Below are 144,179 nucleotides of genomic sequence, written 5' to 3' on the forward strand. Positions count from 1 at the left end.
ACACTCTTCCACTGGAGCTTCTATGCACAAATAGAGCAAGACTCTGAGAATGCGAAGGTGTGAGGGGCTTACAAAGAACTCTTCTGTTGCTATTATGCATCAAGTAGCAGAGGGCATCTCCCCCACCTCACCACTTGACCGGCAGAATGTTATTCCCACATATGCACCAATGGGCTTCCGAATGCCATCACAGACTCCCTAATTCACAAAGGGTTCACAGGCAGAGCGGGTGAATAGAAGGTTCAGTGTGTTTCGTTCGTGTAGATTATCAGGAGCAAAACAGAAATGCTTGTCCTTTGACTCAGAAATTAAAATATTTTCCATGACAACAGAAAGCTTTTCAGCTCTACAATGACCAGGAGCAAAGTCTCTGATCTCTTGACATTTATAATCACAGAGCATAGTATAGTAGGCAAGCAATTTGTCTGCCCAGAACCTGAATTTCAATGGAATTCTCCAAATTCAGGATTAAAAAATGGAGAAAGTTTAGATTTTTTCACATGTCCTTTTTGCAGTCTAGTGATAAATAAAGTTAGAAATAAGTACGAATTACTGGAATGAACAAGAAAACCAGTTGATGAATAATAAATTTATTTCCAATTAAATTTTAAAGGCCTAGAGAAAAGAAGTAGTCTCCTCAGAAAGTATTAGCTAAGGCACAATTTCACCCCTTGGTGGCTCCCATAAATGCCTCGTTCCATTGGTTAATGATCACATGTTATTATTTCATGACTACCATCTTATCTGCCAGCTTTTCTCTCTTACTAGGTTTTCAAGTCCCTCCTACATACTAGGAATAAAACGCTATAAATGTTCTATATTATGGGAACTTATGCCTTAGTACAATAAATTGCTTTCTTTAAAAAAGTAATTTCCAGAAACTACAGTGATGACCACAGGTCACTGAAAACTATGAAAATTAAACCAGCTACTTGTGGAAGAGGTAGTTCAGTAAAAGTGGGCAAAGGTTGAAATACATTAATGTAATGTTAAAGTAAATCTTCTTAGAACACATATGTACTCAGTACATCTGTATAAGTTTGTGTTTTAAGAAATTTTAAAAAGCAATGAATTCTTCCACCTTATCTCTTAGTGTATAGTTAAACTGAAGAAGGTACTGTTCATTTGGGATTTATTAGTTCAGTACAGATTTACTGTGACTTTCTTTTTTTAAAAAATGTTAGCAGCTTTATTGAAGGATCACTGACAATTCGCATATACAGAGAGAATTCAGTTTGATAAATTTGGACATATGTATGCATCATGAAATGGCCATTACCATCAAGATAATGAACGTAATAGCCCCCCCCCCCGAATATCCTCATATCCCTTTTTAGTCTCACGCAGCTTCATTTCAGTCAAGATGTGTACCTGTTATCTTAGGCCTCAAATTATTTTTACAAATTTGCAAATAAAATGTGAAGTTCATAATCAAAGATAAGCAGGCTAATCAGGAGACCTGATGATCTAAAGGGGAATCAGAAAGTACCAAACAGGGCTTCCCTGGTGGCGCAGTGGTTGAGAATCCACCTGCCGATGCAGGGGACACGGGTTCGTGCCCCGGTCTGGGAAGATCCCACGTGCCGCGGAGCGGCGGGGCCCATGAGCCATGGCCGCTGAGCCTGCGCGTCCGGAGCGAGAGGCCACAACAGTGAGAGGCCCACGTGCCACAAAAAAAAAAAAAAAAAGAAAGTACCAAACAAGCTAGGTAGGGTCCCAAAGAGTTAAGCACTAGCTTTATATTATTGTGACTATTATATTCAAGGAGATCAGACAAGACTAAGTATTTTGGCAGAGGACTGGAACATAGCTTTTGAAAGGACAAAGCTCATCTGGAGAAGAACAAAAGAGAAATTCTAAAACTGAAAAATAAATAATACTAAGAGCTCAATAGATGTATTTGAAAGTGTACATCTTAGTAACAACTAAAGAAAATTAAGTTGGTGAATGGGATAAACACCAGGGAAAAAAATCCAGAATAAAATCCAAAGAAACAACATTTTAAGGAAAAATGAGAGAGCCTGGATTTGAGACAATGGCAATACAAAAAAAATGTTCTTAGATGAACTTAAGTAGAATCACAAAAGGAAAAGAGGAATTTCAGAAAAGGAAAATGGCCAGAATTTTTCAAAACTGCTGAATGACCACAATACGGAGTTAATAAGCCCAATGGATCACCAGAATGACAAAGAAATTCACACCTAAATGATTACAATATAATTGAAAAAAATAAGAAAAGAAAAAAAAGAGAATGAGAGGGAAGAGGGAGGAGAGAGAGAGGAAGAGAGGGAAAGATAGAGGAGAAAGAAAACAAAAAGGAAGGAAGGAAGGAAGAGTATTTATATACTTCTTTTGTGTTAAAGATACAAAAACTTTGTGACCTTTCAATTCCAGTTCTAAGTAGGTTTCATAAAGAAAAGAGTACACATGCTACAAGATTTATGTACAAGAGTGTTCACAGCAACATTGTCTGTAATAGCACAAAGACGAAACAGCCCACATGTCTATCAGTAGCGTGGACAAATAGATGATGACATATTCATTGAATGGAATACTTCACAGTAATTAAAAGCAACGCATTACACTTATATGCAACAATGTGATTTGATCTCACAAACAAGATAGTAGACAAAAGAAGCCAGGCTAAAATAATATTTGCTTCTTATTTCTATTTAAATGCATCTCAAAGCTAGATCAAATTTAAGTAGTGTTTAGGAATACACATTTAGGTAGTAAAAGTATAAAGAAAAGGTCTGGAGAAAAGCAAGGAAGTGATTAGCAAGTCAAGACAATGGTTAAGTTTGACATAAAGGGGGCATTTGGATAGGAAAGGGCATGCTGGGGCTCAAAGCACTGTCAACACTACAAATCCTCATATGAATTGTGCATGCATGGGTCTGTCAAAGAAAAATTGTACTGGATGGAGTTAAACAGTCAAAGAAGACTTTATTCAAGGCTATTTTGCAATATGGGAGAGAGGTTGAACTCAACTCCACTGAAACAAAAGGTAAGAGTATTTTTAAACACTAGGGTGAGTTCATGAAAAAGTACTCAAGGACATTAATGGGGACGCTGGTCGCTGTGATTAAGGCCATCTGTGTTTGCTGATTGACACTTAATAGAAGTTAGGCTCCTACCTGCCACAGAGCCTGGGGGATGGAGCCCTGTATCTCCTGATGATCACATTTCAAAGGACAGCTCTCATGTCCTTCCTGAATTGACTTGCCTGGGTTACAGATGATTTCCATCTCAAAGGAGCAGGGAAAGAATTTACAGTTGCAAGTTTTCTAAAGTAAATGCTCTAAGAAAAGAGAAGTCGGGGGTCTAAAGTCAGGAAGAAACCTGTCTAAAGTTTAGTGAAGCTGAGGGGAATGTAAAGGCCAGCTCAGTCAGATATGAGCTTCACTATCATTCATTTATTTGTATATTTATTTTTTATGCAGTTTCCTATATACCTTAAAAAAAGTTTAGCACAAAATTCATATAACTTCCAATTTGTTTTAAAAGAGATGAATATATTGATAGTCATGAAGAAGAAAAATTCTGTTAAAAACAGGTACTAAATATAAACACTGATTTTTCATGAATAATAGGATATTCAGCAATTTAAGTTAATTTTTTATTTTTGCTCATGCTTTTAATTTTTCTACTCTAGTCTTGTACAGCTCTGACTATATAAAATGATAACAAAGAGAAAAATGTTTTCCCATGCGAAATGCACCTACCTACATTCTGCTTGTGTGAAAGCTAGTTGGTTTTATAATTAAGTGTTTAAATATAATTTCCCCCTAGGAATCTTAGGTTCTCTTTTGTTTGTTTAGAAACCAAAATATGAAGAAATATGGTTAACTGTACTTATCCTATCCCCTCTCTTCCTTCTCTCTCTTCCTTTTCTATGACAAGTATGAAGAAGCAACGTGGCATTGAACAAAAGCAACTGGATTTTCCCAGAGGGTGGCCTATTCTCCGCAAATATTTTAGGTCCTATGGAAAAAAAATGCATTAACTCATTGAGGGACCATCCTCTGTTTTTTAAGTGGAAATTTTCAGACATTATGTGCTTTGAAGAGCAACCTATGTGCCTAATATCCTCCTGGAGAGTCATTTAAATAGAGGGAAAACCAGAGTGTCCCTGCATCAAGTCACTGAGTTCCCATGAATTTGGAATACACGAGGTTGAACTGACTTTGTGCAAAGTACCTGAGCCAACTCTTAGTGCCTGCAACAAAATTCAGTCTAATAATGCGTGAGAATATTTACATCTTTATCGGGCTTATAATATTTTTGTTTCCCAGCCTTTGTTATTACTTGTGTATACTTCTCTGTTCAATACGTACCAGACCCTGAGGCAATCCAATAGTAGTGTAATGTTCTTCACTTCAGTCAGTAAACTTTAACAGAAACCAATGCATTTTAACTAAATTTTTGTTTATCTCAAGGAGCACATTTTAATGAAATCAATACATTCTTGCTGAAAGCCACATGAATCCTTTGGAAATAATACATTGTTACCAAAACCAGTATACGGTTTTATAACGTCGGTATGTTTTAGCATAAGCACAGCCATACATTTTAGCTGTAACCAATATATTTCTCCAGGGCTGTTACTGAGAAGCCTTATTTCAGAGCAAAGTCAATTTATTCTTACAGAAACGAATGCTGTATTCCATATTCCTGGGCCAGCAGTGTCAGGCTAAATGAAGACTATGATTTATGTTGCTGAAAAATGTAAATATTTCCAGCAATGACATTAAAAAAAGATAGTTTTGAAAGTGTGTATTTTAATATCTTCATTAAGTTTTAAAAAAGAAGTCAGAGAAAAGTTTTTGAATTGAAAAGTTAAGGGCCTTGCTTAGAATTTGTGATTTGATTAAACACGCAAATGTATTTATTACTATAGTCATATCTTAGTCACTGAATATTTTAAAATTTGTGTTTATTTCATTAGATACCAACAAAAAGTGGATATCCATTGGGAGAGATCAGAGGTTAAAAATTTAGAAATTTCCAGTCCTAGAAAAGCACATCTTCTCCAATCTAACCTAAGAATGACCAAACTCGTAAGATTCTCTCTCTAAATCCCTTCCCCTAAAAAAATATTAATATTAATGGAGTCATTATAGTCAAAAACTAATGGAGGAACATGGAAGGAAATAAACAAACAATGACTCAACAATAAAACAAATAAAAATATTTTAAAAGTTAAAGCAGGGACTTCCCTGGTGGCACAATGGTTAAGAATCCGTCTGCCAATGCAGGGGACTCTGGTTCGAGCCCTGGTCCAGGAAGATCCCACATGCCGCGGAGCAACTAACTAAGCCCGTGCACCACAACTACTGAGCCTGCGCTCTAGAGCCCGCAAGCCACAACTACTGAAGCCCGTGCACCTAGAGCCTGTGTTCCACAACAAGAGAAGCCACCGCAATGAGAAGCCCGCGCACCACAGGAAGAGTAGCCCCCGCTCGCTCCAACTAGAGAAAAGTCCACACACAGCAACGAGGACCCAACACAGCCAAAAATAAATAAATAAATTTTTTTTTTAAGTTAAAGCAAATTTTTACACACGTAAGCATGTATGTATGTATCTTTGTAGTTATGATTGCAAGTCTCTTGACCTACATTATAGTATTTTCCACACCCAGGTTAGCCAACTACACTTTATATACTTAGCCCAGAGATTCAAAATGCATCACTTTTTATTAAGCTAACATTTTAAAATTCAGATGTGCTTGTGTTTAGAAAGTGACTGGTTATCTCCCAAGATATTATCTAATTGGGAGAGTAACCTTGTTGTATAATTTATCCAGAGGAAAAGCAAGGGCAACTCACCTCCCTAGACATCTTCATTTGCCTTTTTAGTTTTCTCTGCTAATGACATTTCCAGAAGATGAATAAAATGAAGGGAAGAATTATCCTACAGTAAATGTAATAAACCCAAAGTCCATTTTTTTTTAAAAAGCACCTTTCAGGAAAATATGCATCCTAGTTAAGATTAAAATGTTACATTTAATATTCATACAAACAATAAGAAATCAATAAGCAATCAGAAAATTCTCAAACCATTTAGTTGACTTCTCTAATTACGAAAAGTAGACAAAACATCAGCAGTTTAAAGGAAGGGCAATATTCTTGTTAAATGAATAAGTAAGTAAATAAATAAATAAACAAGTAAAAAGAAAAAATGGGGCAGATGCTAAACCAAAAAGTAGCACCAGAAACTTTTTCTTTTATTAAAGCAACCCTTTAAGTCATTCAAAGTTCTTTGTAAACTCCTCCTATGGATATATCTCTGTCCTACAAAGATCCCAACTCCTAAATAGCTACTTTTACCTGGGGTTTATTTTTCTTAATGAGGCCCAACTCAGATGCAGCTCTCCATTTTATAGATTGGTCTTTACAGTAAATCTCTTTAACATTGTTGTTTAAGTGTTAGGATGCCATTAACCTAAGTAGCTAGTGGATCTCAAAATGCACATTTAATACAATCAAAAACTTCACAGAAGTAAGTGCCATATTCTCTCATTTCCCTTTAACAGGCTCCTAGCTTTTTCCCAACGGTTCACATGCTAAAGTTCAATTTAATGTTTTTAACCTATGATTAATGCACAGTGCCCATAACCTCGTCTGCTTCGCGGATGGTGGCCTCAATGAGCCATTTCTAGCATCACTTTACTGGGCTCATAGCAGTTAAACTGGGCAGCTCACCTCCTCCCCACCCACCGCGCCCCGTGCTGTTCCCCATCCAGCCTGGTCTCTTAAGCTCCAGTTTCTACTTCAGCTTCTACTCTCTCACTCGCCCTGAAAGTAGCTCCCACCATTTTAAATCATTGTGCATCTGCAAATCATTTAAATCCCTTAAGACTGAGTCTAAGTATCACCCCCTCCACAAAACCCTCCCATAACGTACTATCTGCTTTTAACAACTTCTAGGCACTTATTGTTTCCTACCTTGCACTCACACATGCCCTTCACACCCAGCAAGGCCCCCTTTCCATTTCCAAGCCCACCCCAGAACTGGCCTGCCCTCCTCCTCCTTCACTTTGTCAAGCCAAGCCATCCAACAATCCCTAAGCCGTAGCAACAGCGGCTGGCAGGTGGCCACCACACTTCATAAATGCAGCCAGCAAGGATACAATGAGTCCCGATGAACTTAGACAGCTTTTAACCCCTGGCACAGCAGGCCTGGGTTTCATGTTTACATTGATTCCCCTCATCCCCCAAGTTCCACGGGGGCAGTGCCGAGACAGCCCCAGGAGGGTGCTGTACACATAATAGGCGTGCGTCACGGCTGAGGAGCTCCTGGATAAGGACATCCTGATCTTATACAGGGCCCACTGGCACACCGGCCACTCCTGCTCTCCAAAGAGAGGTCACCTTTATTCCCTAGAACACCTCTAGTGAGGGGAAGGAGACCCCCAGGGAGAGAAAGCACTCAGTGCCGCAGGGGGAAACCACTGTCTCTATCTACCCCAAAGCTGTCTAATAGGCAAACATCTTTTTTTTTTTTTTTTTTTTGGCCATGCCAGCTGGCATGTGGGATCTCCATTCCCTGACCAGGGATCAAACCCATGTCCCCTGCAGTGGAAGCATGGAGTCCTAACCACTGGGCCACCAGGGAAGTCCCTAGGCAAACATCCTTGAGCAAAACTGTCAACCTCCTTTGCTCAGAAGATGTGCAGGAATGCCAGATCATGGAGAATTATCTCCCAATATGCTAGACCCCAAGGTTTATCATATCAACACTTTTCCTGCTAGCAACTTCAGCTTCCTCTACACCGGGTCCTGCGAGACACACCTCACCAGTCATCTGCACCAATCGTCAAAGAATTTGACTATTCACTCTTTAACTGGGTTTTTTAGGCAATGTTAGAAGGAAAGCCTCACAATAGTATAGACTGATGTCATTTCAAGTTAGTTATCTCAAGTTCAACTGGGCCCTCAAAACTCCTCAACAAGCCCCTTCCTGTCTTTGATCTTTCCCCACAATGGCTCTTTCAAACCCTCAGAGCTCCTATAAGCCTCCACCAGCCCCTGCAAATCAACCTGCCTCTGACTAAACAGAGAAAAACTATCTACACTATGGGCCTAATTGCTCAAGTCCTCTGTTTTAGACAGAGGTTCTTCTTGGTCTGTCTCAGGTTTATGATTTAAATCTCACTCCTTTCCAAGACTTGATCCATCAGTATTTCCTGTCTATTCTGCTTCTTCAGCTTCTCCTTTATTCCTTACTTTCCCTGAAATCCAAGCTTGCTAAATTTCATCTTAAAAATAAGTAATCACTCTCAGTTATGCCTCCCACATTCTTTATCACCTCACCATTTGCCTTTCTTTCACAGATAAATTCCTTGATAAAGTGGTATAAACTATGTGAATCACTCCACATTTACTTCTCTGCCTACTGCCCTCACCACCGTACTCTCTCTAGAAGCTTCTCTCTCTAGAGCAGTGAATTATGTAATGGCCAAATTGAATATAACTTCCAGTACATCTTCTACTTCACCTTCCTCTAGGATTAGATGCTTTGGATCTCCACATTTTGAAATCACTTCTCCCCCACTGATATACCATACGCTCCTCGCGTACACAAACTACACCTTCCCCATCTTCACGTAGCCACTCGCCAAGAGAATATAAGCATTTTAAGAATAGCTAAATAAGTAGTCTTTTGTACTGAGCTTCCTCGCCCCCCCCCCCAGGTTGGATCCTCCTCATTTGGCTCCATTATTTGCCATCCTTCCCCTCTCCTCTAAACGTTGAGGACTACTAATTACATCTATTATTCTTAGTATTCATTCATTCTGAAGCCAGTGACTAAGTCACCCCTATATTGCTAATAGTGCCACAAATATTTTTCTCTTTTGCAGGCATCCATGGATTTCTGATCATTATTGGACTTACTAATCTATATGTACCATAATGTATCATGACACCTGAAACTCAGCATGTTTAAAACGGAATTCATTACACCTACCTGCCTTTAAACTTGCCTCCATTTCCAGTGTTCCCGAACTTGTCACTCAAACCACAACCGTGGGGCACACGCTCCCACAGAGATATTCTCATTGGTTTCTCTGGATTTAACCCACTGACCATTCCTCCGGCCTGTTCCGTTTCTACTGCACGTGACTGTTTTAGTTGAGTCCCTAATTATTTCTTACCTAGACTAGGTAACTATTATTAACTCTTTATATATCTACATCCCCTTGATGACCTGTGATCTCTGAAGGAAAGCAGAGCTGTCTTCTACGTCTTTGTATGGGAAGCCGTATTATAAAGTGGAATACCTTTGGAGCTGAACAGATCGGAGTTTAGCTTCCTGCTCTGTAAATAGAACTCAACAACTGCATAAGGGACTTAATTTTGTCTAATTCTCTGTCCTGTAACTTCAAAATGGGGATAATGCAAGACAGAGAAAGCTTGATACGTGCTGGCACATAAAAGGCTCCCACTAAATGGTAGTTGCTATTATTACTAGCATTATCATTATTGTTAGTTTTGATTCCTTGGCATTCTTCTCCATGTCCAAAACCTTTTAGGTACCCAGCACATGGTTTACAAATGAAAAATGTATAGTTATGATGTATAAATATATGTATGATTACTTTAAATGGCTGTCTTACTGACAATAACTCTATATTATTTATTATTGTTTTTTCCAACAACTTCTAAAGTGATCTTTTCAAGTAGGTATTCATTAAGTGTTTACTCACTGAATTGCTTAGTAGTCTTTCAATCCTTTGGGAAAAGAAAGAATAATTACTTCTTATTTTTCAGTTTTATTTATTTATTTAGTTTCTTAACCACTGGCATTCACATTTATAGAGAGTAATATATTTGTTAAAAGTGTAAATTTGGATTCAGCTAAAATTTTCTTGCCATTTAAGAGACTTTCAAGAGGAAATTAAAGCTTGGACTGTTGAAAATAAGCCTAGTTTAATATACTCAAACCTCAAGACCAGTTTTGAGAGCACTTGAGGAGCAACTTGAAAATAGCACATACTATGCACAGCCTAAGGTTAAAGCCCCAGTGTTTCATTCATGAACTTTCCTGGATTATAAAATATTCAAGATTTATTGACAAAAAGTAATGACATGTTTGTAGATTTAGTTAATTTAGAAAAAGATTACAGTGAACCTCAGTGTGATAACATTGCTTTGTGTTCTGTAGATATAATAAAGTCACTACAATGCTATCAAGGTCATTAGAAATGCCATGTCAGCATCCTGTGGTCCTCATGTCATTTTCTACCATGGTGAGAGGCCAATGGGGGGTTGGTACCTGCTGTAGCTGCTGTGGGTGATGACGATCATCTCATGGATGAGGGTCAATAGACTCAAACACCAAACTACTAGACATTCTGCAAAGTTTCCCTTCTAAACAGGCTACAAATGCCCACCTTTGATCATGAGGCATCAAGGTAAAGTCAACCAAAGAATGTTAAGAGAGCTCCATTCACTTCAACAAAACCACCACAAACTTCAATGCCTAAAAAACTTGAGACCGGCAGTTTCAAAACCCACTCTTTTTTCCTTTTGCTTGTATAAAACTCACTCTTTTAAAGGGCAACTTTGAAAGGTTGCATATCCTTCTAACCCACAGGGTGCCATCACAGTAATGAGCAAGAGTTAAAAAACCCAAAGTGAACTGACTCTGCTTCACCAGAAAGGATATTCAACAATTAGGGGAATGTGGCTATTAGAATATTTGTAAAGCATATACAGCTATGACTCTAAAGATACAGATATTTTCTTTATTTTGCAATACATAAAGAAAATACCCTTTATCTTTATGGCTACTTTTTGACATATTCCTCATTGAAATATAACCCAAAAGACTCTTAAAAAGGAAACTTGCCTGTGACAGGACCACCAGTCCTGTGAAAGGGAAAAGTTTTGGCTTCTATTCACTTGACATTCATTGAACTGTTTTGCATTTTTATATCCCATGACCTATATTTTCACCCCTTCATCTACACGATGGACAGTGCCCATAGTTTCCTAATTTCAAAGGTATACTGAGTGAGCCTTGACAGACTTCGAATGCTTCAGAAAGAAGATAGAAGATTGCTTTTGTCAGGGCATCTATCTCACTCTGCAGCTAGAGCTGAGATCCCATGTGCAGTGGAGTCCTTGAGTTTAAACCATGGGGGAAAAAAAATGTTTGCAATGGTGACCTCTGGTGGTGATTTTTATTTCACTCTTTTTTGCTTAGTTGTTTTTTTCTAAATTTTATACTGATTACCTTCATAATAACAAACACAGGAAATATTTTTAAAGTCTGTTTGAATACCAGCTAGGACTTTTCAACTGCACCCATGAAACTGGGACCGATAACGTATCCAAATTACTGGAATTTGCTCCTACTTACCTTCTAGTCACCCATTAACTTAAAAGTACTTTTACTCTCTCTTATCTCTAATTGCTACAATAAAAGACTGGAAGAGTGGATTCTGATTTCAGCCCAGAGTAGCCCTTCTAAAGCGTGTCCCATAACCATTTAAAAGCAATTAGTTCATATCTATTTACCAATCTGCAGCTAGATTATCATCAGTGAAATGTGTCTGTCAGTTATTTTCCCTCCCATTCTTCTCTGCAAATTTCTAACACAAAATTGTGCTTGCTGGTATAATCTGGTGACCACAGAGTCAACGGTTGTATTTTGTTCAGTATGCCTTTTGGAAAATGCAGCCCCAACTGTCATATTCCTTTTATGCTTGTGTTAGTCATCTAGTCTATGTCCCATGCTGTTCAGAATATGAAAAATAGGATGAAGTCTGAAGCTCCACCACCCATGTCTAAGAGTGACTGGTTGACCCTAGTAGCAGCTAGATTAGAACATTTTCACTCGGTACACCCAGAAGTGGGTCTCTCTTATATTAAAGAAATAGAATAGGGTCACTCTATCTGAATGTGATCTTAAAAAACAAACAAACAAACACGGGACTTCTGGGTTCTAATTTCTAAATTCTGAATAATTTTGGGCAGGTCACTAAGCCTTTGTAATTCTTGGGGGTAAAGATACACAGAGTTCCTGAAGGTGAAGAGAGGTGTGCTGTAGGCAGGAACTATCTCTCGGATGTTTGAGCAGAGACCAGAATGATGCATGGAACACAGCCATGGGAAGATCTAAGGGAAGAGCAAGCAGGAAGGCACGAGACAGGATGAGCTAATCTATTAGGGGACCAGCCGGTCGGTGGACCTGGAGAACAGGCATGGCAGCTGGAGAACAGGCATCATCTTCATTGAAGAAGGAGGCAGAAGTCAGGACATATACGTTTCTATAGGCCATACAAGGAGTTGGGATTTTATTCTGAATTTTAACTGGAAACCATTGGAGCATTTGATTCAAGGGAATCATGTGATCAGAGTTCTAAAATTTCTGTTCTGGGAACAGGATGGATGGTCAGAAGACTATTGCTGCTGAGAGATGAAGGTGGCTTGGTCTTAGCTGCCGTGGTATAATTAATAACTAAATATGGGGTGGGTGCACAATTAATAACCACATTTGAAAAGTATTTTCAAATGAATTATCTTATTGCATGCTTATAACAGTCCCAAACTAAACTCACCATTTTATTCCCATTTTTCAGACGACTAATTCGAAACAGATATTAAGTGATTTATCCAGTGTCACATGACCATTTGGTTGCAGATTCAGAATGCAAACTTAAGGCTTATATCTCCATATCCACTATACCCATTATTATATAATAACATTTAATAACATTGATTTAACATTGGGCCATTGACCACTTTTAATAATCACAGAAGTTTTGAGTTGGTAGAAACTTTCAAGATTATCTCCTTCAACACTCTGACTTTACAAAGAAACCAAGGTCTTTTTCAAGTTCACTGATTTTCTAAAGCTTGCTCAACAAGTAGCCAGCAGAGATGGCAACAAGTTCAAGTATCTTGACTCAGGCCACTATTCCTTCTACAATTATATGGTGCTTTTTATGACAGGAAATAAATAGGTGTTTTGAGATCATAGGGACAATTTCACCTACTTCACAGATTTATATCTAAATTTTTCTAATTCATTTATCAAGTATCTATTGAACATCTATTCTCAAGCACTGTAATAGATTATAGAAATTTAGAAATGAATGTTTCAGTCCTAGCCTTCCAGAAGATTACAATAAAAAGGGAAAGTCGGGGCTTCCCTGGTGGCGCAGTGGTTGAGAATCTGCCTGCCAATGCAGGGGACACGGGTTCGAGCCCTGGTCTGGGAGGATCCGCATGCTGCGGAGCAACTAGGCCCGTGAGCCACAAGTACTGAGCCTGCGCATCTGGAGCCTGTGCTCCACAACGAGAGGCCGCAATAGTGAGAGGCCCGCGCACCGCAATGAAGAGTGGCCCCCGCTTGCCACAACTAGAGAAAGCCCTCGCATAGAAAAAAAAAAAAAAACGAAGACCCAACACAGCAAAAATAAATAAATTAATAAAAAAGGGGAAAGTCATAAATGATGCAAATATATATTTCAATATAATACGGCAAAGGCCAAAACACAAAAAGGGGCAGAGTATTAAAAACTGTGCATAGAAGAATGAGGAAAGATTAAAAAGTGAAACTTCTTTGAACGTTCGCCAACGAGCTAGGTGACAATGTTAGGAAGGGTATTCTAGGTAGAAGAGAAAGCACGTGCAAGTCTTAGATTAATGAAAGCAACTGTCATGTCCAAAGGACAGTGAGATCATCAGTGTGGACCTGACCTGGGGTACGCGGGTGAGAATGAAAAGAAATTTGTGCAGACTTTGCAGTTTTCTGTAACTAAGCTATTGGCTTTGATCCCACCCTGTGGGCAATGGATGCTGGACAAACAAGAATAATTCCCTCTCTCTGCATGTTCTCAAAATATTAAAAAAAAAAAAAAAAGATATGTTTCCCCCAAATTGATGGAGTGGAGAAGTGGAGCTTCTCTGAAAGCCTCTTCTAAGCAATCATCAGAAGGTGGTCGTGACAGCAACAATCTCAGCTTGTGTGATGGTAGCTCATTCTAGATTTTTTCTAATGTGTTATGTCAGTTTAAGTAGTGATTTAAGAATTGTGCTTTGCATCCACAAAGCTGTGTCATTCCACAGTCAGTAGATGCTTTGATTCTATTGGTGGAAACTAAACAACCCAAAAGTATATACGGACCAGTGAGCTCCTACTATTGTTTACTATTGTTTGATTCTGTTTTCTCCATTTACCTCCTATCCCAGGCTAAACTCACCCTTTCTCATCATTCCAGCCACAACCTGCACTGCTAAATCTCAAGCTGTATCTCCAGGTAGACTTACCAGCAGGAAGTCAATTTCTCTTTGAAGTGGTGTTGGAGTGTCTTTTCCCTTTGACTGCAATTTACAGAGCCAATATGGAGAACTGGTACAGAAAAAGCTAAAGCCTGAATCAGAATGTTCAAAATCAAAGATGAGGCCAAACTAACAAAGAAAATAAGTTATTAAACCCAAAACAGGAAGCACTGATTACCTCCATTTTTATATTTCACTATACCTTATACTGTCTTCTGATACAGCATCAGTGAAACATTATTACATTTTCTATTTTACATGTGTCTCTTCCTTTTTATACTTTAGCTCACTGAAGGGAAGAAATCTTACTCATCTTATATCCCTGATGCTTAGACCAGGGTTTGGTTCACAGATGGACTTAAAAAAAAAACAAAATCCTTAAATGAATGAGTAAATGAATTTAAAATGCAGCCTGAGGTGTTTGGTTCCTCCACAACAGCCATTAAATCTTAGCAGATTCATAGCGTCTCTGAGGCACAGAGTCTTAGCACTGAGAGAGTTTATAAAGGTCTTCAGGTGCAACCTCACCTGACAAAGCACCTTCTTCTCCCCGTGCCATCTAAAGACTTAGGATGACAGAAGACACACTGTCTTCTGAAGCCCTTTGTTCATTCTTTGAGCAGCTTAAATTGTTAGAAGGTTGTTTCTGTTATGGAGCTGACATCTCTGGTTTCCTCCCACACAGTCTAGTTTGTGCCCTTCGGGCTTTCAGTGAATAGATATAAAATCTCTTAGAAGATTCTTTGCCATTGATTTCAGAGCCACGCCTAGGCCATATGTGATTTCAGACTGAACTTGTTCCTTGGCTTCAGCTTTTCATTCACAAACCCTAATAAAAGATTATTAGAAACCCAATTGACATTGCTCAGCGAAGCAATATCAAAGTGATGGCTTCTTTCTTACGGTCTTAACCTCGTTTAATCAAGGGAGAAAAGAACTGTAAATTGTTTCATACCAACAGTGTGTCAGCTAGTGTCCACACATTTCTTCAGCTAAGTTAACTTATCATATTACAGTACAAATAGTATCTTTATTCTCATCTTTAAGATACGCTAATGAAGCTGAATCCGGCCTCTGTACCCCAACACCGAATTAAATCTCAGAGACACAGTCTTGGGAGAAGTAGAAAAGAATAGCTTTATTGCTTTGCCAGGCAAAGGGGGCCACAGCGGGCTAGTGCCCTCAAAACTGTGTGTCCTGACCTGGAGGGGGTAGTGAGGCATCTTAGAGTGTTCAAGGAGCAGGGCGTGGTCAGCTCATGGACATTGTTCTGATTGGTTGGTGGTGAGGTAATCGGGTGTCAGCATCATCAACCTTCTGGTTTCAGCCAGTCTGGGGTCTACATGCTGGTGGGAAGCAGTCAGTTAACTTCTCCCACCTGGTTAGGGTTTCAGTATCTACAAAACAGCTCAAAGATATTGTTATGTGTATCCCATGAGGGGGAACCTGGATCCTGCCCCAAGGCTGCCCTGTTGTTTTTTTTGACTGTTCCTCCCTGGTCTCCACATCCCCTCCCCCGCCTAATTAGCAACTGTTTGAACCTGCCCACTGGAACTCAGGGAGGGTCATGGAGGCTGAAGGAAGCCTATTTCCTGTAATCAAGAAATGGGGGGCACAGGAAAGCTTTTGTGCCCAGGAGCCCCACGGGGTCCTGCTCGGTATCACTTTTAATAAGCATTGTAAAGGGAGCCAATCATCCCTGGTTCAAAAATATAATGATCTCTATTTGATTTCAGATAGATTTGGCTAAAGGACTGTCATAAATTAATGCATGAATTTTAAAATGTCATAAATTAATGCATCATTGGCAGAGATATTGTCTTCCTCTAGGTAGGCACCATGGACTTTGGAATCAAAGCAATCTTGGCTCTATTTCCTGGTTCTGCCTCTTCATGGTTAAGTCACCTAGAACAAGTCATGTCACTTTTCTGGAAGACAGTATCCTCCTCTGTGAGGTGACGGCAGTAATATAGACTTGGTAAGCCTGAAGTGAGGATAAAATGGGATCATGGCTGTAAAGGTTGAGTACAGTGCCCAGGACATGACAGTGATGATAATGATAAAGAGAAAGTTGAGATTCAGCTGAAACACTCATAAGATTTCAGAGCCAGTAGGCACTTTAGCAATCACTTAGTCAAATCTCAAATATATATATTATAATTTAATATAATAAATAAAACCTGAGAGGATACAGGTTTTATTTAAGGTCATAGAGCAAGTCAACATTGGCTGTCTATTCATTAGGTCTGTGCTCTTCCCTGCAGTCCACAGAGTCCCCAGGCTGGCCGTGTCCTCCTGTCCTCACACAGCTTAGGACAAATCAGCAGGCAAAGCAGCCCCAGGCACCCAGCTTGTCCTCCAACCTGCATATGGGGTGCAGGAGAGAGAAAGTTCAGCCTCGTTCTTTTTTTTTTTTTCTAACATCTTTATTGGAGTATAATTGCTTTACAATGGTGTGTTAGCTTCTGCTGTATAACAAAGTGAATCAGCTATACATATACATATATCCCCATATCCCCTCCGTCTTGCATCTCCCTCCCACCCTCCCTAAGCCACACCCTAGGTGGTCGCAAAGCACCAAGCTGATCTCCCTGTGCCATGCAGCTATTTCCCAACATCTATCCTTTTTACATGTGGTAGTGTATATATGTCCATGCCACTCTCTCACTTCGTCCCAGCTTACCCTTCCCCCTCCCCGTGTCCTCAAGTCCATTCTCTACATCTGCATCTTTATTCCTGTCCTTCCACTAGGTTCTTCAGAACCTTTTTTTTTTTTAGATTCCATATATATGTGTTAGCATACGGTATTTGTTTTTCTCTTTCTGACTTACTTCACTCTGTATGACAGTCTCTAGGTCCATCCACCTCACCACAAATAACTCAGTTTTGTTTCTTTTTATGGCTGAGTAATATTCCACTGTATATATGTGCCACATCTTTATCCATTCATCTGTCGATGGACACTTAGGCTGCTTCCATGTCCTGGCTATTGTAAAACGAGCTGTAGCGAACATTGTGGTACCTGACTCTTTTTGAATTATGGTTTTCTCGGGGTATATGCCCAGTAGTGGGATTGCTGGGTCGTATGGTAGTTCCATTGTTAGTTTTTTAAGGAACCTCCATACTGTTCTCCATAGTGGCTGTATCAATTTACATTCCCACTGACAGTGCAAGAGGGTTCCCTTTTCTCCACACCCTCTCCAGCATTTCTTGTTTGTACATTCTTTGAGGTTGGCCATTCTGACTGGTGTGAGGTGATACCTCATTGTACTTTTGATTTGCATTTCTCTAATGATTAGTGATGTTGAGCATCCTTTCATGTGTTTGTCGGCAATCTGTATATCTTCTTTGGAGAAGTGTCTACTTAGTTCTTCTGCCCATTTTTGGATTGGGTTGCTTGTGTTTTTGATATTGAACGGCATGAGCTGCATGAGCTGCTTGTATATTTTGGAGATTAATCCTTTGTCAGTTGCTTCATTTGCAAATATTTTCTCCCATGCTGAGGGTTGTCTTTTTGTCTTGTTTATGGTTTCCTTTGCTGTGCAAAGCTCTTAAGTTTCATTAGGCCCCATTTCTTTATTTTTGTTTTTATTTCCATTTCTCTAGGAGCTGGGTCAAAAAGGATCTTGCTGTGATTTATGTCATACAGTATTCTGCCTATGTTTTCCTCTAAGAGTTTTATAGTGTCTGGCCTTACATTTAGATCTTTAATCCATTTTAAGTTTATTTTTGTGTATGGTATTAGGGAGTGTTCAAATTTCATTCTTTTACATGTAGCTGTCCAGTTTTCCCAGCACCACTTACTGAAGAGGCTGTCTTTTCTCCATTGTATATTCTTGCCTCCTTTATCAAAGATAAGGTGACCATATGTGTGTGAGTTTATCTCTGGGCTTTCTATCCTGTCCCATGGATCTATATTTCTTTTTTTGTGCCAGTAACATACTGTCTGGATTACTGTAGCTTTGTAGTATAGTCTGAAGTCAGGGAGACTGATTCCTCCAGCTCCGTTTTGCTTTCTCAAGATTGCTTTGGCTATTTGGGGTCTTTTGTGTTTCCACACAAATTGTGAAATTTTTTGTTCTAATTCTGTGAAAAATGCCAGTGGTAGTTTGATAGGGATTGCATTGAATCTGTAGATTGCTTTGTGTAGTAGAGTCATTTTCACAATGTTGATTCTTCCAATCCAAGAACATGGTATATATCTCCATCTATTTGTATCATCTTAATTTCTGTCATACATGCCTTATAATTTTCTGCATACAGGTCTTTTGTCTCCTTACGTAGGTTTATTCCTAGATATTTTATTCTTTTTGTTGCAGTGGTAAATGGGAGTGTTTTCTTAATTTCACTCTCAGATTTTTCATCATTAGTGTATAGGAATGCAAGAGATTTCTGTGCATTAATTTTGTATCCTGCTACTTTACCATATTCGTTGATTAGCTCTAGTAGTTTTCTGGTAGCGTCTTTAGCATTCTCTATGTATAGTATCACATCATCTGCATACAGTGACAGCTTTACCTCCTCTTTTCCGATTTGGATTCCTTTTATTTCTTTTTCTTCTCTGATTGTTGTGGCTAAAACTTCCAAAACTATGTTGAATAATAGTAGTGAGAGTGGAAAACCTTGCCTTGTTCCTGATCTTAGTGGAAATGGTTTAGGTTTTTCACCATTGAGAATGATGTTGCCTCTGGGTTTGTCATATATGGCCCTTATGTTGAGTAAGTTCTCACTATGCCTACTTTCTGGAGGGCTTTTATCATAAATTGGTGTTAAATATTGTTGAAAGCTTTTTCTGCATCCATTGAAATGATCATATGGTTTTTATCCTTCAATTTGTTAATATGGCATATCACATTGATTGATTTGCATATGTTGAAGAATCCTTGCATTCCTGGGATGAACCCCACTTGATCATGGTGTATGACACTTTTAATGTGCTGTTGGATTCTGTTTGCTAATATTTTGTTGAGGATTTTTGCATCTATGTTCATCAGAGATATTGGCCTGTAGTTTTCTTTTGTTGTGACATCTTTGCCTGATTTTGGTATCAGGGTGATGGTGGCTTTGTAGAATGAGTTTGGGAGTGCTATATTTTGGGAGTGCTCTGCTACATTTTGGAAGAGTCTGAGAAGGATAGGTGTTAGCTCTTCTCTAAATGTTTGATAGAATTCGTCTGTGAAGCCATCTGGTCCTGGGCTTTTGTTTGTTGGAAGATTTAAAATCACAGTTTCAATTTCAGTGCTTGTGATTAGTCTGTTTATTTTTTCTATTTCTTCTTGGTTCAGTCTCAGAAAGTTGTGCATTTCTAAGAATTTGTCCATTTCTTCCAGGCTGTACATTTTATTGGCATAGAGTTGCCTGTAATAATCCCTCATGATCCTTTGTATTTCTGCAGTGTCAGTTGTTACTTCTCCTTTTTCATTTCTAATTCTATTGATTTGAGTCTTCTCCTTTTTTATCTTGATGAGTCTCCCTAATGGTTTATCAATTTTGTTCATCATCTTCTCAAAGAACCAGCTTTTAGTTTTGATCTTTGCTATTGTTTTCTTCATTTATTTTTCATTTATTTCTGATCTGATCTTTATGATTTCTTTCCTTCTACTAACTTTAGGAGGTTTTTTGTTCTCCTTTCTCTAATTGCTTTAGGTGTAAGGTTAGGTGGTTTTTTTGAGATTTTTCTTATTTCTTGAGGTAGGACTGTACTGCTATAAACTTCCTTCTTAGAACTGCTTTTGCTGCATCCCATAGGTTTTTTGTCATGGTGTTTTCATTGTCATTTGTTTCTAGGTATTTTTTAATTTCCTCTTTGATTTCTTCAATAATCTCTTGGTTATTTAGTAGTGTATTGTTTAGTCTCCATGTGTTTGGATTTTTTACAGATTTCTTCCTGTAATTTATGTCTAGTCTCATAGAGTTGTGGTCAGAAAAGATACTTTTTTTTTTTTTTATTTTTTGGTGGTAGGCGGGCCTCTCACTGCTGTGGCACCTCCCGTTGCGGAGCACAGGCTCCGGACGCGCAGGCTCAGAGGCCGTGGCTCACGGACCAAGCCGCTCTGCGGCATGTGGGATCTTCCCGGACCGGGGCACGAACCCGCGTCCCCTGCATCGGCAGGCGGACTCTCAACCACTGTGCCACCAGGGAAGCCCAGAAAAGATACTTGATACAATTTCAATTTTCTTAAATTTACCAAGGCTTGATTTGTGACCCTTGGTATGATCTATCCTGGAAAATGCTCCATGAGCACTTAAGAAGAAAGTGTATTCTGTTGTTTTTGGATGGAATGTCCTATAAATATCAGTTAAGTTCATCTTGTTTAATGTATCATTTAAAGCTTGTGTTTCCTTATTTATTTTCATTTTGGATGATCTGTCCATTGGTGAAAGTGGTGTGTTAAAGTCCCCTTCTATTATTGTGTTACTCTCAATTTCTCCTGTTATAGAAGTTAGCATTTGCCTTATGTATTGAGGTGCTCCTATGTTGGGTGCATAAATATTTGCAATTGTTATATCTTCTTCTTGGATTGATCCCTTGATCATTATGTAGTGTCCTTCTTTGTCTCTTGTAATAGTCTTTATTTTAAAGTCTATTTTTTCTGATATGAGAGTTGCTACTCCAGCTTTCTTTTGATTTTCATTTGCATGGAACATCTTTTTCCATCCCCTCAATTTCAGTCTGTATGTGTCCCTAGGTCTGAAGTGGGTCTCTTGTAGACAGCATATATACTGATCTTGTTTTTGTATCAATTCAGCCAGTCTATGTCTTTTGGTTGGAGCATTTACTCCATTTACATTTAATTTTCAATCTATATGTTCCTATTACCATTTTCTTAATTGTTTTGGGTTTGTTATGTAGGTCTGTTCCTTCTCTTGTGTTTCCTGCCTAGAGAACTTCCTTTAGCATTTGTTGTAAAGCTGGTTTGGTGATGCTGTATTCTCTTAGCTTTTGCTTGTCTGTAAAGGTTTTAATTTCTCCATCAAATCTGAATGATATCCTTGCTAGGTAGAGTAATCTTGGTTGTAGATTTTCCCCTTTCATCACTTTAAATATGTCCTGCCCCACCCTTCTGGCTTACAGTGTTTCTGCTGAAAGTTCAGCTGTTAATCTTATGGGGATTCCTTTGTATGCTATTTGTTGCTTTTCCCTTAATATTTTTTCTTTGTATTTAATTTTTGATAGTTTGATTAATATGTGTCTTGGTGTGTTTCTACTTGGATTTATCCTGTTTGTGACTCTCTGCACTTCCTGGACTTGACTATTTCCTTTCCCATATTAGGGAAGTTTTCAAATATAATCTCTTCAAATATTTTCTCAGACCCTTTCTTTTTCTCTTCTTCTGGGACTGCTATAATTCAAATATTGGTGTGTTTAATGTAGTCCCAGATGTCTCTGAGACTGTCCTCAATTCTTTTAATTCTTTTTTCTTTATTCTGCTCTGCTATAATTATTTCCACTATTTTATTATCCAGGTCACTTATCCATTCTTCTGCCTCAGTTATTCTGCTACTGATTCCTTCTAGAGAATTTTTTATTTCATTTATTGTGTTGTTTATCATTGTTTGTTTGCTCTTTAGTTCTTCTAGGTTTTTGCTAAACCTTTCTTGTATTTTCTGCATTCTATTTCCAAGATTTTGGATCATCTTTACTATCATTACTCAGAATTCTTTTTCAGGTCGACTGCCTATTTCCTCTTCATTTGTTTGGTCTGGTGGGTTTTTACCTTGCTCCTTCATCTGCTGTGTGTTTCTCTGTCTTCTCATTTTGCTTAACTTACTGTGTTTGGGGTCTCCTTTCCACAGGCTGCAGGCTCGTAGTTCCCATTGTTTTTGGTGTCTGCCCCCCGTGGGTAAGGTTGGTTCAGTGGGTTGTGTAGGCTTCCTGGTGGAGGGGACTGGTGCCTGTGTTCTGGTGGTTGAGGCTGTACCTTGTCTTTCTGGTGTGCAGGACTGCGTCCAGTGGTGTGTTTTCGTGTGTCTGTGACCTTGTTATGATTTTAGGCAGCCTCTCTGCTAATGGGTAGGGTTGTGTTCCTGTCTTTCTAGTTGTTTGGCATAAGGTGTCCAGCACTGGAGCCTGCTCTTCACTGAGTGGAGCTGGGTCCCAGTGTTGAGATGGAGATCTCTGGGAAAGCTCTCGCAGATTGATATTACGTGGAGCTGGGAGGCCTCTGGTGGACCAATGTCCTGAACTCAGGTCTCCCACCTTAGAGGCTCAGGCCTGACACCCAGATGGAGCACCAAGACTTTGTCAGCCACACAGCTCAGAAGAAAAGAGAGAAAAAAATAAAGAAAAAATAAAATAGAATAAAATAAAATAGATAGTTATTAAAATAAAAAAATGTAGTAAAAGAAAGAGAGCACCCAAACCAATAAACAAATCCACCAATGATAAAAAGTGCTAAAAACAATAATTTAAAAAAAAAAGGACAGACAGAACCTAGGACAAATGGTAAAATCAAACCTATACAGACAAAATCACACAAAGAAGTATACATATACACACTCACAAAAAGAGAAAAAGGAAATATATATATATTTTAAAAAGGAAGACAGCAACCAAGTCAATAAACAAATCTACCAATGATAATAAACTCTAAATACTAAACTCAGATAAACATATAACTAGAAACTAATTAGATGCAGAAAGGAAACCCCACGTCTACAGATGCTCCCAAAGTCCACCTCCTCAATTTGGGATGAATCGTTGTCTATTCAGGTATTCCACAGGTGCAGGTACATCAGGTTGACTGTGGAGCTTTAATCCACTGCTCCTGAGGCTGCTGGGAGAGATTTCCCTTTCTCTTCTTTGTTCGCACAGCTCCTGGGATTCAGCTTTGGAAGTGGACCTGCCTCTGTGTGTAGGTCGCCTGAAGGCATCTGTTCTTTGCTCAGACAGGACAGGGTTAAAGGAGCAGCTGATTCGGGGGCTCTGGCTCACTCAGGCCGGGGGGAGGGAGGGGTACGGAATGAGGGGTGAGCCTGCGGCGGCGGCAGAGGCCGGCGTGACGTTGCAGCAGCCTGAGGCGCGCCGCGTGTTCTCCCGGGGAAGTTGTCCCTGGATCCCGGGACCCTGGCAGTGGCGGGCTGCACAGGCTCCTGGGAGGGGCGGTGTGGAGAGTGAGCTGTGCTCGCACACAGGCCTCTTGGTGGCGGCAGCAGTGGCCTTAGAATTACACGCCCGTCTCTGGAGCTCCTTTAAGCGGCGCGCTTAATCCCCTCTCCTCGCACACCAGGAAGCAAAGAGGCAGGAAAAAGTCTCTTGTCCCTTCGTCAGCTCCAGACTTTTTTTTTTTTTTTTTTTTTTAGCATGCAAATTTTTTTTATTGTTTTCTAAATCTATCTGTACACTTAATACTGTGGTATTAACTTTACAAACAGAATAAAGAATACACTACAGTGATATTAAGCTGCAACTACTCACCTGAAAAGGAACAAAGTATCGCCCCTGAAATAATTACTAATTGCACAATACTGCAGACTAATAAACACTGTAAGTACTAAAATGTTAACATTTCAACATACAATGTCAACAACACCCTGCCTTCTTTTTTAATTGGTTAAACCATTTGCTAAGGTCATGCAAAATAAACACTTTATGAAAACGTTAGATTACACGCAAACATCAAGTCAATGAAACCCAAAAGAGCAACTTTTTAATGCAACGATTGGTCAAGTAGATAAACTATTCAACATATTAAAAATCCAGTAAGTGAAAAACATCAAAAATGTAAACACTAAATTTAGGTAACTGCTCGTCTACGATCTCCCCACCTACACTCCTATCTGTGACTGAAGATATACTGCCAAAGTTGTTCTACATAAGTAAGCTATGTTAAAACGACCAAACAAATGTCAAAGCATGATGCCAGGGTAAATTTCTAGTCCACACAATACTTAAATGTGATCATTCTCTTAACTCTGCTAACAGTAAATGAAAAGTCACACCCAGATTTATCTTATTTTTACTCTTGCTTTGTTACATGTTTTTAAACTTTTGTCTACAAGTGTTTCTTATGATCCTCCCCAAGAATTAACATGCTGATTTAGGAACAGATGAAGCAGATAAGCCCTGCCCTGGTATGGAAGGCAGTGACTTCGTTTTCCCTAACTAAATATCTCCTAGCCGTGGCGCACTAACCCCTTCAGGCTGTGTTCACGCCGCCAACCCCAGTCCTCTCCCGGCTTCCCACAACCGAAGCCCGAGCCTCAGCTCCCAGCCCCGCCCGCCCCGGCGGGTGAGCAGACGAGCCTCTCGGGCTGGTGAATGCCGGTCGGCACCGATCCTCCATGCGGGAATCTCTCCGCTTTGCCCTCCGCACCCTGTTACTGCGCTCTCCTCGGCGGCGCCGAAGCTTCCCCCCTCGGCGGCGCCGAAGCTTCCCCCCTCCGCCATCCGCAGTCTCCGTCCGCGAAGGGGCTTCTAGTGTGTGGAAACCTTTCCTCCCTCCCCCTGGTGCAGGGCCCGTCCCTATTCTTTGTCTCTGTTTTTTCTTTTTTCTTTTGCCCTACCCAGGTACGTGGGGAGTTTCTTACCTTTTGTGAGGTCTGAGGTTTTCTGCCAGCGTACAGTAGGTGTTCTGTAGGAGCAGTTCCACAGGTAGGTGTATTTCTGATGTATTTGTGAGGAGGAAGGTGATCTCCGCGTCTTACCCTTCCGCCATCTTGAAGCTCCTCCCCCAGCCTCGTTCTACCCTCACGGTTTTCTCAGGTGCTTCCTTCCTGCTTAATTGCTAAAGACAATCACATGAAAGATGAACTTTCGTCTCCGAGGGATCCATCTGCTCCCCCACTCACCTACACGTGAGAGACTCCTGCTCATGACGGCATCTCAATTTCAAAGGAACAGTCAAATAAAATGCTCCAGCAAGGCTGCCTCACAGGGGATCAAAGCCTCAACGACGGGGCTCCTCCAGAGGCAACAAGCTCATCTTGCTTCCCTGGCATTGCAGCCACGCTTCTGTGCGTGAGCAGGTTAAGAAGGGCCTGTAAAAGCTGCTTCCCCAGGATGTAGGGCCCTCAGGCAGACAGATGTGCTGAGCGTGAAGACGAGTTTCCCAAAGCCTCCCTCGCGCCCGGCGGGGGGCATAGCAAACAGCACGGGGACCATCACCGCCAGCCACTGGCCTCCAAGGCTGCCGCCCCAATGACGGATTTTAACGTCACCTTCTTACTCTCCCCTGCTACAGCTAGTTTTATGGTTTTTGGTTTTTCATTTGGGTACATTTGTAAGATGATTTTTCTTGGATTTTCCCTATCATACCGACATGCTGCAGGAATAGAGAATTAAAAAGGTAAGCTTGTGTCTAATGCCTGAGTGATAAAGGCATAGATTGACAGGGAAGGGCTGGAAAGGGATGAATCTCTTTGTTAGTGGCTCTCACTTTTCTTTGCACCATTGTCCAATGTGCCCAGTCTAAACAGCAGAGTAATGGGTGGAAATCATCTCTACAGTACTCTGAACTTTCTGTGGGAAACCACAACTCCTCCATTTACAATCCATCTTCAGTGCTAAGGTGGGCAGGTGACTCCTGTCTGACCCATCAGGGCAGAGGACTCACCCATCCATATTGATGACCATAGGCATGGCTGTGTGATCCAGTCCTGGTCTATCAGCTTCATAAGGCTTTTTCTTACTAATGGAAAAGAATTATGCTCTTGCATCTGCTGACTTTAATTCTGGACATTCACGAGCCCAGAAATGTTGGGGGCCACCACATGAAATCAGAGAGTAAAGGCTATGCAATGGAAGGCAGAGCCCAGTAACAGAGAAAAACTGAACTCTGATGAAATCGGTCGAGAGCCTGAATCTAGCAGTGATGGATACTATAAGTTTTCCTTTTTGCCAGTTTCTGAATTCTGTTATTAGTGAGCAAAAGAAAAGCAACTGGTACCATTTCATTTGATCACCTACATTAATAAAGATTTTGGTAAGGCAGATTCAGTGTGAAGTTACGTGAATTTGCGAGCGCAAAACATGGAAATGGAAACCTCATGGGTTATTTCATAACATAATTTGGTTTCATAACATAATGTGGCTTCTTTGGCCAGCACCACACAAGAAGAAAAATGTCAGGGATAAAGTTATTTAAGTGATTTAGTTACTGATATGTCTTGAGCAGTACCATAAAGTGCCCACCTGTTTACTACTCTGATTAAATTTTTTCTGAACTGCAATTCCCACTTTATAGCAGTGTCTTCCTTTCTTTCCTAGACAACAAGCACTTACCTGGATTCCTTCAAATCCAAAGGGTTGGGCTTCCCTGGTGGCGCAGTGGTTGAGAGTCCGCCTGCCGATGCAGGGGACGCGGGTTCGTGCCCCGGTCCGGGAAGATCCCACGTGCCGCGGAGCGGCTGGGCCCGTGAGCCATGGCCGCTGAGCCTGCGCGTCCGGAGCCTGTGCTCCGCAACGGGAGAGGCCACAACAGTGAGAGGCCCGCGTACCGCAAGAAAAATAGAAATAAAAAATCCAAAGGGTCAGTTTGACAGGTGTCCCTCCAAGGAAAAAGAATTAAAAGCATGCTCAATGCCAGAAGGTCAAGTGCTCTTCAGTGATAGCGACTGCCGACATGGTAGTTTGGGTGCTATAGTGACTGAAGGACTCACTACAACTTCCAGCCTAGAAACAGGTTCTCTAGATACCAGAGGGTGAGAATGGTCCTTCTCCCACAGTGTGATGTTCAAATATTGTCACAGCATGCCAACACGGGCGTTACCTTCCAAAGCCAAGGCATTCTAGAGGCTTGATTTACACACAGAGCCATTCCTTGAGGCAGGCCCAAGCTACCAGGGTGACTGGATTCTATAGAATCTGGCCGTGAGCAACACTGTGTCCAGAGATAACAATACGGGGGTGGGGGGGAGGGAGAGAGCAAGCCTTTATTTCGCTCAAGAGATCAGTTCTGATTTCTTCTGACTGACCACTGACAAACCCGGGATGCTCTAGCCACCTGGCGGGGTAAGCATTGGGCAGGGTGAAGCCTCAGAGGTGCTGGGCGGGCAAAAGAACCCCCCCTTCCAGTAGCTCCCAGTAGACCGCCACACATTCTCATACAAGTCTGACATGTGTACTTTTCCAAGGCAACGTATTTTAGAAGCGATTTAAGTTTTTCTTGTAACAACCAGAGCAGGATATATTTTCTATGAAGAGTCAGCTCTCTACTACATCGTACACTAGTTTCCGTCAGAAACCAGAGTCCCCTGCGTCTTGTGCTACTTCATGCTGCATCACAATAGTGCTTCCCTGTTTTAGAACAACATTCACATCCAGTCTGTGCCTGAGAATCCCTAACCCACTTTCCACCCGGTGGTACCTATGGAAATAACACATCTGACAACCACGCTAAGGTATAAATAGCAATCCAAAACACACCCCCCTGTATGCCACCCTAGGCATGCTATTTACCATCAAACAGGTATTCAAACTTCCACAGACCACACAGCCCTTCCCCGCTGTCAAGGAAGGATTGGCCTCACCATGAATTGCTCTGATTCTGTACGAGAAGCACTTAGACGCAAAGGAGCAAGGCCTACCAGCAGTCGGCCTTGATGAGAATAAGGCCCTAGAATGAGGGCAACGAGAGCCACCTCCTGCGCACCAAAGACTTCTAAGCTCCCAGATGAAATGCTTCTGATATGACATAAATGACTGTAACATTTCCCCCAGGATTTCTCCTTCCGCAGTTGGGAAGCCATTTGAGATTGAGGACCTGAAAGCCAGGCAGTAACCAGACATCAGTGACAGTCAGACCATCATAGGCCATGAAACCCTGAAGGCCCGCGATGCACTGAGCAGAGTGAGGAGAATGAAAAGAAAACACCGCAGAGCTGGACGCAGACACGGGAAATTAAGGAAGGAGGCGGAGAGTTTGCAAGGAAATCTGTTAGAAGGTCTGGCCGGCCTCCACCCGGTGGCTTCCGCTCTCCACAGAAGTGGCAGAATGGCAAGGGTAGACCGACGGGTGACACCCGGGGGGGGGGGGACAGACACCCTCAGTCTAGGTGACCTCACGCTGAATGTCACATGTGCCTCAGGACTCTGTGACTAAAAGTGTCCTTGGGACTGTGCCGACCTCAAGAACTGGGATTTGAAGGGGGCGGGGGTCAGAGGTGATGTAGTAGCTGGAAAAGGAGGAGGGGTGTGTTTACATAACATGCAAGCGTTGAGCCTCGAGCAGTGCTGAGTGCATGACAGAGAAGGCATAAGGGCGTCCCGGGCTCCCTCTGTGGCTAATTGAACACACGCTGGTGTGCACTCCCTGGGAAGAAGAAAAAACAATGGTCCAACACGCAGGAAAGAAGCGTGAGACCCTGCCCATCTGTCTCGCCTTGTCCTCTGTGAAGGAAGAAAGTCAGTGTTGTATTTGTTTGTTTTGTTTTGAGTGTGGGGCTCTTTGTTTGTTTTTAGTGAAACTGTCAATTCTGAGAGTAGCCGCGAGGGAAGCAGAATCTGCTGCTCCAGATGGAAAGGCTGGACCCCGGCCTGGCAGCCGGGCTGGGGGGTGCAGAACATGAGGGAAAAGGACTTGGGCATTGGTGGCAGGGGAGTGGGGAAGGGGCAGGCTGGGCAGAGAGGGCAGGCTGGCGCTGGAAAGCACTGATGCACGTAGAAATCCGGGCGGGCCTAGGTGTTCTGGCGAAGGCACTGGGTGAGACCCACGTTTAACTTGCAGCCAAAAGGGGAGTGAAGCTGGGACCCCACGAGGGAGGGAGACTTGTCCAGTGAGGCAGAGCAACCAGCCTAGACTTGGAATTGGAAGCTGGAGGGTTAGCAGGATGGAGAGTGGCCCCAGACTCCTAAATCTTAGGTGATGAGAGGTAGAAATTAACATGGGAAAAGGATTCTCTGCGTTTTGCAATTGTGTTAGTTTTCTGGTATTAACCTTCGACGTCATTTTTTAGCACTATTATAAAACCTTATTAATTACACCTGCACTTATTGGGATTCTGCAAACTATTACTTCAGATATGAAAGGTAGACTTATGTATTCAGACCCTGACCCCTTCCCTTCAGTGTGCAACTATAAGAGAAGAGAAAATAAAAGCACAATTTTGCAGATATCTATTCAATTCAAAATATTTACAATTTTTCTGTATTCAAATGCATTTTGGTTGCAAATATTGAAATGGAGATAAAAGTTATAGATGAAAAAAGTTAAAATATGAAAGACTAGAAACTTTCCATCCAGACAAAAAATTGCCTAAGTAACCTTTAAAGAATTAAAATGTAATTCTTTACGACCAAATTGTCTGAGGTGAGTGGTAAGAAAGACTTCTAGTGTGGATACTGGGGTAAACCACCTTGGTTTGCTTGATAGTAAAATACATCTAAAACAAAAGCTGAGTGGGTTATAAGCTTCAGTCGCTAAACTTGTTTAATACTTTATTTAGCAGGATGTAGATGTAATGTTACTACCTAACTTTTAATGAAGAAAAAAAATCTTTATTCTCGAAATGCCCAAATTTTAGTTATTATGGATTATGCTAAATACACACAAAGGATTTTTCAGCTGTTTCCAAAGCCAAAGGCAAAATATACTGGAATAATTTAAATCCTGTAATAAACAAAGGACATAAGATATAGTAACTCTAAAGTAGCAGGGAAAATTAACTCATTTTAAAATCGGTCTTTAGCAGGTGTAATGAAGAAGATAAATTTCAACAATTAGGAACTAATGAAGACTTTGTAAAAATTGCTATTTACAAAGAATAAGTGAGAAAATGCTTGGGAAACATGACGTATATTAAGCAATGGGTCTGAATTACGAAAGCCCTGGGCTCTTAAGGAAATTAGTCAAGAAACTTAATTGACTTACAACGATTTTTCAAAACACACAGTTGGTTGGATACTGGCAACATGGTACCCATTATCTGAAAAAAGATTAGAAAGAATGAGCTCAGAAATTACCAGGTGGTAATTTTTCCACTGATCATACTATTAGTAAAATCATCAGATTAGAATTCCGTGCGTAACAAAAAGATCAGGGCACTAGAATCATAATAACCGTGAACGTGTTTTAAAAATTAACCTCACAAAACTAAACAACCTGTATTATTTTCCACTCAGTATCACGGAAATACAGAGGGAAGGAAAATAAAACTTACGTTGACTACTGAGTATGTATTTTTTTCATAATTGTGGAATGTGAGAAATCTAACATCCACTTGCCAGATTACTTTTAATTGACTTGTTTAGAAAGTGAGTTCTGTAAATTGAAACTTGTCCTTGGCAAGGGAAGGCCCATAGTTAGCTTCACACAGAAAAAGTCTCTAAGCGAAGGGTCACAGTAGCTGACCAGAGGGCTAATTTTCCATTAGTCTCTACCCTATGCTAATGAAGTCAATACTGAACATTGTGACATTTGGCTATGTCTCAATAGTGAAAGTTTAGGATTTAAAATTTCATTGCACTGCGAATTTGTGGTTAGCATTGGTATGGGAAGAAAAAGAGTGTATCTAAAACCTCAAAGCCAGGGGGGAAATAAATAGCTTTTAATGGGAAAATTGGAGACAAGTTGTTGAGAGGAAACAAAGTCTTTAATGAAGATAAATGGGTGGATAAAAGCAAGTAATCAGCGGAAGAAGAATGTTCCCCAGCTGGTGGCCGTCCCAATGAATTATTCACTAGAACCATGGCCAGCGCCTGCTGGAAGCTGTCCTCGCCTTGCTCTGCAGTTACTGGCAAAACAATGGCTGTGTCCGAATGTGACTTCGTGTACTCTGGGCCTAGCCTGGAGGGGAGTCAGACTGTGGCAGGTTTGGGGGACTCCATAGAGTTGAGATAGACAGTGAACTGTGTCCACATTAGACACAGATGGCATGGAGAGGTAAATTCAGTGCCATCTTCCATAACATTAAATCACATTCTTCTAAGGTTGTTTTCTGTTTTAAAACTGATAGTAACTTTCTTCCCACCTTCAAACAATTAAAAGTAAAAGATTTCTCTACAAAAAAAAAACAAAATCTAATATGATGTTAACTTAGTCTCTAATCTTGGACAAATGTCTTAGTTTCGTTGTCTTTGTTTTCTGTTTTTCAACTGTAAAATAGAAATGATTTTTTAAAAGACCCTCTTAACAAGGTGAGCATGAAGCTTAATGAAGTGAGATGTCACATGGGGAAACTATTCACAAATTTTCAGGGGTTATATGCGTTAGTTATTATTTTTGCCATTCTGGTTAGATTATATTTGTCCTTGGCAGAGGAGCTGACTTAGAGAGAAGAGAGAAGAGAAGAGTTTGCAATAGAATCTCTACTGATTAGTTGGGATGGAAATCAGAAGGTCTTCTGCAGTCTGGATTGCATTTTATATTATCTCTGCAATTTATTTAGTACATCAGCATATTTTGCAACTTCCCCTCACCACCACCTCAGTCCCTTCAGTAACATCTTTTGCTTGAATGAGCAGTAAAGAACAAGGAGAACTAGGGACAATTAACTATTATTGTAGCCCTATGACTAATGAAAATTCGTACATGACACTTTGGGGGAAAAGGCGCTTATTAACATGCCTGTGGGGGGTAGGTTAATGTTGCTAGTTTAACTTTGCTTGGGAAAAAACTGAAGTCAAGTAACTCACCCAAGGTTACCCAGCCATCTGTGGCAGTGAGAATTACGCAAGCAGAGCTCCTCGCAGCAATGGCCCCAAGCTACCTGCTGAAGGAAGTCCAGGGTCCCTGCAGCATCCTCTAGCCACACCCCAGACTCTAAACACAGGATCCATGTCTGCGTCGCGAGGCTCCTTAGCAAGATAACTAAAAATGTATGTATTAACTAGTAAGTCTTTGTACTATTCCCAACACCTTCCACACGCATTCACACGTTCAGTTAATCATTCTTTCTGAGGATTTGTGAACCCAGTAAACACTTCAGGGCCCCCAAAAGAAAGTTTTAATGGTGATGTGACAATTGGAAGGATTGACATGCAAGTTCATTAGCCACCAAATCACACTGTCGCTGATTTCTTCATTGACTGGGTAGTTTGGTGTTGCTGTAGCACAAATCTTAATAAACAGAGGACTGTGTTATTAGATACTGAGGGTTCCCTTTACGACATAAAAGGGAGTATTTTAGTGTGTAGTTAATGGTTAGCTACTGGAAAATTCTGAGCAGGGGTGTGACTTGATTCGATTTTCTTGACTGGTTTTGGCAACCATCTGGCAGAATAGAGGACAAACCGGAACTAGGAAATAGCCCTTTTCCGAGAGTGATGATAAGAACTTGAACTAGATCTTTAGCCATGGGTATGGGGAGATGAAGGCAGACGGAGAGACATTAATATTCACAGGACAAACAGACAGAAAGACAGGAGTGGCTGGAGGTAGGAGGCAAGAAAAAAAGGGGAAGCTTAGGATGACTTCTAGGTTTCTGGCTTGGAGACGGGGTGGATGATGGCACCGTTCAGTGAGACTGGAATCACAGGAGACAAAGTAAGTGGAGGCTGTGGAGGGAGCAGGGGATGCCGAATGGGAAATGTCTTTCCTTTGAAAGTTGTTGAGTTTGAAATGCCTGCAGGCATCTGGACAATTTCCAATAAGCAGTTTGCTATACAGTCTTAGACCTCAAGGAGAAATCTGTACTAACATAAAGATTTGACAGTCACGGTATCGTGGACACTCATGCACCTTGGCTGGCCTTGATTCCTCACCCAGCCAGTGTTTGATCCTGAAAGAAGGTTATAACCCATGGAAATGAAAAACTGGAGATGGTCGTTTACTTTCTCTTTGCCTTTGTTTTTAATGTTGTTGTTCTTTAAGCCATGAAAGTATCTGATGAGCTTAGCTAGTCCTAGGGAAAATATGCAGTCAAATATCAAGTTGTGTCTAATAAACTCTGATAGACTTTTATAAATCCGTTACAATAGGGAGTACAACTCTCAAATGTTTCCCTGTCTTTCTTTTGTTTCTCATGGTTTCCCTAAAAAATTTTGACATTCATCCTTGGCCTCATGGGAGTCATGAAGTTAAAGTGCTTTGTAAGGTACAAAACATCAAAACAAAAGTAAAGGATTAAAACAGTCATAATGATGAAGATGATTAGACTTCATACATGTAAAGCACTTAACACAATGTCTTTACACCATAATTATTCAATCAGTATTATTTTTCTTACCCACTTCAATGGACCCAAATGCTTACAACATCTTCAGCACAAGAAAACCAGAACGGTACTAATAATCAAATCACTGGTTGTAAGAAGTCAATTCTAAATGTTCCAATTTACTTTGTATTGATTGGCCCTTGGCAACATTTTAAGAGTTTCCTTCAGGTCCTGTTATTTCTGTTCAATGCACCAAGATGATGGGTGCAATAACTGAGGCTTTTTATTTTTAATTAGAGAAGATTTATTTGTCAGAAGTATGTCTACCGAAATAAACCCAAAGCTGACCACTTTTAATTTTCGAAAAATAAAATTAAAAAGCAAAAAATGTATTTGAATTCTGATATACCTATTCCAATTTATCCCGAAAGGATTTCTTTAAAATAAACAGGTTATTTGCCTAGAATAAATGAAATCTTGGTTGAGGCAACTACATACAGACTAATAGCGACACCAAGTGGTAGCATATTGGAAATGTTTTTAGTCTGTTTTATAAACGACTAAATAGAGAAATTACAACCCGGGAAAATGGTTATTGTGACCAGCATAATGTGTAACCTGCCTCTAAATGTTTTTAAGTATAATTACAACCAGTGCTTCTGTAATAAAAGTTTGATTTCCAGACCAGAGTCAGAGTCAAATAAGTAATTCCGTACGGACAACCATGATTTGTATATAAATGAGCATAAGTAAATTTTGCTTATCTTTTTGGAAAGAAAGAGGAGTCAGGTGGTGTGCAGAGTGGCCGTCAGCCTTCTACAGGGGTAGCTGCTGCCCCTAGTGGTGGGAGGTACTGATAGGAAGGTTCAACCAAGGTTCAAATCCATCTTTGCTGCTTGTTGGGTGTATATCTGCAGACCATAATTTTAAATCTCTTATTAATAAGTTTTTCCCCCATCTCTAACGTGGGGACAGCTACACTCATTGGTATGAGGGGAGGTCAGTTACGGAAGGATTCGGACCTGACAGTGAGTCTGTTATCAGTTTCAGATAGCTGGGTTCCTCTTGCCTCACCTTCACCTGGGAACAATCTGAGAAGTTCTCTGGGTTGCCAGGTATACGATGGGCAGATCCAGTGGGCAGATATGGGATAGCAAGAAGCGGGGAAGAAGCATCCAATGTGGGGAAGATGTGATGCCACATGGAATATAAATCAAACTGCCAAGTTCACTACAGCTGAAGTATTATATGCAAGCAAAAAACCATGGGAAACAATGAGAATAAGGACTTAGTGAGGGAGCAGATCATAACAGGCGTGTCACTTGTGCAAGTCTGGATTTTATCATGAAGGCATTGAAAAATGGAGACTGGTATAAATATGTCTACTTTTTCAGAAGTATGACCCGAATGATAGGTTAAAGGTTCGATTCGGGAGGAAGTGGATAAGACTACAGCAGAAGGACTAGTGAAGGGTTGTCAGGATGGTAGGAGCACGTGGAGTTAAGAAACAGGCAGGGTTTGTAATGAAATCAGATCTTAATTAATTATTGGGGTACCAGAGACGCAGTAATGAAGAATGACACCTAGGTTTCTCTTATTTTCCTATAGATGATAGTCGGTAAATGTAGAAGGGAGGGCACCAACAGCTCTCTAATCACTACTTCTGGTAGTGAAAGTCTTAGGGCTTAGAATGAGGTTCAGAACAGGCCGTGGAAAAGAAGGAATTTTAAAGTCAAGGACTCTTGAGTAGAGGTCTAGTGATTCCCATTCCTTTCCTTCCATGTCCATAATTCAGGACTGTCACCAAGATTTGTGTCCAAAAATATTTAATCAACTTATATAACGTGTGAGGCAATGTTCTGGGTGATGGACAAGCCATACAAACTCTCTGGGTCTTAGACTCCTTAAAATAAGGGTGGCATTTAGATTATTCCTAAACTCCCTCCCTATTCAAATACCGAATCTCTGTGACTTTCCAGTAAACCCCTTCTTATTCACTTATCACCTTTAGCAATAATAAAACTTATTTATTGCTTCCATTCATCACTGTTAATATTTCTCTCTGATGTCTACCTGAAGGTAAGGAGATCCTCCTCTTTTCAGCCTCCCTTGAAAGCAGAAGTCTCAGAGATTCTGAGTTTTCTAGAACAAGTCTGATTTCAGATCAGAACAAATCTAATGTCAAACCAGAACAAACCTAATTTCAACCAGAAAAAAAAAAAAAAAAAAACTGTTTTCCAACCTGTTGTCTCTGAAAACAGAAGTCTCAGAGATTCTGGGTTTTCTAGAACAAATCTGATTTCAGATCAGAACAAATCTAATTTCAAACCAGAACAAACCTGATTTCAACCAGAAAAAAAAAAATCTGATCTACAACCTGTTGTCTCTGAAAACACATTTGCATTCTGCCCTGATTTAGGATTTATGGGGAAACTGGTCTCAGTAGAGACAACTAGAAAGCTTTGTTTAAGTCCCTTCTATAAAGTTTTGTGACCCACTGGATACACAAGGCCTCTCCCAGCTGAAGGACTTTCTGGCCAGCTTCAGTCACCAGCTGTGCTTCTCAGGAACGATAACCAGGTCAGCTGGCCCCAAACCCAGGACTCCCAGGCCTCACCTGGAAGAGGCTTGAGGGCCTGTAAGTATAAATAATCTTACTTCGAAACAGCAGCCCTAACGCAACATGAACCACTGAGCCCTGCGACAGCTTTTTCCTCCAAATCTCGGTCCTCTAGTCGAATGTCTCTCTCTTTATGAGGAAGAGAAGAGATTGCCTGGAGACCTTGGCTAACCCTTAGCAGGCGTGCCTAAAGCCCTGTCTCTGACACAGTCAGCAGCCCTGGAGAACCATTAGCAAAAGCCTTCATCCTGATGAGAGAAACTTCAAAGGCCCCAGATTAGGGAAGAAGTGTCCCTGGGAAATGTTGAAACGACAAATAGCAATATTTCTGCTGACAAAAGATGAAGATGAAACAAATGTTAGAACAGAAAACATGGTTTTATGTTGCCGGGCTCTCACTGGAAACTATCATCAGTCTTTAACTGAAATGAAAAAAGTGTCGATATAACAAGCCCACTAGAGCCAACTCGGATTTCTAACAACGAAAGTCATCTCTGAAATAACAAAAGCTTACAAATTAATCAAAAATCTCAATGCAGAAAGTCAGGCGTATGGCCCTAAATAGCCTTGTGCTACACATTCGTCAAACAACATCAGGTCTGGAGGCCACTTAGGGATCAGCTGGGTGAACCCCTTCATGTTACAAAAGAGGAGACTCAGAACACAAAAGGAAGTGAAGTACCTCGTTTGAGGTCTCAGAACTAGTTAGTGACTTCTGAATTGCTAGCAACTGCCTTCTCTACATCTGTGAGACCAATCACTTCTCCCTTCAAATCCAACGTTGCCCAGTTATTGAGGCAGCCCTAATCAGGGCTGAAGTTCAAGTTCAGCAGGTGCTGGGGCCTAGTATTTGTCCTCCTGTCTTAGGTCCATTCTGTGTTATGCTCACTAAGCCACAGACTTGCTGGGACCCGCCTCCCTACCACCCCACAGCTGCAGAGTCAGAGGTCCGTGTGCAGACCTATGCCCTCTGCAGTCAGGTCTGTCTGACGTATGACATGGACCACAGGGATCGAGACTGTAAATTCCGAAAAAAATACTGGGCAAAAAGGATGGAGGGCTGGCGAAGCCATGGTGCATCCTAGAAATTGAAGCCCACAGAGTTCAATTTTAGGGATAAGGGAAAAGATAGAAAACCCAAGAGATAAAATAAATGACTGTTTTTCTAATGCTGCTTAGTATGAGAGGTCCTGAGGATCAGTCATCCAAACAATTCAATCTTTTAGAATCTGCAAAAGATTTGCAGCTGTGTAGCTAAATCTGCCTTTCAGATATGCAGATAGCACAGTTCTCAAGCGGAGCACAGGCTCCGGACGCGCAGGCTCAGTAGTTGTGGCTCACGGGCCCAGTCGCTCCACGGCATGTGGGATCTTCCCGGACCGGGGCACGAACCCGTGTCCCCTGCATCGGCAGGCGGGCTCTCAACCACTGCGCCACCAGGGAAGCCCTGTTTTCTTCTTTTAAATAAGGAATTTTTCCCAGCACACTGTATTGGGCTGTCATTTTCCTATTGACCTCTAATACCGGTTCTTTTCTATTTCACATTTCATATATGAATAAGTATGCTTCTGGGCTCTTCTGTACTAGTAATCTGTTTGTCTATCCCTGTGTAAACACCACACTGTATTACCAGGGCTTTATGATAAGCTTCAATATCTAGGAGAGCAGAGCTTTGCAACTTGATCTTTTTCTTTAGAATTGTGTTATGAATTTTGGCCTTTTGCTTATTCATATAAATTTTTAAATAAACTTGTCAGGTTCCATAGAAGCATTGCTGGAATTTGGATTAGAATTACATTACATCAATAGGACAAGTGGGGGAGAACTGACAATTTTTTAACTCAAGGTCTATTCGTGATATGAAATATGTCCATTTATTTTGGTCATCATTAATGACTGTCATAGCACTTTATAAGTTTCAACGTAACAAAATTTATCTTTTGTTAATTATCATTCCTAAGAACATTATACTTTTAGTGCAAAATTAATTACATTTTCTAACTATTGCTTTTTAGGTGCATAAAAATGCAACTGACTCTTGTCTAATAATGATATTGTGTACGACTACAGCAGGTATTGCTCTAACCTCTTTATCAACCTATCAAATCCTCTCAACAACTCTGTGAGGGGGTCCTGTTATCATAATTGCACTTTATTTTGGCATTCAAACCACCACGTCCATTTGCTCACAGGGAATCTGAAGTAAGGCAGGGTGGGCAGATTATGTACAACGACTGCAGCTCTTTATGGAGAAGAGAACTTGCCGCAGAACAGAGTGCTGTTGGTTTCACGGTGCCTGATGAAGAAAAGGAAAGGGTGGTCTGCACAAAATCTTGGTCCAACTCTGCTGCCCAGGGAGTTCGTGGCCACGGCAGTGGCCGCAGCTGCCTCCGTGCCCTCCTCATTGACCTCAACAAAGCACTTGTGCACGACCTTGGACATGGGCACGTTCTTCTTGGCTGACATTCCAGAAAAGTCGGCCTTGGCTTCCTCAAAAGCATCAGTCATTCCTAAACTTCGAAGAAAAGCCTCCAAGTCATAACTCTCCTCCAGCTTTAATCTGGGAAGAAAAACTTGAACTTTAACCTTAGTCAGCTTTTCTGGATTTGTCCAGGCTCTGAACTTCTCATATGTAAGTGCCTTTTCCACCTGAAATAATGAAGAGTTAAACCTTAAAAGCTAGATGACAAAGAGCCTGGTACCCACCCATCCGCCCACTCATTAACACCTCCACACACACACATGACCTGCAGCTAGATGGTGAGATCTGGCCCAAGACAATCTAAGGGATATTTCCTCTTATAAACACACCAGGATTTCCCTTCAAATTCTTGCATTTTCCTTGTTTTATGTATACAAGAGAAGAACAGTTAGAAAACACCTGAGACAAAGATAGGGTTTTATTTTTAACTATCTGTACCGAATTCATTTCAAGCGTTTTTTTTTTAGTTTAGAAAATTCTCATAACCAATTGACTGTATTGACGCAAAACACTTTACCATGAGTTTGAGAACTTGTTCGACAAAAGGGAGGCAAAGCACGGCTCAGAACTCTGATGGAAGAAAAATGGGGCAACCGGGGATCATCTGAACGGGAAGCAAGACGTGGATTCTGGGGAGGAGAGAGCAGCCATGGCGAATTCCACAGGACGATTGCTTCTGGCATCCTCGTTTGCCCTCTGCCTGCCCTGGAGTTTCAGAACCTACAGCACCCAGAACTCATTCTATTTATCCACAGGGAAGAAATAAAGGAGGAAGAGGGGGCTTCCACGTGCATCCCCACTTCCCTTTACCACCTGGAGTCCAGGTGAGCACTCCTCTCCCGTGACGGCTGGGTTCGGATGTCAGCTCTATTCCTAGACTCTCCTAATTCTCTTCTCAAGTCGCCGTGACAGAGCTCATCCTTGACTTATGCCAGGACCTTCCTGATTCCACGGAGAAGCCAGGGAGATGAGGCAGGCCCTAGCCTCACAGCGGTGCGCTGGTGTGCAGGTGGAGGGCTGGAGCTGGCTGGTATCTCCGGTGAGAGTCAACTGTTAAACCCTCGGGAGCCTACATTCAGCCATGGCGCGGATATTTACACCACAGGAATCACTAAATAGTATAATGCTTCCCCTATACCCCAGAGAGCCAGATAACCAGCATACTATCACTCTTGTGCCTCCCACCCTACAAATTTACCTTCCCCCGTCCTGAAGCCCCATTTTCTGTCAGGGGAAAATGTCTCCCTCCTGTCTAAGATAAATTCCTCACCTGTACTTCAGATTCTTGTTCCTCAAGTCGGTCGAGGACCAATGGCATGTGCATCACTTGGAATCTTGTTAGAAATGCAAAAATCTCAGGCCATACCTCCCCCCAAGTCAAAGTCTGCACTTTAACAAGATCCCATGAGGTTAATATGCACATTCGTGTTTGCGGCACACTGCCAGATCCATTCTTATCCTTTTCCGTCCTTTTGTTCAGTAATTATCGGGCTCTCAACTAGCCCCTCCCTTCAAAATAAATAAGAATGTTCTTATAATTTTGGAAGTCTCTCTTCTAAGCTTCATCAGAATTTGTCTATACCAGCAATTCCACTCCTAGTTGTACACTCAACAGGAAATGCATATGCACGTTCACCAAAAGACATGCAACGGTGTTCATTTAGCACTCCTTAAAATAATCCTGAATTGGAAATTCCTCAAATGCTATCCGGTGGATGGACTTTAAAAAATGAGCTCATGGGGCTTCCCTGGTGGCGCAGTGGTTGAGAGTCCGCCTGCCGATGCAGGGGACGCGGGTTCGTGCCCTGGTCCGGGAAGATCCCACATGCCGCGGAGCGGCTGGGCCCGTGAGCCACGGCCGCTGAGCCTGCGCGTCCGGAGCCTGCGCTCCGCAACAACAACAACAAATGAGCTCAGCCTGGATCCATGGACACTCAGACTCATTGCCAAGGGCTTACCACAGCGAGGTCCGTGTTGTCATCAGGCAGTAAGATGAGCATGCTCAGCTCCCCCTCCACGTAGGGCAGCTCCAGGACCTGGGCGTGCACCTCCTCCACATACCCCATTTTCAACTGAGCTTCCTGAAACATCATCTGCACTGTCTTCTTCTCCTAATAAGAATACAACATTAGAATCAGAAAATGCCTGAAAAATGAGCACCGTGCACTAAAAAAAGAGATATGTCTGATTTGCAGAATCCCTACGTACATATAATTATTATTTCTGTGCACTTAATGCTGATTGATGTAAAGTCTTCATTATTACATATTAGTGTTGAGTATAACATTCTATTGCCCCAGCAGATCCAGTATTATGAGGCGGGAGAGAATAAATTGATGACTATAGAGAGACACAAAAACTATATTATTCTCAGAAGAAATTGTGTTTTTTTCTCTTTTGAGAAGATGGGTAGAAAAGCACTCCCAGGGACCTTTTTTTTTTTTTTTTTTTTTTTTTTTTTGCGGGCCTCTCACTGTTGCAGCCTCTCCCACTGCGGAGCACAGGCCCCGGACGCCCAGGCCCAGCGGCCACGGCCCACGGGCCCAGCCGCCCAGCGGCACGCGGGACCCTCCCGGACCGGGGCACGAACCCGCGTCCCCCGCATCGGCAGGCGGACTCCCAACCACTGCGCCACCAGGGAAGCCCCCCAGGGACCTTTTATTAAAAAATTATTTCTCCAAGTTAAGGGGAAATTTAACTAATATTCAGGTCTTTAGGCTAAAAGATCTGGTTAGAAAAGGTATATAGGCCAGTGGGAGTTATACTTTTTTTTTTTCCAATAAATTTATTTATTTATTTTTGGCTGCGTTGGGTCTTCGTTGCGGCGCGCGGGCCTTCTCTAGTTGCGGCGAGCGGGAGCTACTACTCTTTGTTCTGGTGCGCGGGCTTCTCACTGCCGTGGCTTCTCTTGTTGTGGAGCATGGGCTCTAGGCACACGGACTCAGTAGTTGTGGCTCACGGGCTCTAGAGCACAGGCTCAGTAGTTGTGGCGCACGGACTTAGTTGCTCCCTGGCATGTGGGAATCTTCGTGGACCAGGGCTCGAACCCGTGTCCCCTGCATCGGCAGGCGGATTCTTAACCACCGCGCCACCAAGGAAGCCCCGGGAGTTATACTTCTATTCTGAAAACTTGCTCAATTATGTAATTGGCTTTATGACCTTGCTTTTCTTGAAGGGGGAACCTTGATAAGATGTCTAGGGTCCACCATTTTTAAAGCTTGCATCAAATATATTCTAGATTTATAAATTCTTGTGCAATACACTGTTATCAAGAGGATGGAGGTCAAATTCCAAGCTAACAGTTATTGACCCCAGCCGTTATCATATTCAAAAGTGAATGGAGAAAAGTGTTTTTAAAGTTAGGCATGTAATTCTAGAAATCAAATACACAACATGATGCTATAGTTAATAATACTGTATCAAATACTGGAAATCTGCTAAGAGGGCAGATTTCCAGTGCTGTCATCACAGAAAATATATGGTAACTATGTGAGGGAAAGATACTTTAATTAGCTTGACTGCGGTAATCATTTCACTGTGTATATGTATATCAAATCCTCACCTTGTACACCTTAAATATGTATAATTTTTATTTTTTAAGAAGATCCAAGAATAAATAAAAACAAAGCTGGCCTGAACATTTGCTAACCCTTTTTTTCTTGTATGAGGAATGGTACAGCCATGAATTCTAAGGCAATAAATAGTCATAGCTGTCATCGACTGTTGCAAGAAAGTGTCTAAACACAACAGTGATAGTAAAATACAAACATAATTCCAAGGCTTACAAGACAGTTTCTTTCAACCCAAATAACATGACCAGAGAGAGAAGATCGATTTGACCGAGGATCCAAAAACAAAATGATCAATGTAACAATTATTTTAGTTTTTCTCTTTCCCATTCCAATAAGAGATATATAGGGGGCATGAAATTCTTTCAGAAATAATAAATTAAGAATCAAGACAGTGTGAAATAAATTATTGTTTTCCATTCACTCACAACCTTTCCCAGAGTATTACTTTAGAAAGCAGCTGTATAGCTGCAAAATATGTCCTACCTTGTTGGTTTTAAAGGTCATTCCCCTTGTGTGCTTTCTGTCAAATTGCTCATTCCACTTTCCTTTGAAATAGATTGCATTCACGAGGACCAGCTGAGTCAGAGGACCGATTGCCCCAGCCCTCAGTATCTCTGAAATCTTTCCTGCAAAGAGGATGAGAGCAAGTCATTGCTATTGGGGGAGCATAAACGTTCTTTTACAAAAGTTCTCTGGACATTGAAAGCCAAGGCTTGGTGGAGAGAAGGCTGGATCCTGTTCTGGCTGCCGGAGGAATCAGCGTGATGGCGTTTCATTCTGTGCACACGCACAGCGTAGTGTTTGCCCTTAAACAACAATCTTGAAGCAGGCAGGTCAACGATCATTTTGCCCTCAATTTATAGATGTAGAAATTCAGGTTCACAGTATTTGCCTGACTTCTTGCCAAGGTCACACAGGCAACAAAGTGGCTGAGCTGAGAAAATAACCCAAGAGTCTCGATTCCAGCTGTAAGCTTCTCGACCTCGGCACCGTAATTTCTCAGCCACGCCACTACTGGCATTTTAGGCCACATAACTCTTTGTTTTGGGGACGGTCCTATGCGTTTAGGATGTTTAGCCAGTATCACTTCCCCCAACTAAGGCAACTGAAAATGTCTTCGGTTATGGCCGGATATCCCCTGGAGGTGGATTCTGATTAAGAATCATTGCTCTGTGCCCACCTTCAAGTCTCATTTAGGTGAGAAGAGGCTTCCAAAGGATGGGGATTCAGGTCTGCAAATGGGAGAAGGCAGCTTCCTGGAGGGAGGGAATGGGGCAAAGGAATTAGGGGGATGCAATAAAGGGGCCCAGATTGAGTTGTCCAATGAGAGCAGAGACAAGGTGGTCTCCAACCTCCCCTCCAGCTCTGCTATTCTGGGAAAACTTGGGTGGTCAACCTGGTGGAAGGAAAGGTGTGAGCAGCCGTGGAGGGGGAAGTGGGTGGTGGAGGGAGGGTGGGGTGTGGAGAAGCTTCTGGCTTCCCTAGCTGACTCAGCGCTGCTAGATCAACTGGAGAGCCAGAGACCACTACACACGTGACGTATGAAAATATCAACGTGAAAGGCTCTTCCCTTCCTATGGTCGTTGGCTGCCTGTGTAATCATGGGTATTGTGGCTGCCTGACACGCAGTGGATGCGCCATAAGATGGAACGGATGGAATGATGAGTGCCAGGCGGGCACGTGAACAAATGAGTGACGTAACCTCCCCTCCTGCTGGACGTCTCGCAATTACGTGCTGAGTACTTAGAGTTCTGAAAAGCACGTCCTTTTCCTCTGCACTCGGACTGAGAACTGGCAGAAATGTTTCTGGTGAGACAGAATGTGTCTGGACAGGGCACCCTGTATGCTCCACAATAGCTGCACTTCCAGAATCTGGAGCAAATTCAGAAAAGCAAATGCAAACTTAGCCACAGCCAAGTTCAGAGGGAAGGAGAGGGCTGTGGATGAAACCAGAGCGGCTCACATCACCACCGGGAGGTGACATGAAACGTTGTCCCACCTCAGCTATAATCTAAATGGAATGTCCTCCTGCCCTGAGAGCACGGCAGTGTCCTCCCAGGTAGAAGTTAAATGGGGCACCAAAGAGGAAGCATGTTTCGGGGATGTTCCATTACCTTCCAGAGGGGAGGGCATCTGAGAGACTTAACATTAGGCTTAAGCATTTTTCAGAAATCACCACTTCATAAGCCCAAGAAAAATATCAGAATTGCATCAATGGCCTGAAAGTCCAGCAAACACACATCAACAGGCCACTGGTTACAGGGTCACAGTGGCCACCCATGGAGGTGACATCCCAGGCAATCTCAGCTCTGTGTCCCTCATAACACCACATCTCCTGAAATGAAAATCTCTCACCTTCAGTCTTCTCCATCACCCAGTCATTTATGTGTTTCCTGCATCCTTCAGTGTCTTTAGAAAAGGACAGTTCCTCCAGGTCTGCCTGATAGAACTTCTGGCAGGATTCCTTAAAAGCCTACAAATGCAAAATACCAAGTTTGGCCATATTCTACTTGTCAAAGTTTCCTAAAAGTGTGAAAACATTTCTTTCTTAACGTGTTTCTAGCACAAACGCTTGCACAGGGCACCCTGTACTTTAAGACTCCTTTATGCCATTAATCAAAACGTAGAGACTGCTGGCTTGGTGCCTGGCACTGTGCCAGGTGCTGGACAGCAGGGTGAAGACATGACCTTGGACCTGAGGTGGGTCACGTTTCTGCTGCCGGAGAAACATACACACACGATAGTTACAATATGTTTTGAGGATACAGACGGCGGCAGCCATGCACAAAACAGCCCGTGAACGTTGCTGTCAAACGCTTAAATTCCATATAGACTTTCTGTTTGATTTTGTCTCCCCTCCTAGGTGGTCTAACCCTGTTTTACTCACTTTTGTATCATCAGCACCAACCACAGTGTCTGAAACATCCTTAGGGAATGATTGGGAGGCTCCATTGTAGAACTAGATTATCAACAAATCTTATAGGTCCTCCAGGAGTGGAATCAGTGTGTGTGTGTGTGTGTGTGTGTGTGTGTGTGTGTGTGTGTGTGTGTGTGTGTGTGTGTGTAGGGTATTAGGGAAAACAGTGGCAAGGGATGAGCCGTAGAATATAAGCTGGGATCAAATCAAGAAGGTTGTTATATGCAATACAGTAAAACCCAAGGATAACTCACCTCATAAAAACTTGTTTTCTGATATAATGTGCCTGGCAATGGGCTCCCATCCTCCGCCCATCTCCTGTTCTCAAACACTTTAGCTTCTACAGAAGAAAGAAGATGTAGAGAGAAGAAGGACCCAAGCAACCAAGAAAAGTGGAGAATGGTTCCCTGCGTCGCCAGTATTCCCCGATTACAGTATTCAAAGGTCAGTCGGATATTAAAAAATGAACATCAATCAACCAGGAGATTTCTGGAATCACTAGTGCTTATCCTAGAAAACCTAACTAGCTGAGGGATCCAGAATCTTCTCCAATAATATTTAAGCCCAGAGCAGGCAACCTCCACGGGGTAGCACCCAACAGCAGCTAGAACACGATTATATCTGAGTCTAACAAAATAATCCTTGGAACTGCTGGCCAATAAGACGGCCGGACTTGCCCTGATCATTTCATTAATCTTACGATAGCATCACTCTGCATATTATGTGGCATAATTTTTGGGACTTCACTTATTGAATAATGACAGGCTTTTACTGGACTAGGGAACTTTGGAATTATATGTTGCAGTAAATAGGAACTACCCAGATACAAAACCTTATTTTTTATGAACAGATTTCAATTTTAGAAAGATTATTCTGTCCGTAGTGTGAAAAGACTAGGCTGAATTTGGAGAGACCCATTAGGAAACAATTAAAATAATAGCGGAGAAGATGTGAGAGTCTGGACCCAGGCAATGGCGGTGGTGATTCTGAAGAGGGGACAAATCTAAGAGACTTTGCGAGGCCAGCTCCACAGAAACAGCCCAACAATCAGAGATGAGACCAGGCGATGGCGAGAGTCACGTGATCGCTGAGATGGGGATCAAGGGGGGAGAGGCAGGTCTGGTGCAGGAAGATGGACAAACTGAAATGGACATCTGGGAAGATATATCAGAGACGATACTTTTTCAAAGGTCACAATTCAGAAGCAATCATAAAATTCAAAATTACAATTACAAAAGAGAATTCTAAGCACATTTTTAAGGCAGCAGAGCTACACTTTATCTCTGCTCTTCTGTAGTTTCTGTTTTATTTTCAATTTCTTTTTCATCAGTGTGCAAGCGCTACTTACTGGCAGGAAATCACACGCCTTTTCCCCAAAGAGTCTGTTGGCAGTTCTGAGCAAGCACTGAGGGCCAGATCTGTTCAATTCCATGAGAAGTGACTGGAATCCTTGGTGAATATCTCCACCTTTGTTCAAACAAAGTGCCTGGTAATAGAAGACGAGAACGGCAACTTTTGACATGCCATTTCTCCCCCAAAGAGCTATTTCCAAACAAATGTCTACACTGAAAATCACCGAGAATCCTATTTTAAAATGGGTTTTGATTAGCAGTCAAGCACAGGGTTCCTCAACGTGGCAGTATAGACTTCTGGGGCCACATACTTTGTTGGGAGGCTATCCTGCACATCCTAGGATATTTAGCTGCATTTCTGGCCTCTGCTCACTAGATGTCAGTAGCACCTCTTGGTTATGACGACCAAGTCTGTCCAGACTTTGTCAACTGTTTCGGGGAGGAAAAATCGCCCCCAGGCGGAAAGCCCTGCTCTAGCAGATTTATCTATGCCAGGAAGACAGCGCGTGATAACTCAGGAGGGAGACAGAACAAACAGGTAGCGGGAATGACCCAGAGAAGACAAGATGAGCAGAAATGTTTCATTAGCAATTCCACAGAAGTCCTCCAGACCAGACTGTGACTTAAATGTCAGGTCAGAGTGAGAATCAAGGCTGTTCCCTTATCTCCCAACAACACCAGTCCAAAGCCTCATTCCTCCAGGGAGCTGGAAAAAAGAGCCACCAGGGATTCAACTGTGGCCGTGGACACGCTTCTGGGGGGTGTCTGCGCACCCCGCTATTAGGGGGAACATGATGTGTATATGACAGTTTTCTGGGATACATTCACCAGACGGTCAAAGAAACTAAGACATAAATAGGGGAAGGTCTACTTTCCTAAAGTAATATCCACTACTTCATTGGTAGCTAATGGCACATATAACCCATTTCAGATCAATCAGCTAATATATTCCCTCTAAAATAAACTCCAGAAGATGTAAGACCTCATTCGTGTCGCATTCGTCTTCCACTTATGCATAATTGTACACTAGAAACAACCGATTTAACAAAAAGGTTCATTTACACAGTTGCATTTCAATGTGAAATATAACGTTAGCGAAAGTTTAAAATAGAACAAAGTTGAAATTCTTGGCCGTTTTGGGGAACAGAATTTTAGTTCACCTTATCAAAGATGCAGAAAATAACGTAGTGACTTGATTTCTCCCATGAAAACTAGCAGGAGATTCCGTCTTACACAATTCACCTTTCTGCGCATGTCTGCTTTCTCTCCGTCACCACGATGCTCCGCCCACCTCCCAGCCTCACCGGCTTCCATCAGCTGGAGTGAAGGGTGAACACACCGGCTCTAGGCAAGCACAGAGGAAGCCCGCCCTTGGACTTCCTTTGTGGTGGGCACGCATACCTGGGACATCTGCGCCGCAGTGTTTCCTTTGGCCCCCATTAAGACCATGGTCAGGGCAGAGGAGAGGCTCAGGGGAGAGAAGAACACGTTTCGCAAGGTGTCCTTTTCACCCAGCAGTTTTAATAAGTTGATGGCAAAAGCGCCATTTGCTTCACAGAGGTCATCCATCAGTGAAGGTCTGTACCCAAAGCACAACACAGAAAGCACATTAGCCACGCCCTTCCCTAGCCACTGCTCACTAGTCACTCGTCACACCTCCACCCTAGTCTGTGGACACTAGGTATGGTCAGCAGGATAACTGCATCCCCAAATATCCATGTTGAATCCCCCAAACCTGTGACGATGTTATCTTACATGGCAATAGGACTTGGCGGATGTGATTGAATTAAGGATCTTGAGATGCAGTCACCTGGATCATCAGGTGGGCTCGGTGTAATCACAGGCTTCTTACAAGAGGAAGGCAGGAGGGTCAGAGCCAGAGAAGAAGTGAGGATGGAAGGAAGCAAAGGTCAGGAGGATGTGGAGCCACAGAATGCGGGCAGCCTCTAGGAGCTGCAAAAGGCAAGGAAATGGACTCTGCCCTAGAGCCTCCAGACTTAAGATGTAGCTCTGCCAACATCTTACGGACTTCTGACCTCCAGAACCGTAAGATACATCCCCTATTACTGATAGTTCTTCAGTTTGCTGTCTCTGGCATAATTTATAAGCAATGTTCTATGAATTAAAATATACTATAAAGAAAAATGACATTTCTGTCACGATGTCACATGAAAACAGCTGGATGGATTTCAACAGATTTTGGAGGGTTTTTCTGGGATGGTCTGCCCTAAAATGTGGGCTCCTGGGAAGACACAAAATTTACTTTAAATCCGAAGGACTCGAAAACAATACACCATTTTCCACCGGAGTTGTTGCAACTGGGCTGGGAGCTGTGAAGGGAGCCCCTGGGCACGGAGGAAGAACACGAAGCCCAAATCTCAAGTCATCAGATGCACCCTTTGAATCAGGCACTAATTTTGGATCCAGCCTTAACTTTCCCCCCAACTTGACGAAACTTTAGACAAGCTTCTTCCTGCCTCTGGTGAGCACTTACTTTAGGCAATTTGTCATAAGTTCTTTCTCTGCTCCTTCGAGAGGTAAACATTTTGAAAAGCCTCTTTCCTATTTTACAGCCAAAGACGATCCTTCTCAAGTCCCTAGAAGCCATCCCTTTAAAATGTAATTGTCAAGGAAAATAGTCTCCGTGGGATGGTGGGAGCAAAATCGCAGCAGGCACCTTGCTGCAAGTTGTGAAAAGCTTTTGCAGCATATTAATTTTTATAATTTTAGAAAACTTTTATAAATGCTGCATTTATTTCTATTAAGCCTTCTAAAAACCTGGGCTGCTAGTCAGTAAATTATTAAAGTTCATCAACTCATCTTGGTTTCCCTGAATCTCTTTGCTGTTACAGTTGAAGACATTTTGGAAAATAAAAGGACAAATCATCACCCACAATCCCATGATGCATAAGCTATTTTTTCTATTATGCTATCTTTTTAAAAATTGGTATGTGTATTTTTAACTCAAAAATTGTAAAGCTACACAAGAAAAATATGTTCCAATTTGGAAAATTAGCAAACAGAAGTACTGGAAACTCCACCTAGAGATACACGCCATCATGCATGCACTCATTTTTATAAACAGATGGGCCATTCTCCAGTCCTTCTTTCAGTTCCCCAGTGGACTAGAAGGGCCTCCTGCAGCAGTCTTGAAAGTATATTTCATTTAGACTTGGAGGGGGTGGGTCTTCTGGGCCTCAAGGGCAGGAGGGGAAAGTGGGTGGGGAACACAGCTGTTTTAACAGGAGCCTCTTCACTCTTGAATGGTTTCTTTGAAGCTTCCTTCTAAGATTTTTTTTTTTTTCAAGAGGAGATGTCTCTGGTTTAAAAGAAAAAAAAAAAGGGTGGTGGGGAAAAAAAAAAAAAAGGAAACGGTGTGAAGTTCACACTCTAAATATAAATCAACAGCCCAAACCAGTGCACATTCTTTAAAGTTTGAAAAAAATGTATTAAAACGTCAACCAAGAAAATACAACAATGGCACAGTTTGACAACAGTACTCTATACTTAATATACTTAATAGGTCATTTAATAGAGGACACAGTGTTAAGTTCCTCACTGCCCTCACTTCAGTAAGTCACTCCAGAGCCGTCAGCTGCAGGGCTTGAAACCGGGGGCTGCCAGGGTCAGAAGGCTGATGTGTCTGCAGTTGGCAAGTCCCACCGCAGAGCAAGGCTCAGCCTGCCTCCAGGCCACTTCTCACCCCACATTTCCTCACCTTACCACTTGAGGATGTTTCGGAAAATAAAAACCTAGGAGCCAGGAGGGATATTCAAACTTGATAGCACTGCGCCTACCAGAAGGTGGCACCAAAGAGACTCAAAGAAGGAAAGAATTAGGTAAACTGGAGATGAAAGACAGGAATAAATTTGGATTTGATTTTACATGAGCGTAAGGGTTTTGACCTGTGAACTGAAATTAAAAATGCACAACGTTAGATTAAGTTGTGAGCTAAGTTTTATTCGGGGGTCTTACTGAGGACTATAGGCTGGGAGACAGCCTCTCAGAGAGCTCGGAGGAGGTAGGGGGAGAAGCATGATATTTTTTTTTTTTTTTTTTTTTTTTTTTGGCCGTACGCGGGCCTCTCACTGCTGTGGCCTCTCCCGTTGCGGAGCACAGGCTCCGGACGCGCAGGCTCAGCGGCCACGGCTCACGGGCTCAGCCGCTCCGTGGCATGTGGGATCCTCCCGGACCGGGGCACGAACCCGTGTCCCCTGCATCGGCAGGCGGACTCGCAACCACTGCGCCACCAGGGAAGCCCGAGAAGCATGATTTTAGGGAACGCACGCAGTCAGACATACATTATCAGTAAAAGGTACTCGTGCTAAGTCACGAGTACCAGATATCTCAGTTAGTGATTTTAGTGCTTTCCTATGTAGGGGAAGATGCAAGAATCTGGGTTCATTAAATTTTTTTTTCTGTGATACCTCTCTCTAAGGAGGCTGTTTTCCCAAAGCACAGAGTGCCTCATCCTGTTTTTCATCCTGAATTCCTTTCCGCGTGCCCTGTAGGTCAGCGACTGCAATGGCTAATGACTTGATCCTTGTAGAACTGGATGGCGGGCAACATTCTTTGTTTTACATAAGCTTGGGCTGGTGAGTGTGAGTGAGTGAGTGAGTGAGTGAGTGTGTGTGTGTGTGTGTGTGTGGCTGTCGGATCTGAAAAGGCAAAGGAATGAACTGGAATATCACATCAACTTCCTCTTTACCTTGTAACTGCTCTTAATCGTAGGTGTCTATTTCTGGTTTCTTTCATATTGCCTCTTTCTTCATCTCCTTTCCTCGCCTCCATTCCTTTTCAACATCCAGGTGCTGGTCAGCAGCAGAGTACCTCCCGTCAGCATCTCGCCCCCAGCACTGACACACCGTCGCGCGCGCGCGCGTGCACACACAGACACACAGACACACACACACACAGACACACACACACACAGCAGTGCACCTCTCAGATGCGCCCCAGCTCACACCAGTGAAAAGATTTTATTTCCAGCCAGTAAAATGGATTGCCATTAAACTCGTTTTCCTTTTACAGGTGAACAAACAAGGTCAGAACAATTAAATACTGTCCTCAGGTCTCAGAAAAAACTGACAGATTCAGCCACAAAAGCAAGCCTGCTTCCAAGTACTTGTCCCTCCCTGTCCATGGGGGATTGGCTTCAGGACCCCCGTGGATACCCAAATCCAAAGATGCTCAAGTCCCTTATATAAAATGGTACAGCATTTGCTCATAACCTACACACATCCTCTTGTATACTTTAAAGCAGCTCTAGATTACTTATAATCCCTAATGCGATGTAAATGCTATGTAAATAGTTGCCAGAGGGCGCAAATTCAAGTTGTGCTTTTCGGAACTTTCTAGAATGTTTTTCAAATACTTTCCATCTGCTTTTGGTTGAATTTGCAAGTGCAGAACCAGTGATAGAGGGGAGGGCCGACCGTACTCAGCATCATTCTCTCCCGGGGGGCGTTGAATGCCTGTCATCTCCCTGTTCCGCTGCATCCCATACTCACATCCCAAAGTGAATCTGTTCAAAGAGCACTTATGTCCAACTGTCCTTATATGATTTTGAAGAAAAAAAGTAAACAACAAATGCCATAATTCCTGACTGGGAGCTCCCACCCTTGGGGAGATACACATGCATGAATGCATGGTTTCAAGCTGGCTGTGCACTCCATACCAAGACAACTGACAAAGTGCTAAGGAAGCCCACAATAAAGCAGAATGAATTCTCTTTAGGAGTTCAGGAGAAGGGAAACAGGATTGGGCAGGAGCTCCGGAAGGTGGTGAAAGAGGGAGGTGAAGGTTAGGGCTGTGGCTGCGGGATAGGCAGGTACAACGAATGTAGAGGAAGGCCATGGTTTGTGCGGGGCTCAGGGCAGTGGGTGGGTGTGTCTCCTGCGAGAGAACTGATGCGTGAGACAGGAGGGGCCCCTCAGGCCAGGTTTAAAGGTTTGGACTCGAGCTATGGTCTGGAAAGCCAGGCACGGTTTTCAAACAAATGCTATACCTAAGTTTTAGAAAACTATTGTGTCTCACCATTTGGTGGGGAAAACGGCTGTGGACCCTGCCGGTAGACCGCTGCCACAGACCAGGGACTGCCTAATGCAGAGGAAATTTCTGCACTAAAGACCTAGAAGATGGAACTGCCAGGCTGGGTGACCCGCCACACTAGGGTAAGGAGCAGGGGATGCAGGACCGTGCTCAGGTTCGTAGCTAAGCCGCCCGCAGGGTGGGCCAGGGGCCACAGGAAGTTACACGAGGAGCCAGCTTGGAAGGCAGAAGGTGCTATGCTCCACTCATTCCATTTGAGATGAGTGGGACATTCCAGCCCGAGGGTTCCTGTAACAAAGACAGCTGAGGGACGTTTGTCAGCATAGGTAGGGGACTCAAGCTGAGAAGTTCTCCAGCGAGGATTGGGAGCCATCAGCATCCTGATTCCAGGAGATTCTAGGTGAAATGGATGAAATTACTCAGAATGCACATGAGGAGGCATAAGAGGACAAAAAAAATCCACCTCATTCCGGAGAATTTCCAATTTTCGCAGGTAGTGAGAGGAAAAAGACGAGAGGCTGAGACCCAACAATCCGGATGTCCTGGGAGAACGGGGAGTGTGCGAGGGGCCAAGGAAGTGGGGAGGGCTGGCGGAGGGCAGGAAGGTAGCACCCAGGCAGGAGAGGCGGAGGGGAGCCAGGCTCGGCCCGAAAGCCCTCAGTAGAGGGGTGGGAGCAGGGGCTAGACGGCTGAGTAGTGTCTGGGGAGTGTGGAATCGATTCGGTTTACTACTGTGGCTGCAGAGGAGGGGAGACGGGGAGAAAGCTTTTGTTTGTTTCACGTTGAGGGAAAGCAGTCCACAAAGAAAGAAGAACAGATGAAATATGTTAAAGAAAAAAAAAACAATGGAAAAAATACAGAAAGAAAAAAGGAGGGAAGGGAGGGAGGGAGGGAGGGAGGGAGGAACTGAGAGAGAAGAAAAAGAAGGAGAAGTTGGAGGAAGTGGAAGAAAACAAGAGGAGGGGAGAGGAGGGAGGTACGCGCAATAAGCTGGATCGCAGAGGGGACAGGGACTTGTGGTGGAGGTGGCATTGACCCAGCACCTCTGCGAACTTGCCCAAGGCTCCATGCAAACTCCGGGCGAGGAAGCAGTGGGCGCCACAGTCTTCCGGCTGCACCCTGGGGCCCTCCCACTCGCTCTCCCCAAAGCTCCCGCCCATCCATCTCCGGGAACCGCCGCCCAGGCTCGGGTTACCGGCCGCGCCCTCACTCCCAGCAAATCGCAGCGCAGCGGCGGCAGCAGGCCGCGTGGCCCTTCCACTCCGGAGATCACCCTCTGACCCAGGGCGGGTCTGCGCACCGCGCACCTGCGCTCGGGTCTCGGAGCCCGGTGCTTGGAGACTCACCTTCGAGCCCCAGACCAAGTAGGCCGGAGGCCCAGGGTACGGCGGAGGCCAGGGCGACCCCAGCCCCGCAGCTCTCCTGCCCGGATACGTCCTGCCGTCGTTCCCCTAGTCCTCTCCTCCTCCTTTCCCAGCCCTGCGTCTGCCTCTGGCCTCCCTTCCTCGCCTCCTCGTCCCCTTACTCCCTTCCTCTCTCCGCAGGAACTCTAGGCTAGAGGCGGCCGCCGTGGGAACCTGAGGGCTCGGGAGCCCTCCCAGCCCTGGTACCTGGGAGGTTCCAGCTGTTGCTGCGGCCGCTGCTATTCCAGCTTGGTGGACGCTTCACGTCCGCTTTGCTTTCGGGCCGGATTCCGGCGTTGACTCAGAGCACCGGGAGATGGCGCTGGCCTGTGCAATCTCTGACCCTGCACCCCCAGGCTGGACTTCCGGGGCGGAGGCTGAGCCTCGCGCGCACCCTCCTGGCCCCGCCTGAGAGCAGATGGCTTGGCTGGGGAGGCAAGTAACCCGTCCCCTGAGGGTGTTTGGGGAAGACTTAGCCAATTGGGGGTTTGGTTTGTTTTCCTGGGTTAGTACGCGTGTATGCAAGAGCAGCTTCAGAATCGGAACTCCACTTTGAAAATTAACTAAAAGCAAAACCAGAGGTTAAAGCTTCCTAAAGCCAGTGGTTTCCAAACTGTTTTGGTAGGAAGTCCCATGAAAACAATTTTTGAGCATGCATCTCCAGTATCGAATTTACATGTGCTTTATGCTAAATACTAATATATTATGCACGCTATAAAACACGTAAACAAAAATTTTTAAGATAAGAAAAACACTTTTTTATTAGAAGTACATTTTTGTGCTTACAAAAATTATTTTAAAATTTAATGAGATCAATGTAATTGAATATATGTTTGCCTGTTTTAATCTTAGTTTAAAGCTTTGAAATACGGTAATTTGAAGACCAGGTTTTAAGTTGTTTATTTCTAAACTTGGATTGATAGCTATCATAAGAAAAGGTTTTTCAGGAAATGGGTTGATTTAAAAATGGAATAAAGGCATCATTAGTTGTACTTACTAAACCCTGACATTTGATTTTAATCCACATACTAATTATGCAAAGATTTCTGGTTAAAATCTAACTGGTAAAAATCTCTCTATCCTCTTGAAAATCATTTGTTCTTGCAAACCAAAATTTTTAAACTGTCATATTTTAAATATTTTTGACAGTTTGAAGCCCACTAAATCTTTTCTTTTTGTAAGATTTTAATGAAGTTTAGAAAGTTATGTTTCCAGGTTTTTAAGTGCCCAAATATGAAATTGTTAATATCTTTTTAGCAATAAAATATATAATGGAAAATATCCATATAGATGTTCTCAAAATAATCAGTCTACACTCTTCCAAAAGCAGTTGATTTCTCATTCATAGGTAAGATGTACCTTTACCTAAAGGCAATCGACTATTTATTTTGAAGAATACTTGCCAGATTTTCTACTACTAATAGGCCATTTATGATCACAGAAAAGTGCACCACATTTGGAGCACCAGACTTTAAAAAAAATGTAAGTAATTACCTCTTTTTTAAAGTACTTTGGTATGAAATAATAAGCAAGCCTCATTGTTTTTCAAAAGCTATCGATGTTTGCTACACTGCTTATTAAAAACTATTGTAAAAGTTCTACATTTTAATGTTCTAGGTTGTTGTTTTTAATCACAGTAATACCATCTGGTAGCACACATCCTTTGCAATACCTTGCCCAAAGCAGACACATGAGGACGCAACTCTCAAGCCTCTGCATTATGAAACAGTGGGTCTAGTACCTGTGCACAGGTTCAAAGAGCCAAGTCGAAGTTCAAATCCAAGTAACTATCCCTGACCCAAAAGTCTGTGAAGTTCAGCTTCTAGAGGGGAACTGAGAAGGCTAAGTAGGAGTCAGAGATAAATGGAGACCCTCCAGTCTAGAGCATCACAGAACAATTTTGATGAGTATCCTTGCATTCTCAGGTTTACACCGGGTCAGAGTTCTTACTCTGGAAGAGCTTAAAGGAACCACAGCCCTGACACATCATTAACTAAACATGAATGGGATAAAGATCATATAGGGATTAGTTCTCCTGGTCTCTGACAGATAGTGGCGAAGGGAATATCTTTCCTCTTTACTCCCAATAAAGGAGGGGTGGCCCGTGGTCCCCTTCACTGGGCCTACCATATCTCTACCCCTTCTGTTTCAAGGAAAGTAGACTTTTTTCTTCTCTGGGACATGGTTCCACTAGTCATCTCCTATAACTTTAATCTCTTTTACTTCTTTGGAGTCTTCTTATCTCATAAATATACTGTCTCTCCCATATTAGCACAAACAAACACAAAGCCCCACAACTTCCTTACTTCTATACTCTGTAGCTACTGCCTTGCTTTTCCATCCTTGCATTCACAGTCAAGTTGTTTTTTGTTTTTGTTTTTTGCGGTACGCGGGCCTCTCACCGCTGTGGCCTCTCCCGTTGCGGAGCACAGGCTCCGGACGCGCAGGCTCAGTGGCCATGGCTCACGGGCCCAGCCGCTCCGCGGCACGTGGGATCTTCCCGGACCGGGGCATGAACCCATGTCGTCTGCATCAGCAAGCGGACTCTCAACCGCTGCGCCACCACGGAAGCCCTCAAGTAGTTTTTAATAGTTTTGTTTTCCCTGGCAACAAAGGAGATTAACAGACTGTGATTATTATCTATTGTTCTAAGGTCTGTTATCCTTCTAAAAAGATAGGCTATATACATTTGCACTAAGGGAGGAAAACAGATATCATCAGCAATACTTTAAGCCTCGTTGTTGAAAAAGCCTGATACGCATGCACACACACAGGTATATGTGTCTCCAAGATGACTGCAGTTTATTTTGCAATCATTCCTTGCACTAACATCCACTTTGAGTCCGCTTCTCCCACGAGTTTGTAAGCTCCATGACTCCAAGAGACTGGAGACCAGGGTCTGTGTTTGTTCAGAAGTGTAGTCTTCCAGTAACTCTAATTCTCACAAAGAAGCGAAGAGCACCAGTAAGAGTCCTGGTGGCGCAGTGGTTGAGAGCCCACCTGCCGATGCAGGGGACACAGGTTCGTGCCCCGGTCCGGGAAGATCCCACGTGCCGCGGAGCGGCTGGGCCCGTGAGCCGTGGCCGCTGAGCCTGCGCGTCGTGAGCCTGTGCTGCGCAACGGGAGAGGCCACTGCGGTGAGACGCCCGCATACAGCACAAAAAAAAAAAATGGAAAAAGCAGCCTAGAATGATAGACTCAATCTCCAAAATTAGAATAACAGTTGATGAGACTGCGTAACATTTTTAATAGAAATTAGAAAAACACAGCCAATTTTATGGAGATAAAGTTTTACTAAGAATATCTTATAACTGACAATACACATTTATATAAATTGGAAATCTCTTCTAGCTTATGATTTTTAAAAGCAAGGATGTTCATGTGACAACTTTCACACGTAAAAATTCTTTCCAATAAAATTTTTATTTTGGAATAATTTTAAATTCACAGGAAAGTTACAAAGATAAAACAGGGAATTCCCATATACTTCTGACACCGTTTCCTCTAATGCTAGCTTCTAATATTACAGGGGAACATTTTTTTAAAACTAAGAAGCCAACGTTGGTACATTACTATTAACTAAACTGCAGATTTCATGGGATTTCACTAGTTTTTGCATTAATGTCAACATAAGTATTTTAAAAATAGCAGAAAAGGGGGATTTAATTTTACAGTGGTAATTTATGAACCATCAGAGTAATAGTCTTGAGAAAATTCTTGTTTATCACTATATCACCTCTAAAAAGATTTTTTTCATCACTAAATGATGCGTGTGAAAATAAGTGACAATGAAAATAGTGACCAGGTAGTTCAAGCATTTTAAGGCATTCAATTGAATAACCAAACTTCTGAAATGTAAATAAAAGTCACATTAAGATAAAATGTTAAACCTAAATGTCCATAGACAGATGAATGAATAAAGAAGATGTGGCACATATATACAATGGAATAGTACTCAGCCACAAAAAGCAACAAAGTTGAATTATTTGTAATGAGGTGAATGGACCTAGTATCTGTCACACAGAGTGAAGTAAGTCAGAAAGAGAAAGACAAATACCGTATGTTAACACATACATATGGAATCTAAAAGACGTACTGATGAACCTAGTGGCAGGGCAGGAATAAAGACACAAACGTAGATAATGGACTTGAGGACACGGGGAGGGGGAAGGGTAAGCTGGGATGAAGTGAGAGAGTGGCATGGACATATATACACTACCAAACGTAAAATAGATAGCTAGTGGGAAGCAGCCGCATAGCACAGGGAGATCAGCTCGGTGGTTTGTGACCACCTAGAGGGGTGGGATATGGAGGGTGGGAGGGAGACGCAAGAGGGAGGGGATATGGGGATATATGTACATGTATACATATAGCTGATGCACTTTGTTGTACAGCAGAAACTAACACCGCGTTGTAAAGCATTTATACTCCAATAAAGATGTAAAAAATAGTAAAACTGAATGTCAGAAAGCAAAAAAAGAAAGTTAAAAAAGTTAAATTTGCCATTCTCTCTAGCTATATAGGCATGATAGGATCACTAAAATATATTATTTCAAGATAATTTTGCTAATATTTATATGTTAAAAAGAGGTAGGCTATAAGCTGGTTTTTATTATAATTGTGTTTTTCCATCATATGTGTATTTTTCACACTGTACGATGCTCTTGTTTGATGAGAGAGATGCAGGGTTTAAGGGGAGCAGAACCTCCTGTAAAATAGAATGCTGTTGGTTTTGTTGTGCCTGATGAAGAAGAGGAATGGGTGGTCTGCATTGAATTCAATGGAGGGGAGTTTAATTCGAAAACTCACCTCACTCCCAGTACCAGCTGCGGCCTCTGTACCTTGTTCATTTATTTCCACAAAAGACTTATGGAACACATTGGACAGAAATAGGTTTCTCTCCGTGGACATTCCTGAGAAGTCAGCTTTGCTCTGGCTAAAGGCATCACTCATCCCCATGCTGCCCAGGCTTGACTTGAGATCATAAGTCTCTTCCAGCTTGAACTTGGGGAGATGCAGCTGCACCTCACACAACTGCATCATGTCTGCGCTGGTCCACTCACTCAACTTCTCATAGGTGATGGCTTTTTCCAGCTACCGTTTGGAGCCAAGAAAGAAAGAGTCAGTAATTTCAAAGTGGAGGGAGAACTATTCGTTGAGTGAGACCTTTAGATATTATATAAATGAATTAGAGTCACTCCTATTACCAAAAGTAACAAAACACACACATTTGGAAATTATTTGTTTATAATGAGATCCTCCACACATCCTTGATACAATCATTTTGCAGATGAATAGTTCTCAGGATACAGGTTTTCTAGATAGATTAGACCTTTATCCGAAATGGAAGTACTTCTATGATAATATTCAAGACATCAACTACACATGCAAATACATCAATATAAATAAATATACACTTAGGTGTTGTCAACACAAAAGCATATACTCTAGGACATGTTGTATGCCAGGGCACAAAAAAAACTTTAGTTTTATTAACATAGTAGACAATTCCTTGAAAACAAAATCTGAGACAAAATGTCTATAGTCTGTACACGCCAATATGAAACTAGTAACTAAACTACGAAAAAAAAAAGGAAAGAAAAACAAAGAAGGGAAAATCCTCCAATCTTAAGAGTTATGACTTTTTTTTTTTTTAATCTTTTGGCCACGCTGCTTGGTACGTGTGATCTTAGCTCTCCGATCAGGGATCAAGCCCACGCTCTCTGCACTGGAAGCGCAGAGTCTTAACCACTGGACCACCAGGGAATTCCCAAGAGTAATGACATTTTTAATAGCGGTTTTGAGGGTGCTTTTTCTCTTCTTTATATTTAAAAATTTTTTAAACAATAAATATATACACATAGCGTACATATATATATAAACAATGTTTGATTTTTTAAATAACATTTGTTTCAAAGTACATGCTTTTGCTACTTTAAGAGCTTTCTAGATCCAAGTATTGCTATCAGTGACATATTTGTAAATTATGTTCAGTAAGTGACAATATCTTCAGGTCAGGAACCTGCACTTTTAAAAAGAAAGGCTTATCTTTTAAGGGTGTAATTCTAATGGTTTAGTATTCACACTTGGTCTTATTTCTACTATCCTCTCCAGTTTCACAAATTTTATGACACTATTTAGAAATCTTTCTACACACTAGTAGGGTGGTGGAAACAAAGTATCTGGCACACAAGAAATTAGGCACAGTGTAAAGAACGACAGAACACTTATTGCATGAGAAACTAGTGTTCAGTTTAGACATGCGAAATTGCACAGAAATGTGGCAAAACCAAAGTCAGGCTTAAGAGAAGTTTAACAGATGAACAACTTAAATAATACTTGAAGATGCACTGATACAGACTATATCTCCTGAAGAGTGTTAACTTGATACAAAATGTTTTAGAATCCATTTAAAGTTTTGTTTTTTGGGTTTGTTTTTTTTTTTTTTTTTTTTTTTTTTTGGCGGGACGTGGGCCTCTCACTGCTGTGGCCTCTCCCGTTGCGGAGCACAGGCTCCGGACGCGCGGGCTCAGCAGCCACGGCTCACGGGCCCAGCAGCTCCGCGGCACGTGGGATCTTCCCGGACCGGGGCGTGAACCCATGTCCCCTGCAACGGCAGGCGGACTCTCAACCACTGTGCCAGCAGGGAAGCCCCATTAAATATTTTTAACCATATGTCTAAGGCTACATTAATGCAAGTGGTTAAAAAATTAATTAGGTAAGTCCTATCGGAAGGAGAAGAAAGACCTATATTAACTGAAAGATTGTTATGATCAATCCACACAGCTTTGTGACTGACAATAAATATCTCTACCTGTTGTTTGTGTGGTTGTTTGTGTGACTACCCTATGCTAAAGGTGTCTATAGATTACTTAACCTTCCTGAGGGATAGTAATATCAACCTGACAAAGTTTTGTAAAGCTTAAATGATGTAAAAATACAGTACCTAGGGCTCAGGGTACGTTGGTTGCCTTCCTCTGCAGAAATTAAAGAAGTGGGAGATCATGTCTTTATGTTTTTCCCAGGAGGGATAAACACTAGAACCCTCTTCATGTCAGGCAGACCGATGTCTTTCTTTAAAGTTTTTCTCCGTACAAATAAATGTATATGCAAAACAGACACAGACTCACAGATATGGAAAACAAACTTGTTACCAAATGGGAGAGGAGAGAAGGTAAAGGATGAATAGGCTGATCTCTTTACCCCATCCAGCCCACTTTTGTCTTCCGGCAGTAGTATGAGGAGGCTGAAGTCACGGCTCTCATAGAAGAGTTGAAGGCCTATGGCTTGTGGCTTTTCTATGTAAAATACTTGAAGTTTTTCTTTCATGGACATCATCTGCACTGGTTTGCTTGCAGTCTGCAGAATATATGTAGCAAAATCACTGGGGAGGTGTTCCACCAAATCCTTAATTCTTTAGCATCATTAGTTCCCAGTAGTCTGGGACACTAGCAAAGCTAGTGATCCTCTGCTAAATGCTGAATAAAATTATTCAAACCTTGTTTTCTGGAAATACGTGTTCTACTGGATAACATCATCGATAAATGATGTGGGAGTTTCTTTCTCTGACACTGCTACGGCATCCTCTATAAATCATGGCAAGCTGGATTCTACCAAACACTTAAAATAGTCTTATGCAAACTATGTAAATGCCAATGATTCAGAAACTGAGTAAGGTGAATTTCACACACAAACATTTGTGTTTTTTGTTTCTGTGTGAAGTATTTTAGTATCATAAAACCGAAATTCACTAAGAGAATGAAAAGACAAGCAATAAACTAGGAGATAAGAGTTTCAAAACACATAATTGATAAAGGACCTGTATCCAAAATTTGAAAAGAACTCTTAAAACTCAACAATTATAAGGCAAAGAACCCAATTTTAAAAACAGGTGAAAGATCTGAACTGATACCAAAGGCAGAAGACCTACAGCATATGAAAAGATGTTCAATCTTATGTCCTTAGGGAATTGCAAATTAAAACAGTGAAGATACTACAGATCTAATAGAATGGCTAAAAGTTCAAAACACTGATAACATAAACTTCTAGCGAGGGTGGAACTGACATTCTCTGCCAGTGAGAATGCAAAATGGAAGCCACATTGGATGACAGTACGGTGGTTTCTTACAAAGCTAAATACAGTCTTACCATGTGATCCAGCAACTGTGCTCCTGGGTAATTACCAAAATGAGTTAAAAACATGTCCACACAAAATCTTGCATGCAAATGTTTATAGCAGCTTTAATCATAATTGCTACAAACTGGAAGCAACCAAAATGCCCTTCAGTAAGGTGAATGGATAAACAAACGGCTGCGTCCATACAATGGAATAGTATTCTGCAACAAAGTGAAATGATCTCTCAAGCCATAAAAAGGCACGGAGGAACTTTAAATACATATCGCTAAATGGAAGAAGACAGTCTGAAAAGGCTACATACTATGCAATTCTGATTATACGGCATTCTGAAAAAAGCAAAACTATAGAGACCGTAAGATGATCAGTGGTTGCCAGGGATTTAGAGGGAGGGATGAATGTTTGGAGCACAGGGCATTTTTAGGACAATGAAAGTGTTCTGTATGATACTGTAATGGTAGATACATGACATTATGAATTTTTAGTAAGGCCAATGGTGAAACAAAAGCAAAACCCTGCAATTCAGACGTTGTAGACATATGTTATTTATCCATTCTATGTGGAGCTAAATGTCCATCACAAAATCCTACTGTTCTGCTAAGGTAGTGGCCATGTGACCAGGGCTGTTCATTCAGGATACTCTGTGATACAGTGATTGTCTCAAGGAGAAGCATATGAACAACACAAACCAGAGGGCTCTTTGGGTCTTTGGAAGCATTCTGTTAGAGCTAGCAGCCAAGACTTTGTCTATGTAGTAGGGTTGCGAAGCTAGAATATGGGGCTGTCATATTCCCTGGTCATATGGATCAATTCCATCTTTAGTATTAGAGAATGAAGGCATAAAGGAGGGGTCAGGGGTGGGGCAGAGAAAATGGATTATGTTTGAGATTCAAAGATCCCACTCCCAGACTTCCCAGTTCCTCTTAGTTGCATAAGCTAATGCTAACACAATGCCCATTTGACTGGAGCTAGTTTGGAATGCTTTTCTATCACTTGCATCTGAAAATTCCTGGTGAATATATTAAGCCAAGTAACTATCCAGATCATTTCTAGTTAGCCTATTGGGTTATGTGTTCAGTTCCTTCCCCATCTTTACCCCACTGATTATCTGAAAACCGCCTACTGCACACAGCCGTGTGGTTTTAGCAGTAGGGCCTCAGCAGCACTGTTTATGTGAGATGATCCACCCCAGGACCAAAAAATGTTAACAATCTTTGGCCAATCGGTTCCTTTCCTAGGAATTTGGAATGAGACATATCAGACTGGTCTGTAGAATGGAGATGTGGGTAGCCATGTTTTGCCTTTGTGGACTGGGACGCAGAGGAAGTCAGACTTCAGTCTGAGAGAAGAATGATGGGAGAAACAGAGTTGGAAAGATAGAGAATGAATCCTGACAACATTTGAATCCTTGTTTCCACTCAAGTCCCAAGACCCAGCCACATTCCAGCCTTTAGGCATATCTGTCAGCTTCCATTAGTCTCCTTTGTTGCTGAAGTAATCAAAAACAAGTGTGCTGTGTCCTAACACAGAAGGAAACATTAACGAAAGAAATAAGATTTTAAAATGTTATTTCTTTTTCTTATGGAAGGGTAAGAGTTTGGTACATGGTAGTACTGGCTTAATAGAACAAGAATAGAACTAGTAAGCGAAGAGTTTGGGGTTATGGTCCTGGTAGCCTTCTAACTTAAGCATGGCTCTAGTCACTTAACCATGCTGCATTTCTAACCTGGGAAGTAAATGTAATAACTACCTTACCTACTCTACCATAGTTGCAGCAAGGACTGAGTAATAAAATATGTGAATAGTCTATTTTCAGAGAAAAAATAATGAAAGAGGAATTTGCAGGTAGGATGGAACTGGGGTTTTTAGCAGTCATCCCTGCCCTAGTAAGAGCCATAGTTTACAGGAACATAGAGTCAGAGAGAATAAATTTAAAATAGAATTCCCTTTGCAATGCCATGTAAAAATTCATACTGGTTATTAACAGGTTCCTACCTTGTTTATTCTGAAAGGCTTTTCTGTGGTATTTTGGACCAAGAATTGATGTTCCTACATTCTTTTAAAGTAAAGGGCATTTACCAGAACCATTCTGGTTGCAGAATTCACAGCATCATCAGGTAGGAGATTCAGGATTTTTCCTAAAAGAGCAAAAGGACAGATTTCAAATGATGTAGTTACATCCTGGTGAAATGCCATACATAAATATGATGATTATGAAATACCATTAAATGATAACATCTTGTATCCATGAATGATCCAAGCCAGGAAGTTAGTATTGATAGAATATTATTAACAGATCCTATTTAAATTTCATCTGTTGTTCCAATAAAGTCCTTTTCTTCCTGGACCAGAAATCAATCCAAGAGCTCCAGTTGCATTTAGTTGTCGTTTCCTTTTAGTCACCTTTACTCTTTTTTTTTTTTTTTTTTTTTTTTTTTGTGGTACGCGGGCCTCTCACTGTTGTGGCCTCTCCCGCTGCGGAGCACAGGCTCCGGACGCGCAGGCCCAGCGGCCATGGCTCACGGGCCCAGCCGCTCCGCGGCATGTGGGATCTTCCCGGACCGGGGCACGAACCCGCGTCCCCTGCATCGGCAGGCGGACTCCCAACCACTGCGCCACCAGGGAAGCCCACCTTTAGTCTTTTTCTTTCATTCCTCATTCATTCTTTGTCTTTCATGTTCCTCATTCATTCGTTGTCTTTCATGACCTTGATACTTTTGAAAAATACTTGTAGAACCCTCAATTCTCAGTTCAAGTTTGTCTGATGCTTACTCAAGGTAATATTTCGGTTATAAATTTTTGTGAGAATATTACTTTTGTGGGCTGAATTGTGTCATCCAAAAAGATATGTTAAATTCTAACCTCCAGTCCCTGTGACTGTGAGGATCTCATTTCGAAATAGAGTCTTTGCAGACGCAGTCAAGTTAAAATGAAGTCATACTGGATAAGGGTGGGCTCTAATTCAATGACTGGTGTTCTTATAAGAGGAGAGAAATTTGGACACAGACACACAGAGTGTGAAAACACGGAGACATAGGAGAGACGAAGAAGAAAGTTCTGTATCAACAGAGGCAGAGATTGGAGAGATGTGTCTACAAGCCAAGGATAGCCAATAACCATCAGCGACTAGGAGACAGGCATGGAACGGTTTCTTCCCTGAAGCTTTCCAAGGGAGCAAGGCCCTGCTAACACCTTCGCTTCAGACTTGCAGCTTCCAGAACTATGAGAGAACATATTTCTATTGGTTTAAACCACACAGTTTGTGGTAAGTTGTTATGGCAGCCCTAGGATTTATGGCACGTTTCTATCATCACAGGAAGATCCGGACAGCTCTGTAATCTAGAGTAATCAGCAGTCCCCAAAGTTTTTGGCACCAAGGACCGGTTTTGTGGAAGACAGTTTTTGCAAGGACCAGGGCTGGGAGTGGGGGTGGGCGGGCGGGGATGGCTCAGGCGGTAATGAGAGCACGGGGAGCGATGGGAAGTGGCGGGTGAAGCTTTGCTCGCCTGCCCGCAGCTCACCTCCTGCGGTGCGTCCGGGTTCCTAACGGGCCCAGGCCCCGGGGGTTGGGGACCCCTGATCTAGAGAGATGGATCCTGTCATGCTCCTTGAGTGTGTCAGCCCGTGCGGGCGAAGCACGGCAAAGATCTTTATGCAAACCGAGCTTATGCCGCGTCGGACGATGGCTCTCCACTCAGCTCAGAAAGGCTTTGCCGGGGCGAAAGGTAGCAGATGAGTTGCTCCCCGCCTTCCTGTCTGTAGGGTCCCCACCTGTCTCCCAGAGAACAGAGTGGGCACTGGGTAGCAATTTGAGAGCTGAGATTTAGTTCAGCTCCAGCACTATTCTTGCTCCTACTTCTACATTGAGTTTGTGTTGTATGTTACAGTGTGCTTTCGCTTATACAATCACATTTGGTCCTCACGTGAACTGGGAGTGCAAGTAATTCCTTTCTGTAAATGCTAGCTAGTCTGTAGTTCTCGGAACAGACTTACTTTTAGATGAATCCAAATCAGGCATCAATTAAGGTTAATGGTCACTCTTGCCTCACCATGGCTTCTGAGTCACTAGTCCAGTGAAAAAGGAACTGAGAATTTAGGGCTGCCAACGTCCTCAATTCACTTCAATAAACATTGCTCTGAATAGCTACTATGAGCAGGGCTGTTATCTGTTAGTGATGCAAAGCAGAAACTCAAATAAGGTAGTATTACCCCGCTTGGGGTCCTTGAGTTTAGTGGGGGAGGCAGGGACTTCAACAGTTAATTTCAATAACAACGTGGTAAGTGTCAAGGTAAAGGTTCCCACAGGGGGCTTTTGGAGCAACGAGGAAGGCTCTCAGCTCAGCCTGGGAGCCAGGGGAGGACAATATGCCCGAGGGAAGCCCTGCGATGTTAACCAGTGGCCGGGAAGGGGCTGGGAGTGACAGGGGAGGGGGACCGTGTTTTGAATCGAAGGGACACATGAGCAAATGCGTGGGGTCGTGAGGCAGCACAGGGAGTTCCGGGGACTCTGTGCCACTTAGAATTCCTGAGTATCAACTCTGAGTCAGAGAACGACAAGAGTTGAAGTGGAGAGACAGACAAGACTTCACGGTCCTGTTGGACCTTCTATGTCAGTTCAGGCAGCTCGTATTCATCCTGTAGGACGTGAGGCACCACGATGGATGTTGAGCACGTGGTCCACTTGGTGGAATTCACATTTTAGGGAGGTCATTCTGATGGCTGCATGGCGGTGGCCTTTGAGGGGAGCAAGATGAGAAACACATTATTGCATCAACGCAGATAAATGCTGGCAAAGCCGAGAGCAGAGGAGGAAGAGATTGGAAAGGAAAGATGAACTCAGAAACGTGCAGGAAGAGGCAAAGGAAAGGGGAGGATTTAGAGTATCTCTCAGACTTCTGATCTGGGCAAGTGTGTGGTAGCCACCCATCCACCGGGATGGAGAAACGAGGGCATGGCGAGGACAAGGCGTGGCTAAGCCGTTCTGAATATGACTTCAGCATGTCGAGTTAAAAGTATGTGGGACCCTCTGCAAGCATATCTGGCAGGAATATACAAGTGACTCTGAAGTCTGGGGAGAGGGCGATTACCTAAACCTTCCATGTTTGTTGCTGCAAAGCAAAGGCTTAATCATTAATATTCATCAGCGAGGACACCTTTGGTGTTTCTTTGTGAGATATAATGGACCATCAACGGTCATATCGATTGTGAAAAGGCGGCGTGGAATATTGCAATGAGCTCAAACTTCAGAGCTAAACTGACTTAGATTTCAGTCCTATTTCTGAAGCTTTAAATTATCTGATCTTGGTAACAACTTCTCAAAAGCCTCAGCGTCCTCATTTCTAAAATAAGGATCATAATAAAAAAAACTGCGAAATCACCTATGAGAATCCCTCTATTATTCCCTTTTTAGAAATAGAATGCTTAAATTTTAGGTAGCATGTGGCTACCCAGCTAAAAACTACATTTTAAAGACCTTTATTACAGCAAGTCTGGGCAACCGACTATTCCGGTTTGCCTAGGACTGAGACGTCTTCAGATACTAAGGCCAGGAAAGTCCCAGGCAAACTAGAACAAGTTGGTCACCAGAACATAACATGTGCCATGTATCCAAATTTGAGATATGAGTGGAACTGGTGTGTGAAAGTTTCAGGGCATCCCCTTAAAAGCAGAGAGGCTTTACTTCCCCTATTTCCTGCTGACTGTAAAACTGAGAAATGTAAGAATCACCTTAGACAAATATAAAAGCCATGTCTTGAGGATGGCAGAGCTAACCCACTAGTCTGGGTCTCTGGATGGCTTCATGGAACAGAATGCTTATCTACCTTGTGACTATTAGGTCAGAGATAAACTTCTATCTTATTATTAAGATCGTGTATTTTGGGTCTCTTTGTTACAAGAGCTCAGCCCATACTCTAAGCTAATATATGACCTATTTTGAAAATTACTTAAGATTATATAGTACATTTACTGCCCCATTTTAATTGTTCATCAGCAGCTATTTTTCTTTAGAAACCACAAGTGCAACAGTATTCCAAAATTCCGTTTTTGCATTTGTCTGCCTTTTATCCCTGGAGTCCTCCTTGGAATTAGTGGAATCTCATCATTTTCTTGTCTACTTGGTAAAATGGTTGTCTTTTGTGTTTTGGATAAGACTCATTGCAAAAGCTATAAATCAAAAATGATGGGCATGAATAAAACAAATGTTTTGAGTATTTAGAACGTGTCCACAGTTCTATTTAAGAAATGCCTATACTTACACATAACACAAATTCAAAATAATAAAGCGATACTTGGAGAAAGCACACTGCTGAGAGTACCTTGTAGAAGGCTTACCTTCAGTCTGGCTTTCAACCCAAGAGTTGATCTCCTTTCTGATTTGGTCAGAAGCTTCCATAAAGTTCACAGACTGTGGCTCTGCGCCAAAGTATGTTTGCATGTCTTGTAAATATTTCTGGAAGAAATAGGTAAAATCTCCTTTTGTAGAATTTTTCCAGAATCGATAAACAAGTCTATTTAGATTATCCAAAATAAATAAATAAATAAAGCCCAGCTAGATGGACAATTGCAAACTCCCACCCCATTGCTCCCCTCAATCTTTCCACACTCCGGCTTTGGTTAAAAACTAAACACCGCCCTGTGTGAACTTAGCCATGCAGAGCCGCAGGTATGGAAGGAAGGCCCGTCTCCCACAGCTCTGGAGCCTCCACATCTTTGTCTGTTTTTCTTCGTCCTTGGGAAATGGGGCTGGGCTGAAAAGGAGGACCATTCTAGGAATCCCAGGAGCGACTCCAGCTAAGGAGTACTGGGAGTTGTACTTGGCTTTCTGTGGCAGAGATGGGGCCAGATTGAGAACCCGGGGTCTGGCAGCTGCCGGTTTATGGACTCTAAACACCCAAGAGCCCGGGGAGGGCTTCTGAGGGAAACTATGGGCTGCCATGAAAACCGATTTCCAAGACCGGTCAAAGGTTTCGTCAGGTATTCTAAGGGAAAAAGCAGGCTTCTTCCTTCTGGCTGTTGATGGTCCCCTCCGGGGCCATCGTCCTAAGTGGGCTATAACCGAGGTTGCTGCTTAGGAGGGCACCTGCCTTGAAACATAATTTATTCCCCAGGGCAGCTGTGGAATTCCTTCAGTTTATTACTTTATGGAGGAATTGTGTGCAGTTAAAAAGGGTTGAGTTAATTCAGCTGCCAGGCAGTGGTTTGGAGATTATGAAGTCTACATTCTGTACAATTTATAATCCAGTAAAAAGAAAACGTAAACATTCTCAAGGTACCTATTCCTTGTCTTGACTTGTGGGTTCTGATCAACCTCTCTGTGCACAGCTAGGGCTTGTGGATATTTTAAAGACATACCATTTTATATCTCTGTGTGCTGCTTTTTACCAAGTGCCCACCCGGCTCAATCATGTCTCCTACTTATGAATCAAACCCGAGTGCATGAGACTACCAGTAATAAAAAGGTCTTTAAGACTTCACTTGGCTGCTTTTTTGCCTTTAGTGATAGCAAAGCCCGAGTTCTGAGCTCCCCGGAATTCACTGGGTATGGGCAGGGATAACACTGCTTGAAATCACAAGATAGCTTGACTTTTCCTGTTGCTATCCCTCTCCCTATTCAATTTCCTTACTCCTTACCCAGTGGGTACCTGGGTCCTCTGGCTTTCTTCTGAAGTGTGCCAAAGGATGTGATGGACAAACATGAAAGAAGTAAATGCTTGGCTTGGTTTGGAGTTGACCCCTCGGAGGAGCCCTTGCATCTGAACTGAGGATGGAGTCATGGTCTGTACTGTGAGTGTCTCAACCATCAGAGCAGAGGAGAAGTTGATTCAGTTCCATGTTAAGAATCTTTCTTAAAGTGTCTGAAGTCAAGATGTGAAGTGACTTACCTGATCCCAAAGTCAACTTTGCTCTTGAGGGCACAGTCTCCTGCCACACTCCTATGACCACACCACCCTCTGCTCCTTCAGACTCGCCATATCGAGTTATTCTACATCCTTTGCTCTGTTTCCCATGAGACAAATGTTGGCCCAGGGATTATATAAACCACATTTCTGTGAGCCTTCATGGATTGTTCCTGGGGTGTACCCCTTTATTCTGGGCATAAAGATCTGACCACCAGATTTGGTTTGAAATATGTTATTGGTTTCCCTTACAACTTGACACATTGGTCAGGCTAAATGATTGTTTATCGGAAATGCTGACCACATACTCCATATACATTAAGATTGTCCCTGGGATCCCTGAAGAAAAGTACAAAGCGTTTATTGATTGATCTCATGTGACTCTTTTCCCATCAGCTTGAAATAAGATGTTTCCACTTACATTGTGAAATGGATACGTTTTCTCCCCATAGATCCTGTTGGCTGTTTTAAGTATGCAAGCATTGCTGGGATTGTTGATTTCTGAGATAAGTGTCTGGAAATTAGAGTGTATTTCTTCAGCCTTGCCTACGTTGAATTCCTTTAAAAGAAAATAAATTGGTCAAATAAAAATGTTGAACAAGAACTACGTGTATACGAACAACTTATAGTAAATGAAATGATTTAAAGTTTACGAACAAAGGCCAAAATCGACTGCATGGTAGATAAAAAAATGTTCTCTTTAGTATTATTAGTGCAAGAATGTAATAGCTGTTGGGACATCATTTTCTTCACACTTAGTTTGCAGAAGTAAGAACAATGTTGAAAGTAGAGTAGTTTTGAAGGAGAAGGAAAGGAAGAGATAAGGGAAAAGAATATTACCCTTCCAAAAAGTGTAGACATTCTGCACTCTAAAAAATTTCCCATAATTTTAACATATATTTTAAAGAAAAGTTACCTATTAAAGGTTGCTTAATTTAGCCACTAAAATACATGTGCCAAAAGTGCTTTATCCTTAATTATCAAATAGATATTGAAATATAAGATGTACCATTTTCCTTTTCTTTTCAAAACTGTCAGGACAAGATTTGCTGTCCTGGTCTCTGCTAAACTGAAGAACCTGTAATTTCTTTTTTTTTTTTTTTTTTTTTTTTTTTTTTTGCGGTATGCGGGCCTCTCATTGTTGTGGCCTCTCCCGTTGCGGAGCACAGGCTCCAGACACGCAGGCCTAGCGGCCATGGCTCACAGGCTTAGTTGCTCCGCGGCATGTGGGATCTTCCCGGACCAGGGCACGAACCCGTGTCTCCTGCATCGGCAGGCGGATTCTCAACCGCTGCGCCACCAGGGAAGCCCTGTAATTTCAATAAAAAGGCAATACGTGAGTGCACTTCGCAGAGATGTAATCATATGAAATACACATCAGCAACTACAAGCCATTTGTTCCTATAGATACAAAACATATAATTAATGAACCAAGGGAGGTCTGATTTGACTTAAATGGTGAGTTACCTGACCTAGTAAGCGTAAGTCAAGAGCTGCTTTTAAATAAATTTTTAAGTTGAATTTAAGTTGCTAGTCTCTTTATTTTAATACTTTTTATGAGACGTTGAGGATAATGTTGGGACTAGCCTTAGAGGAAAAATTCTCATGTTTTCTGAGTTTCATTTTTATCTATGATTGTTTTGAAAAGAAGCCTAGCTATTCAACTGAGACCATCACTTAGGTAATTTGAGCAAATGCCCCAGTTATCTGGAAAATTCAGGAATTTTAGTTGTTTTTTCTACGTAAGCACTTCAGTTTGCACTGCCTACCACCGTCTGACATATGGAGATAGAGTCATTCTCTTCACACCAGCAATTCATGTGAAAGGTCACAGGAAGGATGTGGACACTGTGTTTCCCCTGAGAAAACAAAGTGATAATTCCATCTCCTGCATGCATCCTGGACCCAGCTTACAGAAAGGAATAAAGTCTATTTTACCAAAGTTTGTGCTGACACACGGTGACAGACAGGAACCACTTGCCATAGGAAAAAAAGGGGAGGTCCCTAAGCAACTCATTAGTCTCAATTTCAAACTGAAGCTGTTACTATTTCAGTGACATTGAAATAAAACAAGGGTAAGCAACACCCAGCAATATATGTATATGGAGGGGAAGCAAATTGACGTTTATCTAAGATTAAGTCTATCACATTCATAGTTCAACCTTTTAATAATGAGCCGATTATTAACTAGCTGTGAACCAGGATTTTTTTCTGTGAACCAAGATTTTGTTGTTGCTATTTTTAAACCACACAATAGCTTGTAAATTACGAGCATAAGGGGGATATCCTAGGCCCAAAGGGACAGAATATGTATTCTGCTGCCTCATTCAGAGCTTCTGGCTGTGTCCATTTCCATACTTGTCGCAGAGGCCTGCTTCTGGGTGGAAATTTTGTCACTTGGCCTTTCAATCGTTGTATGATTTAGAGCTGAATTTACTCTCTTCTATTTTTATTTTTACTTAAAACACACATATATTTATATGTTTACACATGCATAGATACAGATACACATATATGGCTATTTGAGATGTTTTGCTATGTAAGGCTACACACATACACATACACTCGCTATGACTTGAGGATGCTTACATCAAATTGATAATTGCTAATACAATAATCCTGTTTTGCTATTTTAATGCTCTTAACGGGCTCTTTAGATTCATCTAGACAACCGGGGACCAAACAAAGTAACAACCAAACAAAGCGTGAGGAACAGGATTCACTTGATTTTTCTATTTTTTTCTTCAAGAAAAGCCTTCTGAGATTAGAAAGATGATGACTAATTCTATTATTTAAAGTACGAGCCATTACTTTCTTGAAATATTTTAATAATCAAAATAAAATTGTTTTTGGTGTTGAACCAAACTCGATAACCTCATCATCTCTCCATTTGATTTTGCCAGAGAACACGGGTTCTTAAATGGTATTCCTAGAAAGAGTTTTCAAATTGATTCACTTTCTCAGACTTCTTTTTATGGTCTAGAAAATTTATTTAAGTGTGTCTTTTATTTTGGAGGAGGTGGTTGTAAAACGTGGGCTATTTGGATTTCAGGAGAGAAGTAAACAAAAGACAAGAAAAGCATTTCATTTTAAGGCAACAGAGGATGGTTGACCTTTCTCACTCACCTGGGACATTTGGGCTGCAGTGGTGCCTTTGGTGCCCAAATACACCATGGCCAAGGAGGTTGAGATGCCCCACGGAGAAAAAAAAGATATTTTTACCCTCAGCAGATTCAGCTAGCTTTTTGCTAAGCCCCAGAGCACATTGGTTGACAGATTTTGCTAGAGAGTCCATTGGGAAAATCTAAGAAAAATAAAGCAGAGTTAGAGAATATGTTAATAATCCTTTCCATTTATTGAACTTTTGTAAATGGATTTGTTGGCTTACATAATTATCTTTTAAAATTACCCTTCATTGAAATGACAAAAGAATGTATTATCCAATCTGATTATATATATATATAATATGTATATATACACTCATAAGAGCTGAATAAACTTTAGAAAAATTTGACTCCAACATTATTTTAAATATTTTAAAAATGAAGTCCAGAGAGTTTAAGAGAATTGGCTCAAGTTTCAGAGTTAGTTCACATGAGAGGACAATTGGATTCTGGTCAGTTAGCGGCTCCCTGTTGAAAATGCCAGGATATAAATGGCAGAGTAATCAGCCCAGTGACTCTTATCAACACACCACATGCCTACTGACTTTACCCAGTGAATGAGGAACGATTATACCCCTTTTCAACTTTGTACTTTTTATCACTTATCTTTCATCCATATTTTTATACTTTTTAACCTTTTTTAGTCCTTCACACCTTGACATATGATATCCCGGTTCCTTTATCCTCCTTTATTCTCTTGAAATCCAACTCTGCTTCAGATCTTCTTTTCCTTTGGAAGCTTTTTCTAAACTTTGGGGTTCACAGGAGCATGTCTTCCACCAAAGACCCATAAACTAGCTTTTGCCACCTGCGTGGAGCTTATCATACTGCTAGTTCTGTTTTCATAGATTTATATGTTTTCAACTCTAGGATAATTTCCTTGAGAGCAAAATTTTCTTACTCAGCTTTGTGTATCCAATAACACCCACCTCAGGACTTTGCACAAAATGAAAACTTACAAATACTTGTTTATTTCTTTTTTAGAGTGTTTATATTTGGGGCTCTAGCCACCACTTTTTATCTATTTAAACTTGAAATCTTTCACAGTTTAGTGGAAATATTTAGAGAGAAGTAGAGAACTCAAGACTTGCTTGCCTTTATTCTCACTCACATGAGACCCTCTGAAACCAATCTTAAGCAACAAAGGAACTCCAGCTTTCTCATTTTTAAAAATATTATATTCCACTTCTAAATTTCGAGTCTAATTACCCTGATATTTTCATTGAAGTCTTTTTAGACTGGGTCTCTATCAAAGAAATAGTGAGTTCAATCTATTGTCATTTTATAGCCAAATAATTTCTCAAGCTGATTAAATGATTAAAAATAAACCAAATTCCTAAGCCTAGAAACTCCCATTAGTGCCAATGTTGTATAGAACTTGGTCTTGCACTGATATCACCTGGCCCTCAGAGAAACCCAGAATGAGAACTTTAGAAAGGTCAGAAGATCTGTCTAGTTCAATGGTGGAATCAAGGGAGAGGCAAGTGTAGGCAAAGTTTTGGTTTCATCATGACTTGGATTAACAGTGGTACTGTTGAAATCCCTCCTAGTCATAGGCTTACACTTAAACAAACAGCATCCCAGCCTCTATCTCATCCCTAGTCACAGGTCCCACCTATTTCAGAAGCTCATGATAATCCTAGGCTAACATTATTTTATTAAAGAAGAAAAGCAAGAACCTCTACTCTTGTAGCAATTCTACACCCTCATAAAATGTTCGAAACTTGTGTATAAGTATTTCCCTTGACAGATCTGATGCTGTCTTGGAAATAACCTCCCTATTTTCTTTACAGCTATATTCATTCAAATGATGCTTTGTTTACTGCCTGTATATTAAACTTTATCTTTTAAGAACTCATGAATTCTTTCATATGGAAAATGCTTGGCTCCATGGCCAAAGCATAATCACTATGAAGGGAGGAGAGGAGAAGCTACTATTTTAAGGCCGAGGATTTTTACCTTTCTACTTATTATTTACAGTTATTCTAAAGTTTAGTTACTTGTAACAAATCCCTGAAAACAATAACTCTCTCTAATGAAAAAGCTAATTTCTGGTGGAAAGTTAATATCCAGGTATCTTCAACTTCATTAATTCTCTCATTAATATCATTAATATATCAAGTGTAGCCCAGAACATACAAGAAAAATAATTCCTGCCTTTAAAAATAAAGTATAGAAGTGCTAAGCCAGCCAGTGCTGGGTAAAATTATCCTGGCAGTGAAAAGTGCTTTCTGAAAGATGCAGAATTTGGGGATGAGATTCTGCATGAAATAATTTATCCATACAAGGGTTCGACAGTGATCTTTTCAGAAAAGACTATAAATGTCTAGATCAGAAGCCAACTATGCCCTTTTCAGAATGAACAGCTCTTTTGCAATTTTCAGAAGGTATATGGATATATCAGTTTACATACATATAAATATACATACATATGTAAAATGTGTAAAGTCTCAATCTGTAAAGGGGCTTAGCTAAAGAAATATGAAAATAAGAAAAGGATAGTATCACTCATCAACATGTCTCATCAAAGATACGCATACTCTTCACAAATCAGAGTTGGAAAGAAGCTTGGAATCCCTCTAATCAAATTGCTTCATTTTATCTGCTAGGAAACTGAGGCCCAGAGAGGTTAAATGTGCTAACATTCGCAGCTAACTAACAGCAGAGCTGTCATTGCAGTGCCGTTCTCTGGACTCTAAATACAAATGCTTTTTTTTTCTTTTTTTTTTGCGGTACGCGGGCCTCTCACTGCTGTGGCCTCTCCCGTTGCGGAGCACAGGCTCCGGACGCGCAGGCTCAGCGGCCGTGGCTCACGGGCCCAGCCTTTCCGCGCCGCGTGGGATCCTCCCGGACCGGGGCACGAACCCGTGTCCCCTGCATCGGCAGGCGGACTCTCAACCACTGCGCCACCAGGGAAGCCCTCAATACAAATGCTTTTGTCATTATACCTTACTGTCTTTAAGGTTTTATGGTAAAAGGGGGGGATTGGGTGATGAAAGAGGATGAACAGGAGGAGGAAGAAAAGAGGGAAGCTGACGAGCTGGAGGAGGGTTCTCTCCCCCTTTTCCATCGGAGGACATCCAAGGCCTCCCGACCTTCCGATGATACTGATGATATTCCCTACTTGGTGGAGTTGTACATATCAGAAAATGACCCCCTGAATCCGTAGCACTTCTGTATTTACCTAAAGCCACTTCTGAGGGAATTCGTAGTCTGGGAGGGTTTATGATGAGCATGGAGTGTACGGTTAGGGACTTAGATCATTCCAAGAAAGAGAAGAAAGCGAATGGCCCATGGAATGGTAGCCAAGACATGAAGGTGTGTGAGGGTGGGAGGGTAGACGGTCAAATCATTAGTTCCCTACATTAGAGACTAAGCTCAAATTCATGTTGCCAAGTCCACTCCTCTGAAGGGTTAGAAGGGTTAGAAGGGTTTTGGTTCAATACCCTATTTCTTTTTAGCTATGTTGACAGATACAAAGGTAGCAAATCCAAAAATGTGACTGGAGAAAACTCCATGCACAGTTTCACAATTCACGGTAAAACTATCTTTCTGACGTCTTTGGAAGTGAATGCTCTCTCCCGCTTAGCCCTCTTTCTAGTACCAACTTTGAATCAGCTCAGGGTTCAATCTCTCAGACTTGCACAGAATTCCTGGGGGCTGGCCTTCATCTATTATTTCTGTTTTGTGGGAGTCTTGATCATTTGTTCTTTAGCTAGGTACTTCAACAAAGAAAGAAAACATAAACAAACATTTTAAAACAAAGAACTATTTACAATACCTTGTTTTCTTTCACGGGGGTAGGAATTGGCAACTGGTTCCTTTAGTGAGAGACCCGTGACTGAGTTAAGTGACCTTTAACTGTAGAAATAATTTTTAAAACTTCTAGCACCACCCTTTCCTCAGCCCCACTCTCTGATTCACTTTCACAAGCCCATACACTCTTCCTTTCAACTTCATCTTGGCCAGAAGCTCCAATAAAAAGACAGAGAGATAGACAGGGTTTTGCCTGAATTACTTAATTACCCACGTTTCTCCAAGTCTGTCTGCATGTACAGACGGGAATTCTAACAAATTGTAACTCACACTTTCCTGGCTTATGTTCTCTCGAGTCTGCCAACTGGCAGGAATTCATGGTTTTCCCCAGTAGATTTATTTTTTTTCAACAGCAGAAAGTTTTAACTTAGTAGAATAGCAATGGGCTAGGAAATGGAGAATATTATTGATGAACTGTTTACTGTTAAAGTTGCTCATAAGGTACTAGGTGAAGCATCCAAGCAATGTTTCTGTTCTTCTCATTTGGGTGACGGTGTAGAGCCCCGAGCACAACTGCAACTTGTCCCGTGTCCACTGCCCCCACCCCAGGGACATGGGGTCTGGATCGACGTTTTAGACCCAGTTACCGGGTCAAATGTCGCTTCGTCACTTTCTGCTTCTCTTCCGTTTCTCCCTGTGAATGTTCCTCCTTATTTATTAAAAAGGGGAGACTGTCTATAACAGGATGCAGGGCATGGAGGAATGGTGAAGGCGGTGAAGAGAGAGAGACAGGAGGAGACAGGAGTCCAGAAGGGACTGAGGGAAAGGAGCATTATCTTTGTTAATAACGTATTTGTGTGTTTTTTCTTCACGCGGTTTCTGTTTTTCTCTTCATGGGGCACACATGGTAAAGTGGCTCCGAGTTGAATAGTTGAATGTTGATGTGGAACCCAGAGTAGAATGTTGCTTTGAATTTCACTGGGGGATGCAGCTTGTGGCTGCAAATTCCGTGCTGCCTGCCTGACATGCGCCGAACAGATGTTGTTAACCCACAGGATGCCTGCGGACTATCTTTAGCTGGACGTATCATACGGAGGCTTTAGATAGAGGGCCGTCCATCTTGACTACCCGCGCTCCACCAGAGAGTGGCTTGGGCTGCATCACCGCACGGCTCTAGTTATTGATGTTACATTTAATGCATCGATATAGATTCTGGGGAGCCAGCCAAGAAATTGTTTCATCTTCTCTAAAGACACAGACCAAGTTTTATTCATGTTTTCCCACAAACCTTCTTCAGATTGCTTTCCACTTACCTCTTGTTTAAAATCTGTATCTATTGATATATTGCTATGCTGATAAAATTTTGGTTTTGCATTATTTTGATGCCTGTTTGGAGGGGGCAGGGAAAGAGAAAGGAGTAATGGTATCCTAAGTTAACAGTATAGTAATATCAGCATAATTTTGCTTGTTTGTTCGTTTGTTGCTGTTAGTTATGGCCCGCCCTGTGAATATTTAGCAAGATGTACAGATATTACTAATGCGGATGGGGGAGTAGAAACTATATGAACGGGCCCCGGGGTGGGAGGGAGAGTTTTTGCTCTAGTCTTTTCATGATATTTGATGTTGAGACTGCATGAATTTATTAGGTATTCAAAATCTTTTAGAACCGAAAAAAGAACTCTAGGTACATCAGTATTATTCAAATAGGAATCCAGAAGAAGAGAGTAAAGAGAGTGGGGCTGAGACAGTTGAGTGGATAATGGTTTTCTTATTGAGTCTGGGTTGACATAACAGAGCACCGCTGACCGGCTGGCTTAAACAACAAGCATTCAGTTTTCACAGTTCTGGAGGCTGCAGGTCTGTATCGGGCTCTTGCTGAGGGCCATCTTCCTGGTTCACAGATGGTTGCCTACTTGTCTTTACTTGGTTGAGAGCTTTTGTTTTTTCATTTCCCTATAAGAACATTAATTACATCACAGGGACTTACCCTCATGACTAATTCTAATACTAATTACCTCCCCAAGGCCCCACCTACAAAGTCCATCACATTGGGAATTAGGTGTTCAACATATGTGTTGGGGGAACAAACATTCAGGCCATAGCAATGGCTGAGAGTTTCCCAGAAATGAAACAAGGTACAAGTTTCCAGATGGAAAACATCTCCTAATGAACAAGATAAAATTTTAAAACAGTTTAAAAATACTTTTTTTTTTTTTTTTTTTTTTTTTTGCGGTTCACGGGCCTCTCACCGTTGTGGCCTCTCCCGTTGCGGAGCACAGGCTCCGGACGCGCAGGCTCAGCTGCCGTGGCTCACGGGCCCAGCCGATCCGTGGCATGTGGGATCTTCCCGGACCGGGGCACGAACCCGTGTCCCCTGCATCGGCAGGCGGATTCTCAACCGCTGCGCCACCAGGGAAACCCTAAAAATACTCTTAATGCAATGAAATATCAAGAACATCATCAAAAACAAAAATAGAATAATTAAAACTACAAGAAGCAAGAATTATCTTGACATCAACTTTCCCATCCACAACTTTGGTGCTGGAGGATGATAAAATTGTGCACTTAAAGTGCTGAAGAATGCTTTGAACCTAGAATTCTATACTCGTGCTCTAATTCAATAATCATGGTGAAATATGAATATCTTAAGACTCACCACAATTCAGAAAGTTACTACTTATCGCATTGCTGAGTGAATTATTAAAGTACATTTAAAATATGAATCTAAAAGTAAGTAGGAGAATGCAAGGAAGAACCCCTAATTTTCAAGAACGTCTGATTTAGAGGAAACATACCACAATTCAAGCCTTAAAGAATTATGAGAATAATTTTCTGGGACTCTGTTTGACCAGCTGACAGTGAGACGGTTTTATTACTGACAAAGAAAACAATCGTTATCACTAGTATGTATTAAGTACTGTACGTGCTAAGCATTCTTTTAATTGCTTCTTCTGTATGAATTCATTTTACCATCACAGCAACCTTATGAGAAAAGCATTGTTCTCCCTAGTTTACGCTGAAAGAAAACTGAAGCACGAAGAAGCATCATTTCCCGGCTTGTGGGTAAGTGACTCATAAGTGTTAGAACTGGGATTTGGATGCAGTTAAGTCAATGTCCTGAGGTTACCTTTTTAGCCACCATGCTCCAGTAGGTCACCCATCCCTGGCTTTCATCGTAGGGACGGTGACACCCGGAATACATTTCCAGGATCCAGCCACACTTCTGCAGCCAGAATCTGCAGCCAGCTCAGCTCCCTTAAACCTCAGGTCTTCCTTCGTTCTTAGGACTTAAATTACGTTCTTCTCTGACCCACTCAAAAGCATTCAGTGCTATTTGAGGAAAACACACTTATGTAACGTTTCCCATTGTATGTTGCCCTGCTCTTGAGGCCAGTTCATCTCTACCCCTCTGAACGCTCACCTCAATCCACGAATATGACCTTGATTCTATGTCTGGACCACTAGACTTGGTGTTTATTCCTGATGTCCTTGAGGTGTGAACACAGGTGTCCCCAAAGGACTCTGACCCAAACTATTCTTTTGAATTGCTATACCTTTTGCTGCTGTGAGAAGACAGCTCTAATCCATTTTTCCCACAACTCCATCCCCCCTGCCAACATTGGAGCTCCTTGCAAGACGGTCAGCTTATTCCTTTGGCTCCTTTTTTTTAAAATTGGAGTATAATTGCTTTACAATGTTGTGTTCGTTCCTGCTGTAGAACAAAGTGAATCATCTGTATGTGTACATGTATCCCCATATCCCCTCCCTCTTGTGCCTCCCTCCCCGCCACCCCCCATCCCACCCCTCTAGGTAATCACAGAGCACTGAGCTGATCTCCCTGTGCTATACAGCAGCTTCTCCTTTGGCTCCTTTATTCTGTTTATTGTTTCTTGGTTCTCACAAATGAGCCCTGATACTTGATCCCTGAGAATCAAGATAAACAGGTCTTATGACCTAAAGCCATAACAGAATGACAGCAAACAAATGGTTGTGTGGAAACATGTCTATTTTTTATATATTCACAACCTTCCATAAGTTACAGACACATCTATGTGATACATAATGCTAGAAATGCACACCACTTATATTTTCCTGTTGCTCAACGCTTTCTTCTAGGTTTTTATTACAGAAGGGCATGGAAGGACATCTACTCATCCTTCATTATAAGAACAAATAAGTGCATTTCCTTAGAAAGAAAACGAAGTGATGACATGCTTCTGTAACTGGATCAGCTACACTAGACAGTGAACAATAATAAAAAGCCATTATATAAAATAATAAATAACACAGTAAAAGGTAATGCTATAAAATAAGCTAAGAGTAAGGAAGAACTAAATGAGATATCATCCCATTTTAGGAGACCAAATGATTAATAGGATGGTAATGTTATGATTGACAGATGTCAAGCTACTTCTGTATTTATATTCACTGTGTAATAGAAGTTGTTCAGAAAAACAGAAATATGTACAGAAGGTTGCTAAATTTTTGGCCCTTAGAGCAATTCTGAGGCTTATACCTCACATTACAACATCCTGTGGAGGAACGGAACCTTTCAATTTAGGGTGAGGCGAACCTGCCAAAAAAGAGGATGCTCTTGGTTATCTTGTGCATGATAAAGAAGAGGAAAGGATGGTCTGCCACAAACCGTGGGCCTCCATGGCCAGTTCTCCCCGATATAATGGCCCCAGTGCCAGCAGCTGCTTCAGCGCCCTCCTCGTTCACGTCCACAGAGGCTTGATGGAACACTTCAGACAGAAACAGTTCGTTCTTTTCAGACATGCCTAAGAAATTGGCTTGGCCCTGGCTGAAGGCATCATCCATGCCCATGCTCATGAGAATGGACTTGAGTTCATAATGCTCTTCTAATTTGAACTGGGGGACATACACCTCCACATCATCCTCGGCCATGGTGTCTTCGCTGAGCCACTTGTTGAGTTTGTCATAAGTTATTTCACTTTCCAGCTACAAATCCAAAAGCAAAACCAATGAGGGCTTAGCAGAGAAGGAAATCAACTTCTAATGTTGACAGTCAGTGACTTTGACTTCACTACAGCGTGGGCGACATTAAAATTTACTAGTTTGGTAAAAATTTTGCAAGAAAGGAGCATGTATGACATAAATTTAAGCCTTTGAATGAAAGTGTGAGACCTGGCACTGTTCTTCTCAACCAATTCACATATTTCCGTGAGAAACTGCACACCATTTCCCAAGTTGTAGACATATGCCAAGGTAAGTTTAGCCCCAGAAGTTTAAAGCAATGGAAGTTGGAATGCCTTACCAACTCCAAGCCAGTAGAACGTTCAGCAACTCCATCTGGAAGCAACAGGAACATACTGACATATCCAGCATAGGGCAGTTCTAGAATCTGGACCTTTAGGTCTTCTATGTATCCAATGTTCAGCTTTTCGTGCAAGAACATCATCTGTACTGCTTTGCGCTGAGTCTAAAATTATTAAAAAGTAAAATATGAAAGTAGATACTAAGATGTCAAAAGATTTACAATCAGACGTAAAAGAGAATGGGTTCTGCTTTTGTGCTGAAGAACTATGTTTCTAAAAATCAACAAAATAAATTATTTGTATACCCTGACAGTGGCTCTGATCTATTTAGCTTTTTCAAGATTATACCCATTAGTAATAAGATGGACAATTATAATTATAATAATACTGAAACATCTGTTGAGTACCTACTAGGGGCCAAGAACTCTGCAAAATCTCGTTGAATCCTTACAACAATATTTTGAGTTGGATATTAGTATTAATCTAGTTTGACAGATCACAAAATGTAATAGAGTCAATCAACTATCCAATGTGCATAACCTATAACTAGCAAATTATGTACAAGTATCAGTGAGTGGTCCCTAACTTTTCTTTCTCTATTTTGTCAAAGACCCTAAAATATATGTTAAGAAAAATCTGTCTCATTGTCTCGTACCAAGGTCACATGGAAAGGATGAGGCCTGTTTAATTTCTTCTGAAATGGAGTTTTCCAATTTCCTTTGAAGTAGACAGCATTCGCCAGGACCATCTTGGTCTCTGCATCTATAGAACCTTCAGGTAACAAGTTTGGGATTTTGCCTACAGAAAATATGATATATGTTTAGGTTTCATGATTAAGAACTGTGGAGTTATCATGATTTCTTGAATCTTTTGAGTCACCATCAAACTCAGCAGAGATGTTGATCTTCAAGCTTAAGCTTTCCTCTCGATTTACCTAAATCACAAGTAAAACTGAGAACAAATTTCTGAGGTTTGCAAAATCCAAGAGAAAATGAAGAAGTAATGCAATTAAGGTTTAGAATTACTATCAGACTTGGAAAAAAATTTTAAGTTCCTTTTATACTGTTTCTCAAAATTTTGTAGTTGTATGAAGTTAGTTAATTCAGATGGGAGTGAAAAAGAGTCACTTAAGGAACATAATAGTGCCTTTCCACAGTACATATGTCACTAGGGCTCCTTCAAGATCTGGTCTAGACAGTCTATCCATCTGACCCGTTGATTGACCCAAAAACAGTTTTTTGGAAGTTGTGCTAGACCTACACCAGGAGTAGCACAGATTCATGAAGTGAGAAAGGAAAACTTGTCCTGGTGGGACTTAGAATATTGCAAGAGAGATTCTAAATCAGTCAGGAAACAATGTGGGATAAGTTCTATAAGGGAGCTAAATAATGCAAGGAACTATGACAACACAGAGAAGGGAGTAAACAAGTGAGGAGTCAGAGAAGGAGTCAGAGAAGTCATCTCAGAAATGATAACATCTGGGCTTCCCTGGTGGCGCAGTGGTTGAGAGTCCGCCAGCCGGTGCGGGGGACGCGGGTTCGTGCCCCGGTCCGGGAGGATCCCACGTGCCGCGGGGCGGCTGGGCCCGTGGTCATGGCCGCTGGGCCTGTGCGTCCGGAGCCTGTGCTCCGCAGCGGGGGAAAGCACAATAGTGAGAGGCCCGCGTACCGCAAAAAGGAAAAAAAAGAAATGATAACATCTGAGAGTGATTATTTTTTTTATAGTTGGTTTAAGAAACAGGCCATTTATAGTGAATACCTGCTCTGCAATATTTCAACCACTAAATACATAATTTTATTTAATCCTCACAACGACTCTAGTAGGTATTATTATTGTCATTTTACACAAATGAACACCACAGTAAGAGAGATTAGCAACGCCCCCAAGGTCGCAATGCTTGTCAGCTGGTCAGAATTCCACCATCTTCCGTTCCTACTGACGGATATAGGACTCGAACAAAAAGGTCGCTGTAGTCTGACCAGCTTCAGTATAGTCAGTCAGTATTTCTAGTCAATATATCCCTCAGGGAATTAAAATTCTTGGTTACCACAGAAATCTACTAGGACTTAACTCTGTAATGCATATGGAAAAACTAGTATATGATCCTAACAAAGCAGAAATTGTCTCAAATTATTATAAAATTTTCTAAAACAATCAGCCCAAATGATCGTTTTGGCAATTCCACTCATTGATTTACAGCCATTCAACACAAATGCTTAAAGAGAAGAGAAATTCTTGCTGTTCTCAAAAAAGCAAGACTTTCATGTGTCTCTTTAATTTTGCAATCCCTTTTTACTTTCACTTCTGTTAATCTTCACTTTCTCTGCTTCATTTTTGTCAGTGGTGTGTCAATATTTTACAGCAGTAACTTAAAAATCTAGAAATGAAGAACTAAAGTAGATCAACTATTTTCAGAGAAACAAAACAATTTTTTAAAATTCTATAGAACTTAGTTCATGTGCTTTTTCCACTGTGGTAACTAAGAAGCCAAGACACCACACTATGGCTTGAAACAATGTTTTAAACACAGGAGGTAAATGAAAATCCGATTTTGCATTAAGTTAGCAAACACTTTAAACATCCAACTGAAGAATTCCAGAATTAGACTAAGGCTCAGAAGAGGAGGGAACCCCAGCTTCACTACTGACAGGTAGTGGGATTTTGGATGGGAATCTAAGGTAAGGAAAAAAAAAAAAGTCATGAAGAACCTAGGGGTAGGATGGGAATAAAGACGCAGACCTACTAGAGCGTGGACTTGACGATATGGGGAGGGGGAAGGGTAAGCTGTGACAAAGTGAGAGAGTGGCATGGACATATATACACTACCAGACGTAAAATAGATAGCTAGTGGGAAGCAGCCACATAACACGGAGATCAGCTCGGTGCTTTGTGACCACCTAGAGGGGTGAGATAGGGAGGGTGGGAGGGAGGGAGACGCAAGAGGGAGGGGATATGGGAGCATATGTATATGTATAGCTGATTCACTTTGTTATAAAGCAGAAACTAACACACCATTGTAAAGCAATTTTAATTAAGGATTTAAATTAATTAAAATCCTTTTTCCATTGCTAGTATTCTCACACCAATTACTCAGTTGAAGGTCACGCATTTTTTCTTTGTTTTTGTCCACAGTAGACACAGAGTCACAATTATTTCAATACTGATATTTCCTATGTTAGAAAAGAGCCGTCTCCTCTTATATTCTATTCTGAGGTAATATCCAAAATCAGATTATTTAAGTACTGAATATATGTCTTCTATTAGTAGACCTCAATTATTTTTTTCTCACTTAAAACACCACGTGGCTCAACAAGAATCAGGTTATATTAACCAAAATAACTAAGGTTGGGAGTAAGGGCTAAGGTCAAGGATGGTTTTTAAAAAAATACATAAGAGCTTTCTAAGTGGAAAGAAGAGCAGAAACTATTTCCTTGGTTTTACCTTTGGTTTGAGTATTGACCCAGGAATTAATCTTTTTTCTGGCATCTTCTGCACATTCTAGGAAGTCAACTGCCTGGGGTTCCGTAGAGTAATATTTCTTGGAGAGCTGCTTGTATCTCTTTAAAGCAAAAAAAAAAAAAAAAAAAAAAAAAAAAAAAAAAAAAAAGACAAAGTTTACATGGAATATATACTGAACAAGCCTTGGTGTAATTATAAATTAGAGGCTTCCTGTCAAGACTGGGGAGACCGAGGTAGGGGCAGGGGTGGAGGTTGGCTAGGGGGGCTGATTATATGTGTTCTCTTGACCTCCACCCCCAACTCCAGTCCCAATTCTATTTGCTCTCCTGCACGCTTTGCATTATGACCACTGGGTACAAGGGGAGAAGTTGGGTGTGGGGATAGAGGCTCTGGAAATCAGCTGTGCTCTTCCTGACTTATGACTTACAGGTGGGAATTTTGCAGCAGGGAGAGAAAGCCCCCACAGAGGGAGCATAGGGATAGCTGCGTTGGATAATGTCCAATGGCCTTAGGGAGTCTAAGGGAGCCCATGTGGAATTCTGACTCTCTCAGCATGAATCAGACAGAACAGCTTTAAAACTGACCTCCTTGTAAGTTTGGGGCCCTGCCATTTAAATCGCAGATTTCACTTACTTCCTTGAATCTTGCAGACTTCTCTCCAAACAGCTTATTGGCACTTTCCAATAAATACTCCCCTGTGGGGGTGTTCAGGGCAGAGCTGAGAGAACGGAAGGATGAATGGATTGTGTCTGCAGCTTGTGCCTTAAACAGAAAGGAGAGATTCTCTTTATATAACTCAAGACTCCTAAACAAGATATTTCTTAAGCAATGGTATTTTTTTCCAATACATCAATAAAATGCTGTGTTAAAGTATACTTTTTTTTCTGGCACTTTAGAGGAATCTCTGAGGAAATACTCTTGATATGGATAAGCAGATAATTTTTTTACTTGTTTCAGATTTTACTGTGCCTATGGATTGGATTTAACTGTGAAGTAACCAAGATCCTAGAAGAAAGTCAGGCTCCTTTTATAGTTGCCTAAACTACAAAGTCTGTAAGCAATTTTTATGATATTAAAATGTTGCCTTAGAAATGTTCTTTAAAAAGTTCATGTAACTTCTGCAAGTACAGTTTTATAATTAAGGGGTAGTCTGTGAAGTGGAAAATCTGGGTTTTAGAAAGCAGGAAATTGAGGGAAATTCCAGTCCCCAGCCTGAAGTTTGTAAGCACGGTGACGCACACTTAGTCACAGCAGCGCCTGGATGAAGCAGAGGTCAGAGCCCTGCAGGTGGACTGCTGCCAGCCGCCCATTCAGACCTGGCAGAGTCTCCATACTGAAGGGGCCCTCTTCCCCTCCTGAGTCCATAATTCCCTGGCTGACAGGCCGATGGAGAATCAGCATTCCCAAGAAGAAAGCTATGTGGGGTGTCTCCCCATAACCTAACTTAGGAGTGTGAGTGTGGAAGTTGTTTACCAAGAGGAGCGCGTCTACGCCCAGCTCCTACAATGTAGCTGGATAGCTGGTGTTTAAGGAACTGGAGTATTGGGAAAAGAAATGACTACGTAAACTAGATTAGCTGACTTTCATGAAGTCACCAAGCCTGGCCTTCTCCATTCCTAAATTACTTGTCACCCCTTACTCTGTAAATCTGCGTCTATGCATGTGTATTCTAGGAGTCTCTACAATGGCGTTAGAATAAATTATACATACCCAACTAATGGCAGAGTGGGGCGATAGAACGTAGAAACAGTCTCGGCCTGGACGTCGTGAAGTCTGGATTCTGCCCTGGCTCCGCCCTTACTTATCAGAGTAGGATATTTACTCAAGGACTGTGAGCCTTAGTTTTCTTTCTATGAATGAGGGAAGTTGTACTAGGTTCCTTCCCTGTCTAAGATTGTGATTTTAAGACAAGAATGTTCTGGAAATAAAATACAAAAGAAATAGAAATGGATGAATCAGATACCTGCAAAATAACATCAGGATAAGCGCCCTTCTGGATCTTCTGTGTGAATTCACAACTGGTGAAGATCTCTTGGGTGTCTGGGGTGACTTTGTGGTCTCCAACTTTGTTAAACTGAAGCACCTACAATTGGAATTCCAGAGAATTGGGTACATTTTTCTGCTACATTACTTAATTTTTAAACCAACGGCTATCAAGTACCTCTTAGTGGTCCTACGTCTCGTTTCCTGCCTTTGTGTAAGGCAGCAAGCATAGATGCTCTTCATATGTAACATGTGTCAGCCGGCGGAAATTTCCTTCACACGACTCAGCACCAACTATTTTATACTAATCCATATGCTGGCCATTTTGACGGCAAATTGTTATGTTGAGATGATTTGTAACCTCTAAATTATCTAAATTATAACCCAACCCATAAGTTGCCTTGAAAACATGCCAGTATTTTGAAGGAAGCAATAAGGTTAACTCCCAACCTTGTATCTCTCTATTCAGTGGCCTTATATATTACACACTTCTAACCTGTCAAAAATAACAAGACACAGCTAGCTTAAACATAAAAGCAGGTCACTCAGTATTAACAGGGATCACCTAAAATATTTGCACATACCTTATTTACACATAAAGAAATCCCACTCATCTGTCCATGTGGGGGGCAAATGGCAGAGGTAAGATGACAATATGAATCTCTTTATGTTGTAAGTGGCAGATCCAGATAACAGTGAAGCTGGTAAGGTGCACACTGGCCCCAGGAGGGGCCTCAGTTCCCCTCCCCCAAACTGGAGCCTTCCCAGCCTGGCTCAGCCAGTCTCAGCACCCCTGAGCCTGGCCCTGCTACCCACCCACTCCTACCCCCGACATCCTTTGGGTCCCATTCCCGTGGGGTCCCAGGTGAGGAGGAGCTTATTGGTAAGTGGATCAATGGTAGACATTCTGCTAAGGAAGGAAAGGCAGGTTTGTCCAGCAGGTGGTGAATTTCTAGGCTGGAAGGAGAGGTGTTAGGATTTGTGGGGTCTCTCTCTGCTCTTCAGATCACACATTATAAGTCTTACCTAATACTCTTTGAAAAGAAGTGGTCTGACTCTGCCGCCGTGTAAGGGAAGAATATTTCATGTAACAGCTTCTCCCGTTGTCCTCCCTTTTAAGGAAATTGATGGGGTCTCGGGGCTAGCACTAAAGGCCTCCTGAGTCACTGCGAGAGTCCCTGCAGGAGGGGGGGATGTGAGGTGACCCGGGGCCATGCTCGGGGATGCACCGTGCTCAGAGAGGCAGCTTGGCCTGGGCAGGTCCGTGGCTTTACCCTAAACAGAAGAGCTGGTAAAAATACTCCTGCTGACCTCACATCGCCTATGCTCTGTAAGAGTTTATCCCTTCTACGTATTCTTTTATTCCATTACAACTATGTCACCTTTACCAGCTATATCAATTCCCAACTGTGTGGCCTCTTCTTGCCCTAAATTTCTCATTTCTACGAAAGGACTATGGTAATCAGAGCACCTGTCTCACAGGATTTTGTATTCTGTGGCTAAACTATAAAACGTTCTTAGAAAGGTGCCTGGCTAGGGCACTATAAGTGTCAGCTATGATAACTTTTAGTTCTACCACGTGCTTCTCCTATTCTCTCTAATCTTCACACCCATCTGGCCGATTACGCATTTTCATTCTCCTTTTAAAAATAAGAAAACTGAGGCTCAGAGAGTGGAAATGCCTTCCCTCGCATACCTGGTAAGTGGCAAAGTCACCACCCAAACACAGACAGGTCTGTCCCCCCCAATCCGTGCTTCCTCCTCCAACCAAAGAGCTTCTCCTCTTTTTTTTTAGTAAGGAATTAACCAAATTTGCCTTTGAATGTTAAAATCTGCCCATGCAGCACAGTTACAAGAAAACTATATAAACCCCTTGTCCCATGTGCTGAAAGCACTTGCCAGACACAGAGAAGCTGTATTGTGCCAAGTGACCAATAAGTTAATTTTCCTTTCGTATCAAAATCACGTTTTTTACTTTACGTACCTAGAGCACTTCATTTAGCATTTGTCCTCAAAGAAATATTGCTTCTGACGCCTTTACATCTAAAAACTGAAGACCCTGATGTTTCCTAAAGTTTTTAATAGAGTTCACTGCACCTATTTTTTTCAAGGCAAAGAAAACAGAGGGAAGGAGTTTTGCAAAATGTTGCTGCTCTCAGATGTGAGTAACTGGGTTTTGTTGTGATGTTTAAACTGCCACAAACGCAGGGAGGGACACTCCCATCCCTTTTCCTGCTGCACTGAGATAGGCCAACACCCTCTGTGAGCCACTCTAAACGAGGCCCATCTTAAATGGGTCACCGTGTACCTGCAAGGAGATATCCATCTATCTATATACACACACTCAGGTGCAGTTCTCCTGGGAAAGTCAAAAGTAGCCAGCAGCATTTTGGTGTGACTGAAAGCAGAATCCGTGCTTGTGAGAAACCAGAGCCTGTGCTTAAAGCATTCAATTTTAATGTTTGTACACATGGGAACAGGAAAGAATTTTGTTTATATATTACTTTGTCTGGTCACTGACCCGGGAAATACAGGATCGTGTGACTTTTAATGGCACTGAATTCATCCCATAGGACCATTGCCATGTACAGTTGAAGTAGTTCAATATATTTCCATGGCCCCGGACTTAGTGAAGGGGTCCCCTGACTGAGCTGGTGTCAGCTTCCTTCACCAAGGAAGGAAGCCAGTGGCCTTAACAAAAATAGCTCACAATGCTGTCCCCCACCCTGTCCACCTTGACTTTGAGGACTGGCCATCGTGTCGGCCCCATTTGGTTGACATGAACTCATGGGGTTGAGAACGTTGGCTGAAGTCCTCTGAAGTCACTGCTCTCTGTGCACCTCCCAGAGTGCGGAGATCCACGGGTCTGGGATATTTTTTCCCTTGGTGACACTCTCTTAAAACCACTAGAAGGAATTCTTTACATGAATGGAAGGAAGCTGAGCTAGGAGGGCGGAAACCAGAAGAAGCCCTGGGAAAGGTGCTTCATTCTCACCACCTCTCCCCACTATGTTAAATGACACTTGTCTTAAAACCGATAGAGATAAAGCATGCAAATACTTTGAAAGATATAAGCATTATACTATCAAATATAAGACGTTGTCACTATTAACCCTTTCTAACCTTGCAGGTTAAGAAATTCTGGTACGCCTTCTGCTATATCTACCACTGAGGGTGTTTGTGGTTTGGCTGTTTTACAGATTTGAATCTAAGGAACTCGTGTTGTAATGGCTTGTGACGACTGCTGACCTTGTTCGAGTCAAGATGTCCCGGGCATGTAAGCAGAGCAATTCTACAATTAAGTTCAGGAATCATTCTGTTCTAATTTGGAACTTTAACAGAAACTTACTTTGGCCATCTGGTCTGCAGTGTTGCCCCTGGCACCCAGGTAGATCATGGCCATGGCGGAGGAGACGCTCCATGGAGAGAAGAAGAGATTCTGGGTGGCGGCACTTGTATTTGCCAGACGGCTGAAGAAACTGAGGGCAAAGATTGTGTTTGCCTTGTAAAGTTCTTCCATGGTTTCAATCTGGAAGGAAAGTGAGGGGGGAAAAAATAAACAGGCTGTACCCTGCACGGGGCAGGGGTTGCCTCTCTGTTCTCCTTTCATCCAAGAGCATGAGGTAGAGCCGGGACGGCACCATCGTGCTGTACAGCCACAGAGGGCCCCACACGCGGTACAATGCCCTGCTACCACAACCTGGCGATTCTTCATAATGTTAAACAGAGGGCCCTGCATTTTCCTTTGCACTGGCTACTGCAAATTCTGTAGGCAATCCTGAGATAGAGGGGACGGTCATGTGATGAGCAGTGACACCCCGCATCATAATAATGATAATAGCGGCGATAACAATAGTCTTGATTGAAATCTTACTGTACCGCAGATGCTGTTTTAAACATCTCACCTGTACTAACCAGTTAATCTTCATGGAAACCCTATGAGAAAGGCATTGCTATTCCTGTTTGACAAAGGAAGAAACTACTGCCCAGAGAGAAGAAAAGTGAGCAGTGCCACTCGACTCTAAGGGGCAGGACTATAAGAAATTGAAGGTGGTGGGTGGGTAGCCAGCCTCCAGGGTCATGTTCTCAGCATCTGTGTTGTACCCACAGATACACCACAAACACACACACACACACACACACACACCCCACAGGCAAATACTTGCATATTCAAATGTATGCCACACGCATATATGCTCTTATTGGCGCCAATGGAGATGGTCAAACTTCTTTCAAATTCCTGGCTTCTAGAAGTGTCCTAGACTCACCGTTCGAGAGTGGGCATTTTTACACAGCCCTACCTCGCATACCTGCACCCCTCCACTCACGCACGCCATAACCTTTCTACCAAAGCACCCCCTGAGCTGGGCAGTTCATTACTGGGAGAGCTGGAAAGGCCCCCTTCTCCCACCATCCCTAGTAGGGAAGCCAATGCCAGGTCCCATTGCAGGGGTGGTCCTGGGGCTATGGAACACACACACACACACACACACACACACACACACACACACACCATCTACCATCTGAAGATAAATAACAGACACGCCCTCCATGACCTAAGGCTCCTCATGCAGCCAAACGCTTGGACACACCTGTTGATTCTGGCCAACAAACTGTATCTTATGCTTTCATAATGGCTTAAAACACACCCTGCAATTACCAAAATCTATAAATATACCAAGCGACGCTGACACTCATCATCCCACAGGAAAGCTTCTTGTGACAGTGGCAGGGGAGCTGCCCCATGCCCCGTGAGGCATGTCCTGCAGCTCTTTAGGCGTGGGCTCACTCAGCAGGGCCTCCCAGGCTCACATCTCCCTAATCCATGGGTATCTTATGTGAACACTTGGTTCACCAATATGTCTTTTGAAGAAAGTTATTGCAATTTGTGTCAAAATTTCTTATGGGAGATACCACTCAATTGTATTTTTTCAAGACAAAATAGTAAATTAAGTAAAACTTGTCCCCGAAACTCTCTCATGTCTTGTTTCCTTTAATATTTAATATTCATGGGATCTGTATGAGGTAGATATTAGGATCTTTACTGTATAGGTTACATCCTGATGCCCAGAGACGGTAGGCAACTTGTATAAGGTCACAGAGTTTGTATGTAATGGTGCAGGGATTCAAGCCCAGGCCTGCTTCAGAAACCCACTCTACCCAATGTCGCTCACTGCTTTACCTGCTGATGTTTAACTTCACTGCCATGTGTAAGAGTTTAGGCCAGTTACTAGTTCGAGAAATGCTAGAAAGAGGAAATAAAAAGAGGAAGGAAGCAAGTTTGTAATACTCCTAGAAGGCTTATTAAGTTAAAAAAAAAATCACTATTTTTTTCTCTTTCTTCATCACTGAGATTAGATTACCTTGTGTGGCTCAGAAATTTGTTTTCTCTTCCTTCTACAATTTAAAATCATCTCTATGATGAATTAGTCCTGGGTAGATCTTTTTTTGTAAATTATCTCAGTAACATTTCAGAAACAAACAGAATAATATAAATAAATATTTCTCTATTGTGTGAAAAAATAAATAAGGGATCAGAGCCAGAAAATAAATGTAGGCCTCTCCTATACCTAATTCTTTAAAACGACCTCCATAGTCTGTCACTTTGACACTAACAAACTTGAAGTGTCAAGACAAACTATCAGAGAGAGCTTTTAATGCCATGTTAGGATTTCAGTTGACTGTATAAAGAAATAAAAAGTGAATTAGGACAGAATTAGATCATCCCAGATGCATGTACTTCTTTTAAAAGTAGTCTAAATTTTATCTTTAAGATCAGGTACAATTAACTACATTTAACATAAAAAATAATATGTGCTGTCTATGTTGCAGTTACCAAATTCCTTCGGCCTCACTGCTTTATTTAACTTGCATAATTACTTGCCCACTAAACCTGGTAATTCCTATTATACCAATGAAAATATTAAGATGTTGATTGCATAGCTGGTTTCAAAGCCTAGATTGAATCTCAGCCTTCTGATTCCAACTCTAGGGCTTTTCCTACAGACCTTTCAAATAAGGTTTGAAAAGTTTATATTTTTAGAAATCTATGAATATATACATATATATATATATATAGTGTCTTCTGATTCTCTAACAAATCCACACCTTACATTTAGGTGAGAGTCTGCCTAAGACCATGTAAAACTAAATCACTGAGTGACATCAGATAGCATAACCTCTTAGGTAGCACCTGTTGTGAATTTCTTAAAACCAGAGTTACACAACTTTATCAGCTTCCAGAGGTTATATTCCTAATCAACGTTGAATATTCTCTTTAGAAGAACGAACGGATGAAAAGCATATGTGGGGCTGGGCTCCATGATGTCTGTGTCCGTTCCTGTAACACAAGTTGACAGATGTGCCACTGAAACTTGGCACAGGTGACAAAGAACTTGGGAGGTGCTGCCAGAGCCACTACAACAGTTGCTCTGCTCGCTGGAATCGAAGGTTAGATTTAAGTTTGCTGTAGTAGCATTTTAAATAATTTTTTTTTGCAATGACACAGTGCAAATATTCTGAAATTGACCACAAAAATTAATGAGAACACAGAGAAATCAATAACTTCAAGGAAATTTCCCTTTCAAATTACCAAATTCTCCCCCCACAAAATTAAAGACATTTTCTGATATTTGATGATTTTCATAATGAATAATTGTTTGTCTATGGGGTATTAAATGATTTATTACTATTACTGAACTATTACTTCAGTCAATCCAGCAACTAATTTGGCTGATTTTTCCTCTTTCACTAGATTGACTGATTATTGAACTAAATTCAATAAAGGTAGTTTGGTATTGAACTGACCCAACCCAGCTTCCTGCTTAATTTCTGATTGTTTTAGATTAAAAACAGAGCCATCTTTTTTGCCTTTATTATATGTATACACAATTTATAGATTACTTTCATTTGCTAAATTAATACATTAATACATTTTAATTGGTCTAGCTATTCTCGTCAAATTCAGTGCCAAACACTAACTAGTAAAGAATATACACATTCTAAGCTGTTTGGTAAAATTGACATCACGACCTAAATGTACCTTTTGGTTTGATGAATGTTACATAGGCCTTTTCTGGCCTCTGAGATTTAAGATTAGGTCTTGCTCCAATAAAGATGTTAAAAAAAAAAAAAGATTAGGTCTTGCTATAAATTTAATTCAAATCTAGAACTAAAATATTCTCAAACAAACAAGAAAACACCAGTAAATTTTTACTCATCTTCTAAAAACATCCCACATTTTAATTTTCATTATATTAATAATACCAGTGTGCAAAATAAAACCATATTTCATAGAGATAGACATGGAAATGACTGAAATACCTGGTTATTCTCTGTCTGACAAGAAACGGTCCTCTGAGAGTAGTTAAGAGTTCAGGCATGGCAATGACTGGTTTTATAAACCTCTGCCCCTCCCACAGAGCATTTTCTTCTCTCTCTCTTTCTAATCTGTATCCTTTGAGTGATTCAACATTTTACTCAGAAAGACATCATTAGGATAGAGTTGCTTGTTTGCTAAGGCATCATTTAAGAAATTTGTTGGGAGGATGACGTCATTCAAAAACTTAAGAATTTGGCAATATCTACACATGCCTGTCAAAATTAGCTAAAACCTGTCAGCTTCTGCCTGTTTTTGGTCTCATAGCACCAAATTCTGCAATACCCCTTCTATCTTTTGACAAGGGTGGCCTGGGAGCTCCTTGCAATACTTTGCAAATATTGCAATACTTTGCAATACCTAAAAGCAATGGAATCCCTTCTCTTTTGAATCTAGGCAGCCCCCCACAAGCAACACTTTGGGGAAAAAAAATGGAAAGAAAAAAGAATGGAAAGAAAAAAAATACCCCTTTTCTTCCTTATAAATTCTCTATTTTAAACCATCTTACATTTTCTCAAGCTATAATTTCCTAAGTAATTCTGGGTTCCACCCTAATATCCTGTCACAAACCACACCCAAAGCACTTCTCATTTGCCCTTCCTTAGAACATAGATCTTAGGTTTAAACAGTGAAAATCCACTGTGTACTTTAAGTTGATTTTTTTAACTCTGTAAATTACAGGTGTTAAGTGGAATTTGTGATGTCAAAACCATGATTCAGAAAGTTCACTAGATTTTTAGATACAACCAAAGGAATTTGAGGAGTAAAAATAGATAAAAGATGTGCATACTGAAATAGAATCTGAGTCTGAAAATGTTCATATTGTTAGAGCTGATTGAAAAGTGTTTGCAACACATTGTAAAGATGGCTTCTCTACACTTTACTTTTTTTTTTACTGAAGTACAGTTGATTTACAATGTTCTTCCAGTCTCTGCTGTACAGCAAAGTGACTCAGTTTTACACATACACACATTCTTTTTTTAATATTCTTTGCCATTATGGTTTATCCCAGGAGATTAGATATAGTTCCCTGTGCTATAGAGTAGGGCCTTGTTGTTTATCCATGCTCAGTGTAATAGTTTGCATCTACCAACCCCAAATTCCTAGTCCATTCCTCTCCCTCCCCACTTCCCCTTAGCAACCACAAGTCTGTTCTCTATGTCTGTGAGTCTGTTTCTCTTTCATAAATAGGTTCATTTGTGCCATATTTTAGATTTTTTTTTTTTTTTTTTTTGCGGTTCACGGGCCTCTCACTGTTGTGGCCTCTCCCGTTACGGAGCACAGGCTCCGGACGCGCAGGCTCAGCGGCCACGGCTCACGGGCCCAGCCGCTCCGCGGCACGTGGCATCTTCCCGGACCGGGGCACGAACCCGTGTCCCCTGCATCGGCAGGCGGACTCTCAACCACTGCGCCACCAGGGAAGCCCTTGTGCCATATTTTAGGTTCCACATATAAGTGATATCATATGGTATTTGTCTTTCTCTTTCTGACTTACTTCACTTAGTATGATCATCTCTAGTTGCACTCTTTACTTTTATGCATAGCAAATCCTAACAGGCATAGGGAGGAAAAGAAGTAAAGGCACCATGCTTCTCGGCTGGTGTGGCAAGCTCCATGTCTATGCTTGAAGAGCTGAGCTGACAATCTGGAGTGTCTGCAAAACCAAGCCCGTGGGTCTGAGCCCTGTGTGGGCATCTTAGCTTGACCCTGGTCCATGAGCCAGATTTATCCTTACCTCGTCTTGCTAATGTGAGTCTCTGGTCAAAAAGGAGTGAGTTGACTTACCCCCCAAACCCCTCATTATTATTAAAGGGACAGTGAGATAGCTACGTTCTTCAGAATATGTATGTGGCAGTCAAAAGCCAACTTATTTGATTTATTAATTTCTGGAAGATCTCAGGTCACATAAAGAAAAAGAACTGGAATCCCACCTCGACAGTGACCTTTCAACTCCTAGCTTCCTCCGTTAGACCGAAGAAACCTTTCAGGCAGCCACTGACCCTTTGATAAGTTTTCACATCCCTTGACACTCAGCCAGTTCTCTGTCTCAGTGAGTTCAGTAGATGCTATTGTTTTGTGCTCTAGGTCTCTCTCTCTTTTCCGTCTCAGTCCGCTGGAGGGCCCCCTCTGGCAATGTAATTAATTTGTTCAACCATTCTTTAACCACACATAGGCAGCACAACAGTCTGCTAAGCCAACAGTGAACATACCTAGAACTTTAGCCACCCTTATCCCCGCTGATCCAAACCTGTGAGCTTTGATTCACACCCCATAGTATCCATGAAATCCAGTCTGACTTCTACAACCCTCAGTGAACTCCTGCTACGTAGAACCACACCACTTAGAGTTGAACTTGCAACATAATAATGTATGATTATTAATTAATTAATACATTGTATGTGTTCTAGCTGTTTCATCCAGGTTGGGCTTCTATCACTAACTAGATGATACTGTATACTTAATTCCCTTTTAGCAGCAAGAACAGTGCTGAGCATCAAGTGGGTACTAAATATTTTTTGATGAATAAGATTTGAAAACTCTCTAGAAAGACTTTAAAGTGTGGTGAGCAAAGATGTGGATTCTGAGAGACTCAGAAAGGTCTGATTTGAAACCTCTTTCTGCCATTTACTAGTTATATAATCTTGCACAAATTCCTCAGCTTCTCTGAGCTTTAATTTCCTGATATGCTGTGTGTCTGGTACTGTTTGTTGCCTATGCAAGAGCAATCCATTTTTGCTGTCCTTCTTCCTGATTTTTAGTATTATTCGGAGATTTCTTGATCTTGGGAAGGAGGACCTCGTTGCTGGTTTAGGGGGTGGATAGATAACCCAGTTCTGGTCAATGAGATGTGGGAGAAGTCTGCTGGGAAATGTTTGGGGAAATTTTTCCTTCCTGATAAGAGGAGATATGCAAAGAGAACTTCCTATCCTACACCACCCCCTCCTACCCGACTTTGAGCACGGCTGTGTGAGGATGTGATGCCAGAAAATGTTACAGCCATATCACAACCATGTGGGGAGCCGAAAAGACTTGCGGAGATGCCAAACCGGAGCCCAGACATCAGAGAGTTACTAAGCCAATGCTGGAAACCACCTACCTTCAATTTTTGTTCCCGTTGTTATAATTACATTAGATAATAAATAAGTCTGTATTGTTTAGGCATTGTTAGACAGATCGGGTCCTCTGTCATTTGCAGCCAAAAGCATCCCTAAAAGACACAGACTTTTGTGAAGAACGGATGGGATAATGTCTGCCAAGTACTTAGCATATTATCCTTCATATGGCAAGTGCTCCATAGTGTTAGCTGTCCCCAGGTGTGGGAGTTGCTGCCTGCCTCGAATAGAGCAATTTTATGAGCTCAGCATCCGAAGAAGAAAGGACATTCACACATCAAACAATTAGAGTTGTAAAAGGCAACAAATGATTCAGAGCTGAATTGAATGGCGCCAAAGGTAGGAAGTTTCATAGGGAGGAGGGGAAAGGATTGAAAATGTGTGTTAGGACCTCAAGGAAAGGGTTGAGATAAATGAAAAAATTGACGATTGAAAAGGGAAGGCACATAAAATTACGAAGTGGGAAGCACATTGACAGGCTGTCTGAGATCTGCCCGGAGCAGTCGGTGTCTAGCGGACGGAGAAAGGAAAGATGATAGCATTTTACAGAGGGGTCTCTAATTCCAGACCGAGTTGAGAGCTAATCTAAAGGCAGCCTGCTGCAAACCCTCGAGAAGGGAAGTGACTTATAAAAAGTGGTATTTTAAGAAGAAAAATCTGGAAAATCTGGACGAGAAAAAACCCAGAGGATGAGACACCTCCTAGGATACCAATTAGAAAAGCACAGCTCCTACAAAGTGTTCCTGACTGTTATAAATATATAAGATTAGGTGTTATCATAAGACTAGTTACCCTGAAATAGTATATGCAACAGTTGTAGGGCAGATCACCTCTATGGAAGTAAAGAATAATGAAACGGAATGCCTTTCCCCTCATTTTCTTATCTTCTAGGAAATGTGCATGAGATAATCTTAAGTGGAAAAAAGAAGGATATAAAATTATATATACAGTATGACATGAACTGTACGCATTAAATATGTGCAGAAAGTCGACTTGGAAATATTTAAAATGTAAACAGTAATAGCTCTGGGTCATAACTTTATAGATGTTTGTCATTTTTTCTCTTACGTTAAAAATTTTTTACATGTACTATAATAGGTATGCATTAATTTTAAAATCAGAAATACATAATCAAAGTATCTATATCAAGGTGTTCAGTGTCTTTCTTTTTTTTAGAAGCCATAAAAGAAAACTTTTGACTGCATATAATTTAGAAATGTTTAAAGTATAATGAGTGTTAGAAACAACCTAACAAAATTTTAAGAAAGAAACAGATGCTTACCAAATGTCAACTCCCCAAACAATTTATGAATCTATGAATTTAGGGCTAAATTTTAAATAATATGAATAAGTTAACAAGGGGTGTGATAGTTGATTTGATTAAGGCGCTCATTTTCTTCCCAGTAGCACTGCACTGAATTAGGTATAAAGAAGAAATAATACCCAAAATAAGAAAACAACTTTATGAATAAAGTTCTAATATGCTACTATGGAGATAACCTACACTGTACTTTTTTTTGAAACACACATCCAACTGTGATTCGATAGCCCATGCAGTTAACTATTCAGTGTCTATCTCCCTGCTAGATGGTGCCACAACCATGATAATCTTTCCCAGTGACTAGGATGGACACTGGGCTGATTGTTTTGCATTAAGCTTGCTCAATGACTCATTAACGCTCAGCACATTGTAATGTCTTTCTAGTCTCCTCTCCACTTTGAATGAGCAAACACTAACACTTCCATAATTACCCTTTCTAGGTGATTTGCTGGTAGATGGGAAATATACAAATTAGAAAGGTGTATCATATCTACGTCAGTAGTAATGTCATCACTGAAGTTATCCAAAGCATAATGTAATTGTAGTCAAAAAGAAAGTCCCATTTTGACACAAAACTCCATATAAGGGGACTTCCCTGGTGGTCCAGTGGTTCGGACTCTGCACTTCCACTGCAGGGGGCACAGGTCTGATCCCTGGTCGGGGAACTAAGATCCTGCATGCTGCACGGCACGGCCAGAAAAAAACAACAAAAAAAAGACCCTGAAAGATAAGACATCACGCAGAGAGAGAAAAGACGTGGAGGAGAACTCCCCAACTTGAACACCCGCTGAACTCAGACACGAGAATGACTCCACCAAATATCACCAGAACAAAAAGCACCCAGACAACCCACAATATCATAAGAAGAATAAATTGTTAAAAAACGAACAACTCCACATAGTAATCTTATTTTATTAATGACTTTTAGTTAAATATATTGTAACACTGTTTTTATAACAAAGATCATTAATACTAATTAGTGTTAGTGTTTAGACAGCATGATTCACTCTAGAAATTTAAGTAGTTGTTGCTGGGAGCAGGCCCAAATGTATGTAAAGGTAGTCACCTCTACAGCGTGAATTTGGGGTCACCTTGACTAAAACATCCTCCAACATATATTCCTTGAAATATCTTTCTCAGAGAATAAATATCTCCTTTTATAATTAGCAATAAAAATATAGCATGTTAATGCCTCTTGGAGAAATAACACAGTTTTGAAATTCCCGCAGAGAGGCTTTTGATAGAGTGGATGGAGAAGTGGTCTCAGGGAAGGAGTTTCGGTGTGTGTGAAGAGGATAAGCAAAAGAATGAGGTGTTGAATGAGATTGGGCCTAGGCCATGGAGAGGGACAGTCCCAGTATCCAGGACAACAGAAAGCAAACCTCACCTATTTTAAGATGTTACCCTGGGCCAGCTATGAGTGTGAGAAAGTTTGTATATGAAACAAGCTTTGTTAGGGAGTGTAACACCTGGTCAGAGTATTTATCTTGTTACCAAGTGATAAACCCAACGTGGATGCCATGGTTGGTAGAACGTGGGAGCAAATACCCGGTATTCCGTGATTCATCTATTTGAGAAAGTCAGTCACCTTCCTAAGACTTGTCATGAGAAAAGCATGCAAAGAGAGACTGCATTTTCAGAACAGCCTCAGAAGGCATCGTGAACCGTGAATTCACTCAGCTTGCACACCAGGTGAAACTCTACTCTTACAAAGATGCACTTCCTTCAAGGATCTAATGATATAACATTGCACGCATGTAGCCACAACTGCATGAATCATTCAACTCTCTATTATCCTTGTGGATTATTTATGGATAAATGGATTAGTATATTACTTAACAAGCCTTAATTTAGTCTCTCTCTTATCTAGCATGTTCCTACTACATCTCGATCAATGGTGTATGCCTAATAAAAGTAACACGTTTCAGTGTTAACCTTCATAAAAAACATACATAGAAGATAAATAACCACATCATCATTTAAGGCATTCCAAATCCAGGTGTCAATTACATTTGTTTTACACTTTTATGAATTTCTGTATTCTTTTTCATTGAGTAGATAAAAGACCACAGACTGACACTTACTATTAAAATATGTACATGATACACATATACTTCAGATTTGGTCTCATATAAAATGACTAGGAGGATCCTTTAATTTCTAGGAAGAAAATGGCAAAGAAAAATTAGATGAATTGTGAGACAGTGATGTGTTTTATCACAAGATTGAACCAGAGAATTTACATTGTCTTCGAATTATGATAGCCTTATTTAGACTTGTGTAAAATGAGGAGGAGGGAGAGGAAATTATTGCTCATTTCTTCTCCATTCATTAGTCACCATACATGGAATGTGTGGACAGGAATATGGATGGGGAAGTAAATGGGACGTGTGGGTGATTGGAGAGGAGGAGGAAAAGCGACAGCAAAGGCTCCTGCAACTCTGTCTCCGGGCTTGACCTCTCCCAGACCTCGAGGCTGCCAAACCCAACCTCCTGTGGACATCACCACTTGACTGACCGTGGCCACCCCGGTTTCAGCGTGTCCAAAACCGGACACATCATCTCCCCATCATTCCCCCAGACCTGTTTCTCCTCATCTACTTCCCATCTGTCTACTAGTCGATCAAGCCAAAATCAAAGCAACATCCTTGACTCCTTCCTTTTTATCCATTTTCACATCTATCATTTAACATATCACACTAACTTTAGTTTTGAGATACTTTTTGTGTTAACACGCTTCTCTTTCTTCTCTAAACTATTGCCCTGGCTCTGATCTTTATCTGATCTTTATCATCTCAGTGATATCTCTGTCTCTAATGCCTTGTCCTTTAAGCCATAGCTTGATGTATTTACAATGTAAATATGACCCAGACATGACTCTTAAAATTCTTCAATGAGTCCCCATTAAATACAGGATAAAGCCCTAACTGGGTTCACATGTGTCCAAGACCATCTCTTATCTGGCTCCTGCCTTCCTCTCCACCCACATTAAAGACTCTAGACTTTACCATAATAGCCAGCACATAGTAAATACTCAAAATTAATGATTACTATCACTTTTTGTTTGTTTGTTTGTTTTTGCGGTACGCGGGCCTCTCACTGTTGTGGCCCCTCCCGTTGCGGAGCACAGGCTCCGGACGCGCAGGCTCAGCGGCCATGGCTCACGGGCCCAGCCGCTCCGCGGCACGTGGGATCTTCCCGGACCGGGGCACGAACCCGCGTCCCCTGCAGGGACGCCCACTATCACTTTTATCTCTACTATGTGCTTAGAAATTGTATTAAAGTGCTATCTTTACAAATTTGTTTCCCCAATAAGGCTCTTGAGAGCAGACATTGGGTATCTCATTGGGTATCTCATTTTTTTAAACTTGGTATAATATGTGCTCATTGGGAATGCCTACTTAATGTTTTTTTAACGAAACTGAAAATAAACTTTTGTATCGCAATGTTGATCTTCCCTAGCACTACGGAATGACTCAAAGTGTGGGTTTCCTTCTCTTCCCTTTCACTATGACAATAGGAAAGTTTATCTTCCAGGACAGAGAGTAGTTAAGAGTGAGTCCCATGAACTGGATAGGAGGTGAAGGTTGGGATCCTGGGTCTAGGAGCTCAGGGAACTCCAGGGGCAGGTAGGCGAAAGAACAGACACCTGGATCTTGTGCAATAGGCATGGAGGGGATGAGGCCTGCGGCAGGGAAAATATCTCCTCTACTCCAGAATTTGAATTTGGGTGAAGCTGGGACCCCAAGAGTTCTAAGCAGTGAGGAAGTATCAAGTGCAGAGGAAGGAGGCAAAGAGCTAAGAGAAGATGATAAGGGTCAAGGCCACAGAAAGTGGACTTACAAGGGAAGAAGGCTACTCCATCTGCCTCAGTTTTCCAAGTTTTATATTGGGCACTTGACTCCAAACAGAAATGAGTAAACTTTTAATGGAAAAAAGAATTTTTGAAGAGGCTGCTAAACGCCACAATTCAGGTTATACATTACATGGGATCGGCAAGACTATTGGCTTCATGGAAAGAAATAAATGATTGATGTATTGGACACTTAACAGAATAAGCTAATGAGCTCATACAAAGATCAGACATCGCAGATTTCCATCAGGTCTGGACTTGTGATGACTTATTATTTTTTTTTTCCTGACATTTGGTTCTAGTTACTTAATCTATCCCTTTGGAGCACTTGCTTATCTGAAGTCAAAGGAATGAATATCTCCCAAAGTATACTATGTCTCAGTGATTTTAAAAAATTTGTTTTTCTTATCACCCTTCCAACACTCTTTTAATCATATTTCTTGGTAATTTCAATGCTCACACCCACATGCTTGCTGCCTTAATATCAAAGTTCTGCTTTATCTTTTCACACACTAACAGGACATGCGATTGAGTAGAATAATTTAACTTTTCTATAGTAGTTATAAACTCTTATTCCACAACCAATTCCTGTTTGCCTCCACACAAGCACACAAGGCCCATTACAAAAATTTTTTGGAGAACTCCAAGATCAAGGAAGAATGTTTAGTCATCACACTTTGCTGATAAGGAGTCATGACATTTTAGCCTGTATCTGTGACTCATATTGAAATTATGTTTCATGACTTTCTAATATGGCATCATAATCTTGAAGCAGGATCCTCTTCCTTTTTAATCACATCAGTGTGGAAAGTTGCACACATATCCTGCATTTCCAATGTCTGATACAGGCAATTAAAATATAATAATACTCATGAGTTCCAACAGCTCTGAAATTCCACGATGATTTGCCTTGGGGTGGGCTAACTTTTATCCATTTTCCTGGTATTCAGTGGGCCCTTGTAACCTGGAAGCTTATGTCATTCGATCCTGAGAAATTCTCTTGGATTACTTCTTTTTGTCCTTTTCATTTATTTTGCTATATTTCTAACATAATATTTAATACATAGATGGGAATATTGCCATTAGCTTTCATTCACTACGGCTTCCTCCCCCTCCCATTCTTTGCCTTTCCATCCCTACTTGAAGAAAACACTATTCTGAATTTATAGTCATCATTCCCTTGTTTTAGTTTTATGCCTTTATCACATAAAAGTCTGACCAGGGCTTCCCTGGTGGCGCAGCGGTTGAGAATCCGCCTGCCGACGCAGGGGACACGGGTTCGCGCCCCAGTCCGGGAGGATCCCACGTGCCGCGGAGCGGCTGGGCCTGTGAGCCATGGCCGCTGCGCCTGCGCGTCGGAAGCCTGCGCTCCGCAACGCGAGAGAGAGGCCACAACGGTGAGAGGCCCGCGTACCGCAAAAACAAAACAAACAAAAAAAAAGTCTGACCAAATAATAGGGCGTGGGTTTTAGCTTATGTGTGAGCTTTATACAAATTTGGCATTATCTTGTATATACTCTAGAGCGGGGGGGGGGGGGTGTCTGTTACCGAGTCCAAGCTCTCTCTGCTCGCCGCACGACAAGCCGATAAATCAGAGATGAGGCGTTGAGGCAGGGAATACAACTTTGAAAGCCAGCAGACCGAGAAGATGGGAGACTAATGTCTCCAAAAAACCAACTTACGGGGCTTCCCTGATGGCGCACTGGTTGCGAGTCCGCCTGCCGATGCAGGGGACACGGGTTCGTGCTCCGGTCTGGGAGGATCCCACGTGCCGCGGAGCGACTGGGCCCGTGAGCCATGGCCACTGCGCCTGCGCGTCCGGAGCCTGTGCTCCGCAACGGGAGAGGCCACAGCGGTGAGAGGCCCGCGTACCGCAAAAAGAAAAAAAAAAAAAAAAAAACAACAACTTACGGGGTTTGGATGCCAGTTTCTTTTCGAGAACAGAGAGGGGAGGAGATGAGGAAGTACAGTAAGAAGGCCGTAAGAGTTGCCAGCGTCCGCTGAAATGGCCATTCATTTCTCCTTTCTTGCAGCCATCCACAGGCGGACAGGGTGAGTACGAGGGCACTTTGCGTTAACATTCACGCGGAGGGGCAGGCCGCCCCGGGGCAGGCCACTGTGTATAGACAGTAAGTATCTTTTTAGTGAACAAAAGCGGCGGGAAGCAACGGTTAAAGTAAAAGAAACAGATATAACATGTAGTCAGATTTGGCTCTTCCCTATTACGGGTCAGCAAAGTCGTTAAAGAGCTGAAAAGTCTCTAAATATTTTAGTCTCTGTGAGCCTGTGGTCTCTGTCACCACTACTCTGCTGTCGTGGTGGGAAAGCAGAGATAAACAAGGGGGCTCAGCCATGTTCAAATACGATTTAACTTAAAACACAGGTGATGGGCCATGTACCGTAGTTTGCTGACTCGTGCTCTAGAGCAACTCTTCACACGTACACGGGAAATGCAAGCGTTTCTCTATGGTGTGTACAAAACAACACCAAATAAGTTACCAAAATTGTACATATTCTATCCAGTCTTCTGGATCTTGGTTGTTCCATCTTACATTATTCATCCAGGCTGTTTCTCCTAGGGCTAGTCCACTTTTTCATTGCTACTCCGTTGAGTGAATTAAAGTATCACAAATTATCCATTCTCCTGTCAATACATATTTAATTTGTTTCTAGTGTTTGTTTTCTGGTGTGATTTTCTAAGGTATATTCTCACCAACACTATACAAAGACATCTCTAAGACATACCTCTCCAGCACTTGATATTGTCAAATTTCTCAACTTTTGAATATCTAGCTTATTAAAAAATGCTGTCATAACTTGCATTTCCCTGATGGCCGAAGAGGTTGAACATTTTTTCATAATATTATGATGATGTAGATTTCCTCTTCTTTGAAATGCTTACATGAAAATTTTTTGTGGGGCAGAATTTAAGGTGGCATTTTTTTCTGTTTTTATTTGTCTTTCTTTTATTGACTTATCAGAGTTCTTTATACATACTTTCAGTTATATATGTTGCAAAAATGTTCTAATTTGCCTTTTTAAAAAATTTTAAGATGTCTTAGCACTATTAAATCTATCTCTACTTTCTTACTTACTTAGTGTTTTGTGTGTTTTTAAGGAAAACTTTCTATCTCAAAATCAGAAAGATATTCTCCTATAGTAACTTCTAAAAATTTTGCCTCTAAAGAGAACTAGGGCTACTTAAAAAAAGAATTAATTCCATATCTGGGGCAGGAAATATACAAGATGAATCTGGAACATAATTGTCACACCAGAAAGCAAAGAGGCCATTAAAGACTACTAGGGGCATGTGAAAAGGACCAAAAAGCCAGCTTGAAAAAGCTCCCACTGGCCAAAAATAAGGCAATTTGAGTATGAAAAAAAAATAATAATAATGGCATTTCAAATATATAAAAACCATGAGTTAAAATGATGCTTAAAGGAAATGGCATAAACGAATGTAATCAGCAAAACTATTGAATTACATGGGAGAATATGTGTACAGATCACTAATTTCCTTCAAAAAATGATATTTCAAGAACAAAAAAAGAGAAATCTAGATTGAAAGGGAGAAGAGATATATCTTAATGGCAATTTGTGGGCCGTATTTGAATTCCAATTTAAATTAACCAACTACAAAAGGAGAAAAGTAGGAGTCAATTGGAGAAATGTAAGCAAAACTGGTTTTTTGGATGCTATGAAGAAATGATTATTTTTTCATTATGATAAAGGATCTTGTGTTATGAATCTAGAGCCCTTACCTTTAGTGAGAGGTACTGAAATATTTGTGGATACAACAACATGATGCCTAGAATTTGCTTCAAAGTCATCAAAGTTGAGGTGGAAAGTGGAGGTTTCAGGGAAACAAGAGAGGCCATAGGGTGATAATAATTGAAGCTAGTTGATGAGTATACTGAGGTTCATTAAACTGTTCTCTCTACTTTTGTATATGTTTGAGTTTTTTCGTAATAGAAATAAAATAAAATTCAATACCCTAGTCCAATAAAATAAGTTTTTCAGCTACTCCACCGTCCCATGTGAATCAGTGGGTGGAGGGTGAATGGTCTGCTCTTTGCAGTCATCCCCAGACCCAGATGTAATATCTTGTGTTACCTAGAAAATAGCCTAAGGCAAAGCTTACAGATTATGGGTTATCACAAGATGCAATTCCAGGGCATCAAGAAGGAATGAGGTAGAGGGGTGGGATAGGGAGGGTGGGAGAGAGGGTGACGCAAGAGGGAAGAGATATGGGAACACATGTATATGTATAACTGATTCACTTTGTTGTAAAGGAAAAACTAACACACTATTGTAAAACAGTTATACTCCAATAAAGATGTAAAAAAAAAAAAAAAAAAAAAAGGGGCTTCCCTGGTGGCGCAGTGGTTGAGAATCCGCCTGCCGATGCAGGGGACGCGGGTTCGTGCCCCGGTCCGGGAAGATCCCACATGCCGCAGAGCGGCTGGGCCCGTGAGCCATGGCCGCTGAGCCTGCGCGTCCGGAGCCTGCACTCCGCAATGGGAGAGGCCACAACAGTGAGAGGCCCACGTACCACAAAAAAAAAAAAAAAAAAAAAAAAAAAAAAAAAAAAAAAAAAAAAAAAAAGAAGGAATGAGGAAGGACAGAGATACATAGAAAGATGGAAAGCTATTACCAAATGGCTCATTACGTGGTTGGCCACGGCTTGAAAACCCAGCCAGATAGTCTTTCATACAGGACATCTCAGAGAAGCTGTATGGAGATAGCACACCTTGGAACAGTCCTTCAAAATGAAAGAGAGAGGGATTTATCAATACGCTTATTCTAGCCTCCTGTCTCTCTCTGATCTAGGTTTGTTCCATGGAACATGAACTCTTTCAGCTTCTGGGTTGTGTTTGCCAGCCCCTCAGGACAGGTGCCGGGAGAAGCATCTCTAACATGGAAGACACTTTGCCATTTGCCATTGGTCTCTTAGTTTAGATGCTTTCCTTAAATCTCTGTGGATCCTTGCCAGTCTACTCCTATTTTAGAATGGGGCATCAGACAGCTAACTGCAAGCTCTGCTTAGAAGGGAAGCTGGGAAAAAGGGAGAAAAGTGTAGAAAGTAGGATCATCTAGCTGGGCTGTTCTTTGGGATATCCCCAATATTACTATCTCTGGATGCCTGCAGGATAGTGGCTACCAGATTTCTCGTGCTCAGGGGAGTCTGAATAATTCAGAATTTAAACTGTCGCTTGCTTGCCCTTTTTCGTTGTTATGTCAACCCTGATCTTATCTATGTCTGTCGCACCGCAATCTGGCGGTCACCCTCTGTTTCACTGTCTCTAGAGAATCAAGTCTGGGTCACCTGCCTTCCTACCGTGTTGGGGAGCAGCAGTGTGCAGGCTCTGTGGAGTGTGGGAGAGGATCTGAATTTCAAACTGCTGTTCAACAGACTACCAGTCTTTCTGTTTGTCTGTTTTTTGCTCAACCCTCAATTTCTAAGGTACCTGGTACTGCTAATTCCTTTGAGACATTCTGTGGGTACCAGCCTTCCCCATCGCTCACTTTCTAGGATTCAACTTTTTGGGTTCTGCTAAGTCAATCATCACTCATAATAACCAGTCTACTTTTTAATCTCAAAAAAGTTATTGCTGCTATAGTCCCTTTAATTCTCTTTATCTCCCTAGCTTAATGCTTGAAAACAACAACACCAACAGCAATAAGAAACCTTTATGATTTTCTTGTGTGATTTTAGGAAAGACCTGAGATTAAATGAGCGCGTATCATCTTTACCATCTTTAACCAAATATCTCCCCAAATTTCCTCCCTCAGCGTGTCTGTATTCGTTGACTGACTCCATCATGACTCTGATGGCAGAAATTTTCAAGGCTGTGGAAAAGATACTTTTGTACTGTGGGGGTCCTTTTGGTGATCAATGTATTTCACCCCAGAGATTTCTCCTCATGCACGAGTTGTGCTGTGACTCCTTAATAATGCAAATCTGAGTCAAGTGATTTACCTGAAAAATGTTAAATGCCTTTCAAGCTTAAATTGTGGGGTCAGCTCTAAATCTCGCCTTATTTCATACTGTGCTCTTTCCTGTGTCCGCACCCAAGCCCTTCCTCCTCAGCCTTTCTCCTTACCCCTCCATCCCTTGATGTCCAAAAGGATATGGGCTCCTGGTAAAGTAATGGAGACCGAAGGGTCTAGGGATTTGGAACCAGCAAGCCTGGCATGACCGAGTAGAGAGCAGGGAAGTGGACACTGCCCTGCTTTCAACAAGGACTGCGTTCTCTTTCCTGTGATTTCAGCTGCCAGGCCAGGGGATCTTCACACTGAGAAGTCCACCATGTTGCAGCTCTGGTCTCAGTGCCTATTCCTGCCAGTTTAGGAGGTCAGTAAATCATTTTTTCGAACACTCTGGGGTCGAGTCAGAAATTAATATGAATACAAATTTCCTGGAACTCTTCTAATATTCAGATTCTGTTTAGCTCGGTCTTCCAGGAGACCTGAGATTCCACATTTCCAACAAACTCCTTGGGGATGGATCCCCCATAGACCAGATGCTGCTGTTCTGAGGACCACACTCTGAGTAACAAGACTCTGGGTGCCCCTTCCTTCTTTATATTCCTATCTACAACCTCCGGCACTGGTGGGGTGTAACGCACACTGTTGGTGCCTTGCCCACATACCAGCCCCCAGCTCTGTCTGCTCTCTGCTAATGGCTTACATCTGCAACATTCAGAGAATTTCCACTGGGCTCTTGAGCCATGTTTCTAGTACTGAGAGCTGGGAGTAGTGAGAGTTTTACACCTCCCACGGAAGGCCCATAGCCAATAGCTGCCTGATGTGAGTATACAAAAGCCCAACTCCTTTCCTTTGTTCTGATGTGGTACAAACTCTGAAGTTTTGCGCCCCAGAGCTCCTCAGGCAATCAGGCTGAGTCTGGAACTTCACCCGAAATCCCAGACTTATTTGGCTTCCTCTCCTCCCTCCCCTGTACCCTTTCTGGTTTCCTCTGAGGGCCCTTCCTTAAATAATTCACTTCTACAAAAAAATCCTAGGCTTAAAGTCTGCTTCTGAGAGAACCCAACGTAAAACAAGTGGCCTTCTCCAAAATAGTTCTCAGGTTCTGACGGAATCTAAGAAGAGAGGGATTATAGCGGGAGAATCCCACATTAAGAGACAGTGCACTGCTATTTCCTAGCACAGCGCCTGACACAGAGTAAGTGCTTCATCAGTTTGAGCTCAATAAAGTTTATTCCTATATCAGGACCCACAGAGTGGAGGCTGACCCAGTGCCCAGGCCACATCACTAACCTAAACCGAAGTCAGCCTGCGCTTAGGGGCAATAGCTATCGGGGAAAACTACCATACACCAGTCTGCTGACTGGTGCCAGCTCATCTTACCCTAGGAAATAGGACCAGCTTCCTCATAAGGAAATCTCCGACCTCCTCACCAGTCATGCCCTGTTTTCACGTTGCCTCTTCGATTTCCTGGATGATTGAATCAAATTTCTTGATAGTGTTGATGGAAAAACCTTATCTGATTTTTTGAGCACGTGGTCAGGGCCCTCATCATACCTGAAAACCTGCCTAGGCAGGGCCAGTCCACTAGCTACTCACTTCTGAACCACCCAAATGCCGTTTGCGGATCTCTGGGAGGTGCAGAAGCCTCAGCACCCTATGTCCCCGGACCACTCCTTTAACATAGATCTGAAGCGCTGAAGTCTTTGTTGTTGGCGCTCGCATGCCTTTGCTTCTGCTCTCCACCCCTGCTCCAGGAAAGAGCATCAGAGCATCCAGTCATTGCCCCATTGACCCCAAGCTGCTGACCCAGCACTCCTCCCTAGTGATCTATTCCTAATCATGAGGAAAGACAGGAAGACTGCTCCACACGCAAAGCCCATTTCCTGCATATTTGTAATGGCAGCACATCGCGCAGCTGCTGTGTCATGTGCAACCCAGCTGTGCACGTACTCTTGCAACACTTTTGGAATGCAGGCCGAGCAAATAAATGCGCATGTGGTATGAAGCATCTTCACTCTAGGGACAGTTAATTGACGTGGCGCATTTTTTTTTTGAATTTTTGAATTTTATTTATCTTTTTATACAGCAGATTCTTATTAGTCATCATTTATCCACATCAGTGTATCCATGTCATCACCAATCTCCCAGTTCATCCCACCACCACCCCAACCCCCCCCCCCCCCCGCCACTTTCCCCGCTTGGTGTCCAGACGTTTGTTCTCTACATCTGTGTCTCTGTTTTCTGCCCTGCAAACCGGTTCGCCTGTACCATTTTCTAGGTTCCACACACATGCGTTAATACGCGATATTTGTTTTTCTCCTTCTGACTTGCTTCACTCTGTGGGACAGTCTCTGTGACGTGGAGCGCTTTGAAGAAAATGTCCACGTAATCTTGTTTTTTATGCTTTCAATGACCGCAGAGCGTAACCAGAACTGGAAGTGAAGGCAAATGGCATCGTAGCCCATGTGGACACAATACAGTGGAATTATACATGCAGCTGACAATACAAACACGCAGACATCAAAAAGTAAAACAAATGTTTGGCTTAGGTAACAATTTGCACCCCTGAGGAGAGGTTTGAAGCATCTTATTTTGACTTTCAAAGGATGAAATCAACGACTAAAACACTTGTATGGCAAGTGAGTCTGTTTTACATTTTGTGTTGCTGTCTGCTGCTTCTTCACAGTTTTCTCTTGTTTAACAATTTATTGTGGCAAGGGCCCATCCTAGCTCATTCTAAAATTATTCCCTCATGCTTTTATAATAGACTATGAAACCTTGTTTGCGTAGACCACAAAGGACACTTTGCTTCCAATATGTTTAAGCGCTTCCCATATAAGGAGACAAGAATTTGTCCTGAGATAATTAACAGTATGGTCATCACATCTGGTGGTGCTCTCTCAAGTAATAAAACCTTGAATAAACCTGGACTCTACCAGAAACTATTGTATTTCTGATTTTTTTTCTGTATTGATATGCGAAGCTATGCCATGACCCTCATGTATATGAGAAGGGTGCATGAGACTTGTGTTTTCCACCGTTAAGTGGATTAATGGAAATTTGGAACCCTTGGTAATTTTACACATTTTTTCCTTCTGAAGTTCAAAGTTAAGTATTTCTTTTCTTTTCTCTGGGTCTTTTTTATTTATTTATTTTTTCCGTTGCGGAGCACAGGCTCCGGACGCGCAGGCTCAGCGGCCACGGCTCACGGGCCCAGCCTTTCCTCGGCGTGTGGGATCCTCCCGGACCGGGGCGCGAACCCGCGTCCCCTGCATCGGCAGACGGACTCTCAACCACTGAGCCACCAGGGAAGCCCTCTCTGGGTCTTTGATACCCATTCCCCAAGGTTCCACCCAGAGAAAGCCCACCTGAGTTCTACATTTCCCAGCAAAAGAAACGTGTAGCCTACAGTGCATTTTTGCCCAGACAGACAGCAACCAGCAATAATCAAAAAGCAATTCCACCTTCTGCTTCTGTCTCTTGGAAGAACATGAAAGGATTTCCACTTGGGAACCCAACGCACCATCTTCTATCAATAAATCCCTTCGCTATTCTCTCGACGCCAGCCCCGCCCCCAGCATCTCTATCTCACTCTGGCCTTTGCTTCCTCTGTCCCTCATCTCTCACTGTACTCACACCCCCTCGCAGACATTCAGGACCCCTCACTCCGCCATTCATCCAGCTCCCTCTCTCCCTCCCTTTTCTTAGCCCTTGATTGTACGAGTTAATTTACCCTCTGGCTTCCTGTCATTTCCTCTTTAGGGTATGCATTACTCAGCTTTCCCTGCCTGGAAGCTACTCCAGGAAGCAAGAAACCTCCCCAATAACAGAAGCAAGGAGAAGAGAGGGAAGCAGGGGTGGGGGGGAGATTGTGAACACCCATTCACTAATAATTCCTTCATCAAATGTAATTGGATCCAATAAAAAATATTATATATTTAAAATTCAATTTTAAATGAACACTTACATTATAGTAATTAAAAAGTGTGATGCTGTTGTCATAAAACTCTTCCATGAGCACAGACAGCCGTGCAAAATACCTGCCTCTCCTGATTCCTTACCCCACCCCACCCAGTTCCTCCCAGCTTGTTTAAACATATTTATAATCTCCCGGATTCCCAGTTTCGATGCCAAAATCTTGGCTCTTGGCGCACTGATGCTGAATAGAAATACAGAGACAGAGTTTTGGAGGAAAAAGAGAGAGGCTTTATTCTTTGCCAGGCAGAGGGGAAACACAGCCGGCTAGGCCTCAAGAACTGGTCCCCCTTCCCTGTGGATTTCAGAGAGATTATATAGCCCAGGGCTTGTGGTCTGGGGTGGCTGATAAGGCTCAAAGTAATGAAGGGCTTGCATCCTCCTTCTTCCTGCGTTATTTCAAAACCCTCACTGCTGGCGTCAGGTAGCCCAGTAATTGGGTCTGTTCGTCTCTGGTTTTTCCGCCTGTGACCTTTCTGAAAGGCAAAATGCTACAAGGGGTGATTTGCTCCAAGGAAGTGCAGGGAGTGTAAACACTAGGTGCAGGACGTAATTTACACAGAGTTAGGGGGTGATAGGTTAGCTTTGGAAAGGACAAAGCTAGTTACAGACACTACAGATTAATAACAGTTCAGATAAAACTAGGATTGATTAACTCTTTCAATCCAGTTTGTTTCTTCTGTAGCCCATTCACTGTTCCCTTTATTTTCCTTGTTATCAGGAGACGAAAAACCTCATTTCTATTTATGTTGTAACAAATTCCCCACTGCTAGTTCATTCCCTCTATATCAATGGAGGAAGGGAAATGGACATGATTCTTGTCTGGCTGAGGACAAAACTTCAGTTTTGCTCCACTTGACAAACACCAACTGTCCAGCCCAGGGGACCATCTACCTTCTACTTCAGTTTCTGGTTTCATAGCCCAGCCAGTTTTCATAATTATTTTTGGCCTTCTTTGGCTTTGACAATTCTTACATTTCCCTTTTTGCTTTTCTTTTCTTTTTTTTTTTTTTTTTTTGGATAAAGACTTTCCCACATAACATCTAGTTCTTCCTGCTCCTTGTTTTTCATATTACCATTTCCTGGGTTGAGAACCTCCCTTAACCCCTACCACACACACCTGCTGGATTCTTCACCCCAAATTCAAATAGGTAGTGGTTTACATGTCTGTCTTGTTCTCGAGGCAGTGACCTTACACAGTAAATCAGATCTGAGTAAAGCAGACATTCAGTGAATGTTGAGTGAATTCAATTCCATTGAGTTATTTTTCAATATATTGAATCAAACCTTCCAACTACCCAATGTTATCCTCCATATCTTTTTTTTTGAGAGTTAATTAACTTGAAAGTTTATTTTTTTTAAAAAAAATTTTATTTTTTAATACAGCAGGTTCTTACTAGTAATATATTATATACATATTTGTGTGTATATGTCAATCCTAATCTCCAAATACATCCCACCGCCACCACCCCACCCCCGGTTTCCCACCTTGGTGTCCATTGTTTGTTCTCTACATCTGTGTCTCTATTTCTGCCGTGCAAACCAGTTCATCTGTACCATTTTTCTAGATTCCACATATATGCATTAATATACAATATTTGTTTTTCTCTTTCTGACTTACTTCACTCTGTATGACAGTCTCTAGGTCCATCCACACCTCTACAAATGACCCAATTTCTTTTTATTTCTTTTTATGGCTAAGTAATATTCCTTTGTATATAGGTACCGCATCTTCTTTATCCATTCATCTGTCGATGGGCATTTAGTTTGCTTCCATGACCTGGCTATTGTAAATAGTGCTGCAATGAACATTGGAGTGCATGTGTCTTTTTGAATTATGGTTTTCTCTGGATATATGCCTAGTAGTGGGATTTCTGGGTCATATGATAATTCTATGTTTAGTTTTTTAAGAAACCTCCCTAGTGGCTGTATCACTTTACATTCCCACCAACAGTGCAAGAGGGTTCCCTTTTCTCCACACCCTCTCCAGCATTTGTTTTTTCTAGATTTTCTGATGGATACCCATTCTAACCAGTGTGAGGTGATACCTCATTGTAGTTTTGATTTGCATTTCTCTAATAATTAGTGATGTTGAGCAGCTTACATGTGCCTCTTGGCCATCTGTATGTCTTCTTTGGAGAAATGTCTATTTGGGTCTTCTGCCTATTTCTTAATTGGGTTGTTTGTTTTTTTAATATTGAGCTGCATGAACTGTTTATATATTTTGGAGATTAATCCTTTATCTGTTGACTCATTAGCAAATATTTTCTCCCATTCTGAGGGTTGTCTTTTTGTCTTGTTTATAGTTTCCTTTGCTGTGCAGAAGATTTAAGTTTCATTAGGTCCCATTTGTTTATTTTTGTTTTTATTTCCATTACTCTAGGAGGTGGGTCAAAAAGATCTTGCTGTGATTTATGTCAAAGAGTGTTCTTCCTATGTTTTCCTCTAATAGTTTTATAGTGTCCAGTTTTACATTTAGGGCTTTAATACATTTTGAGTTTATTTTTGTGTATGGTGTTAGGGAGTGTTCTAATTTCATTCTTTTACATGTAGCTGTCCAGTTTTCCCAGAACCACTTATTGAAGAGAATATCTTTTCTCCACTGTATATCCTTGCCTCCTTTGTCATAGATTAGTTGACCATAAGTGCGTGGGTTTATCTCTGGGCTTTCTATCCTGTTCCATTGATCTATATTGCTGATTTTGTGCCAGTACCATATTATCTTGATTACTGTAGCTTTGTAGTTTAGTCTGAAGTCAGGGAGTCTGATTCCTCCAGCACCATTTTTTTCCCTCAAGATTGCTTTGGCTATTCAGAGTCTTTTGTGTCTCCATACGAATTTTAAGAATTTTTGTTCTAGTTCTGGGGAAAAAAATGCCATTGGTAATTTGATAGAGATTGCATTGAATCTGTAGATTGCTTCGGGTAGTATAGTCATTTTCACAATATTGATTCTTCCAATCCAAGAAAATGGTGTATCTCTCCATCTGTTTGTATCATCTTTGATTTCTTTCATCAGTGTCTTATAGTCTTCTGAGTACAGCTCTTTGGCATCCTTAGGTAGGTTTATTCCTAGGTAATTTATTCTTTTTGTTACAGCGGTAAATGGGATTGTCTCCTTAATTTCTCTTTCTGATCTTTCGTTGTTAGTGTATAGGAATGCCAGAGATTTCTGTGCATTAATTTTGTATATGGCAACTTTACCAAATTCATTGATTAGCTCTAGTAGTTTTCTGGTGGCATCTTTTGGATTATCTATGTATAGTATCATGTCATCTGCAAACAGTGACAGTCTTACTTCTTCTTTTCCAATTTGTATTCCTTTTATTTCTTTTCCTTCTCTGATTGCCGTGGCTAGGACTTCCAAAACTCTGTTGAATAATAGTGATGAGAGTGGACATCCTTGTCTTGTTCCTGATCTTAGAGGAAATGCTTTCAGTTTTTCACCATTGAGAATGATGCCCACTTTCTGGAGAGTTTTAATCATAAATTCCCGGAATTTTGTTGAAAGCTTTTTCTGCATCTATTGAGATGATCATATGGTTTTTATTCTTCAATTTGTTAATTTGGTGTATCACAGTGATTGATTTGCATATATTGAAGAATCCTTGCATCCTTGGGATAAATCCCACTTGATCATGGTGTATGATCCTTTTTTTTTTTTTTTTTTTTTTTTTTTTTTTTTTGTGGTACGCGGGCCTCTCACTGTTGTGGCCTCTCCCGTTGCGGAGCACAGGCTCCCGACGCACAGGCTCAGAGGCCATGGCTCACGGGCCCAGCCGCTCCGCGGCATGTGGGATCTTCCCGGACCGGGGCACGAACCCGTGTCTCCTGCATCGGGAGGCGGATTCTCAACCACTGCGCCACCAGGGAAGCCCGTATGATCCTTTTAATGTGTTGTTGGATTCTGTTTGCTAGTATTTTGTTGAGGATTTTTGCATCTATATTCATCAGTGATATTGGTCTGTAATTTTCCTTTTTTGTAGTATATTTGTCTGGTTTTGGTATGAGGGTGATGGTGGCCTTGTAGTTTGGGAGTGTTCCTTCCTCTGCAATTTTTTTGAAGAGTTTGAGAAGGATGAGTGTTAACTCCTCTCTAAATATTTGATAGAATTCACCTGGAATGTCCTATAAATATCAATTAAATCTATCTGGTCTATTGTGTCATTTAAAGCTTCTGTTTCCTTATTAATTTTCTGTCTGGATGATCTGTCCATTGGTGTAAGTGAGGTGTTAAAGTCCCCCACTATTATTCTGTTACTGTCAATTTCCTCTTTTATAGCTGTTAGCAGTTGCCTTATGTATTGAGCTGCTCCTATGTTGGGTGCATATACATTTATAATTGTTACATCTTCTTCTTGGATAAATCCCTTGATCATTATGTAGTGTCCTTCCTTACCTCTTGTAACAGTCTTTATTTTAAAGTCTATTTTATTTGATATGAGTACTGCTACTCAGCTTTCTTTTGATTTCCATTTGCTTGGAATATCGTTTTCCATCCCCTCACTTTCAGTCTGTATGTGTCTCTAGGTGTGAAGTGAGTCTCTTGTAGACAGCATATATATATTGGTCTTGTTTTTGTATCCATTCAGCAAGCCTGTGTCTTTTGGGTGGATCATTTAATCCATTCACATTCAATGCAAATATCTATATGTATGTTCCTATTACCATTTTCTTAATTGTTTTGGCTTTGTTTTTTTTGTTTGTTTGTTTTTTAAGTGGTACGCGGGCCTCTCACTGTTGTGGCCTCTCCCGTTGCGGGGCACAGGCTCCGGACGCACAGGCTCAGCGGCCATGGCTCACGGGCCTAGCCGCTCCGCGGCATGTGGGATCTTCCCGGACCGGGGCACAAACCCGCGTCCCCTGCATCGGCAGGTGGATTCTCAACCACTGCGCCACCAGGGAAGCCCTATATTTCAATTTTTAAAAATTGAGTGTTTGCCTTTGAGTTAATTGTCATTTTATATACAAGTCCTTTACATAATATATGTGTACAAATATTTTCTCCCCATTTGTGACTTGCTGTTTTGTTTTCCTAGCAGCTTCTTCCAAAGAGCAAACGTTTTTAATGCTGATAAAGTCCAATTATATTTTTTTAAATTTATCATTTGTTCAGTTGGTATTCTAAGAAAGTTTTACCTATCCTAAGATTAAAATGTTCTCCCATATTTTCCTCTGGATGTTTTAACTTTCACACAGAGGTCTATGATCCACCTCAAGTTAAACAAAATGTGGTATATCTGTACAGTGGGATAGTACTCAGCATTGAAAGGGACAAATCACTGACACACACAACTTTAGATGAATCTCAAAATCATTTGGTTGAGTAAAAGACTGCAGATACAAAAGAGTGGAGATTATTTCATCGCACTTATAAAAAATATTCTAGAAAATGCAAACTCATTTATAGTGACATCTGAAAATGGGGTGATATTCTTAAGAGTATGACTCCTGCAACCTAAAGGAGACTGCTGGCCCGGACTAGAAAGGGGTTACCCATTGCTCCCATTCAGGCCTTTTGGAGGAAGCAGGGAAAGGGGTAATTCAAAGCAAAAATTCTCTGTGATTCCCATCCTAAAGAGATTAGAACAGCCAGGAGAAGGATGGAATTTGGAACCAATCGAGACCCCTGATATGATCCAGATCTTTGAAGGGGACATGCCTATCAGGAATGACATCTCAACCAAGCCTGTAAAATCCTGATTCCTGAGTTGAGGGCCTTGCTCTCAATGATATCCATCTCTTTTTTCCCTTTTAAAAAAAATCCCCAAACTTGGTAGTACTTCCGTTCCTTCTTCTGTGAAGCAAAGATGGTATTGTGGTTAACTAAAAATTTAGACACAAAGGTCAAGGATTCTGATTATCTTAAGGGTGGCCCAATACATGGTTTAGGATTTAGGGGCTAACACTTATATTCCAAGGCACCTAGGAAATGTCCACCAAAAAGTTTGAAATTCAAATTTAGGAGTTTCTATAGCAAAGACTAATCTGCAGTTGGGCATGACCCCATTTTCTCTATGCCACAGTCCCTCAATGTGTGTTGAGACTATCTGATGTATTGTGGCATAAAAAAACGTTTAAAACTGCTATTTTAGATTTTTCGTGACTTGCCAAGCTTAATTCTGGTTTGAAGTTAGCGGGCACAATGTCTATTGAGAGTTTAAAATAAATGATCGAATGAAACAAAAAGAGGTGAAGAGAGGGAGTATTCAAACTGATTAATTAAATTGTTTAATGACTTTTGCCATCGGGCATCAACGCATCAGAATGACTGTGGATGCAGAGTTAGGGCAGGATCCCAGAGGCCCCCCTGCTGTAACAGACAGTAAAGTTACTGGATGACTGAGTGACTTGGAATCACTCATTTCACATGTACGCTGATGGGGATTAGCCAAACTGATGCTCCTTGGGAAGATAATTAATATAGATCAAATGTACGGCACAGCGGCAAACAGCCTGGCCTAGCTCACTGACTATCTTGATGATGACATGATATCTTCAGGGCATACTCATATTCTACAGTTGTTTTTTATTTTAATATTATTGTATTTGAAAACTGCATAGCAATTGATCAGACTGCACAGTAACAAATTAAACAGTCCTGGGCACTTTGGAAAACACCATTAAATAATCCAAACTGAAAAATTCTAGCAATGACTCAGTTTTGTAATCAGAAAATTAGACATTTATACTTAGAAGGTATTTGTAAGAATTCCTTTCTACTGCACGTATAGGTAGACCGGTGGTTCTCAACCAGGGGTGATTTTGCCCCCGGCGGTGTTGGCGATGACAGTTTGGACGGTCGCATCTTGTGAGGAGGTACTGCCATTCATGCCTAGCAGGTAAGTGGCAATAGATGCTGCTATGTAGCTGTACATCTTTCAATGCACTGCAGAGCTCACCATAGCAAAGAGTCATCTGGCACACAGCGTCGGCAGTGTTGAGGCAGAGAAAACCTCAGCCTTGAGCAGCAACCCCTTTATGAATAACCATTTGGAAGCTACAGAAGCATCCAAGAAAACACCAGGGGTCAGTAAGAGCTCATGAAATGTCACCTCCTAAGTTAAAAAGAGTTCCAAATTGATTCTAAAGCATTTTTTTTGTACGTATTGTAGGAGGCAAATAAATATGTTGATGTTTTTGAGAAACAGGTCTTTTCACTATGGGAGAAGGGATTTACAAGTAGGAAATGGGGCAAGGTGAGGAAAACATCTTTGAAACTTCTTTGTAAACTTGAGAATGTGTTCTACAAGTGTTACTTCTGAACCGTGCCCGTTATGTGAAAGGAGGAAAACAACTTTCTTCTTTTTCTTTCTGCTCCATTTTCCACCCTAGGCGCCTGGGTTCTGAGTCTCAGGATGTAGACTTGTGAGCAGGACAGGGTTGAAGGTGGTCACAAGTTGGGGTCTGGTATCAAACTTTCTGGGTTTGAAAATCCAGTCAGTCACTTGCCACTTGCGTGTTAAATTACTAAACCTAAGTCTCTGTTTCCCATCTTTAAAATGGAGAAAACAATAATTCCTGCCTCTCAGGGTGTTGGTGAGAATTCAATTAGGTCATTTGGGTGAGTTCCTGGCACATACCATACACCCAGGAGAGATTATTAACTCCTCTTACTATTATCATTAGTTCAAATGCAGGTGATGTAAACAAGAACTAACTTGGTAACCTAATCACACAGAATAATATCATTTCTTTAGAAAAAGGTATTCTGAGTTTTAGCATCCTATAAACGAGGTTCTGAGTGAGTTGAAGGCTACCTAAGAAAGAAGTGGTATAAATAACAAAACAGAAGCGGATTCAGATACAAAGAACAAACTAGTGGTTACTAGTCAGGAGGGGGAGGGGGAGGGTCAAGATGGGGGGGGGAAGGGGTTTAAAAAGTACAAACTACTAGGTATTAAAAAAATAAGATACAAGGATATAATATACAGTACAGGGAATATAGCCAATATTTTATAATAACTTTATATGGAGTATAATCTATAAAAATATTGAATTACTATATTGAACCCCTGAAACTAATATAATATTATAAGTCAGCTATGCTTCAATTAAAGTAGATATAAATAAATGGTGAATTTTATGGTATGTGAATTATATCTCAACAAAGCTGTTAATTTTTTTAAAAGCAGGAAAAAAGAAATGGTATGGATCATAATTTTTTAATAAATGCAATTAATAGCATGCTATAACTTGTTTAACCAAAGTAAACCAAACCAAGAAGGGATGGGATGCATATTCTACATGATATAGTTGAAAGAAAACCATTGCTAAGAATTATAGTGTATCTCTTTTAGTTGCACCTATACTGAGTGTTTTCTACAAGCTCATAAAATCCAGCTAATTTCAAGAATCAGAAAGTTGTTTGAGTATAAATTCAGTCCCTTCCTTAAGGGTTGCAGACTCTACCATAGAAGAGAATCATCTTAGTTTCCTTGTGTAAGATAAAGAAGAGAAAAGGGTGATCCACCTTGAAGAGTACAGGATTTTCCAATTTGCTTGTTTGGTTGTTAAGTGTGAACTCTGAACCAGTCTCAATAACCTCTAGCATAGCCTTATGGATTATCTTGGAGACCCTGAGGCCTCCTCCTGCAGTTATGCCAGACAAATTAGTCCTTGAGTGGTTAAAGACATCCGTCATTCCCAAAGCTGCCAGTATGGAAGTCAAGTCTTCATGGTACCCATGAAGTCTGAGCTGGGGCAGGTACAGAACCACAGCTGTGTCTTTCATGTTGGGTGAGCCTATCCAGTTGCTTAGTTTCTCGTACGTGATTTCATTGGTAACCTATGGGAAAGAAAGCAAGAAGCAAAACATGAACATTTAAATTTTTTAAATTAATTTTTAATGGAGTATAGTTGCTTTACAATGTTTTGTTAGTTTCTAGTGTACAGCAAAATGAATCAGCTATACATATACATATATCCCCTCTTTTTTGGATTTCCTTCCCATTTAGGTCACAACAGTGCATTAAGTAGGATTCCCTGTGTTATACAGTATGTTCTCATTAGATATCTATTTTATTCATAGTATCAATAGTATATGTGTCAATCCCAATCTCCCAATTCTTCCCCCCCCCAACATTTTTATTTAGAAAATAAAATTATACCAAAATGTGAAATATCCTAAGGGCTGGATGTGAGGTTGTAAATAGGCAAGACTACTTCTCATTGTCATTTTGCAAAGCAGATTCAATAAGAATAAGTGGGGGAAATGCAACCGTGTGCAATAACTGCACATGAGGCATGTAGCCCTAGGATCTATGCCTAGGCACACCATCCAAGAGTCACTTGAAAAAGCAACAAATTATCATAGGGAATTTCTACTTTTATTCTTCTCATGATCTCTCTATAAGTTGCACTATTTATATATTGTAATAATAAAATTTATATAAGTGCCTACCCTTCCTATTGACCACATTAAAAGACATCTTTGGAACCTGAGATCCTCAGATTCTGACAACATAAGTTGTAATTCTAGGCTGATCAGTGTCAATTTCTACCTCAACTCCAATCAGAATTCTCGTTAGTCAGGGATCCATAGAGACCAAACTAAGTAACATTTCTAGATCATTAGAATCAAATAATCTTACATGAAAAGAGACCATAGAGGAGACCCTCCAAGAAGCATCTGTGACACCCATCAGCATCTGCTTGAGAAATCCTTAATCAATGACCCACTTCTTTATAAACAGCCTGGTTCAGTGGTTGCACAACTCAGCTTGCAGGAAAGACCTTTCCCATTGTGACCATAAATCTGCTTCCCTGTAATTTGTATGTATTAGTTTTAGTTCTCACTCTGGGAGCCACACAAATTAGTCCATTTCTTCTTCCATGTGACAATTAAGTATTTTAATACAATCAATATACTCCCTAAACTACTGCCTTTTTCTCATCCATTCCCCATGTGAAACTATTTCTGGCTTCTCCTCATTAGGTTGTTTTTACTGAGGAGGTTCATATTTTCCATGACTCATTTGGACTATGTTGTGGATGGAATCTATCAGGAGGTTGGTAAGCTAGACAACAAACAATGCAATCTCAAGCAGAAAAAAAAAAAAAAAAAACTATTTTTCATGGAATTGACATTTATCAGATACCACTTTCAACTCATACTCATTTAAGAAACCAGGGATGACTGCCCTCATCCATGGTGGTAAATTAATGTTAGGCATTATAATTGGGGAAAATTAGTTGTCTATCAGGATCTAGACTCATTTCCCCCACTTTTCCCTGTTTAAGATCATTTTATCAAACTGTAATTGTACTTCAGAGTCTACTTTTCAGAAACTTTAAAGTTATTCTGAAATGTTCTACTTTTATGACTCAAGTCAAGTATATTAAAATACACCAGTTTCCACTAAGATCAGGAACAAGAAAAGTTTGCCCACTCTTACCACTATTATTCAACAAAGTTTTGGAAGTTTTAGCCACAGCAATCAGAGAAGAAAAAGAAATGAAAGGAATCCAAATTAGAAAAGAAGAAGTAAAGCTGTCACTGTTTGCAGATGACATGATACTATATAGAGAGAATCCTAAAGATGCTACCAGAAAACTACTAGAGCTAATTAATGAATTTGGTAAAGTAGCAGGATACAAAATTAATGAACAGAAATCTCTTGCATTCCTATACACTAATGATGAAAAATCTGAAAGTGAAATTAAGAAAACACTCCCATTTACCACTGCAACAAAAAGAATAAAATATCTAGGAATAAACCTACCTAAGGAAACAAAAGACCTATATGCAGAAAACTTTAAGACACTGATGAAAGAAATTAAAGATGATACAAACAGATGGAGAGATATACCATGTCCTGGGATTGGAAGAATCAACATTGTGAAAATGACTCAACTACCCAAAGCAATCTACAGATTCAATGCAATCCCTATCAAACTACCACCGGCATTTTTCACAGAACTAGAACAAAAAAATTCACAATTTGTATGGAAACACAAAAGATCCCGAATAGCCAAAGCAATCTTGAGAAAGAAAAATGGAGCTGGAGGAATCAGGCTCCCTGACTTCAGACTATACTACAAAGCTCCAGTAATCAAGACAGTATGGTACTGGCACAAAAAAAGAAATATGCATCAATGGAACAAGATAGAAAGCCCAGAGATAAACCCACACACGTATGGTCACCTTATCATTGATAAAGGAGGCAAGAATATTCAGTGGAGAAAAGACAGCCTCTTCAGTAAGTGGTGCTGGGAAAACTGGACAGCTACATGTAAAAGAATGAAATTAGAACACTCCTTAACACCATACACAAAAATAAACTTAAAATGGATTAAAGACCTAAATGTAAGGCCAGAAACTATAAAACTCTTCGACGAAAACATAGGCAGAACACTCTATGACATAAATCACAGGAAGATCCTTTTTGACCCACCTCCTAGAGAAATGGAAATAAAAACAAAAATAAATATATGGGACCTAATGAAACTTAAAAGCTTTTGCACAGCAAAGGAAACCATAAATAAGATGAAAAGACAACCCTCAGAATGGGAGAAAATATTTGCAAACGAAGCAACTGACAAAGGATTAATCTCCAAAATTTACAAGCAGCTCATGCAGCTCAATATCAAAAAAAAAAACAACATAATCCAAAAATGGGCAGAAGACCTACGGAGACATTTCTCCAAAGAAGATATACAGATTGCCAACAAACACATGAAAGAATGCTCAACATCATTAATTATTAGAGAAATGCAAATCAAAGCTACTATGAGATATCATCTCACACCAGTCAGAATGGCCATCATAAAAAAATCTACAAACAATAAATGCTGGAGAGGGTGTGGAGAAAAGGGAACCCTCTTGCACTGTTGGTGGGAATGTAAATTGATACAGCCACTATGGAAAGCAGTATGGAGGTTCCTTTAAAAACTACAAATAGAACTACCATATGACCCAGCAATCCCACTACTGGGCATATACCCTGAGAAAACCATAATTCAAAAAGAGTCGTGTACCACAATGTTCATTGCAGCTCTATTTACAATAGCCAGGACATGGAAGCAACCTAAGTGTCCATCAACAGATGAATGGATAAAGAAGATGTGGCACATATATACAATGGCATATTACTCAGCCATGAAAAGAAATGAAATTGAGTTATTTGTAGTGAGGTGGATGGACCTACAGTCTGTCATACAGAGTGAAGTAAGTCAGGAAGAGAAAAACAAATACCGTATGCTAACACATATATATGGAATCTAAAAAACAAACAAACAAAGTGGTCATGAAGAAGCTAGGGGCAAGATGGGAATAAAGACACAGACCTACTAGAGCATGGACTTGAGGATATGGGGAGGGGGAAGGGTAAGCTGTGACAAAGTGAGAGAGTGGCATGGACATATATATACTACCAAATGTAAAATAGATAGCTAGTGGGAAGCAGCCGCATAGCACAGCGAGATCAGATCGGTGCTTGTGACCACCTAGAGGGGCTGAATAGGGAGGGTGGGAGGGAGGGAGACGCAAGAGGGAAGATATATGGGGATATATGTATATGTATAACTGACTCACTTTGTTATAAAGCAGAAACTAACACACAAGTGTAAAGCAATTATACTCCAATAAAGATGTTTAAAAAATAAAATTAAAAAAGTAAAATACACCACAAGGCTTCCCTGGTGGTGCAGTGGTTAAGAATCTGCCTGCCAATGCAGCAGACACAGGTTTGAGCCCTGGTCCGGGAAGATCCCACATGCTGTGGAGCAGCTAAGCCCGTGCGCCACAACTACTGAAGCCTGTGCACCTAGAGCCCGTGCTCCACAACAAGAGAAGTCACTGCAATTAGAAGCCCGTGCACCTCAATGAAGAGTAGCCCCCGCTCACCGCTACTAGAGTAAGCCTGTGCAGCAACGAAGACCCAATGCAGCCAAAAATAAAATAAATAAAATAAATAAATGTATTAAAAAATAAATAAAATAAAATACACCACAGTGTTGATCATGTAATTATGTGGGTTATATTAGATGGGTGCCATTTCATTGACCTTTCAGAAGATCATCAAATTTAAGAGCTAAAAGGAACTCTAGAAATCATATACTTTACCCTTTTCATGGTGTGGGTAAAATGAGGCTTGGAGAGGTTAAATGACTGTGAGTTTGTGGTTAAATTATGGTCAGATTCCAATTCTGTACCTACAAATTCAGAGTTCCTACATTATCTAACCATGAGAAAGGAAGCTTATGAAAATAATGCTGATAATTATTATTTAGCAATGACTGAAATCTCACTGTATCAGAGAGGCTTCCCCTGGTCATCCAATGTGAAACAGAAGTTCCCAGACCCTGTACCTCTCTATCCTATTTCCATCTTTTATTTTTCTTCATAGCATATAGCAATCATATTATTTATACATTTGTGGGGGTTTTTTGCTTATATGTAAATGTAAATATATTGGTAGAGCAAAGTTGAGATTTTTGATTTTCAGCCATGGTCATGGTGAGTCCGAGCAGACCTTTGAACGCCAAGCCTGGAGTAGACTGAGAAGCCAGAGAGCTGGGCTCTAATAACGTCACAGACTAATTTGCAAGGAAATATTGAGCAAATAATTTAACGTCTTGGTTTCCAAGGTTCTTCCTCCATCAGTGGGCTGCCAGTGTCTGCCTGGTATGCTTCACAGCTAGTGAGGATGAAGAAAGGGTGAAGGGAAGGGTGAGAACCCTTTATCCACAGAGAAGTAGGTGGGAGCAACAGAATCGGGAGAAGCATAAAAAACAGAAGAAAAGGAGGAAAGAGAGGGATTTAAAGAGAACTGCTGAGGAATCAGACCTGTACCAACGCTGAGAGCAGGAACACACAGTCACAGCGTGGAACAGGAGCGTCCACACGGGGCTCAGAGGAAAGCACCGGAGAAACAAGCAAAGGGAAAAGGCTGAGCATAGCGTTTGCAAGTCTGGCCTTGGGTGCTGGTGGAAAAGAGATGTAATTGGTTGGTGGCAGGTCCAAAAGGTGTGTCAACACATAATATATAAAAAATACAAGGGCTTCCCTGGTGGCGCAGTGGTTGAGAGTCCGCCTGCCGATGCAGGGGACGCGGGTTCGTGCCCCGGTCTGGGAGGATCCCACGCGCCGCGGAGCGGCTGGGCCCGTGAGCCATGGCCGCTGAGCCTGCGCGTCCGGAGCCTGTGCTCCGCAGTGGGAGGGGCCACAGCGGTGAGAGGCCCGCGTACCACAAAAAAAAAAAAAAAAAAAAAAAAAATACATATAAGGGCTTCCCTGGTGGCGCAGTGGTTGGGAGTCCGCCTGCCGATGCAGGGGACACGGGTTCGTGCCCCGGTCCGGGAAGATCCCACATGCCGCGGAGTGGCTGGGACCGTGAGCCATGGCCGCTGAGCCCGTGCTCCGCAATGGGAGAGGCCACAACAGTGAGAGGCCCGCGCACCGCAAAAAAAGAAAAAAAAAAAAAAAAAAAGTTAAATAACAATGATAACCCATGAAGACTGCAAGAGGATGCATATGCCTGTGCTTTAAAACCCTAAAACTGAAACCAGTAGAAGCAACATGTCTTAGTGCATGGGTGCTTTATCTGGGGGCTCTGCTTTTGTTAAGTGGACATAGCACTGCATTAAGTAGTAGTATAAGCAGTTATTTTGACTCTCCCAGCTTCCTGCATGTGTAATTCTCAAGCACAGAGCCTTTTCTGCTGGTGGCAGAGGCTGCTAAGTCTCGGTGGTTTACCTGTCCCAGGCCAACTTCCTCTCTGGGTAGGACGATGACCATACTCAGGTGATCTTCGACATCAGGCATCTCAAGAACCTGCACCCGAGGCTCCGTAATGGAGCCCAGTCTAAAGTGCCCTTGCAGTCGCATCATCTGAACAGGTTTGCTGTGAGACTATGAAAGTAAAAACAGTGAGACAACAACGCCAGTTCCTTTCTATGTTTCCATTTAAGGCATGAGGAATTTACATTTCATCCTCCAAAGGGGCCCACAATGAGTGACTGAAACAAAATCTATCCATCTTTCCACAGAAATATCAATGATTGATCGTTATTGTAATGATTAAAAAGGGGGAGCGTAGCATAAAACGAGTAGCTACTGAAGTGCAAAGTGTTTATGTCTTTCAATAGATTATGGTTATTCAACTGTACATTTTTGGTGCCCAGAAGCAGTTAATTCACTTCAAAGATCTGAGAAATATGCATCATAAAATCTTATCAGGATAACCATTTTTAAAAGTCAAACAGGTCCTTTGAAGAACGTAATTTAGAATCTCTCCAGCTCCACGACATTGGGTTGCAGATTACAAAATAGCTATGAAATAGCTAAGAATTTAAGAACGTGCTAAGTGAATTCCACATATTGAGGTCAGTTTAAGGAAATTTAGTTATGACCATAACCTTATTTTATGTATTTCTCTTTGAAAGGCTAGTTGTAACATAAAGATATCTGCATCACATAAGTAAACCAAACGGACCAGATTTTACTGTGAAAATAAAGATTCTGATTTATTAACTGTTTCCTCTAGAAAGTCTGCTTGCTTTGGGGTATGCTTATCCCTTTAAAGTAGCTCTCCGTGAATCCTGCTAAAACCTCCACTCCCGTTTTCCTCAGGGTGTGGTCCTTAAACTTGGCTGATCCTTGGAAGGACCTACAGGGGTTACTTAAAAATACAAATACTCAAGCACTTCTTGCAAGTCGGAATCTCCAGGAATGTGGCCCTGGAATTTGCATTTTTAAAAAACCACAGCTGTAAAAACTACATAATTTCACTTTTTGTTTTATGACCTTGATATCGATGGCAATATTCTCTGGAAAAATAATACTGGATAATTCCAGATGTGACTAATGTGTTTGCTCAGAGAATTATGTTTTCCTTAAAGTCACTCACTATTTCTTTTGCATGGAGAAGTATTCATGTAATAAGTGTTCTGAAGATACTTATCCAGAAATATAAACCCTCTGTATTTTTACAGTTGGCTATAACAAATGTTTAATTGCCCAATGATTGCAAGCATTTTTTGGTAATATATTTGATAGAGTAAATACAGTTCACAGTTTAGGGACTTGGTTATATTATACAGATCCATTCTTTCTTATTAAGTAACATGGATTATTTTGCTTGCAGCCTAATATTTAGGATACTTTTGGGGCACAAAAGAAAGAAGTTAGGAAGATTGAGGATAGTAGAAGGACAGCATATCTGGAACTTTTTATTTTGATTATGAATCTTGTTCACCAATTTTGCTTTGCTTCTCAAGATCACACTCAGTTTACAAATGACCTGCATGTTAGTGCCGCAGGCTTCTATTGGAGTTATTCCCTACCACCTGACTTCATTTCCAGTTTGCAGTAAGTGAATTGCTTAATAACGGTTTAAGCTTAGCCCAAAGCCCAAAACTGCCTTAAACCTTTCCAAGGTCTATGGTTTACCCCAGTTTTTCAATTTTACAACTGTAGTGCCAAAGATAGCAAAATAGGTTAAAAATACTGTGAAGAATTTAAAAGAAAGTTTCAATAACAAAAAAAAAATGTAAATCTAAATCTGGACTTTATCTGTTATGTAGCTAGAATAGTCACTTGGAAATTAATTAACCTATCTAAAGCCAGAAATAATTTAACGTATTTTAAGGCAAATTTTTTGAGGACTACCTTTAAGAGAAAAAACAAATTAAGTCATGAGTCTACCTCATCCAACCTGAAAGCCATTGCCATGGTTTGGTCTTTCTGAAATGCATACTTCCAGGTGCCTCTGAAGGAGATGACATTAACCAGCACCAACTGATCAGAGGATGTGAGGCTATTGGGTAACAAGACGTTCTTGATTTCACCTTTGGGAAGAGAAACATAGTAAGATCACACTTGATTGGTCATGGGATATGAATTGGTTTCATTGGTTTTGCTCTGGATTTTGACCCATCTTTGAATTTACATAAGTAATTGCCACTCCATATCTTCAGCTGAGCCAAAAAGACTTTTGAGCAAATATCTAAATACTCTTAATTCTTTAATAAGTAAAGAATGTAGAATGCAGAAGAAAACAAAGTGAGTGTTTAGCCTATCTGCCTACTTTACGGTTGTGGAAATTAACAAGCCTGATTAATTTGCATAACACTGTTACCCAGTTAAGAGGTGGTTTATAGATACCACATTAACCATTAAGGTTTGACTTTCTTGTGAAATTCTTCCTGGTACCATCTTATGCTGAAAACAATGACTATCTGAGTCAGTGGTTTTGCAGATCACCACTGTTACCTGGCAATGATTTTCTACTGCAATCAAGTGAAAGCAATAACTGGAAAAGTTACAGAAGAAAGACTTTTGGCTTTTTCTGCCTCCTCACTTCTCAAGAGTGAAATTGATAAGAAGATGCCATGAGCTTTCATTTCATGAAATGGAAAAAGTATTGAGATCTTTCACACCTGGTGCTAGAATAACCGGTTATCCATGTGGAAAAAAGAAAGAACATTTCCCCCCATTTCACATCCTACATAAAAGTCAGCTTGAGATGGATCATAAACCTAAATGTAAACACTAAAGCAATAAATCTACTAAAAGAAAACAGAAGAGAATATCTTTGCGACCTTGGGTAAGCAAAATTTTCCTAGAGAATATACAGAAAGCACAAACCATTGACAAATTGGACTTCATCAAAATTAGAAACTTCTACTCATCAAAAATACATTTAAGAAAAAAAATACACAAGACATAGACTAGGAGGAAATATTAGCAACATTGGTATCTGACAAAATATTTGGATCCAGAATAAAGAATTCTTGCAACTCAATAATAAAAAGTAAACAATCCAATTTAAAAATGGGCAAAATAACTTGAACAGCGATTTAGTAAATAAAGATATATTAAAGGCCGAAAGACATATAAAAAATATGCTCAATGTTTTTAGTCATCAGAGAAATGCAAATTAAGACCACAATAAGATACTACTATGTACCTACTAAAAGAGTTAAATGAGAAATATTTATAACAGCAAAAACTGGAGAGGATTTGGAGTAACTGGAATTTTCATACAGCGCTGGTGAGAATGTAAAATTGTTCAGCCACTTTGAAAATCTATCTGGCAGTTTCTTACAAAGTTAAACATCCATCTAGCCTAAGACCTAGCATTTATACTAAGTATTTACCCAAGAGAAATGAAAAAATATGTATGCAAAAAACCTTTTACAAAAATGTTTATAGCAACATTATTCATAATAGCCCAAAACTAGATGATACAACTCAGATATACATGAAGAAGAGAATGAATAAACAAACTGGTATATCCATACAGAGGAATATTTCTCAGCAATAAAAAGACATGAGCCACTGATATATACAAAAACATGAATGGTCTCAAAAATAATATACTGAGTGACAAAACAGGACACAAAATTGTACATACTGTAATACTCCATTTAGCTGGAATTTTAAGGTAGGCAAAACTAACTTCTGATGATAGAATCAAATCAATGGTTGCTTGGGAACAGGTGTGGAGGAATCTTTCAGGGTGATGGAAATGCTCGGTGTCCTGATATCTATTGGTCAAAACGTTCTAAATGTATATTTTAAGATCTGAGCATTTCACTGAATGTAAATATGCCTAAAAGAAGAAGGAGAAGATGGAGAAAAAGAAGAAGGTTTGGGTCTCTTACCTTTTGTCTTATTTTCAATCCATGAGTTAATCTGCATTCTGGCTTCTTCTACATTATTTTTGAAATCCAAATTTTCAGGTTTTAGTTTATATAATTGTTCAATACAGCCTAAATATTTCTATAAAATGAGCATAGAAAGAGACATAGCAAATAAATTGTGGTTTTAATATATTTAGACCACACATGGTAGGAATTATATGTAAATAGAGGCAGAAATATATAAAATACTGTTATATACGCCTAGGCCCAATTAGTAAAAATATATACATTTGTCATACTTTCAGAAGACTGGTAAATAAAATGAACAAATTACTACAGAGTGTTATTTCAATGACAAGGACATCTCTCTCTCTTTTAGGATAATCAGACTTAGCATAATTAGAGTCCTCAGTTGGGGTTCCAAAATATTAATCCTCTTTTATTATCAATATAAAATATTTTGTTAGCTTTTTTTCATAACAAACTATCTAAAATTTATGCTCTTTATGCTTCATCTGGGCCTGTCTGAAACATAATTGAACATACTACAAACTAGCATCTGAAAATTAGAATCCTGAACCCTTTAATATTTTTCTATATGAAATAAAATGCATATATAAAATATATTGTATATTCTATATATATATAGCATCAATCTATCTAAATATATAAATATTATATCTTTTCTACTTTCCTACCACTGTGATAGCACAAACAATGCTAGAATAAATTAAATGAAGACAGAAAGGAAAGACTTCTACCTTACTTATGGCAAAATATTTTATTTTAACTCACAGGGAGGAATGGATAGGCTTCTTCTGCAAACATTCCACTTGCCATGAGGACTTGACTGTGGCTGGACTTGCTGATTTCAGAGAGGAGTGCTTGAATGTGTGAATGGACCCCTGTATCTTGTTCACACTAAAGTGAAGTTAGAAAAATACTTGAAAAAAGGCCATAGTATCACACACTTAAGTATCAACTGAGGTTAGACAAGAGACTCTTGGGTTTGCATTAGGACATGCTATTTCAGAAAAAAAAAAAAAAAAACAGAATCAAAGACTACTTCTATTATCAGGACATAGTGAAATGTTTGCCTTTCAACAAACTGAGTTGCCTGCCAATCTGATAAAAATGTATCACAATCACCTCACAGGGGTGAGGGGTGACTTGGCAAGGTCCATGTGCTGGTCAAAGCTTGCCCTGTCTCCTCTACAAGAAGGCCCAAAGCACACTTATCAATACTGCCATATTAATTTTAATATAGTTTTGTATAAGGAAAAATGTTTTGCTATATTTTGTAATAAGTAAGAATTCTGGGCAAGAAAGTTTGATCTTAGCAGCCTCACCATAGATAACAGTGGGAAAGTCACATCTAAAAAGCTACAGAAGGTATACATTACAAATTTCTCCTAGCAATTAGCAATATGGAAAAACATTGAACACTAAAACTCAGAAAGACAAGCTATCTTTATTTACATTTCCCCAAAATGGTATATTTATATCTACTGAGCACTCGCCCGGGTCCAGGCACTGCCTGAAGCACTTCTACTGTCTGAGCAGATTTGGGGGTTTTATTATGAAAACTCTTTGCGAATAATCTCCCTTCTGCTCCTTCTTTTTAAAGGCTAGGTCTCTACCTCAAATTTTTGACAGTTCCATTTTGTCATCTCTTATTTCAAAATCTCAACATGATTATTTTAAAACAGCATACCCAGGAATTTGTACGTATCTACGTATCTACACTCTAGGCTCAAAACTCGTCTGGAATAAATAACCTGTTTTATTGCCCTCAAGTCTTCAGGGACTAAAGAGAGACTGCCATAAGAGAAGTAAAAATGAAAGTAGGACTTTTATCTACCGTTGAGTTTGAAGAATTTGCAGTTCTCGTTAATTCATTCAAGTATAGCACCTACAATGGAAAACAAAGAACCATTTTCAAAGGGTATGCAAACACCTCTCCAAAAGACCAGAGAGTGATGTAGCAAATCACTTTCTTGCTATAAATGTTAAGCTCTCACATTTTTATAAATGTTCTATGATTCACCCCACCTTTCTCTTATCTGTTTATTAGTTTTGCTCCTCATTTTTTTAAAAACGGTATGTCAAAGAGGACAGATGAGTTTGAAAAACAAAATCCTTCATGTGCTCTTAGGCAGAAGTCTAAGTGTTAGAGCGTTAGAGGTGAGGTGTACACACTTACTTATATTCACCTTTATAAATAGAATGCAACCTTTGTGATAGAATGCAAAAGAGTGTTTCAAAATCAACTCAGACTTAGTCACTTATTGTCACTTAATTTGTTCATCCCCTACCTTCCCAGTGTGAAACCCAATAAATGGTAGGAACCCAATAAATATTTGTTGAATGAGAATAAATAGTTGTGTGGATAAAGGGATGAATCTTAATTTATTTTCAGACAGTTAGTAGCATTGGTTACTCACTGAGCAGACAAAGATAATGATTGAATTCATATAACAGGTCATTATTTAAAATGATTTTCATGAACATTATCTGATTTGACGCTCACAGTATCCCCTTGAGATTTCAGTAGGGTGTATCATTTTTTTTCACTAAGAGTTAATGTTTGCTATAGTCCTGTTGACTTAACTGAGGTATAACCGTAGTTTCGTAAGGCCTTCATCAGAGAACAACTGAAATAAAACATTGCAACTCTCTTCAATATTTAAAGGTTGAGTACATTTAACATGTTTTGTGTGACTCCCTAGAATAAAAATGGGATAAGAGGCAGTAGTTACTGGGAAGATATTATAAATTTATTAAAATACACATGGAACAGGAAACATAATATGTGCGCGCGTGCACACGCGCACGTGTGTGTGTGTGTTTAAGAACAGGAAAATGATAAAGGAGCAATGGTAATGGAGAGGTATATTTTAGCTCAAGGCTAGGAAGAACTTTCTAAAACGTAGAGTTGTCTGAACGTATACTTCACACTATTAAGTTCTGCCTTATCGGAGGACTTTGAATAACCTTTTGCGTGCTGGTCCCTACGTAGATTAAAGCATAGAGAGGAGAGTGGGAATTTTATGGTTTCTTCCAGCTCTGAGATTGCCTGGTGGTCTCCTGTATCATAGGCATATTGTTCCACAATCCAGGGACCCAGCATGCATGGCGCTCCCTGATGGTGCTTCACTGGTGGTTGCCGCCATCATCATCATCATCATCATCAAAAGAACGCATGATGGTTGAACCAGGAATTCTAAGCATTTGGTTCAGTCTTTGAATGTTGTAAGAGAATCATTAACAGGGTGAAAATACGAGAAATTTTTCTCCATTTTGTACGGAAATCAGCAGGAAAAATTTTGAATTCTCTGGTTCTCTTCTAACTCAGAAAACACGAAGAATTATTTCCACTCCAGACTCTCTCTCTGCCTGACTTGTGACCTCAGCACAGTGACCATTGCCACCTCTCTGGTTGCAGAACCTGAAGCACGCACAGGTGTAGATGGAGCCACCAGTCCGCACGCTCTCACTTTGAAGGGAGGGGGAAGGGAGGGGTGAGTCTACACATACTCAGCCCAAGATGACTTGTAAAGATCCCCACAGCATCCTCATTCTCAACCAGTTCTCCCTCTCCACAAATATGTATTTATTGAGCACCTATTATGGGTAAGACACTTGGGACCTCGTCTCCCAAGGCATGGAAATAGAATAAAATGGAACGCGAGAGCTTTTACATTTAATTTTTTTTAATTTTAAATGTATTATTAAATTCAGGATTTGACTCCAGCTTTCCAAATTTATTTCCAATTTAAATTCTGACTGGGGAGAAGCTTTGTTCCACTAGTTAATCATCCCCTCTGTAATAGGCAGAGAGATGATTAAAGCATGTTGAAGGATGTCTACTAAGAAATAGTTTTTCCAGTCACCCTAAATTATTGGTTGAGTTAGAGCACTGGTGATCTCCTTGGGGATGTAACTGCATAGATTGTAAATCCTTACAAAATATTCTTTCTGGGACCCACAGCAGGAAGGCCCTGGGGACCTAAAGGTGCATACAGGTGGAGGTGGAGGTGGGAAATTCCACCTTTGCCATGGACCAGGCTGGCCTCATTGACGGCCTCTCCCTGTTCAGCCTCTGCTGCGTGCACCCATTCCCTGCCCCCCAGAACAGAGCTGTGGGGAAATCTTACCTTTGGCACCTTTTTGATAGAGCCAATGAGATAGGGAACCTTACGTGAAGGTGGACATTCTCTTGTGTTTACAGAGTTGGGTGTCTGTGAAACCTCCACAACAAGCCAGTGTTTGCAATTGTTACTTGACTGTCTTCTAGACATGGCTGAAAGTATGTTTGCGACGTACCTTCTCCATCTGGGATGCGCTGTCGCCTCTGGCCCCAAAGAGCACCACAGCCAGGGCAGACAGGAGGCTCAAGGGAGAAAAGATGAGATTCTCAAGCATGTGGTCATAGTTCATCTCTTTAAAGACATCAAAGCAGAGCTGTGAGTTCGCTGCACTGAGCGAGCCCATTCCTCTCCCTGGGGTCTGGAATACAAAGGCAGAAGACAACAACAAAAAATGTAGGTCAAAACACCACTATTTCCGTTTATTTCAAATTAGAGTAAGAATTACTTCCATTCGATGAACACTAGATCCTCAAAGAGAGGCTTTATGGAAACAAAAAGAACACAGATTTTGGAGTCCAATGCATTTCCAACCCTGCCACATTCTAGCTTTATGTTCCTGGGCAAGTTACTTAAGTTCTCCTAGATTCTATCTTCTCTTCTGCAAAAGTGGTTATGGAACAGTTTCCTCATAGGATTCGTGTGAAGATTAAATCATGTTCTGCTTGTAAAGCACCCAGGACTGTGCCTGCATATAGTAGGTGGTCAGATATGTCAACGAATGTTGTCATTCCTGTTGTTACTGTTACCTTACGGTAGTCTACTTGGTTAAAGAAGTGACAAAGAGGACAAGGTTATCATATTGAACCCAGTGGACACAAGACCTCTTTCAAAAGTACATAAAGGGGACTGACTGAGTGAGATAGTAAGGACACACCATCCCAAACCCATTTTTACCACTAGAAAAACATCTCAAAGTGCACACCTCCCTTCAGTGGGTTGGCGGTACCATCAATGTATATAATAGAGAGTACATTTATATATATATATATATTTTTTTTTAAGAGGCGGAGAAATATAACTAAGCATGTTAGGGTCCTACAAAATTATCATCCTACTTTCTTCTATGAAACCATCCTCAAGCATTTATTGAGAAAGACAGAGCTTCCTGTTCTAGGGTCTGTGAGGCCAGCAGAGCTCACCTTGGTTTGGTGCCTTCAAGGGGCTGTTCACAAGCACACCAGGCCTCAGAAGGTCTGAGCTTCTCCATGGGAGACAGCTCAGAGTCCTGTAAGAGGGGCTTTCCAAGAAGAAGGACAATCTCTCTTTCCCGCTTCCCTTCCTGCATTGCACTAGCCCCTCCCATGCTCTGGGCATGGTCTGAGGAGTGAGGTTAGAGGATAATGAGAAACCTCAGCATCTCTGCTTCTACCTGGTGCTTGATTGAATCAAGTGATGGGACCCCATGGACTGTAGAATCTTCTCTCTTCTATGCATCTTGTCTTCACTGTTGGAGGGCTAATTTGGAGAACCACTTGGGAGTCTATGGCTTCTTGGGATTAGGGCTGGGCCTAGGAGGAGGGAAGACTCTAGGCTGCACAGTTTAAGGAAGCACTCACTTTAACAATTTTTTTTTTTTTTTTTTTTTTTTTTTTTTTTTTTGCGGTACGCGGGCCTCTCACTGTTGTGGCCTCTCCCGTTGCGGAGCACAGGCTCCGGACGCGCAGGCTCAGCGGCCACGGCTCACGGGCCCAGCCGCTCCGTGGCACGTGGGATCTTCCCGGACCGGGGCACGAACCCGTGTCCCCTGCATCGGCAGGCAGATTCTCAACCACTGCGCCACCAGGGAAGCCCAGGAAGCACTCACTTTAATGTGTTGACCCTGACCCTGTACTTATATGACCCTGACCCTGGGAGTAAACACCTCCTTAAGAATGAGCCACCCACAGTGTAAATCAACTATACTTCAGTAAAAATAACTAAAATACAATAGAATAGAATTGAATTGTTAAATTAAATTAAATAAGAATGAGCCACCCGCTGAGCCAATGTTAAGGAGGCACTTGCACTCAGTCATACGGGCACAGACAGCACGTGAGAATGACGTCTGCTTAAATTTTGCTTCCTTAAGGAGTCTTGCTTACCTCACCCTATTCCTAGTGTTGTTTTGCGTACCTGGTCAGGGTTTGGGATGCAGGAGGCTGCAAGTCTGTACTTTTTGTGGCTGTACTTTTGTCTTATATTGCACTACAGATACCTTAAGGAGCTTCGATTAAGATACTGAAATTAGAGTAAAATCCTCCCCTTGTGCGCTGTTGGCACAAATCGTGCATCTTAGTCTTAAGAAAGTCAAAAAAAAGTTAGGAAAATGCTGGTTCATCCTGCATGTTTTAAAAGGGGAAAGAGACTCAACGTGGTGAGTATCCCCAAAGAGCACAAGAAACAGAAAATTTGTAGTTGCTGGGTTTGGGTGAGAATATAAATAGAAAAGTCATAATCCTTTCTTCTGAAGGATTTAACTTATAAAATATCTTGCCAATATCTGGAGGCCCATCAGTAACTCTTCCCAGCCTAGAGGTGTGGTTCCAGTAAAACAACCTTAAGAATTCCTACACAGAGAACAACAAGTTCAAATACATTTGTTGGGCTGGATGTTTGACATTTCATTGGGACCAGAAATGTTGTTACCACTTGCTTGAAAATCTACGCTCTCTTCACATAAACATGGAAGTAAAAGCCTCTAGGACACCAGTGTATTTCAGTTGCCTTATTGTCATATAACTGGGAATGGAAGGAGAAAAATGGGGTCAGATGGGGTTCAAGTTCACAAAAAAATAGAAATAGATGTTCAGACCACGACCTGTTTCTCAGAGTTTGTGAGACATTTGACCCATTATTTTCCGCCCCCTCACTCAACTGTTTAGGAAGACTGCCCCCTGGTAACTCACATGGTCCCTTGTAATCAAAAACCATCCTCTGGAGAATTCCCTGGCAGTCCAGTGGTTAGGACTCGGCGCTTTCACTGCTATGGCCCTGGTTCGATCCCTGGTTGGGGAAATGAGCTCCCTCAAGCCGCTTGGCATGGGCAAAAAACAAAACAAAACAAAAAGCTATCCTCTTGCTACACCAGAGGATAATTCTGATTGGATTCACAGAATCCTAGAAACATGTTTGCATTGTTGAAGAGACAATTAGTCGAAATGGCTCATCATGGGTCTTTACAGCTTGGAGCTTTTAAATCAGACAAACCTGAGTTCTAAGAAGAACTCTGCCTTTGGCTATACATGTGAGGAACTTCTTTGACTTGTCTGAACCTGTATTTGTAAAATAGGGAGAGTACCAGATACCAGACAAGGTTGTTGTGAGTGTTAAAGGTGATAATGAATATGAGGACTCTAAACAGAAAAATTACTCAGCAATGTTATTTGCCGTTCCCTTCTAGGAATACGGATTGAACTCGAAGTGTCAGAGATTTGAGAAGGAAGCTATTGGGTCCCCAAATTAATTCTACAAATGGAGAAACTTAAGTGAGTCTAGTGGGGTCACATGACTTGCTCAAGTCCACGCTTTTCCAAAACGTCCAATTCAGAATGAACACCCAATTTTCCTGTCTAGCACCTTTCCCCTAATTTACTAGACAGAGACACAACATAGAAAAAGAGAGGCTACATTTTGGTACCCCACGGTGCAATGTCTCCTTAGGTGTTCACAGGCACCTACAGACAAATTTCTCATTCAGCCTCAAGTCAGTCATCATCAAAGTTCCCACCTTAACCTAGGAATGAAGTTTAGAAATAGAAATGGTTTTCTACAATATTGGAAACCGTGACATCAAAAAGCTCACTCAGTGAATATGATTAGCTGAACAGAGATCCACACTGCCTTGTTTTAAATCCATGCCTCCCGCCAATGTCCCCAAACCATGGCACCTCTCGCTGCCCTTTACCTTTAACTACAACTAAAGATTTTCCCCTATACTTTGTGAGAAGTCATCGCCAATTACAAAAAAAAAATCACAAAGAAGATAAGATTTAGTGTTTGCATTTTTACCTTGTCTTCAGGTTGGTTAAAGTTCTGCTTGGTAAGCCCAGATCTGTGTCTGCAACACACAGACACACACGGCACTCAGCACCCACAGTTTGCTCCTCCCATGTTCTCAGAATTCGGTTGCACAAGTCATTTTTTCCTCGTATCTTGATCTGACTTAAAGTATTTATACACAGGGCTAGAGAGTGAGTCAGCTGACGTATGCCTCGTAAAATATACTACTACCCTGGGTCAACATAGTGACCCAAGAGATGTAGGAAAAAATTAATGAAACATTTAATGGCATGGATTTTATATAATAACTTGAGTGGTGTTTAAAAATTAGCTGTAGGGCTTCCCTGGTGGCGCAGTGGTTGAGAGTCCGCCTGCCGATGCAGGGGACGCGGGTTCGTGCCCCGGTCAGGGAAGATCCCACGTGCCGCGGAGCCGCTGGGCCCGTGAGCCGTGGCCGCTGAGCCTGCGCGTCCGGAGCCTGTGCTCCGCAACACGAGAGGCCACAGCAGTGAGAGGCCCGCGTACCGCAAAAAAAAAAAAAATTAGCTGTAATGTGTATGTCTATGTTACTAACACTCCCTGGCTATGACGACAAATTATTGGTATTTAAAAGCCAGAGAGGAGGCATTTTGTCTTGAAAACTGGCAACAGGTTTCTTTCCCTGACTCCTAAGATGAGGCATAGTGAATGCAATGCTGTTCTGTCTGGCCTGAAGGTGGCCAGGAACTGAGTAATTCTTGCTAAGTAAGAATTAGAAACTTACCTCATGGCAAATGTAGGCAGGATTCCCAGAAGAAGCAAGCTACAGATCAGCTGTAGCTCCAACTGGGAGAGAGACCCATACAGTATCTCAGAACGTTAGAGACGAAGGGGCCTTAGAGAGCATCTCTTCAGAGATTTTCAGCCCCTACTAAGAATTAATTTATATACTGTGACCCAGAATCTATATTCAAAACTGAAAAAAGAATTTCACATACAAAAAATTAAAAATAGAACTGCCACATGATCTAGCAATTTCACTTCAGGGTGTTTACACTAATTCAGAAAGATATATGCACACCAATATTCATTGCAACTTTATTTGCAATACTAAAACCAATATATTACAGCAACCTGTAAGTGTCCATGGATAGATGAATGGATAAAGAAAACATGTTACTTATATGCAGTGGAATATTCTCAGCCGTAAAGAATGAAGTCTTGCCACTTGCAACAATATGGATGGATCTAGAGAGTATTATATTAAGAGAAATGGCAGAGAAAGACAAATACGGTGATGTCAGTTATAGGAGGAATCTAAAAACAAAACAAAATGAGAACAGACTCATAGATACAGAAAACAGCCATGCCTTAAAAGTATTTTCTCTAAAAATAGACATATAGTTTTTATTTATTTGTGAAGAACCTCCCAACAAATTATTAGCTAACACTAATGGGAGCAATTAAAGTGAAATCCAGGCGCTTGTACTATTAGCATCTTTTTATCAAATTACACACATATATACATACATAAAGGTAGAGGCTTTTTATTTATTTTTTATTTATTTATTTATTTATTTTTTGCGGTACGCGCGCCTCTCACTGTTGTGGCCTCTCCCGTTGTGGAGCACAGGCTCCGGACGCGCAGGCGCAGCGGCCACGGCTCACGGGCCCAGCCGCTCCGCGGCACGTGGGATCCTCCCGGACCGGGGCACGAACCCGCGTCCCCTGCATCGGCAGGCGGACTCCCAACCACTGCGCCACCAGGGAAGCCCCAAGGCTTTTGATTTTTAAAGACAGTGTCCAAACTGCAAATATATGCAGAGGAAGAAGAGGCTAATTAATGGAAGGAAAAGATTCAAGGCAATAAAAAAGGGGGAAAAAGCTAGAATTTAGATCCTTTGTATTTCCATTAAATAACCCCTGATCTGTGTAGGTAACATAAAAACAGACACCAAATACTTGGTTACAACAGGAAACAAATTCAATAGTTTTCCTTTTATAACTTTACAGTGAATTTTGTAAAATTGTTTTACACACAGGAACAAAAACTTGGATTATGATCTTCACAAACAAAATGGGCAAATGCCCACCTTACCTCTTGAGGAGGCAGTATTTGGCTCTACCCTAATGAATGTGAAAAGGAAATGGCACACGAGCCCGTAGAAAAGTGCCCTATGGTTCCCCTAGGTCTTAGAAAGGAAAGGGAAGAATTGAAACTATCTAATTACATATAACATTAGTAAGAGACATCGTGGGTCCATAGACTATATTCCCAAGGAAACCTTGGCCTTTCAGAGAACCAACTCGCTTCCCTGAAGCACTGCCACTAGCGGTCCTCCCTTCTGGGTAAAGGGATACGGGAAACATGGTGTTATTTGTTGAGCAGTTGACTTGCTCGGGGGGACCCTTGAGCAAGGGGAAAAGGGCAGTATTTGCTGTGCTTTGGAGAGAAATGGACTTCTAAATGATGCAAAATCTTCTCTAGAGTCTCAAAGAAACATACCTTGAATCAGACTTCCACCAATTTAGAGAACTTCACTTCTCTCATATACAGTCCTGAGGAGAATTTGGATTCAAGAAGGAAAAGAAGGGTTTGCAATGAAAGAAGAATTCTATCAACTTCACAGAGACTCATCTTCACAGTGATTCGTCTATGTAAATTCTGTTCCTCCAGAGTCCCAAAGAACAGATATATTTGAAAAAAACAGTTAATAATTCACTAGTTGACTATTCACAGAACCAGAAGATTATTTGCAAAGAAACGGCTGGGCATTGTTCCATGGCTTTTGTGCTATTAACAAAAGAACATTGCTGGTTTTTCTTGCCTATAAAGTCGCTTGCCTATAAAAGCTCTAATTAATAGCTAGGCGTGAAGGTGTGTGTCCCTGCCTATTGTTCCAGATGTTTAAAGGAACAGATCATAGTATGTGGTCACTCCTGGAGCCCTAATTCCACAGACCTTGCACCCATCTAGTGGTCCATGGCTCTTGCATGTGCTTCATGATGCAATGAATGACTCCCATCCAGAATGCCCTAATTTAGGTATATATGGCAAGGATTTTTTTAATGACCTGATATTTATTAGGTTCTCAATAAACATTAATTTCCATTCTTTACTAAAATTGTTCTTTTTAAATTGAAGTATAATTGATTTACAATGTTTCAGGTGTACAGCAAAGTGATTCAAATATAAATATATATATACATGTATATGTATATATACATGTATATATATATTCTTTTTCAGAGTCTTTTCCATTATAGGTTATTACATGATGCTGAATATAGTTCCCTTTGCTATACAGTAGGTCTTTGTTGTTTATCTATTTTATATATAGTAGTGTATATCTTGAGGAGGAACCAAGATGGCGGAGTAGAAGGACGTGCTCTCACTCCCTCTAGTGAGAACACCAGAATCACAACTAGCTGCTGGACAATGATCGACAGGAAGACACTGGAACTCAACCAAAAAAGATACCCCACATCCAAAGACAAAGGAGAAGCCACAATGATATAGTAAGAGCGGCACAGTCACAATAAATTCAAATCCCGTAACTGCTGGGTGGGTGACTCACACACTGGAGAACACATACCACAGAAGTCCACCCACTGGAGTGAAGGTTCTGAGCCCCACGTCAGCTTCCCAACCTGGGGGTCCCACAATGGGAGGAGGAATTCCTAGAGAATCAGACTTTGAAGCCTAGTGGGAATTGATTACAGGACTTCGACAGGATTGGGGGAAACAGAGACTCCACTCTTGGAGGGCACACAAAGAAGTGTGCACATCGGGACCCAGGGGAAGGAGCAGTGACCCTGGGAGAGACTGAATCAGACCTACCTGCTAGTGTTGGAAGGTCTCCTGCAGAGGCGAGGTGTGTCTGTGGCTCACCGTGGGGACAAGGACACTGGCAGCAGAAGTTCTGGGAAGTAGTCCTTGGCGTGAGCCCTCCCAGAGTCTGTCATTAGCCCCACCAAAGAGCCAGGAAGTCTCCAGTGTTGGGTTGCTCAGACTAAACAACCAACAGGGAGGGAACCCAGCCCCACCCATCAGCTGTCAAGCCGATTAAAGTTTTACTGAGCTCTGCCCACCAGAGCAGCAGTCAGCTCTACCCACCACCAGTCCCTCCCATCAAGCCTCTTAGATAGCCTCATCCACTAGAGGGCAGACAGCAGAAGCAAGAAGAACTACAATCCTGCAGCCTGTGGAACAAAAACCACATTCACAGAAAGATAGACAAGATGAAAAGGCAGAGGGCTATATACCAGATGAAGGAACAAGATAAAACCCCAGAAAAACAACTAAATGAAGTGGAGATAGGCAACCTTCCAGAAAAAGAATTCAGAATAATGATAGTGAAGATGATCCAGGACTTTGGAAAAAGAATGGAAGCAAAGATTGAGAAGATGCAAGAAATGCTTAACAAAGACCTAGAAGAATTAAAGAACAAACAG

At 41.3% G+C, this 144,179-nt stretch overlaps 3 protein-coding genes and 1 long non-coding RNA gene across 19 annotated transcripts; 1 reads left to right on the forward strand and 3 right to left on the reverse strand.

Annotated features, from left to right (window-relative positions):
* Positions 1–38,070: 38,070 nt before the first annotated feature.
* Positions 38,071–54,091, reverse strand: LOC136792635 (serpin B8). Of its 16 annotated transcripts, none has more exons than XM_067014430.1 (8): positions 53,932–54,089; positions 47,672–47,849; positions 46,267–46,404; positions 45,173–45,258; positions 44,357–44,474; positions 42,485–42,627; positions 40,388–40,540; positions 38,071–38,596 (listed from the first exon to the last, which is right to left on the reverse strand). In XM_067014430.1, exons 5-8 carry the CDS (start codon positions 44,370–44,372, stop codon positions 38,192–38,194), a joined length of 717 nt encoding a protein of 238 aa, XP_066870531.1. In that variant the 5' UTR covers positions 44,373–44,474; positions 45,173–45,258; positions 46,267–46,404; positions 47,672–47,849; positions 53,932–54,089; the 3' UTR covers positions 38,071–38,191. The 16 variants fall into 16 exon arrangements, 10 of the variants coding, with proteins under 10 accessions (XP_066870531.1, XP_066870524.1, XP_066870526.1 ...); XM_067014427.1 differs by lacking the exons at positions 45,173–45,258; positions 53,932–54,089 and adding exons at positions 38,947–39,058; positions 49,312–49,552 and having other exon boundaries at positions 38,485–38,596; XM_067014426.1 differs by lacking the exons at positions 38,071–38,596; positions 45,173–45,258; positions 53,932–54,089 and adding exons at positions 38,605–38,788; positions 38,947–39,058; positions 49,312–49,552.
* On the forward strand, positions 53,501–79,741 carry LOC136792636 (uncharacterized). The gene is made up of 3 exons (XR_010836708.1): positions 53,501–53,703; positions 53,866–55,206; positions 79,687–79,741. It is a non-coding gene; the product is annotated as an uncharacterized lncRNA (long non-coding RNA).
* On the reverse strand, positions 58,414–73,051 carry LOC131742916 (serpin B10). Its single transcript, XM_067014434.1, is given in 8 exon segments — positions 58,414–58,818; positions 60,928–61,083; positions 63,854–63,996; positions 68,192–68,309; positions 70,178–70,315; positions 70,766–70,834; positions 72,883–72,966; positions 72,968–73,051. Coding segments are annotated over 8 exon segments (1,197 nt in total).
* A 920-nt stretch (positions 79,742–80,661) lies between the features above and the next one.
* On the reverse strand, positions 80,662–94,790 carry LOC131742770 (plasminogen activator inhibitor 2-like). The gene is made up of 8 exons (XM_059040977.2): positions 94,721–94,790; positions 90,747–90,926; positions 87,378–87,497; positions 86,048–86,176; positions 85,397–85,514; positions 82,611–82,753; positions 81,955–82,119; positions 80,662–81,638 (listed from the first exon to the last, which is right to left on the reverse strand). The coding sequence occupies exons 2-8, from the start codon at positions 90,915–90,917 to the stop codon at positions 81,234–81,236; spliced, it is 1,251 nt and encodes a 416-aa protein (XP_058896960.2). The 5' UTR covers positions 90,918–90,926; positions 94,721–94,790; the 3' UTR covers positions 80,662–81,233.
* Between the last annotated feature and the right edge of the window lie 49,389 nt (positions 94,791–144,179).

This window comes from Kogia breviceps, chromosome 15 (assembly GCF_026419965.1).
Source record: "Kogia breviceps isolate mKogBre1 chromosome 15, mKogBre1 haplotype 1, whole genome shotgun sequence".
Taxonomy (NCBI): Eukaryota; Metazoa; Chordata; class Mammalia; order Artiodactyla; family Physeteridae; genus Kogia; species Kogia breviceps.

What these genes read in the sequence shown, in the direction of transcription:
- LOC136792635 (XM_067014422.1), bottom strand. Translation starts at nt 49,364, where the DNA reads ATGGCCCATCTGTTTATAAAAATGAGTGCATGCATGATGGCGTGTATC. An exon ending in ATGATGGCGTGTATCTCTAG is followed by an intron (nt 47,850 to 49,311) that starts GTGGAGTTTCCA and finishes CTTTGGGTACAG; the next exon opens with ACCTTCACTGATGGATGACC. An exon ending in ACAACACGGACCTCGCTGTG is followed by an intron (nt 38,597 to 40,387) that starts GTAAGCCCTTGG and finishes TCATTATTTCAG; the next exon opens with GTGGAAAAGGCACTTACATA.
- LOC131742770 (XM_059040977.2), bottom strand. Translation starts at nt 90,917, where the DNA reads ATGGAAGAACTTTACAAGGCAAACACAATCTTTGCCCTCAGTTTCTTC. An exon ending in ATCCTGATGTTATTTTGCAG is followed by an intron (nt 86,177 to 87,377) that starts GTATCTGATTCA and finishes TTTCTGTTTAAG; the next exon opens with GCACAAGCTGCAGACACAAT. An exon ending in GGTCAATACTCAAACCAAAG is followed by an intron (nt 82,754 to 85,396) that starts GTAAAACCAAGG and finishes TATTTTCTGTAG; the next exon opens with GCAAAATCCCAAACTTGTTA.